The 109,230-nt window shown below is 39.6% G+C and overlaps 2 protein-coding genes across 2 annotated transcripts; one reads left to right on the top strand and one right to left on the bottom strand.

Annotated features, from left to right (window-relative positions):
• The first annotated feature begins 596 nt into the window (after window positions 1–596).
• On the top strand, window positions 597–39,204 carry LOC115055112 (VPS10 domain-containing receptor SorCS3-like). Its single transcript, XM_029520581.1, has 27 exons — window positions 597–641; window positions 14,759–14,826; window positions 18,037–18,136; window positions 18,290–18,448; window positions 18,641–18,714; window positions 19,571–19,635; window positions 20,261–20,379; window positions 22,101–22,190; window positions 22,305–22,484; window positions 23,121–23,267; window positions 24,146–24,248; window positions 24,609–24,685; window positions 24,841–24,932; window positions 25,700–25,807; window positions 26,049–26,166; window positions 26,358–26,491; window positions 27,052–27,165; window positions 27,724–27,895; window positions 28,872–29,058; window positions 29,340–29,473; window positions 29,807–29,930; window positions 30,244–30,356; window positions 30,623–30,757; window positions 31,782–31,881; window positions 32,662–32,767; window positions 32,882–33,042; window positions 37,726–39,204. Exons 1-27 carry the CDS (start codon window positions 612–614, stop codon window positions 37,788–37,790), a joined length of 3,075 nt encoding a protein of 1,024 aa, XP_029376441.1. The 5' UTR covers window positions 597–611; the 3' UTR covers window positions 37,791–39,204.
• A 1,736-nt stretch (window positions 39,205–40,940) lies between these two features.
• LOC115055053 (VPS10 domain-containing receptor SorCS1-like) lies at window positions 40,941–84,572 on the bottom strand. The gene is made up of 27 exons (XM_029520456.1): window positions 83,931–84,572; window positions 70,282–70,349; window positions 68,771–68,870; window positions 68,390–68,548; window positions 66,992–67,065; window positions 63,535–63,599; window positions 62,858–62,976; window positions 62,435–62,524; window positions 61,359–61,538; window positions 59,690–59,836; window positions 58,269–58,371; window positions 57,876–57,952; window positions 57,140–57,231; window positions 56,876–56,983; window positions 56,483–56,600; window positions 56,176–56,309; window positions 54,524–54,637; window positions 54,104–54,275; window positions 53,624–53,810; window positions 52,330–52,463; window positions 52,106–52,229; window positions 51,486–51,598; window positions 49,638–49,772; window positions 46,278–46,377; window positions 45,704–45,812; window positions 44,466–44,620; window positions 40,941–42,792 (listed from the first exon to the last, which is right to left on the bottom strand). The coding sequence occupies exons 1-27, from the start codon at window positions 84,570–84,572 to the stop codon at window positions 42,734–42,736; spliced, it is 3,678 nt and encodes a 1,225-aa protein (XP_029376316.1). The 3' UTR covers window positions 40,941–42,733.
• Window positions 84,573–109,230: the final 24,658 nt, after the last annotated feature.

A 109,230-nucleotide genomic window follows, 5' to 3' on the forward strand; every position in this document is an offset into this window, starting at 1 on the left:
GGAGTTTTTCTCTTTTTGCGTTCGTCTCGCTCTTCTCCATTCACTCGAACTTCGTGGCTCAAGCGGAAACAACTTATCCAAGAGCCAACGACAGATTTAATCGGGTGGAGGTTACGCAGCTGGAGGCACGCCAAATCAGACGATCTGTGCGGGTCAAGGTCTCATTTGGAGACCAGAATTGCACAAAAGTTTATGAAACGGAAACAGCCGGTGCGAAAAACGGCAGGCAAGTGGGCTTCGATGCGCAGAGCGGACTTGGCAATGGGGCATCGACTGGCTCCGAAACGGCACCAAACTACCACAGGGGTCTGAAAATACCCGGCAAAAAGTGCGGCAACGTGTCCGAGCACGACCAGACGCGACCGAGAGGCGATAGCTCTCCGACAAATAAAGCAAAGCGCAGTGTGGGTCCGCCATACGGCGCCGCTGTGGATAGGAGTGCGAACGGAGACGCGCGGTCAACAGAGAGCTTTGCGGAGGCTGTCTCCAACCACAGAGCCGAGTACCGGCGCACCGGGGAGGAGACCCGGGGGCCCAATCCGAGACAGAGTGAGCCTCACCTGGACACCTCTACTTTCGCTCTATCGGGAGACTCGGCGCACAACCAGGCGATGGTGCACTGGTCTGGACACAACAGCAGCGTGAGTTTGAGTTTTGCAAAACAACAACAAACAAACAAACAAAAAACAACAGTTTTGTTTGTTTTTTTTTTTTCCAGTAAACACGATCATTCCCCCGCACATTGGTAATCACGTTTTATTATTATCTTTGTGAAATGCAAAATTAGGCAAATCTTTTAAGAGATCCTCGTGAACCTGTTTCGATTTTACGCACAGCTGTTGGGGCGCACGCGAGGTTGAATTCATGCCCGCAGATGAATCATTTCAGTCCTTGACGGACTTGAGAACAGCGCACTCGCTTTTTTCACACTCACGCTCACGTCTTCCGCCGCTGCCTGCACAAACATTGTGACTGTAGCGCATTACGCGCCTGTTTGCCCTGACGGACGTGACTGTGCACTTGCAGGATTCCCTCTCGGCTTCCTTTCAAACTAGAGCAGAAACGTATTATCAGAAGAAACCTGTTCCCTCCTGAACTTTCAATGAATGGTTAACCTCCAGTAAATGAAGGTGAAGCCGAGCAATGGGGAAAGTGCAGGTATTTTGGCAGCAATCACAACACATTAATTATTTATGAAATAATCAAGTCATGTCTCTCAGGAAGGTGCAGTAGCTACAATTAAACACGGAATGTGCTCAACCTTGCCCTTGATGTGACGCTGATGAGACACAGTCTGACCTTTTGGCAAATGAGCTATGCCTTTTTAGTTGACATTTGACTCACATAGTTCATAGTTTTCTAATTGGGTGGACGTATCAATTCCATGTTTTTATGTTGTTGTTTTTTTGTTTGTTTGTTTGGGTTTTTGTTTTTTGTTTTTTTTTTGGTCATGCCTTGCACCTCAAAACAGGCTGATGGGAAGTGTGGACAACTTAAATGGATGACAAGACGTTGCAGCAACCACCCAGACCTCCCCCACCCTCTCGCACAGGCTCACGCTCACATCACAGCTGCACGCACACTTTGTGTTTGCACACCATTTTACTACCAAGACTACAAAGCCACAGAGATTTTATCTCTTACTTTACATATACAGCATGCAACAGCATTTATCGGGCACAAGGATCTTAACAATACACGCAGTGTGGTACCGATGAAAAGAGCGACTCAGGATTTTTACCTCAGGTTATGCAGAACACCTTATTTGATGGGGAAAAAAAAAGAAAAAAAAAAGAAGGATGAGTGCTATCAATGCTAATTTGAGGCCGAATTTTTAGGTCTCAGAAAATGTGCAAATATTCAAACATTATGGAAAAAAAGGCAGATATATTTTTACTAGATCGATTATATCCTAAATGTATATATCAGACACATTTTCTGTTTGGCAATATGTCAAAACGTTAGCGGCAACATTAGAGCTGATGTATCATCGTAGACAGTCTCTACAGAAATGCACCCAAAATCCTCCTCATAAAAACTGATTTGTGGGATGTATTGTGAAATATGTTGTTGGTTTAAGATGTCTCCACCATTGATGGCCTTTTGTTCTCCAGGATACTGTTCACTTGATCATCACTGATGGGCTTGTCACTGCAGCCAGTCAACAGTTTGATTTATACAGTCTGACTCCCTGTCTGCAGTCCCAAAAGTACGACTGAAACTGCAGAGTTTAAATTGATGGCATTTTATAACTAGATGTTAGAGCTCAGGCTATATTAGATGTAAATGACTGATAATAAATCCAATCTAAAAGGGACATTTGAAGGAAAATTGCTTCATTCCTGTGGTGTGTGGTAGCTCTATCAAATATTCACTTTAGAACTTTGCCTGTGTTCTGGCCAAGACGTAAAATCCAACAGGGAGTGAAAGGAGAAAGATGTAGAAGGTGATTCAGGTTCAGAGTTCAGATGTGATAAAAAAGAATTTCAAACCTCAAGTCTGTCCACAAATTTGTCTCCAGACAATTATTCGATTTCTGTGATTGTCTGAAACATCAAAGCCCGGAGTCAGTGTTCTCTGAGAGATAACATTGATTGGACACGACCATGGGAATAAAACATATACACACAGATACCCTGAGAAACTCATGCTTCCTAACTGCACGCACGTTTCCTCATAAATCTGCCTTGAATGTGAAAGGATGGAACTGGAAAGATTCATGACTAATAGTTTCTATTAAAAATATCGAGACAAATGCAACTTCAACTAATCAAACATTTTTTTTTTTTAATAAATACGCTTGGCTAGGGATATATTGTATGGTGAATCAATATTTCAGTCTTTTCCATCACATGGGTGTTCAAGCTGTGATATAACTATGTTTGTAATCTTTTTAAACTGCCATTGCAGCACATCCTATACTCAAGGGATGCAAAGACCCCCCCCCACACACACACACACACACACTTCCCTGAAGGCAAAAGTCTTAGTGTGCAGGCCAGCTGGTGATCAGGGAGTTATTGGCAGCCAAATGATTTCAGCCTCCTTATTGACCATTTTTGCAAACTCCTCACAGACAGCTGACCAAACTAGGACACCGTATTGAAGCTGAGGACAGTTAATGAGCATCTTCATTGACAACGATCCCTCCAGCTTCGGCTGCAGAAATGATCCTGTGTGTTACTGTAAATGATCTGTAGCATGAGAATGAGGGTCGGCCTGCTATTGGAAGCTCCCCCTTGGGAGCGGCAGGACACTGATAAGGCTAGCTATTTTTCTTGGCCATGGAGTAAATCTCTTTGGCTTTTTGTTTGGTTTGTTCTAAGGTGGCAAGAGTCAAACCAATCTGTCAGCTCTGTAGTATTGTCTTTTCACACTGCCACTAACTGGGAATTGGACAAGCCTCATGGGCCGCGTTGTCCACATGCTTAATCAGAATGAGCCAGTTATTGTTGCGCATAATCTCATCGGCATAAATAAACAACAATATAGAGGAAATAGCACAGCCCTGGGGGACACGTTTAAAACTGGTTCATTAGACAGACAGCCATTGTGTTTAACATGCTGGAGCCAGTTGCATCGAAACGCCTTGATACATAAAATTCAATGGAATTGATTTCCAGCTCACAGAGGCATTTGATCAGAGTTTATGGGTGTTACCGGATGATGAAATGTGCATTTAAGAAAACGTCACTATTGAGGTGTTAAGATGAAACAAAGAGAAAAGTCCCAGTTTATATAAAAAAAGAGATTTCGGTGTCCGCGTTTTCTTTTTGGACAATCCACCTAGGTGCTATATAGAAAATATATCAAATGCTAACTGTAACTGTAAACTGTACACAGAACCTGTGACTTCCCTAATTTTGTGATGCCACAGCATGTAGCATACAGTCAGCTCCCACTGCCACACCTTGCTCTCACTGGGCAGTAATTCCATCCCTGAGCTATGATGATACCGAACAGAAAAACTGTTTCTAACTAACTACTGAAGTTTAATGGGAGAGTGTACAGTCTGTGATTGTCTGTGTAAGTGCTCTGACTTGAAAAATTACGGACAGAAAATTTTGACAGAACCTATTTCTTAATGAGATCTGTCAAATGACATCAAGTGTGCCCAATTCATTTAGCACAGTTGGACATTTACCCTGCAATTATATTGTCATTTTATACGGATGGGAGTTAACCTTATCCACCCTATTGTTACTGCACTTTACCACCCACGAACCCCCACTCTCCCCATCCATTCCCACTTTCCATGTACAAGGGATACTGTGATTGCCTCAGTCTTCAATATGTCTGCCTGTGATGAACATATTTCTGTTGTGCCATTTACCCTTCCACGGAGAAGTGTACATTTTAGATTTCAGTGTTTTGGAATTGGCAGAGATAATTAGTCAGGTTAGTTAGGGTCAGGTTGGGTTCAGGTCAAGTATTATAAAACTGATTTGGTTACCCAAGGTTAGCCCTAAGGTCAGAGGATAAAGACCTGTTACCTGTGGTTAGGCTGGAAGTGAGAGAGGCTCAGAGACCAACACAGGACGCTGTGTTCTTGAAGAGCTCCAGGACAAGGCCTGAGAAAATGCCTTACTAAAATCTATATTCATTCGTTTTGGACACTTTAAACCACAACTCTATCCTCCTATGGTCGTCAATCGTCAAATAAAGCACAGTGAAAGTATAAAACACGTTCCTATTATTATAAAAAAAAATATATGACTCAAAGACATTAATAAGTGACCTTATAAAACCTTTTACTCATGCAGTTTCTGTCACTTTCCGGCCCTCATGTTGCAGGCTAGGCAGATTTTGGGTACGTAACGACTGGTTGAAGGTTTGGCAATCAAACACAAAGTGCTCTCCTTTAACCAACTTTGTTACAGCACCTTCATTTTCAAATGCTAAATCTCAAATATTTTGAGTATTTTGCAATTAGTATGTCATTTAATTAACTATTTGTCAATTGAATTTCTGTTTTGTTTCATTTATTTGTTTCAGAATAATTGAAATTCATAGCCAATGGGGGAAAAAAAAAACAACAAAAATATCAGGAGAATTTATTATTTTTTTTCTACCAGGCATTTTTTTCTTCTTCCTCCTTGTCCCTCAGGGTGTCAGCACCGTAAATTTTCTCATTAATCCAGCCTGTCTCAAGCCTTTAGGGCTGCACTGTCCACTGATGTGATTGTAAGCTGCTGATAGAAACTGCAGCCATCCCGTGTGCTATGCAAGAGTGTAGACTGCTGGTTTCTACAGAAAAAACCTGCTCGTGATGGGCAATTTCAGAAATTTGCCAAGAAGGAAGAAGCATCTCCTGTTTTTTCCTTTTTGCCTCAATTTTATAGCACACAGAATTCAAGTTTTACCCTCTTTGTAGTAATAATTCAGTGAAATCCCAGTTTTGACTCATCAAATGACATGCATATGTGCCCTCTTTTTCATTAATCATTTCTGCTCGGGGACCATAATGCATCAAATCAACATAGGCTCTCAGCACTTCCTCGGCAGTTAGACTGTAGTTTTGGCTCACAAAGTGCATTTTTAAGCAGCATATAAAGGCCTGGCGTGTTTAAAGACGTCGTCATTGTTTGATTTCTTTGTGCCTCCCTACCGGTCGCTGTTCCACTCACGCACACACGTTCACTCACTTTAATGCTTCAATTTTAATCAATGTGACAAAGCGGGTGCGGAATCATATTTGACAGGTTTGCATGTGATTAATTATTTTAATAAGTGTCGCACTGTGGTAGACACATACTATATCTGTGATTACGTTAGGAAAACAAATTTATGCATTTTCTGATTGGCAAAATCATAAAATTGGAATTCAAATTGGGAGATGTTTTGTTTTGTTCTTTAGCTTCATTACTTCCATATCAAGTAAACCAAGTGACCCTGCTCTGGTAACGTAACACTTCCTCGAAGCAACACACCGCCTGAAGGAGCTCAGCAGTTCTTATCATGTTTAAAGATGACTGGGATTAGTCGGGTGACAGTCGGTTTGACTGGGTTTACAGTGACAGGGCTGTATTAGAGAAGGGGGGTGGGGGGTGAAATACTTTTTTCTAACAAGTAAGACACAAAAGCCCCAAACCTGAATCACCACACACGCTGCACAATCAATGGAGGTGATGGAAAACTTCCAAACGCTAAATGACAAATTTACGAAACAGAGGATTCACTCGATAGATATCCTTGATAAAATCCTTTAAAGTGACTGCTTGCTTTTTCATTGAGCCGAAATGAGAAAAAGAAAACAGCTGTGTTTCTGTGAAAATGTGTAGCTTCAAAATGAGATGAAATGATCATGGTTAATCTGAGTACAGTTATTCAGATTGTTTGGAGAAAATATTCATCAAAACTTTGCTAAGAACTGACAGAGCGTACACATCATGAGGTTATGTTTGTGGTGAAGTGGATGCGAACTGTCACCAATAAGTATGTCACGAAACTGTAAATAATTTAAATGACTAAGCATTCAATATGAAATGACATCCAATTTTTTTTCTAGTGTTACTACTGCACCCATTTCTGCACCCTATCTAAAGCTGAAGCCAGTAGTAGTCTGGGACTGCTGACTTCACGCTGCACTTGACTTAACAAAATTTAAATGGCCATCTTTGATTATAATCCTCATAATTTCTGTCACTCGTTGCTGGGTATGTCTGTGATTTCATTCTGTATTCCACCCAGGTAGCTCAAACTTCATCTTATCTTATCAGATCTATATAATGTTTAGTTGTGCTGCATGCCTGCTTCTGATATGGAGATGTTCTGGATAGTGTGGATGGCTTACTGCATCTGCGAGGACAGTAAACAACACACATTAAACTGGGTGTGACAAGTAAGGATTGGCTTACTGGGCCATCAGTTACTGAAATTTATGTGAAAAGTAGTTTTTCGTGCTTTACGTCAATATTAAACTGCATTTAATTTTAGTACTTTAATGACTGAGCAAGCAATTCAACAAAGAGAAACGCAAACATTCAGATAAATGGCCCAAATGTTACTTTACAGTCAAGAGTGTCCATGTAACATACATTTTTCAATACATATGTAATTAGGTAGAAACTCAGCGGCCAAGATGATCTTTTCTATCATCAATATGAGGACATCTCAGTGAGCAAAATGTTGATACTGAATGTAGCAGCAAAATGATCCAGCATTTTATTTGTTTTCCTACAACCATGCTTTAAGATGTGGTCAAGGTGAGACCAATAAGCACTAAAACATTACATGTTTAAAGGTGCTCGCAACATTTAGTTAAAGTGAACTGCGGCCTTAGTGAAATTTTTAAAAACCTCACTGACTCACGAGACACACTGTCTTTACGTTGTTAACATTTAGCAGAAACTAAAATCATTCTCTGATGTGCTCTTGGGTGCTTAAACTTCAGTTACTGTTCTATTTTGCTATAGCTGATACTGATACTGATGCTCAAACTTGTGCATTGGGTGATACTGAATGCTGAGTTATGTAACAGCTGTGCAATTCTAACTCGACTGCTGTCATTGTTGCACGTCTCAGGTATGCAGGTGAGCGGTTGCATGAGTGTGGTGGGATCTTTCTTTTATTATTTATTTTGGCTGTTTGTTGCCTGTATTGTTGGCCTTTCTCATACAAGTATCAGTTTAAACAGTTTTAGTTGTAGTTACAAACCTCTCTGTTTTTTGAGTCCTGCACTTTAAAAAGCTCACTGATGATGCCAGATGCCAGATTAGTTTGACAACAGTAAACATTTTTCTTCTTCTTCATCATAAAAAGAAGCTTCATGTCTAACCAGAACTGGAGGGATGGGAGGGATTCTGGCTCATCATAAAAATGAAAGCATCTCACACATCACAAAGCCTCATTGTAATGAACTGATATGACATTTGGTTTTGTCGGTCATCAGTTATTAGAGCATGTCATGCTCCCATTGTGACCTGTCAGTCTCTATCATGATACCGAGAGAAGTGAGGGCGGCTGATCTTCGATGGTATCTACAACTTTTTCTCTGTAGGAAATTTGCCAAATTATAACAAGACATCTTGAACACTGTTTGTTCCCCCAAAGAAAAGTAGCTTGAATGGGCAGAAGACCACTGAAACCCACCTTTCAACTTGTATTTAGTCCTGTCCAAACCTGCAAGTTCCCTGAAAAGACCCCCCCACCCTCCACTGAGCATAATCCAGGCAGGCTATAAATCTTATTATTCAAAGAAATAATATTTATAAATAATATTTTTCACTGAGTGTGAACTCAACCTTTCAGAGAAGCCAGTTCCTGTCTTGAGACATTATGAAAAGTGAAAAGAAGGGGAAAGGACAACACATAAAAGTGTGGGACACATTTAGCTCATGTACTGAGTCTCACAGCACTTTGGCAGAGAAGGGGGTCATTTTAGGTGGAGGGCTTCTCTGTTCCAAAATCTCAATTTGGACCCAACTACTACCGCCTTTGGCTCCAGCTCAGAAACTGCCCGGGGGGAGAAGCCAAGCCGTTAGGAGCCAAAGCTGTGAAGGAAGAGAAGAGACAGACAGAAATGTCTGAATGGTGTTACATTTTCTTAAAGTTCTCCAAAATGCGAACTAGTTTTCAGACTCAATAAGGTCCTGTTCTTTTACCCAAGATTTCACATTGTCATTTTTTGCACTGATAAATTTCCAATCTCTGTTGTCGTAAGCGGATAACGGGATTATACACACAAAGAATAAATGTGGTCATGCTAGTGTACCTCCAACACTAAATATTAGTAAACAAGAGCAGCACAGAATAAAATACCTGTCATAGTAAAATGCTAATGTTGTATTTTTGGCTCTCCACACTGCTTACAATGCATCAAATTAATTTAAAATTGCACAGGATGTGACTAAAACTTTGTCAAATGCGTCCAATCGTTTAAATGACTTCTGAAATTGCCATTAAATTTGTCCTTGAGCGCTACGTTCTTTGTGTTGTTTTTTTTTTTTTTACCTCTCTCTGCAAATGGCAGTGCATTGTGCTGCGAAGTCAACATCAAAACACAGGAGCAAATATGTGGACTCACTGCAGAGCGTATTTCTATACCTCTTCCATTAAAACTTAGTTTAATTTTTTTTTATCTCAAAAAAAAAAAAAAAAAGAAAGAAAGGAAAAAACTAGCGGCACAATCTCAAATCCTTTCTCCCATTAATGGCAATTTATTGTGTATTGTTAGCAATGCATAATGTGCCCACAAACTGTCCTCAAAATTGAAATGTATTTGAAGCAAAGGCCTCTTTTAATTTATCTCAGTTATGAATTTATCTGCCATTATGAACCAAATTGATTGCCAACACCTCTCAAACCTAAAGCATCAGAGCTGTATGACCAAAGTTCAGCAGTCGGATGGATAAACACAAACACAAACACAAACACAGCCTAATGCACAGGGAAGCTTTTGCTGGGGTTTTACTTGATGAAAACAGCTTCTCCTGGAGTATGTTTTCACCCACGGAAGTACAAACAATCAATTTAGTCCACATAGAAGATGAGGACAGAGTTTGACCGCGACATTTCACTTAAAAGACGTTTGTCTTTTTTTGCTAAGTGTTCTGCCATTAAGATGTCCTCCCTGAGCCGCAGTCGAAATGCTGTGGTTTTATGCCTCCACCCATTTGCAGTTAATTTTGGCTTTCGCACCGTCAAACCTTACAGAAATGTATGCAAATTGGTGACCAGCACTGTATTTCTATTCTCTGCAGGTGTTTGCATCAGATAATTTCTAATGGATGCATGAATTTATTAATTTTACAAAAGAGAAAGAAGTTACAGTTTATATTCACAGTGTCAGATATGTTATGAGTTTTGATAAACGGATTACTCTGTCTAAACTGAAGGTCGTCGATTTGTTTTGCCTGACGCCGTTTGGCTCAGCAAAGGATGCACAGTCTTCTTTCCTGTGATTTTCCTCAAACACTTTTCCGTCATTGCATACTGTAAGAACTGAAAATTAAAAGCGATAGTCTTTAACGGACCTGAAATGCTCTCAGTGTGTATTGGAGATGTAGGACATTAATTAGCAAGTCGGCTTGAGGAAGTGTTTGTCAAATGACTCAAATGACTTTTTTCTTGCCCTTGGCTTCTGTCTTCTTTCCCTTAATGAAGTTGAGAACGTAATGAGCTTTAACAACAGATGAAACAGGTTTTATTTTTGTGTCCACGGGATTGCATCTGTGTGATATACCGTGTAATGATATGGTAGCTTTTGCTGTCGGATAATGGCAGCCGTGGATTACGGACCCCCCATGGATCGGCATTACCTGGAAGACTTGGCTCTTCCCACAGCGTTGATGCTTTCAGCTTTGAATGTACTGCCTCCGCTTCTTGTTTGAAGCAGTAATAGCGGAGAGTCATTTTTTTGGGGAAGTAATTATGAATAATTATGGAGAAGCTGAGCAACAGTTTCCTCCTGTAACTCACTTTAGAGCAGCAAAAACACACAACTAACATATTACCGCAGTCATTGATAAACAATCGGCGGCATTTATGAGACAACAAAGCGCCTAATTACGACAGATGTTTGTGTGTTCACCTGATGGCATACAGTACATTCATTTTTTTTAGTTGTAGTTTTTGGTGTCAGCCAACTCCTGAGGGAAATATTTGCTTCTTTAGGTGCCAAATGCTCCACTATGTTCACCAGCTTGTCACAAACTGTTTCTGTCTGTTTCTGTTACGGCTGAGGACCAAGCCCTGATAGCAGTGACAGCGAACCAAAACGTTAGGATTGTGGTCCAGATAGAAAAACCACTGAGCTGAAACTCAATGCACAGGTCTCTGGAATTTCTGTGTCATATGTTCTACGAGCTTCTGTTATTGTGGACGGATCACTCTTTTGATCTTTGATCTTGCGATCTCAGTGAGCCACTTTTTTTGGGTTAAAATATCGATGTACAGTGACGATGATAAAGTGATTATGGAGTACAAGATATTTTCTCTGTCGTTGAAAAATCCAGAAATATATACACAGAGATCCGCACACAGCCCAGTTAAACAGAAGAAAAGCTGCATCCGTGGTTTGTCAGATTGGGTTCAATTCAGTCACTTGATGGATTCAAAGCTACCTTTGCTCTGTTTATCATATCTGATAAGGTCACGGAATGTGACCTACAGACAGCTGAGAGAAGAAGGTGGCCTTTGTGAGAAGAACCAGCTTATTGTGAAAGCTTATATATACATATATATAGGAAAAGATTTAATTAGTGCTGACGCATTTCACTGAGCTGTCAGACATTTTGATATTGTGCCTTGACTCAAGAGAGGTAAATAGGAAGGGATTATTCCCAGGAGATGGCTCAGCATATAGATGTGTTTTCCCCACAGAACTGTATACAAAGGTTGATGTGTATTTATGAGAATGTAAATGTGTGTATCATTTTAGCAATGAACTTTTCAGAGGATGCTAAAGGTACGGGAAAAAAAGAGGTATGTGTCAGTGTTTTTCTGAGCTCAAGCCGTTGGCAGAGTCATTACAAAGAGTCTCACATCATTCACTGTTTTCAACTTTGTGTGTCCCTTGGAAATTAATTTAGATCCTTCAGTTGTCCCCTCGAGCAAGGTTCAAAAACAGTTGCCGATCTACATGAAAGTGGCTGTATTCCTCATTTTTCTAAAGATTGTTCCTACTTCCCCATGATGTGTTACTCCTGAGCAGAAAAGAAACAACCATCTGGAGATGTGATGTGTGGAGTTAGGGTCCCCTTTTTTCCCTTGACTACCCAATTAGACAGAAATAATATTTGAGGGGGTGCTTTCTTAATGATGCTTTACTAGCGGCTGAATACGCAACAGGTCCAATTGGAATCGTGGCGTTAAAAATCAGAATAAAACAGCCCTGTCGCTGCAATTTTATGATTATTATTTACCTTATAGTACGCACACAGGTGATTCCTGTCTAAATTGTGAGCTGTGTCGGAACTCTTCTGCCCACCAACCTGGTGTTGAGATGCCTCTCACGTCCCACTGAGGCACTCAAAAAATTTGATCGTTTTTCTTCACTCCCCCACCCCTCCCCACAAAAAAATGAAAAGAAAATACAAGGGAAAGAAAAAGCGCAAAGGAATTTGTGAAGATTTGCTTTGGTCCAACAGTCTGTGTCTGTGAATGTGCTGTACATACATATATTGCATGCTTGAGCACTTATGCAACTGGTTTATGCAGGTTTATCTCTGTGTGTGTGTGTGTGTGTGTGTGTGTGCGTGCGCGGATGAGACATTTGAGACATTTGTATCAAGCAGATACGGTATATCACGTTGACATTAGGGCCATAACACCTGTGTTACCATGGAGGCTGAGCCAGACAGCACCTGATAGATGAGGTTTTTTTTTGTTTGTTTGTTTTTTTAATCACAGATACCTCCTACCTGCTGAATGCTAAAGCAAGTCCAAACAGAGTGTGCATTTAAAGTGAAAGAAAGAGAAAATGAAAAGAAAGAAAAAAAAAAGTTGAGTGGGAAGGAGAAAGATGAATCAAAGAAAGGAGAGCAAAAAGAAATAAAATGTTAGGATAAGAGGATGACTAAACCCAACTCCTCTGAGGGTGAGACCCAATCTGAAAAATGATTGGTTGACTTTCCTGAGGCAAAGTTCTCTTTGCTCACATCAATAAAACATAAACATGAATAAATGCACTGCTTTTGGCCTTCCAGAATCCTTACTTAATTTCATGTATGCAAGTGAGCGATGATATGCATGGAGAATTATATTTACCTTGAAGGCTCAAAATAATTCTCGAAGCCTTTTTTGTGTTTGTTGGCTCCCAGTATTTTCATAAATGCACAACTACACCATAAAACTCTTCAAAAATTGTGCTTCATGCAGTTTCATTTGTCTTGTTTTCTTAGTGCACGTTGCACATCTGCCGTCCAAGTCGTGTGCTTTCCCCACTGGTCTCAGCATTTGCATGTATAGTAGTTGGTCCCCACCGACTTAAGCCACAGATGCACAGCCTATCAATAATGCCGAAGATGTCAGAACACACGGTCTCCAGTGATGTACTCTTGATGTATCCACTTAGGGACAAATCATCCTAACAGTCATCTGCCTCACTAGTCGGTTGGTCCCTGTGGTAGATCTTCACTGACCCAATTCAACGGGTCAGCTTTTGTTAATGAGCCGACTGCACAAACACATTGACAGCAGTTCAGAGGAGCTTCTTGATACAGCTCGGGTGCCGAGAGGCTTTTTGTTACCGAGTTTCGCAATTTGGGGCTATTTTTAAACTGTAATTCGACAATTTTGTGTCTAATTTTGTGAACATTTGACTAAATTGGTTGCACGTGCACTATGGCACAAGTGACTGAAGCCCATAAAATTGTGAACATCTAATTGTTTACACTGTTAAATTGCTGCGTTGGTTGAAGCCGTTCGGTTTGCAATGAACTGCCTCTAGTTTGACACTGATAAAATCAATTCCAGATTCAATTTACGTTCTAGTATTTATAATGTCCCATGACACAGTGCCATTGTTTGTAAAAAAAGAGAACTGAAGAGACAAACGATCATCCATGTGGCAGCGGTTTTTTCTCTCCTATCTATTTTTCAAAGCAGACAATTAGGCCTAACATCACAGCCATTTAACTAAGTCTGTACTCCAAATTGATTCAGACTCCAGAGTTGGACCTCGCAGACACGGTGCATTTAGTTATGCAAATGCTTATCTCTCTGTGTGATTTGTTAATTAACCTGTAATGCAGATAGTCCCAGCCATGCACAGTGGCTGTTTGATGGCTAAATTGTGGGTCAATTGGGTTTTTAACATTTTCAAAGCAGACTTAGAGGCATGTCTTTGTTCCTCTGAGTCTTATGTGGCTTTTCTCAGTTTAATGACTCGTTCCATGGGTCCCATAAGGTTAATGTGTTTAAACTCACTGTAATTGAGCTTTTGACCTATCTTTCAGACATTTAAAAAAATTCTTCATGTAATGCCTTGTTTCTGCTTCTTGATTCCTTCTCCCTCCCACCCTCCCTCCCCCTTCACAAAACTCTCCACCCTACCTCCCCCCACCTCCTTTCTATGCTGAGTTATTAGCATCCCCATGGGAAGTCATTTATAATGCCATTGGAGTGACAATAATGTGTTTGCACACCATTTCATTCTGCCCTCTGTGCCTTGGCAGGCGTTTATGGGCCGCATTTTTGCCTCCCCAGAAACACATTGTCCAACCATCCAACCAACCAGAGAACAAGCAAAAACATTTAGCCCAAACTGGAACTGGATCTCTACCAATGAGTAAAATAATGGAACATTCTCCATCAATGTTTGTTTGTTTTAAGCTCATTTGCTGTTTTGAAAGTAAAAGTACGACGCAATCTCAAGAAAAGGGAAAAAAAAAAAAAAAAACAGGATTGAAAGAGGGTGCTCCACTCACAGCATTTTCATTGTTCATTGAACAGTTACGTTCCGATTTTGCTGTCATGTAGGTATCATTCCACATGAGATGCAGCATAACTCTTGACAGCCACATGGGTTTTTCTCAGATCTTGCCACCCGCAGACTGACATCTCTCGTCAGCATGAGGATCATTTGTCATTGGGAGAACATACAGACTGAGACTGATGTTTATTAATAAAGTGATGAAACATTAATAAAGCGATGCATTCACTCCACTTCATTAGGTATAGACAGGTAATGTATGTGAGTGAGGCACTGATTTCTTATTTATTTTTTTATTTTTTTATTTTTTATTTTTTTTTATTTTTTTTTTTCAGACCAGGTCTTGGCAGGCATCAAAATCTGACGGTTGCTGTTGTGTTGCAGGTGATCCTGATCCTGACTAAGCTGTATGACTTCAACCTGGGGGCTGTTACTGAGAGCTCGCTCTGGAGGTGAGTGTATTTTTAATCACTGCTATTTTTCCTTTTCCATCTAAATAGAAAAGTTCTGGCATCATTGCAAGAATTTTATAAAAATGCTAAATTCCCTTAAAACAATAAGAATAATATATTCATAGAGCCTTCAGTACGGTGAGCATGATTTATGGTGTTCTTCCTAGCTAGGATATGAACAATCAAGTCAAACTGGAGGCCAATATGAAGTATGTTTTAATAAAGCAGTCTGATGCAGTTCAAAATGAAGCATCTTCTTTGTCTCCCACAGTCCCATAAATAACAAAACTAAGATGGAAGTGACCTTTTGGAAAAGGCCCAACTCATTTTTTTGTCCGTCATAAGCAAACAAACTTTTTGAAAGTTAAACAGGAGGATTTATCTGATGAATTTCTGCATTGGGATCTGTTGTTCATTTCGTCTGACCTAGAAACTTCCTTTCAGCTTTTGATTGATTGTCATCTGTAACCTTTTGTTTCCGGAGCAATTGACATGCAATTGCTATTGTATGGCACAGTAATATCATTCAGTGAGTTACAGGGCCCTGTCAGGTCATAAATAAGAATGAGAATTCATTAAGGATCAAACTATAGAGCACAATCCAGTCTTTGATATGTCTCTTTTCTCACCATCTCCCCCACCCTCATTTCATCCTGAAATACATGTGGAAAAGAGTCTGTAAGTCTGCAAAGCTGAGACATCAAAATTAATATGTTTCACCAGAGGCCCTGACAAGATTTACACCCGGCTTGACATGTTTTGAAATCCCGTATTGTGTACAGGAGGTCTTCCATCATCAAGGTGTCTGCTTAACAATGGCATCATGGGTAAATTAGAGAATACCTCCAGGGGTGCACAAAGGCTGTGTGTTAGAGTAGCCATGATTTGAACGTTATGAAAAGAAATGGGAGTAAATGATGTCTGTGATAACACAATAAATGATGTAAGACTACAGCTCCAGGCTGGTGTTGGTGGTAAAATGCAACATGCAGATCAATGGATTGGCTTACATAGGCTATCTAAACAAGGCTCTTTATGTTTTGGGAAGATTGTCTATTCTGTTAAAGTAAACTTTATTATGTTATAACGTCATTTAGAAGTCTTTGTCTCAAAGCCACAACCACAGTAAGATATGGCAACTGAAAGGAGAACTTAAGCCCAAATACAAATGTGTTCACTGCTGAGCCTTTAAAAACAATCTCACCAAAAAGATGGGACAATTCAGATTAATGCATAGACAAGGACAGCAGAATCTTGGTGTCTATCCAATTATGCAGTGAAATTACATTTGAAGGCACTCAGGTAGGGCTGAAAACGTGGAACGGCTGTTTGTGATGGAAAGAAAAATGAAGACGAGGATGACAAATCTGCCCTTGTCGTGGGATGCAGGATCTGGAAAGGAGCAGGCAGTTTGCTTATCAGTATTATCTGCTGCTCGGGGGGTGGGGGGGCAATCCCAACTGGCACCGGGGTTCACCCTGCACAGGTCGCCAGTTTTTCGCAGGGCTGACATAGAGATTATATTATTCACTCTTGCAGTCACACTGATGGGCAATTTTAGAGTCACCGTTCTAAATCTAAATATGTTAGCTCATACAGGCCTCACAAGTGAGAACATGCAAACTCCACACAGAATGTCCCCAGGCCTTTCAAACCCATGACCTAAAGAACAGCAAACTTAAGCTTTCCCTTCTGAGAAGAAAACTGAATACAAAAAAGATGAAACTAAGTGGAAACAGAAAGAACAAATGCTTGCTATTCTTGCATTAATTTAAGATATAAAAAAAAAAAAAAAACCCTGTATCAACGGGGATCTCGCCACTGTTCTGGAAAGGATGTCTTTTAAATTCCTTTCTCACTGTCTTCTTTGTTCCAGCATCCACATGCATAAAGGGAGACAAAGGGCTTATACAGTATCACTCAGTGTTGCGGTACTCAAGGACTATGCCTGCGCCGAATGTTTTAGCCCTTAAATTGCAAATTGCACTTACATTAGTCCTGACCAATTTCATCGCACATTTGAAATTCTTAAATTAATTTCCTACCTTGCGCGCACCCGCCAGTTTCATTACACGTCAGCGTGGAATGGAAGACACTTCCGTGAAGACTTGGCCGACATCTGTAGGATAAATGTTTAGCTTTCATATTGTGTTTGTCAGAGCTGCATTATTGCTGAAATGGTGTTGCACTTTGAAATAGGACATGCCTAATGATTATGTCAGCCATTTTAATGCTTCTCTTGATAACCATATTTCCTTGCTGCTTGTCAAACAGCATAGAAGCTGGAGCTTCCTTTTAATGCAGTTGCAGCACGGGGCTCTGAGCGGTAATTTGTTACCACACAATGACAAGGTGCTTTTTTTTTTTTTTTCTCCCTTCTTCTTTTTTCTAAATTATAGACTAATGCCAAAGTTGTCCCACGGCGTTCTCTTGTAAACACATTTCAGTTCATTGTCACCTACAAAAGTGCTTTGTGTGGATTCTTCAGCCCCAAGAAAACGTTTTTTTTTCTCGTCATAAAACAATTTTTTGGAATATCTCCAAATTGGTGCGGTTCACATCTCCGTTTATACCCCTGCTAATATTGGTCAACAAGTCTTGCACTTCCTTCCTTCTTGTATTGCCAGTTGTCAGTGAGTGGAAATAAAGTGGTTGAGGTCATAAAACTGTATCATCCCCCCTCTCATTTGATAAGAATGGCCAATCTTTTAGACACGTGATATTTTCTTTGACTTTTACTTCACCTTCACCGCTTGGCATAATCCTTCCCCTCACCTGGACATATTTGACATATTTCACCTGTTCATCTAGCTCTTCCCCGCATTTCACAGCATGAATGCACTATACATTTGACATACTGTCTCCAGGATTTGCAGGGATATTTGTCCTGTCACCTGTGTGCTTGTGCATCGTCAAATAGCACACACACATACACACAGATTAATTCCAGGTTTTTGTCACTGTTGCTCATTTATTGCTGGATTGCCACAAAGTTGAGCAGAACAAGCTAGTAGAAAATCAATCTAAGCACACATGGTATTCTTTGGATGTACTGTCACGCGAACAATAACTGATTTGCAGTTAATGGGCTAAAGCATGCAAACCACTGGGATGGTGCTTTAAAATCTGTTTATGGCAGGTCTCTAATGGACCCCCCCCTCATTAAACAGAGCATGATTTTGTTCTCCTTTTTTGTTTGTTTGCTACCAGATCCAATGATTATGGGAGCACCTACGTCAAACTCAATGACAAAGTGGGTTCAAGGACAGTTTTAAGCTACCTGTACGTCTGCCCCACCAACAAACAGAAGGTCAGCCTTTCTCTGCAGCTTGCTTTCTGTATGATCTCTTACAAGCTCGTCCTGGCGTATTTTATTTTTTTTAATTGCTTTCAAATGACTGTATCTCTCTCTCGCCCCCTCTCCTCTAATGCTGTACCCTTTGCCTGGCCTCCTGTACTTTAGATAATGATGCTTAGCGACCCAGAGGTAGAGAGCGCTGTTCTCATCAGTTCAGATGAAGGGGCAAGCTTTGAGAAGTATCCCATTAACTTCAACATCCTGAGCCTGCTCTTCCACCCGTCGCAGGAGAACTGGATACTGGCTTACAGTCATGACAGCAAGGTAGCATCTCCGTGAATCAACAATGAACCATTAAATGGAGATGAGATAATATACGATGCTGCATACATTAGCATTTTAAAAGCTTGTTTCGCTGTGATTCTGATGTGGATGTAATGATGACTGTGATGCTGCTCCTTAACAGCATCTTCCTCCTAAAACTGTGATGAAGATCAGCCTAATTTTACTTTGCAGCTGTACAGCTCAATGGACTTTGGGAGGAAATGGCAGCTTGTCCACGACAACGTGATGCCAGGCCGATTCTACTGGTATGATTATCTGAGTTCTATTTCTGAACTGTTTTATTACTCAGTGATTAATTATAATTTGCATAATGATAGTGTTCATGACCCTAAGCCGTCAGGAGGATTCAGTGACCTCTTGTCAAAAACAGATCCCATTCATGGCACTCAAGCAGAAAACTGATTATATCCATGTCACGTAGACATGAAGAAATATTGCGGGTTTTTTTTCCATAGCACGAACATGACATGCTGTTTTTGTTGTTGCTGTCATTTAGCAATCTCAACAGCTCAGGCACAAGGCTGTGAATAGTGATGTGAGCCTGTTCATCCCCCTTTGTCATGGCATGTGTCAAACCTAAGTATGTTTTTTTTATCTGTGAGAGAAAGGACATGGGTTGGAGGACATCCTCTCCACATGCTTTAATGGTGAAACATTGGATGAATAAGAGGAACACAGCGGGCATTGCGGCACCCAAAAGTATGCTATATTTGTGCTCTTGAAACCATTAATTCAAACACACGCCATCAAACTGTTGTTTTTCAAAATGATTTTGCGGCCACCTATAATTTTATAACACAAAATTGCAATAATAGATATTTATGGGGAACGTTTATGTTTTGTTACCCCCCTTGATGTTTCCTATGTTGATGCTCCAGTGAATTGAGATTAATTGCTGCTGGTGCTGCAGATCCTGTGCTGATTTACAGAAGATGAAAACATCCTTTTTTGGTTTCCAGTAATAGGGATGCCCATCTATTGGAGTGACACTCACACCAGCCTTTTGTACTTCTCTTCGTCTTGTTATTCTCGTTTTTCCCTTTCTTTCTCCATCATCTCTTTCTCCTCCTCTCTATCGTCTGCTCCTGCTGCTCTTTCAAGGGCGGTAATGGGGCTGGACAAAGAATCAGATGTGGTCCACATCGAGACGCGCATCGCAAAAAGCAGTGAGTTCACAGCTCCAGTTTGCCACAGTAGCAAGACCCGCAGGACCCCTTGCCTCTCATTTAGAGCAAGGTCACAGGGAAGATGAGACTCCTTCTACTTTTCAGATTGGTCCCTGGAGGTCTAGGGAAGCAGAATAGGTGTCTCCTGACAAAAATGGAGAGTTTTAGTAGGTTGATTGATGTTTCTTCTTCTTAATCTATCCCCTGTGTCTCATAGACAAACCACAACTCCCCTCTTTTTAACAGCATGGTAGATTATGTTACGCCAATTATGGGGTTTTCCTGCAATGAAAAATAAACTCATACTTTTCCTGTGGTGAGGATATCTGTATTGGAATTTGCATACAGTCCTCATTGTCTCACGCAATTACATCCTGAACTTTTTATTTGTAATATGACATGCTGTAAAAGCTTCCTCTATTTGTCCCAAATCTCGGCTCATTTGGATCTATGCGTCTATCTTTTGGTTGTGGCCAAAGATTAAAGTTGATTCAGAACAGTGAACTTTAAGTGTATTTATTATATACAGTCCTCTCTGTATAGCAGCTTCAGTGCATACGGAGTGCTGCCTGAAAGTAAATGGTTGTAATTTACTTCTGATTGATTTCCTTTTGCCTCTTTCCAGGTGCTCAGTACGTGAAGTGCAGAGCCCAGCGCTGCTCAGAAGGCAACAGGCAGTACCTCTTCCCTGGCCATGTGGACACCAACTCACTGGTGGTGCAGGATGAATATGTTTTCACACAGGTTTTCAAAGTGATACATTTCTTTTCCACATTAAAACCAACCCCTGTCTTCTTTCGTACTCATGCACTTTGAGCTTCTATTTTTTTGTTGCTGCTGTTTTTATTTTTTTCTGTCTTTTCCATCAAAAGCCATATAATGGTTTTCTCTAACACACCTGTTCCCCACTGGCCCAATGTGGGGACTGATTAGGTTTTGTCTTGTTCATGTCGAGGCACATTCATTGTTTGAGTTTCTGCACAGACATACTCCATGCCTGCAAATCTGTGTTTTCTTGCTGAGAGCACATGCCAAAGGACTGAGAATAGACAGGTTGGCGTCCTTATTACCATTCACTCTGACTTTGACTCCAATTAGACACTGGCAGACAGGGTCATTATCAGAAATTTAATTTTCAAATGCCCTCAACTGTCATTGATTTCCATTCTCGGCTAAGTAATTTTCTCTTTCTCAGTCAGCCTTGATGCATTTGTTCATCCTTGGAAGACGCCAGCTAAGTTTCAGGGAAATAAAAATAAAATGATCGTGGATTTCACATGCACAGTTTGCAGTGAATCATTCTCCGCTCTTTCATCTTGAATAAACACCTCTAAATGTTTTGCTGTTCATTTTTAATTTATTTATCCGCAGATTTAATCCATTGATATGATATGATGTTACAGCAGTCATACTTCAGCGGTGACCCAGTTTCACTTTTCAGCATATTTAATACACAGACTTGATTGGAACTGCAGCCAAGTAAGAATGAAAATGTATGGAGAAAGAAAATATATCACAGCTTGATTCAGAAATGGTGATTCAATAAAATGCCCAAATTGCATTTGGCTGAGATGAGATTGACCGTCAAGGCGGAGGCAGACACAAGGAAGATGCTGGTGAAAATAACAGGACACACAGGGAGAGTGTCTGCGTGGAGCTCGGGTGGCACAGATGACTTTCTTGTGACTTTCATTGCTTGGGGCAGTTGGATTTAACTTGACAAAGAGTAATGAGGTTATCGATTGGGCTACAACGAAATAAGCAGTCTTCAACACCTCCAAAGTCTCATGGGAGAGAGGGAACAGCCAAGTGCAACATCCTCAAAAATGTGGTCTGGGAAAATGCAGCTCATTGATTTTCGATAGATTATTCCATTAGAGCCCTAATGTAGTGTGTTGGGAGACAAACACCATCCTTCTAGTTGATTAGAAAATAAGCAATCAAGTAGTGTTGCCCTGCCTGTAAGTGGATGGGAAAGTGGTAGTGCATTAAGATCTTCAAGCTGCACTGTAGATAAAGCCAACACAATCTTCACTGCCTTCATAGCTTTAGACTAATTGATATAATGATAATAATTTCAGTTGTGTTGGTAATTTTAGTCGGCTTTTGACAGTATGGAAGGTAAAATTAAAGTGTTTTGTTGAGTCCGTCGTGCGTTGTGAATTAATACACCTCCTTCAGGAAACACTTGAGCTTCACGTTCTCTGCTCGCAGAGTGAAACAACATTTGGGATATTGACAAGTTCTCTCAACTAATGCATGACTTGTGAAAATCCTCACTTCATGTCTTTTCTTCCTCTCAGTCCGTGTAGTCTAGTACAGGAGAACAGTCACGGCATCCATCAAAATAGAAATGTATGAATAAAAACCAGGCATCATTTCAAACAGAAAATTGTAATGTGTTGGTAAAAATGTTGGTGTTGTGTTTAAAGAAAATCAAAGCTGCTTTTATTTCAAATGTAAAGGTGACCAAGTCCGGACGAGCCAGTTACTTTGTCTCCTACATGAGAGAGCCCTTTAAGCGGATGAAGTTGCCCAAATACTGTTTACCAAAGGTACGATCCGAACATCAGTCAAATGTCCTCCACTGAGGAGATTTCCCAAACGTTATATGGCCTCTTTTACATCTCTTTTGTGTTTGCTTTCCATCGGTCCATACCCTCCGACAGGACATGCATATCATCAGCACAGATGAGAAGCAGGTCTTTGCTGCGGTCCAGGAGTGGAATCAGAACAATACTTACAGCCTGTATATCTCAGACTCCCCTGGGGTCTACTTTACCCTCTCATTAGAAAATCTGAGAACCAGCCGAGGACCTGCCGGTAACCTGCTGGTGGACTTTTATAAGGTGTGTAATCATTTTTGTTTATGGACTGTTGCTTCTGTTACTGCTCAGCTAAATCCCTGTCCCATTATACCAGAGCTAAGTTGAAAACCTCAGCTTGGCCAGGCTGTTATGAGCAGTAGCAATTATTTTCAATTTTGATTGTTTCATACTTTTTTTTTTTTTTTTAAATCTTTTAAGTATTAACCAACTGTGAAAAATGGCCGTAATATTTCTCATCTGACATTTTTAAATCGCTCACTCTGCCTGACCAGTGGTGTGAAAGACATATCGATCAGGCACAGGCAGCAAACCATTTCATAACCAAAATGTGAGTCATTTTGTTTAAAAATTGATTCAGCCACAGAGCATGTAGCACTCTCTGCTTGAGTATAATTTTGATGTACTTTCACATTTTTATGACAATTAGAAATAGTATTGTATTTCTGAATCTTAGGATGCGTTATGAGTTTGGTCTAGACCTGCTCTATTCAAAGTGCCTTGATGTAACTCATTTGATTAGATTTGATTTGTTGATTAAATTGTCCCTGTGTACATAAGTAGCTGCACAACAACATTAATTGCTTCCATCTTAGTTATAACAAATACAGATAGAGGTCTTTCTGTGTAACTTTTAGCTTTACTTTCCATATTCCATAGGTTGAGGGGATAAATGGCATGTATCTAGCCAACAAACTGGTGGATAATCAAATCAAGACCTTTATGACTTACAACAAGGGACAAACATGGGCCCTTCTGCCACCACCTGCCACTGATGTGGCTGGAAATAACCATCACTGTATTCTGGTGAGTTTTAGCCTTTGGGCAGGATCACATGAAATGGAGCTTATGACATATATCATTCATCAAATGTTTCAACCTCATCAATTGTGCTTTGGATTTTTTTTTTTTTTTAATTCAAAGCCACATTTACAAAGGGCCAGGTGCCAGTAGCAGCATCAGCTCGACTTTTTAGCTCCCTAAATGGTCGAGGAGATGCTTGGCTGGAATATTCTTATTATCGTGTAAGGCAGGGTGTCAACGCGTTTGCTTTCAGGGGTCCAGACTTTCCATTAACCTCTGTGATTTCAATTTACTACCTGTATTCACACAGGACTAATGAATATTAGATTACACAGAATTACTTTATGTGGCCGTTTTGTTATTCAGCAGGTATAATAGTCACCTAATCAGTCAGTGTGCTCCTCCACCGTTTGAAATAATGTATATCACTCAGCTAATAAGACACAGCGTTAAAATCTACATTCTGTGGGGACTGTGTCTTCACTGTGACCATTCTGCTCGTCTGCCGTCTGACCCCCTCCAGCCTCGGCTGTTTGAGAAGTCTTGTTGATGCTTTTCGGTGTGCTTTAGTCTGGGAAATGAGTGAAATGATTTGAATTCATTTTGTCACTGTTATCAGTGCATCTTGGGGAATTTTAATTACATGCCTTGTTTGCTTTAGAATGAAACAATTCAAATGCCCTTTGTGTCCTCTCAGCCATTTCTTTTCTTTCTTTTTTGGCGGACTGGATGAAAGGAATCTTTGTTTTATAAATGTTCCCACTTTTTCCTCATTGGAAAGAATAGTTTGTAGGCAAAGCTAATTATAATTGTCTCCGTAAAGATCTGTCTGATGGGTAGTGTCCCAACCTGTGCTGCACTGGAATCTGTTTTGTTGACAGCCATTTTGTTCGCTGCATCTTCATCTGGAGATGTTGGAGAATCCCTACACATCCGGACCCATCACCAGCAAAACGTCTGTACCTGGAGTCATTGTGGGCACAGGTAGGGTTATCTAGCGGTCACACTGATCACATGAGACAGAAATGGTGAGACAAATTTTCCATCACCAAAGGTTTTCCCGCTTGCTTTGGTAGAGAGCGACAGAAATGTACAACACTAATCACACCCTGCCCTCTTTCTGTCATTGAAATTGGACACTGAAACTTCATCTCCTACTGTAAATCTCACATCCTGGCTTAAATGATCAGGTTGCAGTGGAAGTCATAGATGTGTCCTCTGGTGGAAAATGAGGGCACACACAGATTTACAAATTAACTTGAGATTTGATCAGGTGATTGTGTGTTGTGGAGGTTTTGCTATGTAAAAACAACAGGTGAAATTATTCATGTTTGTTGTACTCAGGGAACGTTGGAACAGAGCTGTCTTCCACCAACCTTGGGATGTTTATAACATCTGATGCAGGAAATAGCTGGAGACAGGTGAGCGCTGTCAGGGTCGACACATCGAGTGTGTTTACCTCAAACAGGGGATTTATTCTTCTTGAGCCTGTTTTCATAAATGGAGCAAATGAGTGTGTGTGTGTGTGTTGTTGTTGTTGTTGTTTTTTTTTTTTTTTCAACATGCATCGATGCAGATTTTTGATGAAGAGCACAACATTTGGTTTCTTGACAATGGAGGGGCTTTGTTGGCAGTCTTACATGCAGCATCGCCGATCCGACACTTATGGTAGGTGTAGCTCCTCTTCAACAATAGCTAACGTCATAATCACTGTGAGTTGGAACAGTAGGTGTTTGAGTTGTGGTGGTAAATTACTGGGGGTATCATTTCATTTTTTGTGTGTGGGGGGATTTGATGTAGCATATGATTACATTTAATGTTTTTGAAATGCTGATGGGCCAAGTTTGCATGATTATTGTATCGACTGCAGCTTCAAAACAGAGTCTGAATCATTTCCAGGAGAAGAGAGTCTGTTATGGCTTTGTACTCTCGGTTGGATATGATGGTTTGAGTGCTTTTATGTAAATGAGAAGTAGAACAGGGTGGAAATATGAGACTGAGGATGCCCTCATAACTCCCTCATTTTGTGGGAGCTTTGTAACACTATCTACTTTGATGTCCCTGCACACCACAGCCCTGTCAGAAGTGATTAAGCTCTGAGAAAGGTGATTTGAAACCCTCCAAAATCTATGTCTAATGTTACAGCCAGAGTCATATCTCTCTTCTCAGTTGTTTTGTCACCTTCAAAAATTTAGCTGGTCTGCGAAACATTTGTTCAATTGTGCAGCCTGTTGTCGAGGTAATTTTTCACATCAAAGAAAATCTAAGGTGCCTCATTTTTCAACCACAGCAAAAGCTATATAACCTGAAATATTCTGTTACCTTTCCTTTTACCTTGTTTTGTCTCTGCTGGACTTTTACACAGATGGCCGTGCATTGACAGCTCTTTTCTTTCCTTTCTTTCTTTTTTTTTTTTTTTATTTATTTGGATGCAGGATCAGTCTTGATGAAGGAAAAAAGTGGGACCGTCACAGTTTCTCTTTGGCACCTCTGTATGTGGATGGAGTTTTAATGGAACCAGAATCTGACAATCATATTATCACGTAAGCAGAGACACCAATGTCCAGGAGGAATGAGACAAATATCAGGCTCTTTGCTGATGTAAACAAAGAAAGGTCCACTTGATTCTCCCCAGTGACTTAAACCTTTCATCAATGAAAAACTTATCTCAGCTGTCAGACTTCAGATTTTGCAGATGCTCTTGTTGAGCCACTAAATCAGAAAGCTGTACCCCAGAATAGGCTCAGCTGAAATTGACATTTATTTCGGTGAATCAATTTCCAGTTTCTTTGGGCACTTCAGCCATCAGTCAGAGTGGCAGCTGATCAAGATCGATTACAAGGGCCTCTTCAGCAGGAGATGCATGGATGGAGATTATCAAACGTGGCACTTGCAAAACAAGGTAACAGCAATATTTAATATTCATGATTTATCACAAGCCTGTAGACATGGATATTTGTAGCTGTCATAATTAATAAAAAAAATGGACGGACATGAGTTTTTATTTTATTTTTTTTACATTTTACATTTAATGTCTCTCTCTTGTTTGAGTTTATTTTAGTTGTGTGACAAAAACTTCTTTTTGCTTGATAGGGAGAGTTGTGTGTGATGGGTGAGAAGCAGATCTTTATGAAGCGCAGACCAGGCAACCGTTGTATGCTGGTCCAGGACTATTCCAGGATCTATTCCTCAGAGCCATGTCTCTGCACAACCTATGATTTTGAATGGTAATGACTTCTTGTCTCAGCTTTTCTCAACTGGGATCAACCTGTTACTTTTATCCTCAGTGAGCCTTCATTTCTTGGATTGAAAAACAGCCCCACTCTTTTGAGCAGTGAATTCAATTGCAGTTCATTAGCAGCTGCTTGTAGACATTTGTAATTAAAAGCAGAAGTAAAAGTTAGCTGAACTTCATATACCTTGATATCCATCTTACAGTGCATATTTACTGGATAACCAATAGAAATGTGTCCATGAAATCTAATTATAGTTGGGAAATTGTACATGGAAGTTAGGAACTTCGTGCTACTGTAATTTGCATAATGTCAAGTGACTTCTTAGAATTCAATTAATAATGAATCACGAGTTGAATTTTAAATATCTTTTATCCATCTGTCTTAAATTCTGTTTGATCCTTCTTGTCTGACAATCATGTTTCTGGTAAAGGTCTTAAAATATTCCATGAATCTCCAACAGCGAAACATTTGTGCCACTATAAAAGCTTGTAGAAGCTAGATTATTGAGTAGCAGTATTTATCATTTTATGAAGTGTCGTGTTTTTTGGCAGTGATTATGGATGGGAACGCCAGGCGGATGGGAAGTGCTCCCCAGCTTTTTGGTTTAATCCAAATGGTGCAGCTAAAAGCTGTAGCACCAGCCAAAGCTTCCTTAACAGCACAGGGTAAGTGGCCCGAATGTTCAAAGCAATATTGTTCCGTTCTAGCTGGTTTGCTTGTTGTCTCAAATGCAAATAAAATATAATAGCTGAGAAAAAAAAAAAAAAGTTTCAGCCTATAACTAAGGAAATCCGTCCTAATTCCATAATGCATTATATTGCTAGGCAGGTGTTTAGTATGCACTGTCTTCACACTTGAAAAGCAACAAAATTAAGGACATTCAAAAAGGCCAGTATGCATAATCAATCTGTGTGCTGCTGATGGACACTATTGTTTCACAAATAATTCCAGAGATGCAACTGAGGAGCACAACAGAAAGATTCTCAATGATGGAGAAACTGCCCCAGGAAAAATCAAAGCATTTTTAATCTCTTTCTAAACTTGAATCGACACTAACTCACCAAAGCTGCTGTTTGATTGATGTCATTTCATTCGTGTATGCGATGATAATGTCTACACAGTGCACTCTATATTATTACATTATTACATGGAATACACAACATGTACACAACACCTATCGCTCATTTCTTTTTTTGTTTCTAACTTGATCTTGACCCTCAAAGGTATCGGAAGGTTTTATCCAACAACTGCAAGGAGGCAGGGAGGAATGTGTACTCGCCCAAGAGGCAGCCTTGTCGTCCCAGACCACCACAAGGCCTCCGGCTGTCCACCAGTCAAGGAGAGCTCAGCGCCACGGTCGGAACTAACGTCACTTTCCTGGTCTACCTCGACGATGTGAGTCATATCACTGATGAAAAATCTACAGTCGTATGAAGCATCCAGTGTTTGCCCAGATATGTCACACAAACCCCAAAATGCAATGTCATGGTTGTGCATGAGGGAAAGTTGGCTCATTAGGATACTTTGAATATTTGTACTAGATTTCATGAAAATCCATTCAGTGGTTATTTTAAGTAAGTCCACTGCAGACTTTAATCCTTCGAGCCAAGTCACTAGCATGGCTAAAAAAAAAAATAAAACATTCCCCACTCACCTCTAGTGTAGCCATGCATATCGCTTTGTTTTTAGGTATTACTGAGATTTCCAGCCCAGTGCTGCTGGGCTGAAATGAATTTAGTTTGTAATGAATAAAAAAAAAAGAGTCAATATTCTCATTAGTTCTGGATAATCCTCAGATCGCACTATGAACTGTTTATACTGGAACTACTTCCTTCAGAAAAATAGACTAAATAAATCAGTTCAGTGGATTATCCAGAGTACCAGGCACACTGATACAAATCCCAGAAAGACAGGTTGTTTTTAACTTGTGCAATGTGATATTTCATGGCTGTGAGCATTCCTAATGAAGCCTCCTTAACCTGTTATATTAGTGTTGCAGCAGAAATATCACAATTGATATTTCTCAAAACGAGAATAAAATGAAATCAGAGTTATCTGCTTGACTAGATGTCACCTGGGGTTAGTTAGCTTTTTTTTTTTTTTTTTTTCTCGTTTGAAAAACATTTGACTTATTTGTTTATTTTGGATGATTAAAAAAAAAACCTTCAGTCTCTGTAGCTTTCTTTGTTTTTGCTCTTCATCTCTCAGTTGAATTTCTGTCTGCTGGAATTCAAAATCACAGATGAAGCGTTGATGACATGGCGCAGGCACTTGAGTAGTGGCCTGTGCTTACCTTGCTTGTGCTTGGTCTAAAAGTATCCCCCAACCTAAGCTCCGATGACAGATGCCATGTTTTACCGCCCATCCGCAGGGAGACTCACTCAGGACCAGCATCCACCTCGACTTTGGGGACGGCATCAAGATCACATACTCTAACCTGAGCAGGACTGATGATGGCATCATGCACATCTACAGAGCGACTGGGATTTACCGAGTGACAGCTTGGGCTGAGAACAGCCTGGGATCTGACAGCAGCACACTGTTTTTACACATCACCAGTATGTGAATAAGAAATGTCATTACTCATTCCTGCGGCAGTGCATATAGCATGAACCCTTCCTCTTTCATGGATAGTCACGTTTCCAGTCTGCAGATTTTATTTCAGTCATGCTTACATTAGTTTCATGCATTAGAAAATGCAAAAGCACACACCTGAAGCCAAATGCACATGAGCTGTAATCCCCATAATAGTTTGTTGAATTTGTATGTGTTTTGCGTGTCTGTGTGTGTGGATTTATTTGCACGCCGGTATGGATGGATGTGTGCATTGCTGCCCCAGGTCCTGTGGAGCACGTATATCTCTCCGCTCCTATTGTTGCCATCAGGGGGAAGGAGGCTAATCTGACTGCGGTGGTTTGGCCGAGTCACACCAGAACATTGACCTTCTTCTGGTGGTTTGACAACAGCTCCGAGGTGAGATGCTTCTTGTCCTCCCACTGTTGTTTCACACACATTTCTTGCCATGTTTACTGTCGTCTCTTTCCGTTTCCCAGCTCCTCTCTAGACGCCCTTGTGTTGTTGTAAATCTGCAGGGTTCTCACACAAATCTTGCAGAATGTGACTAAACACGGCTGCACAGAGAATCCAGCTAAGATGGCTGGTCGTATTTATTTATCACGTCGATTGTGCTCACTGCAGTTCTGTCATTATACAATATGCCAGGGGCTGCATGTACGTTTCTATATGTGACTGAGAAGATGCAGGCTTTTCTTTTCAACTCTCTGTGTTTTTCCTTTTGAAATCGAGCCCATTATAACCTTGGAGGGAAGCATCTCCTACACATTTCACAAAGAAGGGAAAAACAAGGTCACGGTCCAGGTTGCTTCTGGGAGCACCGTAATGCAGGATTCAAAAATCATAACTGTTAAAGGTGAGTTGGGGAGACAGTCTTCAGCGCACTTTAATTGGTGCGATACGCGTTACATGAATATGCAATGTGCTATCTCTGGAAAAGTATGATGCCTCCCGGTCCCCGCTGAAAGCTACGCCCCGTTGATGTCAACATGGACATCCCTAATGAATAAAATGTCATGGTAAACGAACACGAAATCTTGAGGAGCAAATAACTTCAAGGGATATGTATACTAAATGAAGAAGGACAAAACTGCACATCAGATTAATCAGGAATGAAACCAGGAGCAACATTCGTATTCTAACATCACTTCACCTCGTTTCTTCTCCAGAGTTCTTCAGGTCGCTGCTGTTGTCGTTCTCTCCGGCACTTGACGAGCACAATCCTGACATCCCCGAGTGGAGGGAGGACATAGGCCATGTGGTGCGGACAGCTCTGTCACAGGTATATCAAGTCCCTATTGCTTTCCTGCACCCAACATCATCTACCAGTCACTTTCAGGGTCATTATTATTTCATACCATTGATGCACAGTAGTCATGATGTTTCACATGGTGTGTGTGTGTGTGAGAGATTTGTTCTTGTTAGTGTGAATATGAATTGAAGCCAGGTTCGAAATGCCATGGGACTGCATTGAGTTTGACTTTAATGTCCAAAGTTTGGTCCTAACTTCAACCCCTGCAGTGAAGTCAGACCTGCCTCCCTCTGCAGGTGTCCGGGGTTCGTGGAGATCAGTTGCTCGTGTCTCTGTACCCGGGACTTCCAACTACAGCAGAGCTCTTCATCCTGCCTGATGAGAATACATCAAACGAGCAGAAGAGAAGGAGTGAGGAGGCTCTGGAGACGGTGAGAACCACGATATCTTGAAATATTGAGTCGGTAATCGTTAGCACTAATCTGAAGAGGCTTCCACCCTCGTACTGATACGACACATTCAGTAATATAATATGATTAGGCTTGAAAAGTTGGTGGAAAGATGTTGCCAAAACATGTCCACCAGTTAATAATGACAGAAATTGATTTTGGCTGGTTGCTTGCTTTGTGCATGTGTGTGTGTTTTCATATCTGCCGCCACATGAAAGAGCTAACAAACCAACAGCTTTAAGATTAAGAACCATAGCTGATAAAAGACAGAAAGATACTGTAACCAATCAATCCCAATCTGGCCCAAATAATATGTTAATAATATTTCCTCAGATAACTTTTTCATTGTAATGATCGCAATTGATTGATCTGAAAACAGGAGAAGATTTGGTTTGTTTGTTTCTTTACATTTTCTGTGTCTGTAAAGGTCATGTTCCATTTCAAATTATTTAAAAATGTTATCTGTATTTTATGTAATGGCAGGTTTTTTTTTTGCCCCCATAATGACATCTGTTTACCAAATTTGTAATTTGTTTTGTAAATGATTCGTTGGTCAACTCGCAAGACTCTTGTAGTTCACCAGTGGATCCTGACCCACAGGCTGGGAACTATTGCTCTGCACTTTATGAACAGCGCAGGCTAAATTTCATTTGCTGTTATGAGTTTTGTTAGACAGATTTTGAATTGTTAACAGAAGAATTTTTGGACTATTGAGAAAACCAGATTGGTTGTTTCTCCCTGCTTTCAGTCATTATTCTAAATTTCACCTCACCTTCTAACTCAAGCTCCAAACTCCATCTATAAGCATTTGAGTGGTGTCAAACATTCTCATCTAACTCTTAGAAACCAAACTTATTTCTTTGAATCTCTTCAAGAAATGTTTACCTATTATAGGAAAGTCCATTGTGATGTTTCATTTTAAAGAGATTAGATTTAATTTATTGCAGCACATCTCATAATGTTTTTTTCATTGTTTTTTCCATTTTGTGTTAAATGTTGAAAACAGATATCAGATATATTTGTCACTGCCCTGAACCAAGGCTTGATCCAGTTTGAGCTGAAAGCCGATACTCGCGTTATTGTGTACATGACTCAGCAAACTCTGGGTAAGTTTCTTTGTATTTTTGCACTGCGACTCTGTTACTGTTCATTTTAAAAAAGCCATTTCAGGTGTATACAAATAATGGATTCAAAATTGCCTTAGGCTTAATTTATGCCACTAGTTTGCACATCTACTGCGCATTTCTTTCTCTCACTGACACACAAAATATAAAATAAGACAAAGCCAACGGTAGATCCATATGATAGGATTTAAGTGTCCTTCTGAGTGCATTGGTTCTGAACCAGAGGCTGAAACTGTAGTTCTCTTTGAAATCAGCCGATCAATGACATGATTGACAAAGAAGGCATTTGGTATGCGCTGAGGAAATCGGCAGGGTCACCAGGTCATTAGCATATCGCAAAAACGTGTCGATCAACCCTGCGTGGCTTTACCCTTTTCATCCACTGGCGGATCTGTCTTCATTTGTGTCTGCATACAAAGGTCTGGGTTGCCTTTAAAATGATCCTGAAAGGTCGTAGGCTTCATAGGATTTTCTCTGAAGGAGAGAAAGATGGGCGGTGAGGGGAAATACTTTGAATATTGCATCTCAGCATTTAAAAAGCCATGACTATGCATAAGTTACCTGCATGACAGTCCCCAGAGAGAGGCACCGGACCTCCTAAAGGTTCCTATTAATACCCCAAGGGTATAACATGCTGCGAGCAGCTCTGCGCCTGCAGCGGTTACATGGCACGAGATATTGAAAGTAATCTCCTTGAAATAAGACATGGCTTAAGAAAAGTGAGAAACACCATGACACTTATTTGACATGGTTGTCTTTCAGCGCCTCTTGTGGATTCAAACGCCATCCACAGCGGGTCGGCCATGCTGATGCTGCTCAGTGTCGTATTTGTCGGTTTAGCCGCGTTCTTCATCTACAAATTCAAAAGGTATGTTCACTCAGATAAGAAAGTACGTCTTGTTGAATTCAAAAAATCTAATGATCTCTAAATGTTGGTGAAAAGCTCACATATTTTCTCCGCTGCATGGTTGTTTGGTTGTAGGAAAATCCCCTGGATCCATGTTCAGACTGAGGACAGTCATGAGAAAGAGCCGGAAGTGATCAGTACAGTCGGTCAGAATGAAAGCATGTCCAAGGTGAAGCTCAGCGAGTTTCCCTCTCCAAAAGAACTCATGGCAAATGATCTGGAGGCCAGAAGCAGAGGTACTAATACAAATACATATTATTTTGTAAATAAATGTAAGAGGAATAGTAAGATGTTTTGAAGTAGGAATACAAACATTTTAAAATGATCTATTACACTTTGCATGAAAAATTCCAGGCTAATCTTTCAAAGCAGGCTGTATTATTCTTATAGTATTATATATATACTATTATCATGAATACATATATTTTGGGAAAATTTTTAATGGGCTGTTTACTATATCATAATGTATGCTCAATGTAGATTTTTCTCCACCTGCAAAGTAACTGTAGTCACCAAATATGCACAAGAACACATAATATTTTCCTCTGAAACAAACAAGTAGTAAATTAGCATAAAATTTAAGTACCCAGGTAAAGTATATTCCAACTCCAGTATTTCAAGCACATAATTCAAAATATCTTCCAAAAGAAATGCAAATGAACCGATTTGCATCAGCAGAATATTTTCGGAAAATGTTCAATGTTCAAGGTTACTGAACAAAAAAAAGTATATATATATATATATATATATATATATAATGAAAAACAAAGAAGACTCATCAGTTCTTATTTTTCAGCGTTCAGATGACCTAAACCTGGACTGATAAACGAATGATGGGTTTACTAAAAAGGGTCATTTTGTCCAGTTTTCTTTTCCACAATGGCAAAGAAAGGAGAGTTTCAGATGCTACAACCAATAAGTCAACGTTAAAGAAGTTTCCCAAATACATTGAGACGCTTCTTGGATGTGTCAAGAAATTAAAGAAGTCTGAATGTCATCGCTGACTGTAGAGAAAGTACTTCAGGCTGACCGGGATCTATCTGGAGTTTTCGGTTCAACACGAAATTTATGTAGCACAGCAGGACTCGATGGGGTAAGGCTAAAGAGGATTCTTCTATTGAAAGACCGTCAAGGCTAGTCTTTAGAAAAGCTAAATAGAAAATAGGAGCTGGAATCACGGTGATAGGTGAGGACGTAAAGCCAATAAGGTAAAGAAAACTGCCTACAGTAAAACTTTCTGGAGATTCTGTCTGTTGCTCCGGGTATTCAAAATCCTGAACGTCTCAAAGGAACTATGAAATCAGAAGATTAGCAAGGAATCTTGAGCTAAATGTAAGAAAACTTAGGTTGGAGGGCTTGGGTTTTTCAGCAGAACAACCAAATTATAAAAATTGTGGAAAACTTGGGCTATTTTATTTTATTTTATTTTTTAAACTTGTCAGCAATGAGTGCTGACCTAAGGGCTCCTGAAACCCGAAGAACATGTAGTCGTGGTAGACTGCTCAAGGCTGTCGGTGTTTCCAAATATTCTGCATGCAAATACAAGTTTGTCGGGTATCTACACTTTCTTCTTTCACTATTTTTACAAGTTTTTATATTATTCTTTTGTTCAGTAACCTTGGAAGTTTCTGAATTTGGCTCATCTGCATTCAGTTCGTCGGATCTGTTACTGCAGTGGATATTACTGTGTCAGTAAATCTGCTGTTGCTTTCCACCACTGATTTTAAGTCAGTGTATTTTAGGATTTAGGAAATTCAGTCAGAAACTATTTGTCAGTTGTGTTTATTTGTTTATTTATTTATTTTTTGTTTTGTTGTTTTTATGCCAAGACAAAATTAAATACGGGGCAATAATATCTTTGCACTACTCAGACACATTAATACAGGATTTAAGGAAAAACTGTCACTCCAGGAGACTGTTGCTGATTAACATTTTATTGCCCTAAAAACACACCGCTGAGCATCTGTTTTGAATATAGTTGGTGGAGATGCAAAAGCAAAATTTTTGTCCTGTCCTCTTTAAATAGGCGGGAAATCTGGCACACATCTGAGCTGCTGGAACGTCTTTTCCAATGCAACATGTCACATTTCTACAAGCTGCGCCACACACACGCACACACACACAACTTGAGCATATTCACATTTAGCACATATCACAATGACAAACTAACTTTTTGATTGCTGTGCCTAACATCCACTGTGATGTCTTTTAGACGAGTACTATTCCTGCAGACAGAGTGGATTTTTTGACAAAAGTGCCGTTGCAGTGCTCCTGACACAGACATGTGGGCTGCAGGCTGCTTTTGTGGTCACTCAGCACTTTGGCTCTTTCTCATTTCTCAGCTGTTTTTACCTTCCAAGTTCTTGCCGATATGAAACAAATTAACTCCTTTTCTTCTTTTTGTTGCTCTCAGAACTGTTTACGTACAAAAGGGCAGGGCAGCGTTTGACTTTTGATGTGGTGCTCGCTAGATTAAATGAATTTACAACTTGCTATTTTAAGATTTTATCAATACCTTGAAGCTTGGCTTCGCTCACATGTGGGCTGATTTTGGCCTGGATACAACTGTTCCCACCAAGCTTCAATCCTCTTCACAAGTATACAGCAAGATCTAAGCCCAGCATGTCTGCAGTTATTAACATGGCCATTGTGAGAACCCATTACACACATTGATATTTAATATTATAAATATCAACGTCTTCATGTAATATTCCCCTGAATGATATTATATGAAGTATTGAATTTTGCATACCCCTGAAGGCAGGTTGTTCTCCAGCCAGTGGGAAACATGGCTCCGTCCTGAGGAAAAAAAACATTAACCAGTTTTGATTTAATTAATTTCTGGGTTCAGTGATTTTTATGTGCTCTTAACAAATGGCTTTACCAGGCTCAGTAAGAAGAGTCTGTCGGTCCAAGACGGTACAGCTTGAAGCTCTGAGGTAAAATCTGTTGAGATTTAGTCCAAAACTAAGATTTTAACATTTCAAGTAGGAGTTGATGGCTGAAATTCAAAATTATAAGTAATGTAAATTTAGTTTTAATTTGATTTATGTTAATACAAATCAGCTCTGAATGATTATCATGACAGCTCACATGAGCTCATGTTTCATAATAAGTAGACATTTTCAGTTCCATTGAAGTCAGAATGAATTAAGCTGTGGGAGAAATCCAGGAGTCTTTTCAATGATTCCTTGCAGCAGACACAAGGTCATCCACACAGGCTACCTTGAAATAAATTTTGGATTTCTTAATATGAAAGGCAAAGGAAGTAAATGAAAGAAAAAATAAGGGGTTACTTTATAAAGCAGTTCTCTGATTAGAATGAATAAATCTTTTAGCTCAGTTATATTTAACTTTAGAGTAGACAGTATTGGACAGTGTGAGAAATGCAGCTCATATATGAAGGGAACTATAAACAGTGAAAGGTGTCACAAAGAGTGAATGTGCCAGTACCCCTCAGCCTTATGGAGGCTCTGTTGACTTTCAGCTCTTTTAGTATTTTATCTCTCACTGTGTTGCTTTCATCTGCAACAGGCACCTATCTGTATTCAGTGCAAAGAAATAAAAATAAAAATTGAACAACACTTTACTGACTCTGCACCAGACTGCATTCACAGTTTGTGACTATCTAACTGAGCATAGTGGATATTTTAGCAGCTAAAATGCTGCATATTTCCCTCAGGTGTTGGTGGAGACCAAAAATGGAGCTCTAATTGGATTTAATCTATCGGACGCCAACAAACACATCTGAAAGATAAAAATAAAATATTCTCTACAAACTCAAATAACAGCTAGATGTGCTAGCTGCTTGCTAATAATTTCAAAATGTCAACTCAACTGTGCATGATAATATGTAAATGTTGGATTCACAAGCTATTTCTACTGCTTCCAAATAGCCAAAAGAAAAAGTTGAAGTTATTGCTGGTGTTTAATACATATATCTGCAATTAACGTATACTATGAGCAAAAATCTGATAAAAGCTACATACATCAATACTATGGAGCTTGGTTTGGATAAGGAAATAAACACATATAAAAACAAAAGAAAACCAAAGTAAACCAGTGGAGAAACTCTGCTGCTGGCACACAGGGAGCCTGTGTCAGTGTCTCTCTACTGCAGCCATCTAAGATGTACTTTTAGACAGATTTCAATTTAAGATCATTTTTAAACTGTAATAAATTTGATAAAGCCCATTTACTCTTATTTTAAAACTTTATTTTAGCTTTGGTTTTTCAAACTGTGATTTGACAGACTGTGAAGATTTTAGTCTTAAAATATTCTCAACGTAAAAGCAATTTCAAATCTCATAAATCACCCTTTTTTTTTTCTTTTTCTTTTTTTTTTTTTTAGCAAATCTGAACTGACAGCCAGAGCTTTACCTTGATGAATTTACTGCCACGACATTACTTATGGGCAAACATGAAATTAACTTCATGCAGCTTTATGCAAATCACTGAAATTTAAACTAGTGACACAGTTGAGAGATAAAAGTGCCACCTTGGAAAAAAGCCAGTGTCTGCACAATCTGAACGACCCCACTTGTCACAGAGATCCCATCTAATCAGCTCTCCATCACCAGCTCAGTCCGGATTGTACAGCCCATGTTCTTTTGTTGAGACAACAGGCGGCTTTTCAACCAGAATTCCCAGGTGATGAATTTATGATGAAGTATAAAAGCATGCACAAACCATTCTTCATGCAAAGAAAAAAAAAAAAGAAAAAAGAAAAGATTAGCTGAATGTAGATAAAACTTTGTTGTTCGGTTGATGATTAACAGCGAGTTTTACTTAAGCCCAACATGAGTGTCACGCAGAAAAGAAAGAAAAATTATACCTGCAACTAGTCATTTGTGTGTGAAGTCAAAGCAGCTGACATTCCTTTTATTTTGCCTGTTTCATCGTTCCTTTGTTTTTCCCAGGAGGAATTGGCAGAAACATGGAGAGAATTGTCAGAAGAGAATTTCCAAACTGTACTAATGTCTAAGACATGCGCTCTGTTGCTGAGTAAGTACAGATTGTTGTACCACAATTGTGCTTAAATTGTTTGCATTGTTCTTATGTTTATTTAATTTCCTGCTGATAGCTGCTGCCATTCCAAGTCATGTTTTTAACTCACATGGATAGATTATGTATCTAGTTTACTTAATACTCGATGAATATCAATATCACAAAGCCAGACTCTGGGCTTTCTGAATGGAGGGTGGTGAACACAAAATGTCCAATTAGCATCAGGAATATTTGCTCTTTACCACCATCATGGATGTGATATTACTAATTTGGACATGTTGTGATGTTTTACCTCCAGCAGCATCAACTTGGTTCTTTATGATAATAATATACAGATTAAAAAAAAAAAAAAAAACACAAAAAAAACCCAACAACAACTACTACTAAAGCTACTAAAATGAAATAACTCACAAGCCTTGACTTTGTGACATTGTGAGAACCAATCTTTGAAAAATATTGATATAATGTAAATGAGAAAAGATTAGTAGAAGGGGAAAAAATCTACATGTTTTAATATATAAGTGAAATTGTTTTAAATTCTCCATTGAGTCAATTTACAGACATTTAGGTGCTCGAGGCATTATTACATTATCCAGGATATAAAAGGATAAACTCATTTATAGAAATAAAAGTGTCTCTGAATCTCCCGGTATTTGTTGATGTTTCCCTCTGTAACACAAACTGAACCAAGAGGCTGTAAGACCAGTCAAGTGTAACCTTTCTATGTTTATTTTTAATAGCTTTGCCTCGTTCCATTTTGAATAATAGAACCCAAACCACAAAGAGTTGACAGTGAAGGCAGGGGAAATGTTGCTCTGCTTCCATATCACCGAAATATCGTCGGAGGCTCAGTTATCATGTTGATATGACACGCTCAACCTTCTGCTCTGGATAATCAGTTAATGTCCCGCAACTAGAGGTCTTTGATTTGTAAATATACGGAATATGCCTGGGTGTTGTGAAGGCAACAAAGAAAAACATGTGTTGTTGCTTTTGTTTTGTCGGTTAAAATGGTGCTTTCAATCACGGTGACAATGGAAATCTGGCCTTAGAAAAGGAAATATTGACACCTTGTACATAGAATAAGATGGAATGCAAATCTATACAGAAGCTTCATCCGATTTTACTGTAAACAGGAAGTAGTATGTTTCACAACCTTCAGTCTCATAACTAGTTGTATGTCCTTTTTTCTCATTTATTTTTTACAGTAGCATGCCCTAGTTATCTGTGGGTGAGCAATTACTGTATATGTATATATATGATTATATATCATGGTGATTTTAAAGATTACTTGACACATTAAACTAATTATTAAACACACTGTCTAATAGTCTAGTTGTGCAGTTGCCCAGAAGTTGTGCATGATCTGATCTACTGTTGCTTTTTGTTGATGATACAAAAACAGTTTTGTTTGCAATCATATTTCTTACAGTGAACAAATTGCCATTTTGAAATTGTTCCAAATAAATGTATTTTTTTATCGAATAACGTTTTTCTACTATGCAACAATCTTTTGTATGTGTTGTAATGAAATATATAAGGTTTTAATGAGGTTTACATATCTTTTTCCGGGCAAAGGGAAGGCAGGAGTTTTTGGCTATCATTGAGTGAGAAATTACAAGGTTGTCACGGCCATAAATCTGAAAACAAATGGGCTCCTGAAGCTCTATTTTAACGACATTGCCACAGTCTTATCTGAAACACAGGTGCCTTGTAGCAGAGAGTGTATTAGTCTCAGTCTACCACTTATAATGAGCCCAACGAAGCTCTGAGGGTCGGCTTTAATGGGCAGAAGTGTGATAACACCCATGTGAAGATTCCCATCTGACACTTAGACTGAGTTTCATCTTACCCCCATCATTCGATCACTCAAGTTTCCATTTACAGATGGTTTGTATTTAATGGGGACAATTACTGAGGCTGAAGTCAAGTGATGAGAAACAGGTGATTTTGTTTAAAAAAAAAAAAAAAAAAGAACTGCTGGCATTAGTATCGCTCCTCCATTCTCAGACTTAGAGAAAAAGTCTTTCACATTTAACGGGCTTATTGACGCTGAGGTTAGAGGGCAGCACTGGATAAGTGATTGCTTGAAATAACGCTTCACATGCTAAACTGTAGCAACAAGGCCCTGTTTTGCATTTTGTTTGCCACTTCACTAGCTTCATATCACGCACCAATCTTCATCACTCCAACAGCCATCAGTGCCCCAAGAGTCTTATTCTCACTCCTGCTCTCAGCCTGAATTAACACCAAGGCCTCTTTCTAACTGCCCTGGGATGTTCGGCGGCGCACAATCAAATTGAACGGTGACAATCACTAATGGATGATTCGCAGCACCCAGACGCTGTAATGTAGCACTCAATGAAAGGAAACATGCTCATCAATTTCACACTGTGGCTAACACAATATTGCTCTGGGTTATTATTGTGGGACATTTTTCATTCAAGGTGCTACTCGGTCTGGGTAAATCTTCCTCTACTTTGTGTGTATGTGTCAATTTCCTGGAGAGAAGATAATTAATTTGTAGCACAGTGGGCCAAAGAAGTACCCCATTAGAATCACTCCAGGCTACTTGGTGCTTTTCATTGTCCTCCTGCTCGGCCCCACTGTATCATGCAATTAGCTGCACTGAAACTTTTCCATGTGCTAAATAACAGAGCTGGGGAAAAAAACAAAACAAAACATTTGACAGTGAGGGTTCCTGTCAATCAAAACAATGATTGTCAGATAAAATTAAATCATAGCTTTTGCCTTTGTTCAGTCTGTTGATGAAAGTCCAACTGCAGTCAATGGATTTAACACAAAACAGACACGAAAAATAAGATGTTAATGAGTTTTAGAACCAGACATGCTGCATTAATGTTTGCGTTTCTTCTTTATTCCGCAACCATGGTTATTTCTGCAAGGTCAAATGAAAAACACAGTAACAACCCACTGAATAATCACATCACTTGTAATGAATGAGTCGTCTAGCCTCGTGAGAAATGGGAAATACTGCAGTTCACATTTCTAACATTTCGTTTTTCTCTTAAGATATATTTTTCAGTATCTTGAAAGAGGGAAATAAAAACATCATGCAAATATGTTCACAATCATATTCACAGGTTGATTAGTGGGACAGCCAAAAAAAAAAACAAAACAAAACAAAACAAATCAGCTAAATAAATACCAAGTGCGAACTAAAACTCTTCTGATGATCGGTATGGAGAGGCAGAGTTTGCCTGATGAAGAGTACAAGTTTATTTATGCTTCAGGCTCAATCGGAGGATTGGAAGGGGAAAAGTATGGAGGAGCCTCTAGTAAATTTGTCTTACTGACATATGATGCTGACAACATTAAAAAGAAAAGTTTGATGAAGAAGAACTTCAGGACTTATCCCAAAGAGACAGCAGCTGACCAAAGCTCTGTGCGTAGGCTGAGCCATGTTGACAGGAGATAGGTCTTCTCTATCTCTGCGTCCCTTGCAGCAAAGGAGATGAACAAATCTGTAGCTTTTTGTCCGCTGAGTCCTTGGGGGAGGGGGTAAACCTAGTACAGACTGCGGGCTCCTCTGCTTCACTGTTGACTGAGGAAATCTCATGTGGAGATGCTGGTATCGATGTGGCAAATAGGATCAGCTAAGAATAAATAAATGACGCTTTACGTTAATAAAACCTATGAAATGAAAATGTCTCTACTCAGAACTAGTATAGTTTCAGTGCTTTACTTTACCTTGAAGAAGGCACCGCATCCCTCACAGTGAGATCAGTTCAATGAAAAGCAACAAATGCTTCAGAAATATCTTGCAACTATGTCAAGGACTCTTTTTTTTCTGTTTTGTTTATGTTTAATGTGTCGCTGTGAATCTCGTAACGAATAAACCTTGAAATAATAACTAATTAAAACTAATGTGAGTGAGACTATGGCACTTCCTTACTGCATTACAGTCGGTGTTTGCTCCTGCACTGTAGCGTCTTCGTTAACACGGGAGCTATTCAGGAGATTCACATTAGGTTTTCCCATCTCGAAACCAGAATGTACAAGAAACGCCCCCGGCTACAAATACATATGAAGCACAATTTTAAAAGTCACTGCATTGTTTAACAATCAAAACGAGTCTAATAAAGTATGCTGCTGTAGTAATAATCCATGTATAATCTGGTTTAAAGGGGGTTTAACATTTATGACGCTAGCATTCATTCGTGTCACTAAAATAACTCATTTAAGTCTTCTTAACAGGAGGGATTCTCACTTTCTCATTGTACATACCGACCTAGTACATCCACTTGAATCTTCTGCTCTTATTTTTGTTATGACATACAGTATATAGTACTTTGAGCAGCAGAGGGACAGACTTGATGGAACACACAGATCTGAGATCAGAAGCCCTCCTCCATCTCCTGGATATTGCAAGCTTTCATTTGATGACACTCTGGTGATAAGATTTACTGATTGTAGAGAGCTTAATGAATCTGCGTCCCTCACTGTCTTACTCAGATAAGCAGTTTCCACATAGTTAAACAAAGTAAACTTCACAAACACAAGCCTGAAGAACAGAAATCAAAGCTTATTTTGAGATATTATTACACATCAATTCTGTTCCACTGTTTGACATTTTCATATTTGAGCAGACGCAGCTGTAACCAGCTGAGACAAATAACTTTTACTTCTTCCATTATGGATGTACATTATTTACATAAAAAGATCAATGTCCTTGCAAAAATACAAGTATTTTCAGTCAAAAAGTGTCCCTTTTCAAGACGCGAGTATAAATCTGTACAGTCTCCTCAGAGGGATTAGGCAGCACAGTGTGAACTGGTCCATCCATGCATGGGTAGCAAAACACTCGAGACCATTCATTGTGACCGTGGTTTCATAGCTTGCTGGAAGTAACTGCCAAAGAAGATGTATTGCTTTTGAGTCGGTCATAGACTCTCAACATTAAAACACATGGGGCGCTTCATCAGAGAGCTTGATGTCTGTGTGAGATGGCAGGTAGCCTGGCAAGGGAGAAGAAAGGAAAAAGACAGGGGAGGAATTTTATGTATCCATTTGCATGCGGGTGTATTTTTGCAGGCAAACACATTTATCTTGGGTGAGTCGATTGTTTAGCTACGGGTAGAGGTAAATCAGCTGGAACCTCATAGATATTTTCTTGATGAAAATGCTTTCACCACTCCACTACCTTCCTGATGCACTAATTATTTTATTGGGTCAAATAATTCACCCAGACATTTCATCACTTTAGCTCTCACTTGATTGTGTTTCACTACTAATACTAATACTTCGCTATGTCAAACTCAGAGTGGCAAAGACATAAATATTCAGCAAGTAATAATAACTGTATCTTGGCAACTCAAATGATAACACTAGAGGAGGAAGAGTCACATCAGCACTTATTAATAAGTAAATACCTGCTAACACAATACCTCCTCTGTTAGCTCCAAGTTAAGACCACTGTTCTTAGCTGGTGTACTTTCCAAAGTACTGTCTTTGCAGTGTCATAACACTTTCTCACTGATGAGGTATGAGGAATTAAAATTATTTTATATATATATATATATATTTCCAGTGTGTCCTGATTACAGTGTGGTCACGTTTACATTTCATTCAGTCAAACTGCTTGACACGCCAAAAGCTGTAAAAAGGATGTGAATGTCATCAGTGAAGTGTTGAAATGAGTAGACATGAGCTGAGTGATCACCAGGTAGAAGGGCTTTATACTGCTTACACACCATTTGGAGATTGGTAAGTGAAGCATTGCGGTAAAGAAGTTGAAAGCATGTTGCTACTTAGCTTTTATTACCATTTTGTGCATAATATAGAATAGTGTGTGTGCAGAGTGTGAGTCTATTCATCAGCAAAATATCAAGTTACACTTAACAGCAAGAGAATGCTAATCTCCCAACCAGGATGTCTGTAATGTGAGTAGCCATGAGGACCATACTCACAGTGTCTCTCTGTATCACACACACACATACAAAATGCACAAGGAAGAGGTGAATAGTGACCAAAGGCTTCCTACAAAGCAAGAAAATAACATCCTTGAGGTTTTCAGGCAAACTGGCTTCGACTTAGGTGATACAAAATATGAACAGCTCAAGCATTTACAGTATTTCTCTTGACAGGCACCACTGTGAGTTCTTTATACAGATTACTCTCAATTTAAAAAAAAATTGTTCCAGTAAAAATTGCTAACGTTGTGTTCTTTGGATTATACCGAAGTAATGGGGAAGCAGTTACTGGTATCGAATTTTCTGAAATGTGAGTGTGTTTTTTTTTTTTCTTTTCTTCCTTTCTACTTTTTTGAATTCTGTCAGTACCAACCAGATCTGGTGTTTTGGCATGATATCTGAACATATAAATGCCATATAAGACCAATAGAACCAATAGATAGAATAGAATAGAAATAGAAATGCTTTTTGAAGTTTGAATGAATCTACTCATTGAGTGATTCTGTAGTTTTTATGACCAGTTACCAACTGTTTGGTAGCACAGGAAGCTGATAGTCACAGCAGGTGGTGGTTAGATACCATACCATAAACTGAGTGATAGAAAACAGCCGTATATAAGCAACAAGGCCTCCGTAGTCTAATAGAAGGGAAATAAAAATCCAAACTGAATAAACCCTTGTATTTTTCAGGCCTTAGCTCGGAGGGAAATAGACACACACCTCTGCTTTTTGAATCCAACTGTACATCCACGTGATCCAGCGAGGTCAGCTTTTCCCCCTCAGGGTTTGGGACGGCTATGGAGGTCACAGTTGGGACGACCTCTTGTTCTTTGTCAGGCTGCTCAGCTGTGTATGTGTTGATGCCTGGGATCTTCCTGTGGGTTGTGGAACAAAAATGGAGAAAACGGGGTAAAAAAGAAAAAAAAAAGGTATTAAAAAAAAGAGCAAGTTAATGGAAACCTGCCATCAGGTCTGTTTCACTAATGCTTTCACTAAGCATAATGTGTCACACACTATTTTTATCTGCTGCGAATAGGAGAGGATTGCTTGAAAGCTGGAAAGTAGGACATTTTGCATTCCACTGGGCATTGCTCCTTCACTTTGATATTGTTCACCTCAGTTTTCAATCATTTTTTTCATCCCCTCAGATGCACCCCCAATTCTGCTTAAAACCAACATCTTGCATTTCTAATTTCAAATTCTCCCCATGTGGCTTCGTGCTGCAGCTGGCGCTATGACATTTAAAGCAGCCTTTAAAACTCAAAGTTGATTTCTTGGGGTTGTAATCATAATCTGTGAAGTCATAGATAAGTAATGTTTCACTTTATAACGAGTAAAATTTTACAAACTACTGAGGAACTACTCTTCCCTGTGATTGGCATGGGATTACTCGCGGCAGGGGATGCTATTTACTGTATGTTCCTCACTGTATAATATATGTTGTCTCAGGACTTATCCCCTCAACCTTTCCTGCCATTCTGCAGAGTATGCCTCACCTTGAATGGCTGTGTTTAGCATTTCTGAAAGGTCAACTCTCACATTGTCAGATAGATGAATATTGATAACTGCAGGACTCTGACACCCATTCAGCACTGTGAGAGAATTGATTAGACTGTCATTCCCTGTAATATTCTGCAGATTGAGACAGAGGGGAATTGTCCTCCTCCTCAAGCTATTATTGTGCTGCGGGTATCCATAACTCAGAGATATATGGTGTCTGAACATTTCTGGAAAGTTTTAGGAGTTCAGTGGTGAAGCGTTTGCTTGTAGATAATGGGGCCAACTTTAAAATAGAGCCGTTATTCAAACGCACACAAATAAAACGATAATATCACATCTATCTTATTGGCGATATTTGCAATGATGTGCAGCTCATTTTCGCTCATTGAACCAAACAGTTCTCCCTTTTGACCGAGCTCTTTGTGTTGCAATGTATAATAATATTGTGTATACTGTACCTTTTAAATTTATAAATTACAAACACAGCCAGGCCCATCAGCACGATTGAAACCAGCATGATGACTGCAGTGCTGCTGTGGCTACTGTCACTGCTGTCCACAAGAGGAGCTTTAAAAGAGAAACAATGAAAAAAAAAAAAAAAACAACAACAACAAAAATACCTTAGTGCAGTTGCAGGGCAAATGAGGATAAATGCTTATTTACATCTTATATAATTATAAATTACATAACAAAGGAGTCACCACTGTTTTGTTTTGCTGACAATATTTGAGATTCATGACAAAAAGAGCGAATGTCCTCTTTGATGTTTTCTCCATGGTTTCATTTACTCTATTCCACCAGGATAATCCGCTAACTATCAATACAGCTTTCCAGGGTATTAACATGCATCTACTTTGTTTGCTTGAAGATCTACGATTCATCTTCTTCTTCAAACTTGAGGAGCTGCACAAATCCTGGCCTCAAATTAAAGAACATCAACTGAAATATGACTCTTTAAAAAAAAAAAAAAAAGACAACAACACTGGACTTCCATTTGTTGAAGTAGGTGTGTGGCAGATGCGGTGGACTCACCCGGAGACATTCTTGTGGCATGCACGTTCACCTGCACCCCGGGTTTGAGTGTGAACTGGATGAGGTCTTGGTTCAGAGCACTTAGCAGAACCTGAGAAAGCTATGAGGAGTGACCATGCAGAGAGGACTCTGTTAGCTGCGGCTGGAAAAGCAATATTCCACAGTCATCAATATTTCAGCTGCAGTCATTTCATCCAACTGCCTGAATTATGAATCAGAATTTTTGCTTCTTTCTAAAGAGGAGCAAATGTTGGTGTGACACACTGAAACCCAAACCTGCTGCAGTGAAACCTAGCAGCCTTTTAATAGCAATGGAGACCCTATCAGGTAAAAGGGCAGTCTGCTCATACTTTGTCAGTGACATTTAAAAAAATACATCCATTGCTACTCCTGTCGCATGAAGTAATTTCTTTTGTATACCTATTTCCAAAGGAACATGATTAGCCAGTGTAAAAGTGCAGTGAGGCACAGCTATTGAAAATCAAAATATGTCGTAATATCGTAAAATTGCTGTTTAAAATTTTCCCCCTTAAGTGCCTTAAGTTCCCCTGCTTTTCACACCTAGATGAAGCAGTCATTTAACAAGAGACCAAAATGCCTTCCTGGAGCCCATTTGAGTCCTTAGCCATGCCTCGCTAATTCCATCTCGCTCCTTCTAAAATCTTTCCACTGGTTAAAATTAGACTGCTCCACACTGTATGAATAATTACTTTTTGTTCTAGTGGCATATCAGGGTCAGTAAATCTATTACACATTTTAATAAGCCTTTCCACGCTCACCACCGTGCACGTGTGTATGTGTGGTCACCCGCTCAGTTGGTGCATCTACATTGCAAGTCATTCACTGGAGATGAGAACAGTGAACTGAAGATTTATTACCCCATTGTCTGTGAGGTTCTGCCAGGTAATCAGACAGGCTTTAGATAAATACATCTCTTTAATTCCCAATCCGGGCTGCCTGCCCCAGTTTGTCTCCTTTCTCGATGGTGCCAATTATATGATGCATCAATGTAATTAAATACCTATTAACTGAGTTCAAGACTGACTGTGTGCCAGCAAAATTATGTTTTCTTGTGATACACTGAGGCTGTATCTATTGTGATGAACATATCACCTCATCCCACCTGTGCATTTAAAAAAAACAAAAAAACTGCCCTGTTTAATTGCTTTGTTTACATATTGGACCTTTTTCTATAACATAAGAAATAGAGAGCCAGGAATTTTATTTGCCGATTAGAAAATAATAACAAGTATGACAGGCATGGTTTGGCTTGGCCTGATTATAGTTTTACTATCTGAAGTTTTTTTGTTGTTTTTTTGTATCTAAACTTCTGAAAGCTGACGTCATGTGTTGAGGTGCCATGTGAGTGGCAGTGCAGCATGCTCTGGCTCTTCTTGGTTTTTTCGTGGGAAGACATTGCCCTCTAGTGTTGGAAGTATGTATCACGCTTTCACTGAGATTAGAATGCAAAGTGCAATTGAGGGAACATTAAATCATTTATTACTTAAGCAATAAAAACACCAAATCAAATTCCAGAAGGGTTGAGTTTCTCTGAAACAATGAGTGCAATCAGGGGGAAACATTAAAGGCCATGTTTTTTTGTTCTTCTTTCTTTCCTTTTTTTTTTTGATTGGTGGGAAACAAAAACAACCCCAAATTAACAACTGCATGATTAAGCCATTATAAAATCATGAATATGGGAGAGTTGAGAAGCAGTTCTTTGATTGAATGACTCCATGGGGAATCAAAGGGATTTACTCTGGAAACTAATTGAGAGAGTCTTTTGGAGCAATATCATGAGATGAGATTCTATGTGCCTGCCTGATAATAACAGGAAGGTATAACATATTCCTCTTGTTCTCTTTGTCTTCATTTAATAGGCCACACAAGAGTTTTTGCATCTTTTAACTCAATTACTCTAAAAATGTGCAGTCTTCATTACTGCTGACCTTTTCTGAGAAATAACAAAGCTGTCTCTCCACCACACAGCCTGTGCGTGTCCATTCATTTGGCAGTAGTATGAAAATGCATCTGCTTGAGACTTTAAACCTAGCTGACTTTGATAATCCATCACAGTAAGCATTATGTCTGCATTTATTTTTGTCAAAGTTAACCTTATTGCAGAGTGGCAATGGAGTGCAGACTTTCCAAATCAAGCTGCACTTAAAAGTATGTTTTCATGCAACAATAATGTACCTTTGACAAAATAAATGTGGACATGATGCTCATTGTGATGTATTACCTCAACCAAACACGCTTTAAGATTCTACCAGTTGATTTTCATACTGGATGGAAATGAATGGAAACCAGTGACTGCCTGGAAGGAAGGAAAAATGAATCAAATATATGTGAAATGCAAAACACTTCATAAAATGACAATGAAATAATAAGTGAGAGTGAAAATTACATTTGATATTCAGCCCCCTGTAAAAGAAATTTTGTATCTCAAAAGGGGAAAAACTAACTAGGCAACAGAGTGATGAAGGCAACATAAAAAACAAACAGTGGTATCCAGCTTTCCAGAAAGTCAGATAAGAAAGTCTGTGCAGGTATGAGGATCTGAGTATCTGTTTTTCATTCTGATCACAGTGTACAGATAGTTTAAGTGCTGTGCACAAACAGACTGGGCTGACATAAGCTTTTTGTTGGAAACACCTTTTGTATATATGTAATATATATGTAATATATGTGATATATTCAAGAGGTGTTTCAAAAAAACACTTCAGGTTAATCCTGGCCAACCTGGATTAACTTTATGTAATCTTAAAAACATCAGACATGATATTATTATATTATATAAACCTGATGTTAATATATAGCAACCCAGGATTTTGCCGGCCATGCTTTTCATATTGGAATAATTGGAAATTCATTTGGCAAACAGGGAAACAGGCAACCAGCAAGAAAGTTGTGATGCAAATAGGTGCAGGCAAAAACTTAAGTGAAATGAAAATCTGATGCAATAATCTGACCTTAATCTTAAAACTGCAAAAAGAATATGATTAAAATTGAAATACAAGATATTGCCAATACCGTATCTTGTATTAGTCACTATGTGCTGACAATATGTTAAAAAAAAAAAAAAAAAAAGGGGGTGCGTTTCTGTACAAGTATTGTGTAGTTCATGTTAATCCACTCATTACCTTGAATAAATCTGCAAAACCAAATGTAACCTTTATATGACCTAACATCACGAAATATGTTCCCTTTTTAATGAAACAATAGACTTTGAGGACGTTTTCTCCAGCAAGTCTCTTTGGCTTCATCGGCTTGTAAATGTGGGATTTTAATTATTGCAAGAAAACCACATTGTGCTGAGCATCTGCCAGGAGCCATTAAAATGATTTGAAGAGACAGTACCTGATCCAGGTGCGCCCACTTTTCATCCGCTGTTCCATCTCTTGACCTCTTTTCAGGCACGATGAAAACCTCCGCTGTGGTTGATAAGCCTGGAAGCACTGTGACCAGAAGCTGATCCTCGCTGATTCCTGTGACCTTTAGTAATAACAACAAAACCTCATTAAGGAAAGGTTTTAACTGACATTGACACTGTGCAGTGAGATTCTACGCTTTGGCCCTGAAATATGATTCTTGTGGGTGGGTCACCTCTATTAATGAGTAAATACTCTTGGCTTTCTGCTTCATATATCATTTGCCTAAGTACAAGTCACTGTCAAGATATAATGCATGGATCAACTAAAACATGCAAGTGTAATTTGACAGTCTTTGGTAAAGGCCAGGGCTTTTAGTGCATTTATGCCATAACCAGAGGTCTGCTGTCAGTTTCCTGGTGTAAACCATGGTAATATCTGACAAGACAGAAGGTCAAAGTGAATGTTTCATACTGAGGGTTACTGTAGGTTATATATAGAGCCTCAGTATCCAGGTCTTTTACATAACCTGCTGCTTTTTTGACATCCCCACAATGTCTGAGACAGAAAACCAGATGCACTTAACCACAGTTAGGCTCACTTTACTTGAGGTTTTGGTGTGTTCTCTCAAAGCAATGCATTCAACTCTTCAGAGAGGCATGCGTCGTGGCAAGGCTTTTATTGTCCATTTGTGTTTTGACAAGTTCAGTTGAAAGTATGTACTGGTAATAATGATTTCAGGTGATGGCTGACAAATTAATGGGAAAACCAACACATTGTCGTAGTAAGTCAATGTTCCAGCTTGGCCAAAACAACTTCATTGATTCCTTGTCATAGTTACGCCAAGTTGCTGAACTCCACTTAAGGGATGAACAACATTTGGCCAACTGAAATTCTCTCACATGGTGTATTGAAGATGGTATTGCAGAGCGCTGTCTAACATCTTGTTTCAAAAAATCTGCCAAAGGCGTTCAGTTGGGTTGTGACCTACAAACTGTGGAGGCCATTAATAATGTGTTGATGAAGCTTTGTCAAAGCACACAGGCTTTCAAGCCATTTGTGCTGAAAATGGTTTAACTTTAGTGGAGTAGAATTACAACTCTTAAGTCCTTCAGAGACAGCATTTGCTGACAAACTGTCAAAAAAAAAAAAAAACAAGAGCCTTAAAACTTTGATTAAAGAAAAAACTGTAAGAATCTGTGGACATCAGAAAAACAATATTGCTCTTGTCCTGAAATATGCCTCTAAAACATAACATTATAATAAAGAATTAAAAAATAATATTAACATTAATAAAATTACATGTTTTCAAGGCTACTAGGCAACAGAAGTGACACTTACAAAACAGCAAAAGCTTGTGCAGCTTTTTTTTTCTTTTTTTTTGTCTTACATGGGCTGCAAAGGCCGCATCCCGATGAAGAGGGGTTGACCTAAAAGGAGGTGTAATCTGATTTGGGACAAACTGATCTATACTTCACATCACATGACCAATTTTCATGCCCCTTAAACCGTTCAATGCGACTTTGCTTTCTGCATGGTGGCATCTGCATTTTATATGACTGCATTCATTTATTCAGGGCTTCCCTTTAATTTATCACTGCATGTCAGGGTGATGAGGTTTATAACTCATTTTGCAGCAAGTGAGGATAACGACACTGCAAGTGCTGGAATGCAAGGCTTGACACAAGCCCACATGCATACATTACTAATGCAGCATAAGCGAGAATGGAAATGTTAGTGGCTCATAACACAGAGACATGAGTTTTTCTCTCCAGGCTGGTGCAAAGCCGCTAATTGCCAGAATTCAAAATCCGTAGTTAGAAGCTGAAAAACTCACCTGAACCATCGAGTTCTTCACTACCCTGCAGATGTCCTCTCTCCACTCAGACACTCCAGGGTTCAGCTCGTCCAAATTAGAAGTAAAGGCCAAAACATGAGACCGGAAATAATCTGCAACAGTCAGAAATGAAAGTCAGTGCGTGTTCTTCTCCAATCTGTGGAATCATTCCTCACATCTGTACAGCCCTACCTTTTGTTGTTTTAGCAGTTGAAGATAAAGAAATATCTCCACAGTTTCAGGAAGGATCATTGCATAAATGTAAAAGTGTGTCATGTCAAAACACGAACATATTTTTGTTATAGCGGGCTTCAAACCCTTTGGAGTTATCAGCCACATTTCGCGGCTTTCATGGGCAATTCTTTCACTGAGCAGAAACCACCAAAGACAACCACCTGTTATCACAGGCTCTACATTTAGAACCAATCCGTCTCTGATACAGCTGAGCAACTACAGCTGAAGGCAAAAGGGCTAAAAGCTCTGGAAATACCAATTAAGATGTTCCATCGTGCAGTTTTCTGTTCCAGTCGAAAAGCTTTGACTCCATAGTTTTCTATGTAGTGCATTCGTAAGCCGTTTAACTTTTATTTAGTACAATAAAATGTAAAAACATGGCTCACCATAAACTGCAACAGTTGTTCTGTCTTGGTGGACAGTGTTGCCAACTGCAGCCTGAACAGTGACACTGTGACTTCCCTCCTTGGTGAAAGTAAAGGACATCACTCTGTCCAAGGTGACAATAGGCTGAAGGCAAAGGGACAAGCATAGAGATATACTGCCACCTGTGAATCTCTCGTGTCCGTATAAAATAGGCAATGAGAAACAATAAGAAATTCAAGCTTACTTCTGTTTTGTTATCAAACCACCAGTAATAGATGACTGTTCCCACATTGCTGGGCCGTAACGATGTGGTGAGGTTCACTGCTTTGTTCTTGACAACTACCGAAGGAGCTGACAGCTGGACCTGCTCAAGCTCACCTTTTAAGAAAAAACAAAATCATTCACACCACAATCCGCTACAATATATTTCAAAGTATAATTATATTGTTTTTTCGTGGCTTTTTATGGTACAGGAGGATGTGAGCATACAAACAGACCCTGGAGAAGTTCTATCTTGACAAGTATTTGAGGACACTTTGAGGCTTTTTGCTGCCACGAAAATGTCACCACAGGAATTTGTTATAATGAGCAGAATGCAAGCTGACCGCATTTTTTTTCTGTCAACGAGGTAACAGCTAACAGTCAGGCGCCTTTTATGTTTAAACAGGGTGAGTGACACTCAAAACTCTACATGGAGTTTTCATCACTCCTTAATGAGCCAATTTGAAGTTACTGAAGAGTAATGAGCACATTTTCCCATGTGTTTGCAGTATATACAGTATTTTATTTCTAAAGGCCAGCAAGCTTAAGTATTATGAACTATTTGAAGGCTGCTGGATCTCAGAGTGTGTGATTAGCTTTGGTAAAGAAGAAGCAACAGCTGCTCTGTACAAAAAGGGGCTGAGCAGATTATTCTCTCTGAGGAAGCTCAGATCTTTCTGTGTATGCAGCAAGATGCTGGAGATCTTCAATCTGCAGTAATGAGTGCCATCTACAGTGCCGTGCTCTGCTGGGAAAGCAGCGTCTGTGCCGGAGAGGCCAGCAGGAGGATGACTCATTCACAAGGCTGAGGCCATCATTGTTCAGAAATGAGCTTGTGAGGAGCAAAAGGTCACTGAACAAACTGGCCTCATGGACAAACCATTCCAACCCCAGCACAGCGCACTGCCGAGACAGCAGAGCTTGTTTTCAGACCCATTCAGCTCAGCTGTCACAAAGAACATTTCAGAAAATCATTCCGAAAGTTCACAGTTACACTAATCAGCATCTTTGTGTTAGAGGTGAAAGGTGAATGCACTGCTGCACTACCATTCAATACATCTTGTCTATAACACACACACACACACACACACGTGTGTGTGTAAAACAAAGAAGTTTCTAAAGAGTTTAATCCCAAAATTTACTGTCACACCAGTTACTGTGATCAGCACATACACAGGCAGTGAAAAACCCTTCCAGATAACTTCAGTATTTGGAGGGAGAAAATCTGACCACCTATGTTTTGACAACAAATTTGAAATGAAATGTTTCTGACTTACAGGAGACGTGGAGATAGAGTATCACCCTGTCAAAGCCCAGAGTGTTGCTTGCTGTTGCAGAGACTTGGTAGATGCCAACTTTACTGTACATATGCCTGACACCGTCATCGATGGAGCTTATGTTAACATATGATATGGCGGTCCCGTCGCCAAAATCCACTGTTATACTGGTTGTGGAGCCAAGACCCTTCAAGGAGAAAACACAGTACTATCACACACACACACACACTGTAGCCTTGGTTGTTCGTCAGTGGCTTCCCTGACACATTACATAGTGAATTTTCTATAGCATCTTCTAAGAACAGGGTCAAGTGTTAAATCTGTGCGACCGCATATTTGTTTGACATGTTGGAGCCCAGCCTGCATATTACATCTGACAGCATCTCAATACACTGATAACACACCAGACACAGAATAAAAAAAAAAAAACAAAAAGCACACAGCAACACAACTGTTGCTTTCTTTAAGTGGAGTCAGCACCTCTTCCAGAAATACCAAGAAGGTGACATTCCTCCCCAGCATTGACACCAGAGTTCCCTCGCTGGTGAAGAGCTGGAGGCCCCTGGGGGCCTGACTGGGACACCTCTGTCGTCTTGGGCTATACTTCAGTAGAGTTCCTTCAGTGCAGTTGTTTGACAAAGCCTTGCGGTATCTAGAATTCATGGAAAACGGCAAAAGACAAGGAGGAACATAGCGTAAACAAATGAATAGGCATTGCATAATGCAAACAATACCTGCTATAATACAGATAAGCGAATTAGGTTTACGTTTGTTAACTACGTAAAAACATTTTCACACAGAAAGGCATGCTTTCAAGGGAGTGGAGTTTAAATGTAATCAAGGGCAATTGTAGCCCCACTACTGTCTTTGTTCGTGTCGGTACAAGCAAATCAGGCGTACCCTGTGGTGTTGAGGAAGCTGTCCCCTGTGATGCAGTCTCTAGACGATGCTGAAGGAACAAACCAGAAAGCTGGAGTGCAGCTCCCATCAATCTGCCTTTCAAACCCATAGTCGCTGTTTCAGTTTGAATTACAAGGGGAAAAGGAAAAAATGTTGTTGAGATTACTTATCATACATTAAAAATCTCAAATAAAACCATTTATCTCGAACAGAGTCATGCACAGAAAGCATCTGTCCACTGTGAATAGAGGTGTTCTGGGTGGGAGAAGAATGTTCAAAGAACAGTGTCTTTGAAATTTGATGTTATTTGAATCTGATTACTGAAGCAAAATGGAGAAGAAAAAAAAAAAACACTGTTTGCGTTTACATAATCTCTAATTATACCGTGGCAAAGTCAGAGAGCTGTCACTTTTCTTTTATCAACAGCAAAACAGTCTAAGGAGCCACATTTGCAAGGTTTAATGATTCTTTTAGTCATAAAATGGTGTTAAGCTTGTGTCAGTGTTGATCAATTAGGACTGGAAAGATAAAATAAAGTATGAGACAGAGTGAAATGATGAACAAAAAGTTCTACCTTGATGGCAATACTTTTGAGACCTCAAGACAAAGCTTATAATAGAGTCTAGGCTGAACCATTAGTGATATTCATTATCCAGATCTATTCCAGTCCACTTGATATCAGTAGGAAGATGCAGCAGTTTATTCCCATCTCAAAGTCTGTGACTGGTCCTGAAGCGCTTCGTACACAGACAAAAGCTTCAGGATACACAACACACACAATCTGGCCCAATCATATCATCTCAAAACAGAAAATAAAATCAAATCAAATATTGGACAATTACAGGCAGAGCCGGCTTCCCGGGGACGCCAGGCTGTGTTCACAACGTCATAAAAGAGAGATTGAGTCAAAAAACTCAATCTGTTCTATTAGAAATAGAATGATATGATGGAGTCTTTGAAGAAAATAAAACACATTTTAATTCATCGTGAGTTTATCTATGTCCCTCTTTCTCAGAAACGGGCTTGTGTGCAGTGTTAGCTGCCAAATATGTAGACTGCTGGCATACGTGACACATCTTCACAGATGTTTTTGCAATATGTAAAGGTAGTACAGCTATTCATGTAATTGCATGAGGTCCAGTGAATGTTGCAGTGAAATATTGCATTTGATATCATGCTGATATTTACAAGATTGTGTAATTCTTTATAATCATCGATCAGTGTCAGTCATTAATTGCTCTCATTATCTAACCCTTGCTATAATAAATCGATTCTGCTCATCCGCTGGTTTTCATTATTTACATGTCATTTAGCATATTATTATGTTAGATATATGGAAATACATTTTCAAATTACATTTTGTATCATATTAAGATAACAAAATGATATATGGAGTTAAAACTATTGTAAATTTATTGTTATATATATATATATATATATAAAGAAATATTAAGTATTATAAATGAAATTACTATAAATATAAAGAAACATAAGAATAATAAGTAGTGAAATATAAGATATAAGTCTTGAAATTTTCCTCTTGTTATGCCTTAAGTTTGCTTCACTGACTCTGCCTCTGGAGATTGATAAAGTGTTGTGCATTCATTGGATTTAATGAGGTGAAAAGAGTTGCTGCAGAGCATGGAACTCACCACTCAAAATCTGCCTCTGTGCATGGGCAAGAGTCTGACATCTGGGAAATATACTGATTTCTGGCCTTGACACATCGTGCGTTTGCTTTCAGCTTTTGGAAGATTCTCTTCATTCCCATGATGCAAACTTCCCCCTGTGATGAATAATGCATCATAAACATTTCAGAGGGTCTATCCCCCTTATTTTTTTTACTTCTTGTCATCTTTTCATGTTATTGTGTGACTAAATCAAAAGGATTCACTCAAGTTTGAACAATGACATAAAGTTCATGGTATCAACATGAAAGCTGGAGCTCCATCCTCTTACTTCATTGTGTAGCTGCCATGTCAGATAATCTTCAGATGTGCATCGTTGTTGGAAAATAGACCGGAAGTCAATTTTGACAAGTTGCCACTCAGATCGATGACTGAAATGGCCAAATATTCTGCACAAACAAAGGTAAAAAAAAATGTGGATAATGTGGAAAGGAAAGAAAAAAAAAAAATGTTGATAATTTGATGCATTAACTTTAATCCAATTTCCTCTGTGGGTTGAGAATCTATGCATCTTGAGTTTATGAAATTCTTTCAAACACAAATGAAATAAATTCTGACGTATAAATGGACAGTTTTAAGTCTTCATAGGATCAATTTATAAGTAACCAGAGCAATAATTAACGAAATAGAAGCACTCTCTCTCCAAGGACTGTTTTTAACTTACGTCATTATGAGGGTGTCCTCTCCAGGCTCCCCCAGCACCCCATCAACGTAGAGCGGGGATGAGGTGAAGCTATATTTGTCCCAGTTTCTGCCCTCATCAAAACTCAGCCTGAGGGATGAAACAATGGTTGGATCACACACAGGCTCGCCGCAAATAGAGCTGAATTCAGTAAGAGGAGCCACAGCAGGAAAGTAGTCTGACTTCTTGTTTTAAAGATTGAGTAGAGGCTCTAAAAAGATGCAGAACAGCCCTGGAGAGCCTTACCAAATGTGCCTAATTGGCAGAGGTGTGTGTCGGATGGCCACCAGAGATCCTCCTTGATTCAGGAAAAACACACTGTACTCTTCTTGAAAAACCTGCCGACACATTCAACCAGCTGCACTTCATCTCACCAGAGAACCGTTCAAGACGGCACAAAATATGCAACTTAAGAAACATGCCTACTTACACCAACACATTAAAGTAGAAACCACAGCTGTTCTTTGCACAAGTGTCTCAGTTGTGTGAATATAAACAAAAGCACCAAGAAATTGTCGCTCTGTTTGTTGAATTCTGGAACGTTAAGCCGACGGCAAAAATCTGCATGCTCCTTTTGATTTATTTGTTTTACAGATCAGAGATGCACATGTCTCGCACAAGTCTGAGTGTCAAACCTCAATTCTTTATTTCTTTGCAGCAGCAACTGCAGCACCATGAACTCAAAGGCAGTATTAAATGCTCAGTCGGACTGCTTCTTTTGTTCTCTTATTCCTTATTCAGATAACGTCTGACTGCAGACATATTTTTTCATTTTCCTCTGTACTATATTCTGAGAACGTTAAGACAGCATTTAGTGCAAAACCTTTGCAGAAGTTCTCTCGGTTTGGTTTAATGGATAAAGTTTTGTTTAGAAGAATGCGCTCACACTCAGAAAAGTAATGTTTTTAGGAAGTATTAGTGAATGAACAAGGCACTGTATAGGTACTAACGTCACAGCCCGATAAGAGTTATTGTACTGTACCTCTCTCCAAGTATTCCCTGCATCAGATGTGATGAAAATACTGACATTAGTGTTGGTGAGCTCAGGTCCAACCACACCTGAACACAGAGGGTGAAAAAAATTATTATTTTTAACCTTCATTATTTCAAGAAGTTGCCGAAAACACAGCAAAGTCAGTATGGTTGGAGATGTAGTGTTTACTTCTACAAGTCCTTCTATCGAAAATGGAACAGATGCACAGGAAAGATGGGTTTTGTTTCATTTCTTAAGCTGTTGCCAGTTGAGAAAGATGGTGTTAGGGAAGAGAACTTAAGAACAGATCCGACTGGGAGAACTGAAGGATATGATCAAGGAGCAGCATTAAGGCTGAGAGCAAACAACAGCATGGATGTGCAAATCAAACAATGTCCTCACCCGACGCTATTATAATTCCTGGAGCTGAGTCTTTGCTGACAATGTTTCCCGAGGTGTAAGGATTCTCCGACACATGAAGGTGCAGATGTAACGAACAGAATGGCTGAGGAACGCAAAGAAGATTAGTTTGCTGTTGTGAGAATGTGGAAAAGAAAGGTTTGATACAGGCGTGATCCACACACAAGAAAAAAAAAAAAAAAATCGCTGTCATAAAGAGACCCGGAAATCTTTTGTTGAAAAAAAAAAAACCAAGCGTTTATTCTTTATCCTTTATTTACAAGGATAGCCCCTTGAGATGGTTCATCTCATTTTCGAGCGGGTTCTTACAAATTATTCAAAGAGAACCAACATCATACAAGAGAGTGTTCAATGAGGGCTATTAGAATAGACAATTAATTTGAAAGAAAATGGGAAACTGTAATGGCAGTGAGATCTGTAACAGCAATCTGAACATGGCAAATACATTTATGATCAAATTTATTATAAACTAAATGTGCTGAAGAGGCTATAAAGTGTCATAATATGTCCTACATATTATGTACGCCCTGCATAGATAACAGTAACATAATAATAAGGATAATGCTAATTAGAATAAGGTTTTCATGGATGAAACTCATGAAATGGTGTTCTATGCTTCAGCATTGAAGCATCACATAAGACATTTAAATCATTCTAAGCCCAAGGCTTTGATTTAAAATGACACGGATAGGTGGAAAAAGTATCTGACTGAGCTTAGGCACAGTAAATTGAAGGGACGTTTGGGAGTTATGTTTTTGAACTCCTTTTTAGACTCTTTCATTTCAGAATCACAAGCAAACCATTTTGTTTTCCATTATTATTTTTTGTTTTCCCAGACTCTGTCTACCAGTTTTGTTTGTTCCATCTATTTTGCTTTTTATCACTATTCTTCCTACATTCTGCACCATTGCATTTCAGTAATATCTCCTCTTGTGACTATGACATCATTTGAAGCTTTACTTGCTGCCATGTGCAAAAACATTTCATTCAAAAAAAAAAACAACTTTGATGCCAAAGACTATTAAACTGGACAGACTTGTAATAATTATTGCTAGCATACCTGTTTTTCTTAAACAATTGCTTTAGTCATCTTAAAAGCATGAAAGCGCTAAAATCATACATTGTACAATGTGGATGACAGCATGCATTTTGGAAAAAATCTGAATATTGGCGTAATTCTTTTGATGGGTGGCTTTTGCCAAAATGAACGAACGTTTACGCTGTCAAAGCATTTACAATATTTAAAAGGTCTCCTCTGTCACTGAAATATTCTGGGCTCTGTTGATTTCATTAAGCTTAATTTACAGTCTATGACCATGGTATGGCATGCTCCAGTGGTATTATTTGAGCAGATGATGGAAATCCAAAAGAGCAAGTCTATGTGTTTTCAATGGCCCACTTACTTGTTCACAATAGACCTTGTTTCCCTGGAGATCGGTTGTTGGAGCCTGAAGAAGACGCCAGTCTCTCCCCTTGTTGTATGTGATATAAGTTTTCACTTGGTTCTCAACAACTTTATTTGACAGGAACACCCCTTTAATCCCTGCAACCTGCAAACATGAGAGACAGAGAGCAGTAGGAAAAATAACAAAAAAGATGGGGGGGGGGGGAGAAGAGCCGTAAATTATTCAAACTTAAGTAAAGCTGAGGGATTGGTTCGGAGATGGAGAGAAGTCTGAAAGTGATAGTTTTTCTGACAGGGAGCACTATTTTGGACCATCTGTGGGACTCTGCAGAATCAAAACAACATATGGTGCAGCCCTGAGATATTTCTTCTTCTTTGTATTTATGTGCACAGAGATGGAGACTCGCACATGCAGCTACCACTTCAGTTACTATCTCTCTTTCATTTGAAGAGAACAAATCTTTGTCAAATGCAGAATAGCCATTTCATATTGTCTGCCAGTCTGTCAGCGCAGCTAAATAGGTCCGGGCGTACAATGTGTGTGGAGGTCAGTGAGAGGTGAGACTAACGACCGCTGATGGCTATTTTAGGTGCGTAACAGTGTGAGGCTTTTACTGCTGGCCGCCAGATGAAGGTAATCTAGAGTGATGCATACATGGGCAGCGACTGCAACCTCATAGTACATCTGTCAACATAGATATAATGTGTGCAGAGGACAAGTTAAAGCTGCTATTTCCCCAGCATTGTGTCTGTGGGGTGTAAGTGACACCAGAATTTGCTAAACTTGAGAGACACTCAGATGCTGCAGCGTATAATGCAGCAGCACCAACATCTGCTCCATTATGGACGTTCATGACCTCTGGGTGCAGGTTTCATTTGATGAAAACGAAACAGAAAATGAAGAATAGCCCTATTGAAAGGTTTTAGGCTGTCTGTCGGCACTTTACTTGTCAGAGCCAGAGTCTGTTTTACTGTCAGAGAGCTCTCAAAGCAGGAATTAAAAATTTCACTTGCTTTTAGACAAACACTTTTTGTTTTTCATGCTCTCCCCATGGTAACTGTTTATCTAAGTCACTCAACAGCATCATGACAAACAGACACCATTTGTCTTTATGACCCCATATTAGCAGCCTGTTGACAACCAATAGACACTGGTGGGGGGGGGGGGGGGGGGGGGATTCATGATGCAGTACATAAAATTTCCAAAAATAACAGCATGCATTTATTCTGTTCAAAACTCCAGGTTAGAGACTCATATAATCAGTTTGTACTGATTTAATAGCTAATTCTCACATTTCAGTAACAGAGCAAATATTTAGCATTTTTTTCTTGATGAATTATTTTAATATTTAATAAATTATTAAAATAGCTTCAAAATGGATTTGATTGGTGAATAATCTCCTTTCTTAGTGCAGCACCAATTACAAGTCAAATAAATTTTGTTGTGTGCACCAATATAGAAAATATAGATACACAAAAGTAGAGTAACTACAAAATAAGAAAAATGATTTCACATGTATGGATATCTGCAGTCTATAACTGCGCAAATTAGTTACTTGCACACAACGTATTGTCCTAAAAACTGCAGGAGTCACAAAACCAGGTTAGGTACTTTGGTTGGCCGAGCTCGACATGGAATGATCTGGAACAGCACCGTGGCCGCCTACCTCATACAGATCTATCATGATGTTGCCCTCCGGACCTCCACTGCTTACAGCATTCTCCAGCATCAGGGTGAACAGCAGTCCTCTGGACTCGGACATGTACAAGTTGTACGAATCATTCTGGTGCCAGTCCTGAATTGCTGCCACCACCTGGTTATCGTCTGTGCTGATTATCTGCAAATCCTAAATAGATGACACTCATGAGTCGTTGAGTGGATTAGTCAACTAAACAGTCAACAAGGTTTGAAGAAGCAGTTTTGTCTGCAAAAGTGGGTGACTCTGAATAGCAGCGTGCACAATAATTGCTATGGAGCTTGAGCTGGAAGCCAGCAATTCGTCACTTCTTGAATTCATTCAGTCAGGATCAGTAGCGATCAGACCTCAGGCACTTCTTGCAACGCACTAAGAATGAGGACAGGCTCCAATTAATTTTACTGCATCCCTTTCCCAGATTGAGGGGAGATAGGGTGTGTGTGTCCTTCAATGAAATTTTGACAGTATACATGGTTGGATGGACGATTGTAGAGATTGATCGAAATGACACTTTGGGTACTAAATCTCTCCTGTTGTTATGACAGGATCTCCCAAACCTGCGAGCCAGCCTGCTGTGCCTTTAGCAAATGGAAATTAGTGCACAACAGTTTTTTTGTGCGAATGCAAATGTATTTTTTGACTTCAAAAAGTTCCTTTGGAGTTCTGGGGAACACAGAGTGTGCAACTCCAGATTCATTTCTTAAGTAAATATCTGGTGTACAGACACGAGGGGAGCTGATTAAAAACTAGGAATGGGTCTTAAATAAACATAAGATCTAAAGATATAATTATGCATAACAGAATCAATTTTCAGAAGGATAATATTGTGGAGAAAACAATTTAATGGATTTGTCAGCAAACATTATGACTAACTGGGAACAAATGTACTTAAAATCGTTTGAAAAATAAACCCACAGTAAGTCATCATGGCACCAAGGAATAGCCTGAAGGAATAAATAGTTGGTTCCACAGAAAAATTAATGCTGGGCTTGTAGCACTGCATGTGCTCTACTCACCAAATGCTGTAGCCTGTCTAGCAGCCTTACCTTTGGCAGAGTGTACTTAGGAAGCTTCATCGGGTAGAAAGCATTTCTTTTATAGGACACATAATGGACAGACTTGCCACCTATTGGCACCTAGAAAAGCAATATAATGCAATTTGCAGTTCATCAGATTTCAGGTGAATATTAATAAACGTTCACTGTGTACACTGATGGCTACCTGCATGTATCCAACAGCTTAAACCCCAATCAAAACTGGCAATTAAGTTGTTGTGTATTATGACATGAGTGCAGTTCGGAATATAATACAGAGCACCTTGATTTCAGTTTCCTGCCATCCGTTACGAGGATAATGGCCCTTTTTAGTTAATGAAAAACATGACTGTACATTAAGATACGATTGAATGCAGTGATTTTACAGCTTTTAATTGTCTTTTAATGAAGCCAGACCTTGCCATAAAAACCCACCTGGATGAAAACATATTCATCCTGAACCACCAGGGAATTGGGGATGATAAATCCAGGGAAAGGCTTGCCTTTGTTTCCATCGGAGCAGTTCTGAAGTTTACAAGTTATGTACTGTGACCCTGTGGGTAAGCAAGAAATCAGTGCTAATAACATGACAGAAAGAAGAAGAAGAAGAAAAAAAAAAACAACCTTCTGCAGTCCACTATCAAGCGTTGGTATAGCTTGGGCTGATCATATTAAGTGAGCCACTGAGGCAAAATTCGGGATGCTTTATATTCCTCATTCTCACTAATAGATAAAGTAGAGAGAGCTGTCCCAGTGCGTTAGCATCAGCCAAATGAGGCGGTCTCCCCAGGGACAGGGCATTAACACACGAGGCCTTATGGAAGAGCCCCATCTCTGTACTGTGGCCAAGAAAATAGCCAAGTCATAGCCTGGCCTTTAAAAAATGAATTAGCTCAACCGTATGAAGAGGTTCCATACAGCCAGGTCGGATGAAGAAGGGAGTATTATCACGGACGGCTCAAAAAGATGTGACCACCCACCAATATTCTGAATTAAGATGTAGGAGGTACAAGCAAATGTTAGAGAAGTTTGGTAAGCGCTCTTGTTTCAACACGTCTTGTTGAAGACAAACATGCACAGTGGATATGATTCATCATAACATTATTACTCACGTCCATTAGAGACACTGATCTCCAGATGAATCATTCCTTGCTCTTTATCTAAACCCAATCTGGACCTGTAACATCATGACAGACATAACATCTATTAAACATCACAGTAATACTTACAGACAAGCATAATAATTAACAGTGGCATCATGTACATTATTAACAACATCCTTTACCTACAGGGCTTGTGGCCCTGTCAAATGAAGCAACATCTTGTTTGTTTCTCCTCATCCCTGCTTAAGTATGGCCTGACAAAAAAAAAAAAATGAGCAGCGCTTGTAAACATCAGTTGCTCAACGAAAAGACAGAGTTTTCTCTCTCAGACAGTTCTTTTTTTCTGATGCATTATATATAAAAGGCAGCCTCCACAATTCATTCTACATCAAAGAAATAGTTAGAGCACAGGTTTAACTATTTCTTAGCTGAGTTAAACTGAGTTTCACGATGAGTTTGCATCGTGAAATATTTACTGTACATATGTCTAAAAGCAACATGCAAACTCAGAGATCAGCTGTCATTAAATGCAACAACCAAAAACTGCCAGACACAAGTCATGTGTCATCAGCTGAACTGACAAAATGAGTAACAGCTTGTCAATATATTATATTACAGAAAAACTGTCCTTTACACATCTGCCACTGCACATTTCTGTAGTATGTGGTAAGGTCTGTATTCACTTCGATACTTTGAACTTCTCTTGTTACTCATCTCACAATCAGATGTCTTAATATGGCACTGAGGAAAAATGCTTAGTCAACTTTATACTGTTATCCTGAATAAATAACAAAGAAATTTGGAAAGACTGTTCACATTAAATGGATGTGGCTTACAGCGGGTGATGGGAGCTAAGAGATAGAGCTGGGATATTTATTGTTCTTGCTACAGCTATAACAAAGCAACCTTGACTATAAACATTGACCTGATGGACATTTGAACTGGACCGCTCTTTATGGGAAAGGTGTACTTTTCCATTTCTTTCCCGTTTAATAGAGATTCTTCATAGTACTTGTTATGTACGTGACAAGAGTGACCACTTGTTATATTAATAGCAGCTGTTGTGACACAAGATGGGTTTCTTCTCATTTTCCATACTGTGTCTGAACTATAATATAAAAAGCCCCCCATCCTGCTTCCCTCAGCACTTTGTAATTGCCTCACAGCTCCATCTCTTTTAATGGACTTTCTGTCAAACACTTCATCCAATTCTATCAGTGAGCAGCAGCCATTGCTCTAAAATAAACCCCTGCAACGTTACACGGCGTTCGCCCATAATGAACACAGCACTATTTCTGCCTGACCAAGGTGTTTTTGTAAATCTTGTTTGTCAGATTTTCTTTCGATGTAATTAGTAGTGCAACAAGAGATGAAAACATATATATATATATATAGTCTTCACACTTGAATTTTGGGATGCTGCTAAAGAGATCTGAAATCGCAATACATTCCCCAATTCGACATATTGATTCAAAGTGTAAATAATGATTGGATATATATGGTATGCATTGTAAACTGGAAAGTGTAAGTTCATAGAGAAGATGTGTGAAATAACAACCCTGATTTATGGAGGTGAATTTTATTTAATTTATTTATTATTATTTCAAGCTGCAGTGTAATCATGGATCATAACGCTCTGCGCGAATTGTTCCTGATAAGAAATACATGGCTCAAAACTAAATTATAGCTGCTGTGTCAAGCTTAGCCAAAGAGATCTATGTGCGCAGTAGAGCTCAGGTACATTAACATTAGCGACAGAGAAAGGGCTTTGTTATGTGGCTTAGGTGAGGCTGAGAATGAGGTACATTTTGTGCTTTATTGCTCATTATGCTGTGATTTAAGGGCTACAATTCTGTGCAAGTCTGATGAGCTCTGCTGGGAGGATGATGGTGAAAACCTTGAGTTTTTTGTGTCATATTTTATGAGTGGTGAATCAGACAGAAGTTCTTTGTTTGCAGTGTAATACACTATTGAAGAACACACGCTCCTGTATCACTGTAAAGTTAACCCAATGTTTCCCACGGCTACTTTGGTGGATAAGTCAGGTAAGAATAATTAGCACAAACTGGAGCATGATTACTTTCCACTTTCTCTGCAAGAAATCAGTGTCATACATCCGTGTTCCTTTGAGGATAAAAATATCTGCCTCATTAAACAACAGACAGCCTTTGTGCTTTGTTTTGTCTAATATCTACTTAGTCATCACCTCTTCCCTCAAGTGATTTTAATTTACGTTAGTATTATTAGTATTTCCCACACTAGGGCAAAAAAAGAAAAAAAGAAAAACTTATATCCCTCCACTGCAGGTCACTCCTTCATTAATCCATGGCTCTTTTTTAAAATTCCCTAGATAACAAGGTGAGAACGATTCTATAGCCAACAACTATTAAAAAAAATTGTAAATCAAGGATTTATCCTGGGCCTTAATCCCTGTACCAGTATTAAATCACTAATAACACGAAAACACTGGAGGAGACACCCAGAAGAAATGAAAATGATTAATGTTCAGATGCCATTTGATTTGTGACACTATCCCAGAAATATTCCAGGAGCAGACTGCAGTCAACACATCTAACTTTACTCTTTGTGTGTAAACTAGAAGCTTAGAGCAATACATAAGAAAAAAACAAAAACAAAGAAAACATAGTCTGGTTTGGAATTCAGTAATAAAAGCAGGGAGACTGAAATCTGCAGCAACGCTTTCTTTTTTATTCTGGACATTTAAAAAAGACCTGATTTTATCACAGCCACACTGTACGCATTGCAATCAGAGTTTCCTCTTTTCTTTGTTTTGCTCTCCTGGTTGACGGCGTGTGCACATTAGTGTATGCACACTGCGCTAATTGGTGCATGTGAGCCCCTCCCTGTTGATCATCATTTACATTTCTATCATCACCCAAGGCCTCCACGCCGCATGTGAGATGGTTCAGTTGAGTAAACAGCTCACTCTGTAAATTGAAAGCGATCTTCCAGAGTTCCCTCCACTAAAGAAAGCACGTTGTTCAGGCTAGAACGGTTCTGCCAAAGACAGAGATAATACTAGTGCGCCGTTGGATTGGCCATGGAGACCTCCAGCTCAAATCTTGGTCAACCTGGACTGTCAGCTTCCTCAGCGCAGCTGCTCCCAGCAAATAAGTGCAACGCTCAAAAACTTGGACCAGTCCAGCAGCTCTAACTTAACTCAGAACTGGCTTTTCATTGCACCTTAATGGCTACAGCTTTAGGTGACAGTTTGTATGTGTAACCATTAGCACTGCCAGCCGTGCTGTGGAGGATATCACAGTTTAATAGTGTAGACCAATAGCTGTGTCTGTGTCCTCTGTTGGCTGTCATGCACACACACTTAGTTGTGTTTCTAGTTGCATTTAGTGGCCACTTTCACTGAGGCAGACAAAGCATTAGTTATGGCCTGAGATGCTGGTCTGTTGGCTCTGATGTCTGTTTGCAGAGTGATTGATGATCTCACCAGTAGAATCTGTTGGGCACAACGCTGTCATGGACAAGCTGCCATCTCCTCCCAAACTCAACAGAGACATAGAGCTGGAAATGAGAGGAAGGCATTAACCAAATGAGATACGGTGTAAAGAATAATTTCCCAAATCAGAATATCCAAGAGAACAGTATTCAGACAAATGTAAAGCTGTACTATCATGCAGCTGTGATCAATGTTATAGATTTTGTGGCGTCGATATGTTGACGTTCTTTTGAATATTCTGCTGCTGACTAAATACTTAATGCACGAATGCATCAGTGATTAAAAAAAATGCTGAATGCATTTTTTTATGAACTAACAATAACATTGGAAATAAAATGAAGGTGTCTCTTTACAGTAACTCAACAGAATTTAAGATTAACTGGCTTCCCCCTTTAACTGTCATTGTATCTAACAAGAATTCAGAAGACCTGTCATGTCTCACTATAATGATCAAGCAGGCAGTATCTTAAGATGAGGGCTTCCTAATGCTAAGAAACATTATCATGACTTTTCCAAAAATGTGCGACTTTTAAAAGACACAACAGACAGTCATTAAATGTAAAATGAGTCAAGGCTGAGATTAATTTCAGTCTAGCAGCAATAAAAAGAAAGAAAAACCTGATGAAATTCAGCTTGGGAGATCTAGCAGACGTACAGAATGACTTGAAAGCAAACTTCTCTAAAGCATCTTTATTTTGACCTGTCGATGGCTTTCAGCTAAGCTTTTATCTTACTCCCTGCACCATTTATTTCACTTCTCAGACCTTGACTTTTCTTCTCTCTAAAAATCAAGTCTTCCAAAAGCAGACTGTGGAGGCCGGTTTGATAGCTAAGGTGTTGAGTGAAGTAGACAGCAGGATTCTCACAAAGAGTAATGAAGGGGGTGCGTTTTTATGCTTGGTATTGTGTGTGTCCATGTGTGTGTGCGTGCGTGTGTGTGAGGTTGAAAATTGTTTAGGTGGGTCCTCCTTGTTAACCTTCCCCTGTGCTGTCTCGGGTGCATCCATTCAGACCTTACTACTTGTTTAGAGGAGCAGGTCATCAGCTGCTTCAGCTATTCTGGCAACAACAACCTTGACTTAAGCGCTAAATGTCTCTGCATATGAAGACCATGTCCTTAAAAAGCTAACCGCTATTATCAAAATGAATGCTTTTGTCCGTGACAGCAACCTGTGTTTTGTCTCATTTTAAAGAGATATTAGTTGTGGTGCAACCAAAAAGGCATCTAATATATAATTTAACAGGAGAGAGAATCTGACAGGGCCTGTGCACCGAGTGTGTGTAAACTACACACCACAACCCCTGTTTCCATCCAGAGATTTTGTTTTTCCTGTCACATTTCCCTGTTTTATTCCAGCTATTTCATGCCACCTGACAACTCCACACTACCTTTTGGTCGTGGCTGTAAGCCAAAATCCAGTCCTCCTGCTCCGGGTGAAAAAGCAGACTGAGGATATCAAAGGCTAAGCTGTGTTTCTGATAGGACGCCCCCTCGTCAAGGCTAATGAGCAGGCTGCTCTCCACCTCTGGGTCGGTCAGTAACATGATCTGAGACGAGACGAGAAAGGAGGAAATCAGCAGCTCACCTTGACAGAATCCATTCCACAAAGCCGAGCTGTGCTTGTGCAGGGTTTTGCTCGTAGCACACACATTGTGCAGAATCCTGCAGGACTTTTATGGAGTGAAAATGACAATAACTCACAGCAATAAACATTGACAGATTGAATTAACATAGGCCAGACTTTTCATAACATGCAATAGGAAACCTACCTTTCTTTTGTTGTTCGGACTTACGTACAAGTAGCTCAGTATGGTCTTTGGCCCAACTTTCTCATTAAGTTTCTCATATGTGGTCCCATAATCAGTTGACCTAAAATTCAATTATAGGATGGAGGGAAATAGGTTGCGGTAGAAAGTAAAGGGGAACCAAACAACACCTAGTAGTTATGATGCTGACGGTATCATTAAGCATATCAGGCAGGCAGAAAATTGCAACAGCAGTAGTCATGAGGCAATTTGCTAGATGGATGGAGATTTTTTTAATTATCAAAATAAACAAGAATATCCTGTGTGGCATGCACGGAGAGAGGATGAGCTATCATTATTATTATTATCACCATTATTATTATAAATGTTGTTGATGCTTTGGGGTAAAAATGTAATTCAAAGGTTCATGATTTTCATGTTTTATAAATCAAATGGGGGGTTTTTGGACTTTCAGGCTCTAGGCTAAAAAGTAAAAAATAAAAAAAAAATTTGGAAACCAGAGATATATGTGGCCATATTGATTTTCCTGTAGAAGGTGGATTTCATTCTCCACGTTTGTTCACTGTCACCAAAATAGATATCAGTCTCAGTTGCTGGGTGACATTTCAGAAACAACTAACCATGAAATGTTTTATATTGCAATATATTTATATAATGCATTTGGGAAATATGGAGACTTTATTTTTTATTTAGCCCTTGCGTAATGATAATGTTGACTTTACTTCATCTTTCTTTGGTGCCTCACAGAACACATTGTTGTATATGTAAAAAGAAATTTTTATAGTAAATCATCTTCTTTTATGATGACTTTATTAAAATCAATGCATGGAAGAATATTGAAGTCGTAACTCCCTGTTTTGCCACAAACTGCGACTGCGACGAAGTCACCCTAAATCAAAACTGTTGTAATTACACCAAATGGAATATTTCATGTTTTTGATTTTATGCATTCAGTTGTATGTTTATTAGGAATACTTACTAATGAAACACCTAATAAATCATTTCAAGATGTTGGGTTTCTGTTGAAACTGTGTTTAGGTTAAATCAACTTTATGATCTGATCATTTTAGAGTCTGCAATTTGTGCTGCTGTTGAACTGCACTAAATTACAGTAAGATGGGTGTCTGTTGCTGAGCCCCGCCTCATTGATTCGAATGGGGCGGACAAAATGGCAGCGTAAAAAGCAGTGTTGTTCCGCAGCAGCACAAACACACACACCGAAACAAATACATATATATATATATATATTATGTAAGCTTTATACATGTATGCCCAACAGAAATCCAAATACATTAAGAATTTCCCATGAGGTAATTCAAAATTCAGATCGTTCACATTATTAGGATAAATTATCAAGCTGGCAAAACAATGTTAAGGATGTTCTTGAGATATTAAAGAGGATTCTTCAGACGCAAACAAAGGAACAATGGGGTTCCTTACACAACTGATGATTTTAGCTGCAGCTTATATATTCCTGTGCATATAAAGTAATAAATGCAGAAAGGAGACCTTACCTCCATAAAGAACTCTCTGTTACTCTGCCTGAGTTGAAGTCGTAGTATTTTGTCAACATGAGGATCACCTACGAAACAAATCAAACACATCACTAGTTTGGATAGAGTATATCAATTGTGCCACAAATGCATCAACAAAAGAGCCAAGCGGTCCGTGCAACACATCCTTTAAAGTCCCAGACAGGTTTTATTAAAACACAAACAAAGCTCAGATGTATGTCAGCCCACTGTCTTATTCCTTGTACAGATAAACCTTGCTTATTTTCCCACCACATGTATATGCTAAAATGCTTTTTAAGACTAGCAGCAAATGCCACTACAGGTGAGCTACGAGCAAATGAATAAATCAGTCAGCACTCTAATTCATTCTCGGCACTGAGATATAGATCTCATAAATATTATGGACATCTTCTTGAGAAGGATCGTAAAAAGTGTCGTAGTCATATGTGGTTCACAATACGTAGGCCTTTACCTAATACGCACGAAAAGCCGTCGATTTCAAGATCACTTGTAAATTACTTCAAATGTCAACTGATGGTTTGCTGTGTTCATTTCTATTTGCCTCTGTCTAATGAGTAAATTTAAGAACCTAAATCAAAGCCAGCGTTAGAATATGTGTGTAATTAATGATGCATGAAATTATGTTAAGATACATCTACAGTTACTTAAGTAAAATAATGGGTGATATAATAACTTTAGCCCTCAAAAAAGCCCTTTTCTGCAGAGTCATGTCTTTGAAACAAGAAACAGTTTCAACAGTCCATGATGCAAAAAAAAAAAAAAAGCTCTTCATATTGTGCCCTTCACCCTTCACGCAAATGAATCCTTCAAGCAATGGCCTCCCTGCACTCTGCAAACATAAAACCTGCAGATCATACAGCTCTCTTGGGAAGCTTTTCTTAGCTACACTCCAATTATTAAGGGTTACGAGTGGTTGAGGTGACATTCACTACGACAAGACAGAATTCCATCATGTAAACAAGTTTTTTCTTTTGTTCTTTGTTAAACCCTTTGCTCACACAGTTTGCAGAAATCCAATGAGCTGTCATGTTCCAGGCTTTTGCTCCAAACAAGTCAATCCTCCTCATAACTGCAAAAATAAAAGCCTTTTCAAACCTAAATGCTTCAGTGGAACTCAACTGCCACATACGGCATGCATGCTGCGTTCACACATCCAGGTCACTTATGGACAATCCACTCCAGCTCCGAGCTGGAATAACAACATTTCATAAGCATCACAGTTCTCGAAATACTTCCCTCATTAAACACCACCAAAACACAACAACACCAGTCATCTAGCTTTGCATCTTAGATATAACTCTTGACCCTGAATCACTATCTGAGTCTTTCACAAGATGTCAATTCAAAGGAACAGAACCTCCACAGTTATCGATGCAGATGGATCCTTTCAAAAACTGCATGATGAAAAATGAGAAACTTAAAGCGATTTCCTGTAGCAACAATCAAACAATTATTGGAATGGCTGCTGGTTAATTCGCTGTGCCAGCAACACCAACTATTCTCGGTTACATTAATTGTCTTAAGTGTTTCACATATATCATTAATGCCCTTTGGGTTATCCTGCTCCATATATCCTTTTTTATATATGTGTGTATACATATTGCTAATATTAGAACATGTACCACACTGTAAAAGCACCGTTCTCTCATGGAAAGAAACTCTTATTGTTAATAATGCAATTAATTTCAAACTTACTGTTTTGGTTGCTGCTAATTATCTGCCCTCTTTAGAATGAGCTGACTAAGAAACCTCTGACTCCTCTGTTACTTTGTGCTGAATGTATGAAATGCTTAATATAAGGGGTAGTTCAGAGATAATCCAGAGAGCTTGTTATTACTGTGGTAGAAACTGTCCAGACTGGTTTACAGAGATTAATGGTCTTGTGATAAAATGGCCTTTATACCCTCCAAAACTCATACCCTCATGGATGCTGTTATACACAATAAAACAACCCGCAGCAGTCTGGAAATTAGGGCAAATTAGACCATACCCCGCCCTCACCCCCCGCCAGCCCCTCCTTCTGGATGGCAATTAACTTTATGCATTTACTTGGGAAAGATCCAAGATTACAGTCTGATGTAATTTGTATCCACCTTATTGCCGGCTGGAAACGTTTCCCGTGTTGCGAGGAATGTTGAAGGTGACGCTCTGGCTCCAGTCAGCGCATTACTTCGTTAATACAATATTCACTTTGTAGGTTTTTCTATGTGAAACAGGTGTTTGAAGCTCAGCATGCCATAAAAGACATTAAACTGCTTTCAGAGCTCACCGGACGAAGGCTTTTTTTTGACCATACACCGGATAATGGCACACCTTAAATAATAATGCCACGTGTATTAGCATATTTTTTTCTCTTTGAATTTCCACAAGGGTGTCATATTTCACGTCAGCTGCTGTGTAGCACATTGCCCATTAGACTGCAGTAGAACCAACGTATCTCCAAACTGGATTACTTGACATTCAAGAGCAAGCAAATTGATTTTTCAACCTGTAATCCTTTGTAAACCTTAAACCTTGGAGGTAAATGGACTGGGATGAATTTGATCATTATGTTAGAATGAACGGAGGCTTAATGGCAACTTAAAGGGTTTAAGGTGAAGAGATTACCAGTGTGAAGTAAATGGATTGTATGAAGGGGAGAAGAGGTGGGATAGAGGCATCAAAAAAGCAGAAGGCAGAGATTTTGTTATTGAATGATGAACAAATGAAAAGAGCGACAGCGCACACACATTACAATTCCTTCCCACTCTCACCAACCCGTTGATCCAGCCTTATCAGCTGTTGGAATTAAGTTGCCTCATCAATAAAACTGTCATCATGTTTGGCCACAGCAATTAAACAGATGGATGACTCTATAAACGCAATTGTTACGGGAGTTACTGACTGGAATATTAATATTAAAGACAAATATGGCATATGAGAAAAATGGCCACATCTATAAGATGTGTGCTCAGTGTATGTACCGCCCCCCCCCCTTTTTTTTTCTTGCGTGAATCACTTTTTGACAATTTCAAATCATCTGTTTTCCTTAAATCTACATTAGAAGATGTTGTTGGCAGAGCTGTAAACAACTGTGACATATTGTCACCTTATATGCTGCGACTTGGAGTCATGTGTGCGCCCACTCAATGATTTTAAGTTCAATACTGACTCTCTGTTTGGCTCCACCAACCCACAGAGCTGAGGGAATCGGCAGAATTGGCCGACAGTTCTTTGTGCGCGCATTTCTCTGAACAACACCTCTCACAAACAAGTAGTCACACGATGCATCGTGGATATGAGAGAAGCGATTATAGCAGCTTTAATTAAGCAGATGGTTAGATGGTGGAGTTGCATGGTTTGCAGGACGTCAAAATTTTGCGTGATGGTGATGTTGAAAGTAGTGATAACTGGTGACACTGTCGCAGCTAAAACAAAGGAGTTGGGAGGAGAAAGGTGAGAACACCTGTCTGCAACACCACAGAAGTGTTAACAGCGTGGCAGCACGCAAGAGATAAAAAAGCTGTATAGATTGCAAATTCAAGGACCCCAGTGGCTGGTGTGGCATAAAGTATGAAACTCAATAAAACCACCCGACTTTAAATAGCATCATTTAACACTCGTAATAAAGACAGAGTTGTCTATTTTCATTATATTGTTTACAGCAACAAAAGCCTGCGGGAGAGCACATCCTCGTATACATCAATACCACCTCAGTGTGACACATAATGTACAGAGGCTTTTGTCTGCCACATCAATTTCTATCAGTTCATTAACAAAGGCAACATTTCCTCATAGACCAGATGTTGTGCTGAAGCTAGGTTGTTTGAAGTCAGAGTTGTGGGCTCTCCCATGGATGGGAGGTCACCGACATTATAAATTATAAAGTAACTTCCCAATTTCACTTTGCACAAAATAAACTATGGCTGTCCTGATAAAACCTGGTATATACTGTAGTAATGGTAAGAGTAAAATCACAGCTTTGGAGATGACATTGAACTATTTACAGTTATTTTTTGAACACGATCAAAATAAGAATGATTGTTTTTTTAAAATGTAGTTATTGGATGGATGAAGTTCAGCTTTAGTGCGACTGATGGCAACATTACAGTAACTTTGCAAATGGTAATGAGATTGATCAGCGAACATCAAACCAGCATCTTAAACAGACATTGAGCAGACACTCCCTGTGACAGCTATGGCTTCCAAGCGGAACAGCAAGTGTCTGACTTTATTGGACTTTTCACATTGAGACAACGACCTTGTGTGAGAGTAGCATCTCGGTTGATAAGTCAAGTGAAACGGCTTCCTTCTTCTCTGGGCTTATACTCCCGCATCATTTGCTTCTTAGACATAAATGAAAGCCCAGGCAAGTTCAGCAGCTATACTCGGCTACAGCAGCCTGCTGAGCCTGGAAGCTTCAGTGTGCATGAGTAGGGGGTCTGATCAATGGAAGCAAGATTAGACAGCAAGTGGGTAGGTTTTCCAACCCAACCAAGAAGTTGCGCCCACTGTGCTTCCATGTCTCCTTTTCTTCTTTTTCTTTTTTTATTTCTTCTTTTTTTTTTTGCCTTTCATTTTGAAACTTCCTCTAACTCTACAGCCTTCTGAAATTCACAAGTGCAGAGTGACAAAGGAAAAGACTAACATGCTGACAAACCAACAGCTCCCTGGACTTTCTTTTAATACTGCACACTTACTTTGGCATCAATAAAGTAAAACAGCTGATCGTGACAAATATGCTGGGGAAGGACTTCTCTCATCCATATGGCTTATTAGATTTATCCACAGTGTTTAAACCTCCTCTTTTGCCAAAATGCATAACTATAAATCAAAAAAAAAAAAAAAAAAAAAAAAGCTCAGTGAGTGAATGAAAGCTGTGGTTTTGAATTAGACTCTTTTCTTGTAGCAGCCAGATGGTGTAACTCATATGAATGAGTATTGAGGGTGGCCACTCTAAAATGGAAAAAAAAAAGACTTTCCAATCCATAGATGAGGCAATGATGCAGTATTATACTGTATTAACTCACCAAGCAGCTGAGAAGTTTAAAAATACATTCTGTTATATTGTTATTACAGTCCTGATAGCTTTCACAACATTATCTCATGAAGAAATGCGTGAAAGGGATTGTTTGCTTATCAACTGCAGAAAAGATTATTCTGAAGCTTTAGCAGCTGCACATGAGACAACAGAGAGCCACGTTGACCACTGCCAAAGCACACACACCAAAAATATGAACCTGCACAACACAAGTTTTATTAAAGACACCCAAAAGTGCAGACACAAAAGTCTGGGACAAAAACAAAAAAGAGGTAGGATCTCATTATGCATTATCCCAGCCAAATTAGCTTTTTCCTGATATAAGATAGTTTTCTGATTTGTGGGGAATTTCCACTCTTTTAGGCAGCACTCGGTGGAGAAGAAGGGGAATGAGGGTGGGGGGGGGGGGGGGGGGGCGGATGCAGCCTGTTGATAAAAAAAAAAACACTGCAGGATTTGAAGGCATTAGAGAACCTCACCACAGGAAGGCTTGGTGGCTTGGCAGAGCTGAACTGAGCCTGCCAGGAGTTTTTGTGCAGTGCCACATGCTGAGCTTTAAGAACCAGCCCCGCTGTTTATCCATGCAATGTAAGCAACGCCACATTCACAAATATGTCGCTCAAAATAAATTCTTTGTCTTTAGTTGTCTTGGGCTAAAGCAGGTTGATGGAATTCTCAGCGCTATGTATTTCATGAATTTATTTATGTTTCTTTAGCAGGATGTGCAATGTTCACTCTGAAACAAAGCCACAGCAATAACCACCACACACGCACACACACACACACACCTCCACCGCCTGTCCATCAAAGAGGGGAGCTGATGGAGGTCCATGCTGACAGCATTGGCCACAGGGTTGCCTAAGCATGTCACCAAAGCTGTATGCAAGCAACTGCATGTATCAGTGTCCAAAACAGGGCTGCTTGTCATGGTATGCTGAGGATGCAGGGCCCGGGTGGGGTGGGGGGCAGTTAAGACAAAAAGCTGATATGGCATTGAGAATTGTTCTTGATATATCGACTGAGTATATTCTCTGAGTGTCTCCATCCTCCCTCCTAAGATACGACACAGAGAGCCAGAGCTGAACAGGTCGAATAAATGCCATGATCGCTTTAACAGTCAGCTGAATTAGATATTGCTGTAATAGGGCAAGCTGCAATAACTGGTGTAATGGTCTGCTATAGGGCTGGGGAAATAAGAATCTGTGAGATTACTACACTGGGACAAATACAAGCAGAAAAAAAATTTAAAGTCATCTTAAGAATGATAAAATGGAGTGCCCAAAGCTTGTTAAGGTGTGGAAGCTGAGCAATCATCGTGATTTTTGCTCAAAAAAAAAAAAAGGACACATGCAATTGAGAGAGATACGTTATCAAAGTGGCTCTAGTGTGTTTGCTTACAAGAGATATTTGTGATGGAAAAAGCAATATATTATTATTAATAAACTGATAAGTTGAGTCGTTTAGCATCCTTTCGGTTAACTATTTCTGCCTGTGCACCTTCCTTTACATTTTACGCATTCATGTCACACTTCCTCTGTGTATACTGCCTCCATACCAACACTGTTCAAAGGGGCCTCTAATCTTTGAAAGGAATAGTTTAATAATTTGGGAACTAAGGTTATTTGCCTTCTTCTCGACTTAGATGAAAAGATCAATAACACTCTGATGTCTCGCTTTCATCTTTGGCTTGTTTTGTTTTTGCCGTTCCCAACTCAGCAAACACCAATATTTGCACAGAATACTGTAATTTTATTTCAGCCAATTTTGCCGTGAGTTAAAGATCTAGCATTTAATTTTTTTTGGGCCAGACTGCTTCAGCAACACTGCGTGCATTAAATAAAATGTCACTGAGTGAGCCGCTGAGTGATGAACTAACAACATCAGTCAGCCAAATGCGCATGTGACTGAGAGATAAGGTTGCACTGTTGATCAGCCAGTCGAGTGTTGGAGTTTCCCTAATGGTTGTTGCTCTTTTAAAATGATTTCTGAGCGAGAAAGAAGCATTTCAAACAAGAAAATAGCTTTTTAAAACAAACCTGGCCAACTTCACATTGTGGACACAGACCAGCATTACCCCACGAGCTTGTGATTTTTATCCTGACTGATAAATTTAGATGTTAGGATGAGCAAAAATACAGCACGGCATTAGTCTTAAACTCACGTGTGTGTTGATGTTGTCAGACAGCGTTGCACATATAAAATCTGGGTTTTAGCAGCAGCTAGAAATGACTTGCTGGTTCACATGCCTTTTAGTCACCATTTCATTGCCTGACAACAGAAACTGAAAAAATATAATCGAGAACAGCTTCTTTGGGAATTCAGCTGTACTGAAATACTTTATATGTGAGCACAGAGAGCAGTAAACTGATGAAGAGATAAAATCAACACAAGGCAGAATGCAAATATCATACAATGCAGTCCATCATATATATTCAGATCTGACCCAGGCTTGCTCATATATTTTTTAATAAAATGTATTATACATTTATGTTGTTCTTTCAGTACGGCTAGTGTTCGACCTAAAATAACATGGGTGTGTTTCTACACTGCAGTTGAATAATACTTTTGGCAGATGTACTATGCTCACTGGGACTCGAGAACTTTTTGTTCAGTGCTATCTCTGGCAAAAAAAAGAAAGAAAGAAAGAAAGAAAGAAGCCTGCATGTCACAGAGGAAGAAGACAAAACTTTCAACCTCAAAATGCTGCAGTTTTCTGTTTGCAGTATACTTTAAGTCTTACTTTATTATAGCTACTCTGAATACCCTTGGACTGCATATTTAAGTAACAATCCGCCCATCTTACCTTGACTGACTCATCTCTGAAATTTGCTTAACGTTCAGTTTACTTTAATTGTTTTGACATACGTACTATAATTTCAATTACCTTTCGAGTACTTTTATTAAATTGACATTAAATAAAATTACAATAAATTAATTTTGAAGTAAGACAGATTTATCCTGAATAATCCCCAATCTGTTCTTATTTAATTCATCATTCACCTCTGTTTGCCTCTGAGAAATGACATTTGTGCTGAAAAACTTAACCATCTCTGCATCATTATCTTTGATGGACTTGAATAAAACTGTTATTATTCCAGTATAATAAGATATGGGTTGGCATTGAATGGATAGAAGTGCTACTCTGTTCATCAATGCTGAAGAACATGAAGGAAAATTTTAAAGCGGAACAGAAGAATGCCAATGAATACAATATTCTATCCACTGTTCGGTCAGCGATTCATAAAAGCAACTGCGATTCAGAGGAAACTCCTGACAGTATACCTGGCTCGGCTCCTGTTCGCAGAGACGGATGAGAAAATCAACGAAGAGATCAATGAAGCCAATGAGGAGAAGCTACATGCCAGGCTATCAAGCACAAGCTGCGTGGAGAGGAGGACGCCCTCAACTAGAAAATGGTGCAGCTGAAAATACGACAAAACGCTGACTTGAGTACCCATGAACAAGGAATAAATATTCAATGGCTGTAAGATGGGTGAGACATTTCAAGATTTGAGCTGCTCCTCAAGCCAGAAAAAAATATGTTTTCCCATGAGTGGAAAGCTTTTTCCCCAAAGATGGAGAAAGTAAACAAATATTCTGAACACGTAAGGTTTTTAGAAGCAAGGAGCTGATTATTCATCCAGAAAGTCCAGCAATGGCCATTTGGGTGTTTGTCCCTAACCTCTGAGACAATATAGGACGTTATGGAAAGGTCACAGTATCACAGTATCTTTGATGGGTTGACTTATTCATTCATTCATTCATTCATCTTCTACTGCTTATCCGTTTCCGGATCACGGAAGGTGTTGGGGCCAATCCCAGCTCACTCTGGGTCCCCCTGGACAGGTCAGCAGACCATCACAGGGCCAATACACAGAGACAGACAGAGACCAACAACCACTCACACTCACACTCAGAGTCACCAGTTAACCCAAACATGATGTGTTTGGATGGTGGAAGGAAACTGGAGTACCTGGAGAAAACTATGCAGGCACGGGGAGAACATGCAAACTCTGCACAGAAAGGCCCCGGGCCGGGAACCGATCCCATGACCTTCTCATTGCGGGGCGCCTTATTCATTCAAACCTACTTAAAAACTTCCAATTATCTTTTTTACAGGAGTATATAGAGACCATTTGGGTCTGAATGTAAAAAAATATTAGAACCTCTTTTTATCAAGAGATGGAGACTCAATAGAAAGCATTACATAAAGTAAAACCATTTTTATGGGACAAAAATTTCAAGAAGTGACCTGGAATCCATCAAGGTCTTCATCATTGTGGCCCCAAGGTAAAAAAAAAAATCCTCAAACTCACTCCATCATGCTTCTGAACACAACTGACACACAAGTACCTTTTTTTTACAGCAAAATATCTATCACTTGTGATATCTCGTAAATAATAGCGTGGGCTTGTGTGCATATGAGTGTTCATTCTGAGGAGAATTTTTATCACCATTATACGCTTAGCATTTAAAACAGCTGGATGAGGTGCAAAACAAAATAGGACAGATGTGTTCAAGGTCATGGGGGGAGAGTCTGTCCCAGCATGCACTGGCCAAGACACTTTGACAACCTCACTGGGCTAACACAGAATGACAAACACATTCACACCTAGGGGCAATTCAGATTTTCTGATTCAACTTACTTGCGTGTCTTTGGACTGTGAGAGGAATCTAGAGCACCTGAATAAAACCCATTTTAGCAAAAGGAAATCGTGGCAAGCAGAGCTAAAGCACTCTCAAAAGATGATGTTTAAACTAATTGACATATATCATTCATTCATATTAATGTAAATGCAGTACATGGAACCTAATCCTAAAATGTACAACTGAGCTACTGGAACAGAATTCAACTGGAGTAATATTACTCATCAGACAACTTGAGGATTAGGGTCTGATTCTCACCCATAACTCATCAGAACTGCTTTTCGTTTTTGAACGAATTGGAATTCTGGTTGCCTGTGTTGCATCTTTAGCAGTTCCACAGTCTGCTTTCCCACATTGATGCTGTCAAAACACTGAAATCAGCTTGTTTGAACATAATTAGAGTAGAACATTGCCTGTGGTGGCTATTGTAATTTTGACTGAGACTTGATTGAAATAAAGCTGAAGTTCACAGGGAAACATAGAAATTTACTGCCGAAAAATCTTGATTCACTTTTGGACAACATGTGAATACATTTACTGGGAGTTCAATGCTTACATTTAGAGCCAGGATCAAAGTCATGACATGATTGATCTGTACAGTGGGGCCAAAGGAGGAACGTGGTTTGGCAGCGCAGAAAGGTTGTGTAGCACCTTGTGCAGCAAGTTAATGCAACTAATACAAATTCAAATCGAATACTCACATTTTTAATAGCTTGTTGAAGCCAAATATTGAATTTAAAATACAAGATTAGCTAACTTTATGTAAAACACCAAATTCAAAAGGGCATTGTTGCATATTTATAGGCCTTTAGATTTCCACTTGCAAAACATGTTTTGCTTTTCGCTACCTGCTCACAAAGGCCCAATGGATATTTCTCAGCCTTGCAAGATGAATGAAATCATTTATATACTGGCTCCTTTAGGTGAACCAGTCAAAGCCATGGCAGCTGGAATCCACATGTAGAATATCTTCCAAGGAATACTGTAGGCTCACTTGTTTCAATATTAACTTGCATGATCTTTCTTTGTTGTCAAACCCTTGATGCATGCCAATTAATTACTGCAGTAAAATAGTTTTCACCCAGTGAGAGGGTACTTGTTATTGAAATGTTTCTCACCACAGACAACAACCACATCAATGAGTGTGGTAGCAGCACATGGTCTGAGTGTTTGTTTGCATTTCCCTTGGTTTTCATGTTGTTTGAAAAGCTTATGCGACGTCACAGCTCAGTTTCCAAACTGCTGTAATTGGACAAATGATAAAAGAAGTGCAAGATCCACCAATGAGACCTCAGCTACAAATTAACCACTGAATGAATTCTCAAATTGGACACAAAACTAAGCAAACACAGACAACATGGTACACAGGCTTTATGTGCAAATTGGGTGGCGTCCTGTAGGCGTAAGCCAATTATAAGGTGGCAGAATTAGCGGAAAAATACATCATAAGCCACACTTCTTGGTACTCGACTGAGAAGTTGTATGGCAAACTCTACATATTAGGAAAACACAGCAACACAATCTGATTTACATGAGCAAGCCTGAGGAAATACTGCATGTATTAACATAAGAAGCATTCACCAGTCCTCAAAATCCTCTTTTCTATCCTTGGCCAGTGTATCTACAACCTGAAACCTCTTTGAGATCGTCTCATAGTTAAAGAAGCAGATTACAGTCATTATGGCGTAACTGTCTGGACGAAAGGTTTTAACTTCCGAGCAGAGAAAAAAAAACTAACTTTGAAATAGATTCATACTTTAAATAGATCTTTAATAAAGTGCACCAGTTGGAGGAGCTGCAAGTTTCCTTGTTGGCCACCTGTCCTGCACCTACGCACTGAGAGAGGGTGTGGCATTTGGCAGAGGTGTGAACGCACATACACATAAAATTGTGAGTGGGCGGGATGAGACTCAGCACCATCAGGAGGTCAATTTCTCAAACCAGGACTAAAAAGTTTGTCATGCAAGTGTGAAAAAGATTATGACATATCAGGGTGATCATGGCTTGAATCAAAGACAACCGAGTGGAGATTCGATATAGGATAATGGACCACAACGATTACGACGTTAGCTGCCACAATGAAATTTCCTGGTACTCCTTCTCAAATGACAATAAAGCTTCTTCTTCAATGAACACAACTTTAATTTTCCCAAATATGTGCTATCACAATGGACTTCATATTAATGGTGTACTCATGGCTGGCTGATCCTTACACAGTACCTTCAGTCAATCACCACTATTAAAGTTTGTGAAGGTCAAGCATTATGAATGAAAACTGGCAGAAGCAAGTACATTGACCAGGAAATAACATTGAATATTGAATTACCACTTGAAACCACACATTCATGAAAATCTGCACAGATTAAATAAGATAAGAGTGTTTATTTTCATTAATAAAATTCAAAGGGGCCTGTAGGCAGACTCAGTTACCTTCAGACAAAGCCAAGCTAGCTACTTCTTGTCTGTCTGCGATGTTATTTACTTTTAGAAAAATGTAAATACGTGTAAACAAATGTTAAACCTTAAAAAAAAAAAACCACACAACTAGACTTCAGATCTTCATTGGTTAGTGTCAGTTTTTCTAGATTAGTTTTGCTTTTAACTTTTATTTTTCTGCTCTTTTTGATCATTAAAAGTCAACTTTGATTCATTTTTGTTATTTCAGAAATAGCTATATTTCAGCTTAGGCACGATATGATCAGCATTCTTTCGACTGAAACAGCATGCCAAAAAGCTAAAGCAAGCTTCGATCTGAAGTGCAACACATTTCAGTGATGTCGATGTGTCTCTCCAGGGACTCTGGACGGACACAAGAAAAAGAGGCAGCATATGCATGTGGGTTTAGCTAAGCTTGACTTGACTCCAAGAATCTTTTAGAATTGATTTTAAAGCCTCTTTGCTTGTAGCCAACATAAAGCTCTAAATGGATGAGCTTACATTGCAAACTCCTTGTTGTTTTAAGTGCCTTCAGGGTCACATCTTCAGGTCTCTGGGCTGTTAGAAGTTCACGTCTGGAGACCAGAGATATTTTCTTTGTCCCTAAATTGTAGAAATCCCATTAACACAAAAAACGCTTAAAACCTTCCTAGTTTTCCACTAGTCAGTGAACTTTTTTATTTCTCTGTCAATAGAATAAATATTGTATTGTATTATGGTGCCATTTCAGGTTACGACCTCCACTGTAAAACATTTCAAGTTGCATGCTCCAGGTTTCTACCTGCATAATGACCACTTTCATCCTTCAGCAGCTGTGAGTTTTCAGGCGTGCTGCATCTTAACCTATATATTTGGGAACACGGTGCCTCAGTCAGTGAGCTGTATGTGAAACCTTTTGAAGCATCACCCATTGCTCTACTTTTGTGAAAAGCAGATATAAATATCGAGGAAGAAGATAGGTAGGCTTATTGATCTCATTAGCAAAAAATGGGTCTGTAGCCACCTGCCAAAACCAGTGATTTGGCAAAGGACTCCATGTGCCTTTGTGTGTGTGTGTGTGTGTGTGTGTGTGTGTGTGTGTGTGTGTGTGTGTGTGTGAATAAGTGAATAAAAGGGCGAGAGAATGACAAAGGGAAAAGATATTACTATATAACATTCAATTAGACACTCAATAAAAACGGTAAATGTATATAATTCTGCATTTGATTTATTATTTTAGTTTTTTTTTACGTATGTATATATGTATTTATTTATTTATTTTCAGGTAAGCTAATCAGTAGAGAAAAGCATGGAGAGAGACAGAGAGAGAGAAAGTGTGTGTGTGTGTGTGTGTGTGTGTGTGTGTGTGTGTGTCGAAGGGGGACAGCAAAAAGACACAAAGGACTGACTCCCTAAACTCAGCAGCTTCTAATGTAATGAGTCCAGCTCGGCCCTTCACAATCAGATTTAGAGCATGAGAGTGAAAAGTGACCACACTGCGTCAAAACAGCTCCGTGCGTAAAACTGGAACACATCAGATACTTACGCTGCTGTTCTGGCCGGACCAGTGCACCATGGCCTGGTTATGAGCCGTGTCGCCGCTCAGCGCAAATGTCGAACTTGTGAGCTGAAATTCGTCCGGGTCCGAAAGCGAAGCCTCCTCCCCGCCGTCGGCGCTGAATCCGGACCAGGTCTCTGCGCTCCTCCGCGCTCGCCTCCAACTGGTCGCATCCTGGTCAGAGTCCACCGTCACGTCAGCCTCAGCGTCTCCACAGGAGCTGTTGCTTCGGACGCTTTTGGAAAAGGGGGCAGACGCGCGAGAAGGCGCTTTGCGCGGGGAAAGTTTTTCCTGGCTGTTTAACGCGTCCTTCTGCAGGCAGCTCGTTTTATTTCCCCGGCTGCGCGGCTCTACTTTGGACCAACTTTCTACCGGGGCGGCTAATCCCGCAGTGTTGTCCCTTTGCTCTCCGGCGGCGGACGAGCCCTCCTTAAATCCAACTCCTAATTCTTCTGGTGCATCTCCAAAAGCGGCCGAGACTTCCCGGGGAAACGCGGTGACCGGCGGCGGCTGGCAGGAGGGAATGCACCTGACCTCCGCCTTCGTTCCGCCCAGGATGGAAGTTAGGCTCAAAAACCAAATCCACTCAGAGAAAAGGAGAAAAAGGCAGTAACCGAAGCGCGTCTCCATTCTGCGTTAATTCCGACTCGGGCCGTGTTACAGACGCATCCTGTTCGCTCCCGGGCGGCTGTCTGTCATCACCTGCTGGAGCGGAGTCCGTTAATGCGCCGTGAAGAGGTGCGGCAGCAGCAGCAGCGGCGGCGGCGGAGCGCGGACGAGTCTGCTCCAAAGTCTACTGATGCAAACGATGCATCAGAGGAGGAGCTGGAGGCTGAATCCAGAGCGGGGAGAGGGGAGAGGGGCCCATACCCCCGCATCTTCTCAACCTGGAGGAGGGGGAGGAAAAAAAAAAAAAAAACAACTGGGTGTATTCTTTTCTTGATCTTTTCTTGATGAAGTTATATTTCTGCACGGGCCTTTATTCCTTCAGGGGTCTTTTTCCTGTTTCTAATCAGCCTGCTGGCTCTCACATACATATATTTGATTGACCGGTATCTTATTGGTATTTATGCAAGGGATTAAGTTTTAGGTGAGTCAGATGTTGGGGTCTCTGGGGGGGGTCTAAAGATATTGGCTTTGCCTCCACTCGCTTTTGTGTGGAAATGCTCCTGACGGGGCTTTATGGGAGATACAATGAGGCTTTGCATTTTCCATTAGTGCAGACCTGGGTAATCAATTAACGGGATTTCCTGTGTTCACTGTCAATTATGGCATGCAGGTAATGACTTTGTTGTGAGCCGGATGCAAACTAGCTGGGAGATGGCTTCACTTCGACATTTTTCCATTCAACTCACATGAATGGAGCCAAAGCATATCTCCTTTTTTGTGCCCTTTTCTGGGATTAATGGAAGGAAGTCAGCAGTAGACGTGCCAGAGATTTTTGGATCCCCATGAACAGATGTCAACCCCCCAACCATCACAGGCTCGCCATTCCTGAAAATTATAAGTGCATGTGAAACTACTAAAAACATGCACAGTTAAAATGTATAACTTCACCTCATTCAAAAAGCTTTATCTGCTTTTGTACAATTATTTTTTTTTTTTTGCCAGCTTTTGAATTTTACCATTAGCAAAGTTTATTTTCTAAATATACTGTAAGTAATAATAATCCTAATTACTTAATAGTGAAAAAAAATATCTAATGGGCTCCTGGTTACCTGAAAGAAAATAATGTGAGGGACTTAAGTCCAAGGTGAAGAGGCTACAATTTTCTCTATCACCAACCTCTGATTGCTGTTGTATAGGCACAGAGGAGTGTGCAGGTGTCATGGAAATAATGGAGAAGCTATTACCAGACTCCCTGGAATAGTCTATGTTGCTATAGTTCTCTATTCTTTGGGCTACGTTCCAGTCGGCTAATGGTAAACCATTAGGAGCACTAGAGTCCGTCCAAACCCTGTGATTAGATTCTATTCCTGGGCAACATTTTGTCAATAGGATGAGGATGCTGTTGACTGGTGACTGATGCTGAGGAGACTGCCTATATTGAGCTGTGTTCGCTCCAAGCTGCGACGTGATCCTGTTCCACATACGGGTCAACTGCACAGAGACGTCTTTCATCGGCAGCCATTAGTGATGCAGTGAGCAAGAGCTGTCTCAATCTGTTTCAGTTAGCCCCCACCAGACAAGGGGAAACCAGTCTATAATGCAGATTGATGGCTGACTGAGAATTTCAATCATGGAGAACATTGGCTAAAAACCTCCAGTCTTGACTGTAATGTAAACCTAAAGCAGAATAGAACAATTACAAAGCAGAAAACCTCTGCCTGGAAGTACCCAAATGTCTGTGTGTGGCACCTATTCAGCTTTTTACATGTATTTTTCACTAGCTGCGACCCTGTCAGAGACACATCTGCAGCGACACTGTGGACTGATTATAATGGATTTTTGTCGGGCTTGTCTGCTTAGTTTAGACATGGCTGGTTGTGCACATGTGGAAGGGGTCGCGCACGCCTGGTTGGTTTGCCTCGATTTCTTGTAACAAGTCTAAGATGAAAGTAATTTTCTGAAGATGGACACAACTAAGCGTTATTACTGTAATTGACTGATGTACTGATCATTGCCTTTGTCAAACAGTTAATTGCCTGGATGTCAGTAAATAGTGAATAAAGCCCATCATCCGATGACAGGAATGACAGTGACATATTTGTAATGTGCTTGCTTCCTCTGAGAATAATCACAAAACCTCAAGACTTTCAGTTTACAGTGAAATAGATTAGAGAGCAGTAGATAAATGTCACACTGGAAGAGTTTCAACACAGTTAATATTTCGTATTTTGGCCTGAAAAATAAATCTACCAATTGATGAACCATCGAAATAGTCGCAGATTAATTTTCCAACCGACTGGTGAAGTAGCCGATGAATCATTTAGACTATGGATGAAATCTGATTTCACTTCAAAGAGACAGGTGAAGGATGAATTTGTGGAAATGCCATCATATGTTGAGCAGAACCATCAGGCAGCCTTATCTTGTCACCACACCGAGACTCCCCCTCCCCAAGACTATCTACTGATTCCACAGTCTGTAGTCTGTGTGGCCTTTCTAATCATCCAATAATCATTCCAGCTGAAAAATATTTAAACCACCTTACCTGGGTTGTCTGTCTTTGTTGCCACTGCTTTCGATGCCGCTTGTAAACTGACCCCTCCACTGCCTCACCACCATCACTTGTCAAGGTCCCGTCTAAGGCTCCCTTGGGGTTTTTCAGCCTGGCTGCTGTTCACGGGGCTCTACTGCCATAAATCTCCTTAATCTACAGCGTCAGTGCCAAAGTATTTATGATTTCTGGTTTCTGCATTTGTGTTAATTCCTGATTGAATTGAATAATAATAATAAAAAAAAGGGTTTAGCGGGTTCAGAAGTCCCATGGTTAAATAAAAAATGAATGAGAGTACAAGCAGAATTTGGAAGGTGTAAAATGTGTATTAAGAAACAAACGTCCGGGGGGGGTTGTTCGCAGACTTTAAATCTCGCTTTGTAAGGTGACAGATTTCGGGACTGATATCACATTGCACATTTGTGTGCACAACATGGCAGCTGAGTGGAATTATTGTCTTTCGACAGACAAGATTGCTGCTTTGCCGCCTGTCACACAGACTGAATACAAACTGTGTTGTGCTCCCTGAGTTCATACTTCAATGATGGGACCTTGCGAGCAGACAATATGAAAAGCACACAAAGGAACGAGACAACAGTGATCCATGTTGCTGGATTAATTCTTTGTATGTTTAATTAAATAGAATTCAATGGCGGCAAAGAAAAGAGGTCTGCAGAACCTCTTTGAAACCAGACCTTTTCCACATTGATGTCTTGTTCTTTTTCACAAGTCTTATTACTCTGGTCCTAATAACCCTTTGAAAAGGGACAGATGATAGACATTAGTCACACATTTGTCCAAAAAAAGAAAAAAAAAAGGATGTTTTTAGCACATCTCGGAGTACAGGCAGCAGCGCGTGTACATGACAAAAGCCACACGCAGCTGCCTTTGAACAGTTATCCCCTTTTTCACAGTTGAATCCTTTGAAAAAAAAAAAGCATATGCAGTTTCACTTCATGCAAGTCACTTTTGGCGAGTGAGGCGGTATTAACAGCATAGCTCCCTTTTAATGATGGACACCTGAGACACCCACTTCAATTAGTGCTGAACACACCTCTGGGGCACCAGGAGAGAAAATCGTCTTTTTCAAATAATGATTTCAATTACATTATTGAGAGATATGAGGGAATGTGATACATGCTGCAGGTTAAGTGCTCTGACCCCAGTGAAATGCTGCAGGTGTATCCATCTGATACCACAAATCCTTCAGTAACTCTTCAAAGATGTGATATAAGGTTTGTCGCCTGTTTGTTGTCACTGAAGTGGAGAAGTGGCTCCCTGACGGCAAAGTCATTAATGCAACTCCACAGAGTCTTTCTTTTCAGCATGAAAATAACGTATGTATACTTTTTATGATACAATATTTGTCAATCTGTACTTTGATATATTTTGCGCTTATCTTTTTATAAAGTAGATATGTCTTTAATTCACTGGCCCTCAGTGCTAGCAAATGAAGTTCAAGCATAATTCTCTCATACCGTACCATTACTGTACCATTATGGTAATCTTCCTAATTGTTTTATTTTTAATTTTTTTGTATAACCTTCAATCACATCAGAATGGAAACAGCAGCAACAGAGTCACATTAACCCACATTTTAAAGAGCACATTATTCACGCAATTTGAGGAAATGTTAAGAAATTAATGGCTTGAGCTACAGGGCATACATTTTTCTTCGTTTCACTGCTGCCAAGGAGTCAAAATGCTCTGATGTTGCATGACCTTAACTCAACTGGAAATTTGTGGGATAGGTCTGAGCACATTAATGGTTCTGGGCCTCTTGAAGATTTACCATTGGCAAAAATAATAGAAGCTAATTTTATGTATTGGTGCTTTCTTTCTTAAGTGGTTGAGGTCATTTAATTTGAAATTAATTATCTACTTTAAAGTATCTCTATGTGGTTTTATTCTACAAGTACAAACAAGTCAAGTAAATCAGTTTACAATACGCACTGTTCCCTGATAATCATATTTTTGTCATGATTATTTTAAAGATGAAACGTTCCCAATCTTGTTTACCATTGTAGTGGTCCTTCTGCTCATACATATTTATATTGCGCTAAAGATTTTCACGTAATGTCTAAAACACGCACTAGTTTGTACCATGTTGGATTATGCAGAAAATAGAAATATTAGCAGTCATGCAAGCCCTAAAAAGCACTTAATAAAAACAAACAGACAAACAAATAGGCAAATATAAGACAATGGTTCGTTAAGTGTTCATGATTCACAGCATCATGGCAAACTCAATGAGTTGTACAGTATTCTACTCGTTGTGACGGTTGTCGTCTCTGTGTATGACTGCCAAGACTAAATCAAATAAATAAGGGCCAGTGGGGAATACAGCCACCGTCTTGCCTTAGTGTGGTCTGACAAAACATAATAGATTATTTTATCATAGACCTTGGATGAAAATGTGCTTTTTGCAAGACCAACTGCAGAGGAAGCAGTATTTAAAGCTTGGTAGGTAAAACAAAGTGCTCTTGAGTGAAACAAAAAAGTGCTTCTCTTATTAAATTTTGAATATCAGAATATAAACTTATTAACCAATTAAATCTCTTACTGCTTCCTAGATAAGAAGAAGAAGAAGAATGCTTTCTATGGTCACCCGGCTTGAATATAATAAATAAAACAATAAAGAAAATGGAAATTTATTTCCATTAAAGTAAAAAAGACAGTCTCTTTAATTAACAGCAGCAAGGCTTTGGTGTACATTACAGTTCGTAGAGCTATTAACACTATGTAAATGAACAAAAACACTTATTGGTATCTCAGATAAAAGCAAGTCATTGTGAAGAGCTGCTTCCTAGAGTTGAGGTAAAGTTCATTTTAGAGCACCAAAGCCACACAAGTTCACAGATAATGGCCCCATGTATTATTGCTCTTCATAAAAAATTAACACCTTGGGAAATGATGGTGAGGTGATCCATCCGTATATTAGATTAACAAATATGATCCCTCAGAGATGTCATCAGGTGATCAGAGGAAATCCTGAAAGTGCAGGAAGAAAGATAAACCTGATCGGGTAGTTGAAGAACTCCTGGCTGTAAACATTCATATCTGAGAGAAATATTGAGATGTTGACATAGTGGGCCTGAAGTTTTCTAAAAGCAGCTTGGAGTTAAGCTCTTAGCAGTCCTTCACACCCACTTAAGGCTGCGTGGAAGTGACACAAACCTGAGCAGCCAGCAGAAGATTTTCTCATTAAAGTGTTGTCTTTTCTTTTGACCCGCTCACTTATTACTGTTTACAGATGGAGAAAGACGTGTTTGAATTGTAACAGCCACACAAATACATATTATAAGTGGACAAGTGGAACATTTTAAGCACTGAAGCTTTAAAGCAATGGCAGATTTAGATATAGCAGACATGGGCAACTTCCCGGGGATGGTGTCTTAGATAGATAGATATATTGTTACATGCAGCCGTCTCCCCTGTCAGTGTCAGAGGGGGTCGGAAACGGGGAGTGTGCTGTTGGTAATCTGGCCTGATTGTTTGAATCCATCAATCTGTACAATAATCACATCGGAAAAAAGTGACAAACCACAATTAGCTCATAACAATAGGAAAACATTCATGTGGGTACATTCACATGCCATTTGACAATTATTGGAATTAACCTTCAGCTGTAATGATGTAAGTGATGACTTTGCATCAAAGAATACAGCAAAAGTCAGGCTTTAGTTGGCAGTTCTTCAATTTAGAATATATGTGTCTAGCTAGTGCCGTAGTTGGACAAACACTTCTGCACAGTCGGGGTTATAACAACTCCTAACAAGCGTCGAGCTTCCAGCTGCATGAAGCACAGACTTGTAATTATCAATTATGGATGTTTCCATTCGAACTTTTCCTCGATTTACAAAGAGCCACAAAACCCAGTGATCTGTAATACTTACTGTCTATTTGTCTATAAATCCGTTACAACAAATAGTCCTGAATATTTGCTCTCTTGCAGAGACTTAGACAAGAGGATCAATACTACTCATGTCCTGAAGGCGATTTGAGTGAGACAGAGGGAAACCCTGCTGTGTACCCTTAGCCTAGTGGTTATGTTTCACTTGCCAAACTGTGAAAGCCCTTCTGCTTGGCCATGACTCACCAATGTACATTTGCAAATAATTTTGTTGCTTTTACAAAGAGAACAAAACATACAATTAGGGGGACTGAGTCCTCTTTGAACCTGCTCACTAATGAAACACGCATAATCACATTAATGCCTCAAAGCTTATGAATATTAACGTGCACCACACTGGGTCAGTTTGACTCTCCACATTCACCCTTTCAGTTCATTTTAGAAGTGACAAATATAATTAATTTAGGTGTATCAGCGGGGGAGGGGGGGTGAATCATGCAGACTCCCCACCTCTAAAGTGGTTATCTGTTGATTTGGTTGTTAGTATTCACTGGATTATATGTGGCAGTATTCCAAATGGTGAATATCAGCTAGCCATAACCAAACCAACACGTAACCGGCAGTACGCCCCCTCTGTTGGCTGTAAGAAGCGCAGTGCTGGGTGACTGCGTGTTTGCTCTGCTGTCTCATTACTGCTCTCCAAAAGGTTTCGATTTCACAGCTAAAAACCTGGTTACCTGAAGGAACAACCAAAAACTGCTTACTTGATGATTACAAACAGTTAGTCTTGCACTCTCAAATGTGGCGTTTTCAACAAGTCTTTTATGCACCTTAGCAGTAAAATCTGCTGCATTAGTGCAGAAAATTTGTAGGAACTGCAAGGCAATAGCTGTTAATAACACGTAATGGTGAAATAGATATTAAAATATAAGGAAAATATCAGCCCGAAGAATATATCAAATAAATTAACATTATATCATGAGTTTTGGAGTTAGTACTTGGCAAAGCTGAGATATGCTACTAAACTGTTTGTCTTTCTTCCAGACTTTATGCTAAACTGTGGTAATATCTTATGGTACGCGACCATCTACACATTTGCTGTACAGCCATGAGTGCGGGAAAATGATCCATCCATCCATCCATCCATCATCTCCTTTAACTTTCAGCAAGAAAGCAGATGAGCCTAATTCCCAAAATGTCAAATTGTTCTAAAGAGCTTACACACCCCTTGGTAGAAGCTATTTTCTTGGCAGCAACATGTTTTTCTTCATTTCTCCTTGCAAAGCAGTCGTCCTCTAGTCCCCCTTTCCCTTGCTTAATTAGCTATGGAGAGACATATATGAGAAGAAGGAGAAGGTCATTTTTATTGTTTAGCATACAGATAGAAACTTTGGGACACAGATCACTAGCTCTATGTGGTAGCCAGTAACCACTAATGAGGTCAGCGCAGCCTTTCCTTACTAGTATAAAGGCCATGACAAACTTAAAAACCCTTAACTTTGCACAATAACAAGGGAGCAAGGAGTGGGTGGGAACTCCCACACACAACATCAGTAATTCACAAAGTGAAATATTTCATCCTCCAGAAGACCCCTCTTATTTTCAGGAATGTCATTTTTGAGTCATATGAAGTAGCTGGAGAGACATCCTTCTAGACATAAATTATTAACCAAAGCTTATATCACAACCTCATAGATCAAAACAGTAAGCTTGTAAGATACTAGAGGGCATCTCATATATTTAGCACTGTCAGAGAAACACAAACCTATGACAGAAAGGTTAGGCGTTTGAAATCTGACGCGAGCTCACGAGTCTTTGTAATTTCCCTGACAGGTACACGATATGGCAGAGAAGCACTGTAGGGTATGCAAGTCTATCTTTGTACTTCTCCATCAGAGGGAGAGAATTTTGCACCACCACAGAATAGGGTTCCTGCGAAAATGAATATTTTATGATATTGCTACCAGGCTATGATTGGTAGCATAAGAGGATATTTGCATTCCAAACTGCCTGTTGTGCAAAAAATTCATCATTACCAACCGCAGATAAGTCTTAAGGTACCCAGCAGTCCAAAAACATTTGGTATGGTGTTTTCTGTTGTCTCCCCTGAGGTTGGAAATCACAAGGCAGGTAAAAATATTTACCCTGGGTTAAAAAGCCCCCATTTCCTGATTCATTACATCCGTATTAGGCACAGCGAAGACTCAATTTCAGCATGTCCTCTGATTCATTCTGCTGCTACCGGTGATGATGAGAAGGCTTTTTTTCCTCTTTGTGGGTGCATCTCATCGTGATGACATTACAATAATATTTTTTCTTTGTGCATTTCCAGCTGACAATAAACACATAAATCTATTTTTAGATTTTTAACGAGTGAGTGAATTTCAGTCTAATGTTATTGCCAGCTTCTCATTGGTAGTTAAGCTTCTCCGATTTGAGGGAGTGGTCATGCCTTGTTCTCTAATGTTGCAAAACAAAGACATTAGAGGTGAAATGAATAATGCAGAATCATTTCTGAGTAAGAAGTCTGGACACTTGCCTCAAGGGGGGCTGTGTCAATCTCTGGGCCCCTGTAACCTATATTTGTTTGAGCCCATTTTAACAGCCCATCAGGGAGCGGATCTTTCCAATGCTATGAACTCGCAACGCTTAAGCAGATGATTTGTCTTTTTTTTTTTTTTTTTTTTTTTTTTTTACTTGTGCTGTGATGCATAAATGTGATATAATATCTGCATATCAGCATACCTCTGAATTAACTGGAAATGTATTTCTTCATGCGTTTTTGGATACAGCCGAATACAGAAAATGATTTGTGACAGATGCACTGTTGATGAATTTGTATCTTATCTAAAGTTTAAAGCGAAAATGGCTTAGCTGCCTCTGCACTGAGTCTTCACTGTCCTGACGCAAAAAAAAAAGCTGTCACTCTTCACCTTGTGACACAAACAAACTGAAACCACCTCAGGTACTCAATGCTGATTTGCATTTTGTATCAAGTTTCCTGGTCCGGTGCCAGCAAAAGCATAAAAAGCTCTGCTCCCCAGATATGGAGGCCCTGATTGAAACTGTAGGCAGGAAGGCTCTATGTGCTCACTATATAGAGAGCTCATTAGTCGGAGAGACCTGTGTGCATTGTTCCAAGTCTGCAGAGTCAGCGAGGGAGCCACTCATCTTTCTGCACAACCCAGACTTCTGCACATCTGGTCTGGCAGCTTCAGGGTGACCTGCGCTCACACACAAAGACATGCACAGGCACATGCAAATGTTGGCATAGACGCAAACATAAACATTCGCCGGTACACAAAGAGTACCTTGCTACCCAAATGTGCATAATCTCCTGGCTGATCACGCATGCATTGTGAAGACATCGCTCTGAGGATGAACAACACTGAAATGTAAAAGACTGCACACATACTCTGCCTCCCTCCGCACACACCTCCACATAAGCGCTGTCTTGTCCTATTGCCTGTGATTTACTGACCATTTTACACCTAGCTGAGGCGGCCACCCCCAGCACTGACCCTGGACTGCAGCTCAGGGACGCAGGTTCAGCATTTGCCAACACTTCCCTGAGATTCCCCAAACACAGAAGGCAACAGTGCTGTCAATCACCACTTATGAAGGTTTTAATTTACCATCTTGAAGGTCTAAAATTCTTTTTTCATATAGGTCAGTCCCCTTAGTGCTATTCCCAGCTCTCAGTAATATATATACCGTGTGGCTCTGCATTGCACCATGCCTTACCAAAATCAGGCTGCAACTGTACGCTCAAATATACATACACAGTGTGCAAGAGATAGTCAGCAGCATGCAGCTAACTGTCAGGAATGGCATTTGAATGAAGAGAAAATGAAATAAATCTATCCCACAGCAAGGGAGAAGGCTTCCTTTTATAGAGAACATGTCAGTGTTCACCGTATTGACGGGCTTTTATCTGGCTACGTCATTTCTAAGGCACACTGAGCTATGAGTGGAGGAAAAAGTTGACTGAGAAAACTGAGGACAATAGCATAGAAGGCCACATATTGACTCACTCCATGGGTATAAAAGAAATATACTTTTTGGACTGCAGCTGCCATTTCAAAAGACAAATTAATCAATGGAGTTCATTGGAGCAGCTTTCAGATAATGGGACTCACAGAGAGCTGTCATTTAAGATTAAGGCACACCATTAGAAATCAATACATTTGAGTCTTTCCACTTCCGACCCCACTGGTGAGATCACGGTATAGGCCAGGAGCTACGATGAAGTCACCTTCAAGATTTAGACACAGTGCAAGTGAGAGAGGCAGCGCTCATATGGTAATCACAAATAATACCCACTTCATTCGTTGTCATTATATGAGTTACTTAGCACACCGCTATTTCTGGCAGATGTTCACATTTCTATTACTTTGCTGTGTAAGAATTTGAAGTAAATAATATTGAACCTCAGTTTGCCAAACTGCATCAAATTCAGGACAACATGATTGAAAACACTGTAGCCTCACCATCTCTGCCTCATTGATTCAGATGCTAACAAAAGTGTAGGAATTTCAAAAGCTTCAGATAGTGGATAATAAAGTCTGGCATGTTTTATTAAAAGACGTGGCGCGGTTGTCTTCTTGAAACAGAGATAGAAAGCCTCAGAGTCCCACATCACCACAAGACTTAGCTAAAACTAAACTAGTGCATAAGCTAGTATATAAGCGTACTGCCTCGAGAGGCTGCTTACTTTGTTTTGGGGAGTACACATGTTCACTGATGTTTGGACATCAATCTCCCACGTGTATTTTAACTAAACGTGAGGCTGATTCAACCCCCAAAACAGCAATTTGTTACTATACATCCGTCTCTATATATCATCATACCTCTTTTGTTGTGATTATGTAACCAAATTGCTCATATTTAATGCCAAAACCTGAGACAAGAAAGCAACAGGCTCTGTTCCTAATGCGTCAAACCTGTTCTTAAGGTGTTCCTTTATAATCTATTCAAAATGTATAATAGAAGAGGTACTTTAAGTATATCTAACACCTGCACACACAAAAGGAACATGGAGCAAGAAATAAGGCAGGGGAGATGGCTTTTTGTTATCGAAATAAAAACTTAATATCATGAAAAAAAAAAACTCTTTGTGAAGACACTTCACCAGACAGGGTTGTTAAATTTGTGAAATTACTTAATTGCATTTGTCATCCACATTTTCCTCATTGTCTGGTGCCTGATAATAAATGAGCCACAGCTCTTCAAGGAGTCAACAGCTCCACTGTTCTTTTCTTCATCTCCCCATAGTAAACTTCACTGATGCTCCTGGTTATGAGCTGTGCAGGGCTCCAACACTTTATAATAGGCAGGTGTAATTTGTGAATGGTCTGCATTATCTGTCAGCAGGCTAATTTCAAGGTGAGTGCGTACGATGCGTGGACAGAGGTGGTGTAAAGATTAAACCACCTTTAATCCACACGTATCTCATCAGTCCTCACAGCACTTCATTATACATAGTTTTCGGGATCATTATCAAGTTTAACATTATGTCTATTAGAGAAAGACAAGCAACTTCAGATGAGCTTTAACAACTGTAAATTGTATTCCCTGGCTGTTGCAACACCTCTTCAGAAAACTGCTAATTGGCAAGACTCAGACTATTCTCAGTAGCCAAGGCAGGAGAAAGGAAAAAAAAAGGTAAAGAAGAAAAGTGTGGGACTTCGATGTCCCAGTCTTGACTGTCATAGCACAAGTACCGCTGCTCCTCTGAGATTTGCCTTTGTGAACAGCTCTCACAAAGGCGCACGCACTCCTCGGTTATATTGGAGGTGTGAGAAAAGAGATAGTTGTCAAGGCCATCAGAAATGTATTCACATACCATATGTAGATTTAAATTAATGTGTGAGGAGTCAAACTATGACGGCAATACACTTGCTATTTATGGAATTCATCAGTATTCAGTGTTGGGATGATGACTCCTTCATTTGACTCCATGACCTCATCATTATCCGGCTTCACTCCTTATACTTTGTTGTGAAAGACTGAAATAAGAAACATGCCACAAATGAGGTACAAGCATCTCACATGGGACGCTATCAGAGTTCAGTGGCTTCTCAGAACATTTTTGATGTGACAGCATTGGAAATAGTGCTGGTATCAAAGCTGCACATTTTGGGGAAAAGCCTTCCTAATGATGAATTTCAGCATTATTATGTTTGCGCAAACCTCAAGGAACTTGAATATGTGAACACCAAAACTATATAAAGGCTCCTGTAAACGTTAACTGTAAACAATAGTGTCACCAAGGTGCATTGGTTTCCATTTGTGATATGGTTCTTATTTGGTGCTTCAATCAAAGAACTTTAATTTAATCTGGAATCCAGACAGGACTCTTCAGAGACCTGTTAGCTGCAAGTTTTGTGGAAGAAGGTTGCACTAACTGTAGTAGAGTTGGACTTTTTCCCTCGGCAGTGAAAATACTAGTTGGCCTATTTATTCCATTTGTGGTATGTGATAAATGAGCTTACATCTGATATATATAAAAAAAAAAATCAAATTTCAAAGAAAAAGCAGTCTGATAAGAATATTGGAAACTTGCCAACCTTTCTTGTATGTTTTATGAATGGAGATGGAAGGGTCTAAAAAGGATGCCCTCAGAGTGGTGCCAGGCAATATTCCCATTTTTGGATATAGAGTGAGTGTTTTCAAACTTAATGTGAAATGAAATAATTAAGGACAACATGTCTGAACTCTCCATTCTGAAAGGAGCTGAAACTTTTATGAGCACCATCCAGTTTTTTGAAGCCTGACATAGGAGGCTGAGCCTTCTCTGTGGCACACTTTTCAGGCTTTATGAATAAATTATGACATTCACATGGGTGTGCTTAAGCAACAAAAAGAAGTGCTGTCTGGGTTGTTCTACAATGATTTCAAATAAATCTTTTGTGAAGAAAAAAGATACACAACATCGCTGTCACCTTTGAAGGCACGCACATCTGCAAGTATGCTGCAAAACTCAACTAAAAGTAAAGTAACTTTATGTTCTCATTATTTTTCTAAATTACAGTCCTAATGATGGTTTAATTGCATTATGATGTCGTCCAAATTGATTCATTTCTTTGTTAGATTTGGGATCCATTGCGATTTTGATAAAGTCTTTTAAAAATGGATAAGCCATTAATTTTGCTCAGAAAGCTATTATTCACAGCAGCTGTCACACACTGTAAGTCATGATGGACAATAACGAGCTTATCATGATGCTAATTCACAGCTGTTAAGAGCAAGTCAAGGTGAGTTTCCATTTGTGTGAGTTCTGCTTCACTATCTATACAATTACAGATAATAGAGATTTTAAAGAAACAAAATGTCCTCAACCTTTGAAATCTGGGACGGTGAAAAAACTTCACCAACATGCAAGTTAAAACAAAAAAAAAAAAAACAAAACAAAACAATATCAGTTTCATGTTTCTACCTATAAATCGAGATTATATATTGGGATTGTATATCAACTACCACACAGAATATTATGAATGAGATGATATCATCATTGACCAGTGGCCCGATGGTATGCTGGATTTGATTCCCAGGCCTGGGGCTTCTTTGTGTGGAGCTGGTTTTCCCTGTGCCTGCCTGGGCTCCCTCTGGGTGCCCCGGCTTCCTCCCACTCCCAAGACATGCAAATACACTGTAGGTTAACCGGTGACTTTGGAGCCCCATAGGTGTCAGTGGTTGTATGTCTCTGTGTGTGAGTCCTGTGATAAACTGGCAGCCTGTCCAGGGTGTACCCCGCCCCTCGCCTGGCACAATAACTGGAACTGCTCCAGCACCTCTGTAACCCTGACGGAAAAGCGGTATAGAAAGTGGATTAATGAATAATGTCAGCCCAATTAAGGTTTCATCCCTTTCAGCAGAAGGCTTCTGCTGGTGATAGTCTATCAGTCCACTAATTTGGTCAAGATAAACTCTATCTCACTCGATTTATCTAACTACTGCACCCATTGTGGTTTTTAATCCCATGTCTCACCAATTACAGAAAGGAAAGTTTGTGCATATATTCAGGCTGCTCTAAGGATAAATCCCAGTACAGCAGCATCACCATGCAGTCTACACACACATCAACCTTAACTCCATCTTGTATTTAGTTCAAGCAAATTTTAGGAAGCAAACGTGCAAATTACAGTAGTGAACATGAATAAATACGTGCTAAATATCAGCAGGGCACCACGGTCTTTGTGATCATATTAGCATACTGACATTACACAACAGCGCAGCCTCATGGAGGTGCTTGTACGTGGATGGATAATATATTTTACTGCCATATAGTTTAGTCCATCAATCTCTGCTGTCATGCATCATAACTTCATAAACCCCTCATTTCCCCCGAAGCTCTCTGATATCAGAGGACTCAGTCTCTGTTACTTTCAGAAACCAAAAATCCCACCTTAACACCCACTTCACACCACCAATGGCCAGCTGCACGAGGGTGAGAAAAAAAAATTACAATTTGTATTTCAATCTCTGTCTCTCTTTTCTCACTACTGACACAACTATTTCTGTCACTTCTCATGTTAACAACTGAAAGCAACACCATTCGTGCCTTCCAGAAGAGAGTGTCTTAAAATTTTGTGCACCTACTCCAAATGCTCAAGTAATTTTGTAACTTGCTCCTCTCTATTACGTGTGTAGAACAGTTTAAGTGTTCCAATTTGTACACCCAACAAATGACCCCCACATTTCTTCCTTCAACCAAAAATACATTTCCATAATGCAAGAACAAAATTTCTTACTAAACATATTCAGTAAACAAATTAATAGTCTTTCAGTCAACATAATTTCTATCTTTTACAATAAATGCATGTGCATGTGACAAACCCCACTAACTATTAGGAACAACACACTGTAAGAAGATATTTGCTTTTTTGCTTTAACAAAGATCATATTTAACCAGTAGAGCCCTGTACTGCTTGAGCACCAATGAGGATTTGTTGATCGCTCCTGAGAATCAAGAAAAGACCCACCTCATTAAAAACAAATGTATCAGAGGGAAACAAAAATCAATGGTTACAACAATGGAATATATTTAGTGCAGACCCTGCAGTGACATCAGGGACATCTCAGTCAGCAGCAATATGATGAACTCATTAAAATGATTGAGGTTTGTCTTCAAAGAGCTACAGTTCAAATCCCAGAACGGCAGGCTCACATGAATCAGAGCCAAGATACTGGAGTCATGACCTTAATTCTTTCATTTATCCGTGTTCTTCTTTAATAATGACAATGACAATGAAGAGCACCAGGTATGGCACCAAACCCTGGGCTATATTTCACGAACCGAAGGGGCTTTCATTTCCATCTATTACGTTCATTACAATGAGTTACGTGTAAAGATACCTAGAATCTTTTGACACAACTTACCTTTTTCTTAGACACATTAAAATAAAGGGAGCACAGTGGCAGGCACTATAAAAAGTGAACTAAATGCAAGGTTTAATTCATTACCACAGCACACAAGCTGCAGTATGCACAAGCAGCAAGTTTCAGTGAAAGCCCAATCTGTGAAAACAGGTTTTCACAATGAAGATCTGTGTTTGTTTTTAATTAAAAACACACTACACACACACTTCTGACCAATTCAAGAATCAAGAATCAATCAATCAATTCAAAATTCTAATTAAAGGTAAAAATATATAAATTTGCTAATCATCGCAAAACTCAAAGCACACCCAATGCATGACATTAGTTGTGCAGGCAAGCTGCAGTATTGGATTGCACTTTAAGGTCATATTTTGACCTGATGAAAAAGGTTTGATGAAATTTGAGGGCATCAGACTTACAATTCATTCTTCAAGGAACATGAATCTGCACACTAAATTTTGCCGCAATCAATAATTGTCAAGATATTTCACTGAAAAGCAAAAGTGTCAACCTCAGCAGGGCACTAACATCAATCAATGAATATCCAGTTCAGTTGCAGTGCAAGATATGGCCCTCCATGAATAGGCCCAAATTTAATTAAATGAGTCAGTGGAAAACACGAGAGGTTCAAGGCTTTATTTAAAGAACTGGGCGTTGGAGCAGACAGTTTTGCAGAGGTTGGTTTCATTTATGCAGTTCATAGAAATTGATCACTGCTCACTCATGTTGAGTTTTGAGTCTGGGGAAAGGAAGTCAACTTGGTTTGTTACATAGCAGCAAGTCAGAAATATATTTTAGCTCTAAACTATTTGGTGCTTTGAACAAACTAACTGTAATTTTTCAGAATCAATTCTTTGACGCACAAAATCACAGTGCAGTTAAAAACTGCAAATTTGCTAAACTGAGGACTCTCACAGACGTGCTTGGAATTAGCTCTTTGTGTGATGGACATGTTAGGGGGCCTTGTGGTCCTTGTTCAAGGGTACAGTGTGTACTTGCAAACTGACTGGTGTAAAATTTTGTTGTTTTTTTTTTTCTGCCTGTCTACATTTAACTCTTGAGAGTTAAATACATTTACATTTACATTTCTACATTTAACTCTTGAGAGTTAAATGTAGAGTTAAACACAGACAGAAGAAAACTCTCAAGAGTTAAACGTAAAGTGAACATTCATTCATCTCCACCGCTTATCTGTTTCTGGGTCGTGGTGGGTGCTGGAGCCAATCGAGGGTGAGGTGCACCCTGGACAGGTCACCAGTCCATCACAGGGCCAACACACAGAGACAGACAACAATCAACAATCACTCACACTCAGACCTACAGACAAAGTCACCAGTGAACCTAAACATGCTTGTCTCCGGACGATGGGAGGAAATGTGGACACGTAAACTCTGCACACAGCTGGGAATAGAACCTGTGACCTTCTTATTGTGGGGCCCTAACTATTGTGCCGCCATGCTGCCCTATAGGATGAATAGTTACACATATTTGTAGAGATTGACTGAACTGTCACAACACAGATAATAAATAAATGAAAGTCATGGACACACAGCTCGACAGTGCCAGCAGTGTGTTCAGCTGTGACAGGATTTCACTATATGTGAAAATGCTGAAAAATGATACCATATGCAAATCTTATTTTGCTGTTGAAATGCAATATGTGAAGTGCTGATGTATGTAAATACACTGTTAATGTCCTGAAGGGGAAGGTGTTTGAGCAGTGACTAATAATACATCGGACAAATCTATTCACAATAGGTTTTGACTTACCTTTTGTGTTTGGTGAAAAATACATCTTACCATAGTAATAACGTCCTGGTCTTTATCCTTATCATAGAGCAATTCTTTGGTGTCACAGTCAATTCAGCTACATCACCGATTTCTCAGCAAATAATGGAAACCTCCACAATACTGATATTGAATGGTTTCACACTTGGTTCAATAATCTTCTCAATGTAAAAAAAAGTTTGAACTCATGAAACTGTGTTTTCTACATTCTGCATTGATGGTCCTGTTCTCCGTCGTAACAAGTGCATGACTCTCTCTTGGCTTTCATCTTTAAAGTTGCATAGACAGCTTTAAAGCAATTCACAACTCAGACTGAATTTGATTACAGAGACCTGCAAGCACCTCCTTTAAAGCCGTGGAGCTCGTTGGTCAGATCATAGGCACTCAGCAGGAGGACCAAGGCCTCGTTTCAAAAATGAAGTTGATAGATAAAAAGGAAAAAAGAAAAAGGAACAAAACAAAACAACAATAACAAAAGAAATCCACTACAGTTCTCTCAGTGTCCATTCTAGTGTCCATTCTGAAAGACTGAAGTAATCATGGTGTGTAGCTGTGCTAAAGGCATATCTCGATGGATGGCATTGTCTGTCTGACTGTCCACCACCACTGAAAAACCTCAACATCTACTGGATGGATTGTCATGAAATTTGGTCGTGGTATTTATGGCCCGCAGACCATGAATTCTAATGATTTTTTGCAGCCCCTTGAAATGTTCTGAAACCGCAGGCAGGTCATAAATATCCTATTTCCAGTAATACAGTTCAACATCTGCAACATGGATTGGCACAAGCTTGTATGGGCATTTATGGTCCTCAAAGGATAACTCCTAATTACTTTGGTATCCCCTGGCTCTTTCTGTACAGCACCAATAGAAGCCCTGATAGCTTTGTTTAAAAGGCAGATATCTCATTTTGGAGGAGAGTGCTGTGAATTTTGGTTCACACAGTTCCTTCAGGATAAATCATATTAATATTAATGATACCATGACTGGCTATCTACCTCCATCATCATGTTTTTACCTTTTAAATTAATATTTTCATGACATCTTTCTCAACTATACTTACTTCCTACTTGTGTGTAGCAAAGGTTAGCATAGCTTACTGATACTCTAAAATGATCCACGTTAGAGGCATAATAGGCTCCCTGCTAACGCCAAGATCTTTAGCATGCGACCATGCTAACTTTACGTCAGACATATCGATAATCAAAATTGGTTTCAACATATTTGATATTTCCTGAACAGTTAGTTATTTTTCCCTGCACAGCAACAGGCAGAGAAAAGTGTCGCCAGTTTGACGTGGGGCAACAAAAGAAAGCACAAAATTAAGGTTAGATAAGCCATTTACAGTGTATATGTCCCGCCACTAAATGCAGCCCAGGGCTGAATCTCTCCTCTACAGAAGCATCATCTTTTCGCACAATGAGACGCCTCATCCATTCAAAGATAATTACATCAAAGGCCACCATGGGATAAAGTTCAGGTGCGAGCATGTGCTGCCAGCGTGCACGTGGCACTGAATAGTCTGAACACGCTCCTCAAGGATCTTGGGGAGAAAATAATTTAAAGATAGATGCACTGAGGTTTATTCAGTAATTGTCTCTGCAGGAACACTTATTTAACAGGGAAACGTGCTTATTTAAAACTTGGAAGTTGAGGGGACAAATATGTTCTTAAATATATTTTCTATCAAGTGAAACCTTGCTGAAAACTGTTTTTGATCTCTCAGGTATGAATTTAAATGACCAGATGCGTTCTGTGTATAAGACAGTGTGATATTACAGATTTCTAATATAAAACTCTAAAGATCAAACAAATAATCAAGCACTCTGGGGACATAAAAAATACGAGCCTGCTTTTTGCATCCTAACTTTAGATTCCTTCGTGACATTGTTTCACATTACAAAAGTTTTTGTTTTAATCTTGGATTGCTACAGCTATTTCATTTGGTGTATCAAAGTATTGCAGCCTTTAAAAAAGGGATCATCCACATCATCTAAGTCATTAAAAGTCAGTATGAGTAACTTTTAATGACGTGATCCCTTGTTATCCTACTAGAAATAATTAGGTTTTAAAAGCCAATCTTAGAGACTATCCACTGACCTAGAAAATACAGAAAGTTTTTCCTCTGCGTGTTAAATATTTATTTCAAATCAGCTCTCTTAATACCTACACTAACGAGGTTATGTCTTTGCTGCTTAGTTATGTTCCACTTGATATCTTAAAATGTACGAATGAATTTACTGGTTAATAGCGGGACAGGTGTTCCTTGTGCCAGAAAATACATTTTGGTTGTACTCCAAATCTGGAATTTCCCCCATTCGACATTTTTACGGCATTTAATCTATAACAATCCATAATTAGAAATATAGGGCAGGTGGGGGCTTGATTCCAAACCCTAATGGTATGTTTGCAGGGTCAAGGATTCAGTTTAGTTTTAAATAATGTGATAAGAATGGGATCTTTGGGTGCAACCGTTGGCAAGCAGGTTTTGGCCAAGCTGCAGTCTTAAAAGCCCCCCCACCCCCAGTTTGATACCACAAAATCTGATGCCTCTATGAGTCTGGGCTTCAGCCAGGTTTGCAGAACTGGAGGACAAGAAAATGATGATCACAGTTGTGGTGGAGGTGGTGGGGGTATACCTTTAATGCTTTTCATTTTAATGAAGTTTGCTTTCCTTTCTTTGCCCCTGCCTCTTGATTCTTTGCACAAGTAGTAATTGCCTTACAGGGATTCTTAGGCAACGCCGCCCTCAGTGAGACGCTGTCTCAGATATCCATCTATGCCTCTGTTCCTGGGGTAATTAAGGTTTGGAGTCACCTCGGGAGATATTGTGGCTCCTCAGACTAGCTGGCTTTGGCAATCTGCACTGCAGTGCGGGGGGTAATATATGTATGAAACTGTGTGTGTGTGTGCGTGTGTGCACACATCGTGAAGGTAACGCTTCCTATTAAATGAGGGGGAATATGAGGGTGGCTCCTGATGTGAAGTGGGTGATGAAATGAGGAGCTTTTTGCAGAGTTCAACAACAGGCTAAACCACAAAGCTACAGTTAGGAGAAGTGCCTCACGTCCTCCGGACCACCGGTGCTGTTTGGGTTGACACAGGCATAATTGTTTAAAGAACGGGGCTATTTAGGCGGATAGAAATTACACTAAATGTGCAATAGCCATTAGCCTACTTTGGGTCATTTCTGAAATGAGACCTCTACTACTCCAATATTAATATTATAGTGCTTTCTCATGTTAAGCAAATTACCTGGAACAAGCAGGTAATGAATACCTTTATAGTTGGGAAAAGCTTTTTCTCCCTTTTCTTTTTTTTTCTCTCCAAATATTAAGACACTCAACAGAAAACAGAAAGCAAAGATTATGGAAGGCGAAGGCTGAGAATTAAGCTATCAGTTATGATAGTTTCAATAAAGAACGAAATGCATCTATAATTAAGCACTGCCACAACAACACTTAATTGCTTTGTGCCTCAGACAACCAATTCCTGTACTTCAGAATGTGGTCTGACAGTCCTTTCCTTCTTGCAGCGTAAAGTGAAAAAGCAGTTGGGGCTTTTACCTCTCTGATCAGAGCCATTTTTCTTTCCGTTTGTGGTGGGCAAGGAAGGCACTTAGCTCCGGCTAGGATGTAGAGTGGAATTGGGGAGGCAGGCGAGTCCAGCCAGCAAATGAGGGGAGTCTGACCAACATTTTCATCCTATGTGTGTGTTCTTATCAAAGGGGCTGTCTGTGGAAATGACCAAAGCAAAAGACTTGGCTCTTGAATGACCAAAGCAAAACAAGAGCAAGGCCCACAGCAAAGACTCCTGAATACAAAGAGCATAGCCCTGCAGGCCCCAGGGAGCGGCTTTGATTTATTTATAAACTGTTGGGGTCTGTGATTAGTAACAGCACCAGCAGAGTCAAACACTGATGGTGCATGCTCGTGTCGCTGCCAAAAATGAAAGCAGTTCAAGAAGGAACCAGAACTCTCATATGCAGCGTCTCTTCTTGACAAGAAGCAGCTCATTTGTCCCAGACTATATCTGCCACTGCCGTCAGACGATCATGCCTCTGCCGCTAAATTAAGGTGATTCTGTACACATGTCAGCCTTTCAAAGGTGTGCGTGATTGTTCGCATGTTTTGAAGTGATGCTCAGGTTTGATGCCAGTGTTTCTGAGATGTCACAGCCACCACTACCAACTGCTCATCTGACTCCTCTTTGGTTTTGTAGTATCTCATGGCCTATTACGTTGCATTTCATCTTCAGTGATCAAACTTCATTCAATAATTCAATAATCTGATTTCTTCTCAAGGGGCAGAAATGGTTCGCTTTTTAACACCCTTTGTTCTTTGGGATTCAGAGTTTAGCATGGACATCTCAACAGAAAATGAAGCTGATCCAATTTTAAGTGCTCTTTGAAAAGTCTTGCTCACCACTTCTTATTTTAATATCAACCCAGTACTTCCAGACAATTCAAGACGATTATATAATGGCCGTCTCGGGCTGACACGAAACAGTCTGCTGAATTTTGTCATATCTGTTACATCAACATACCTGTCTTGTCCCACATAAGATGACTGATGTCCTGTTGTAGCCAATTTCTGTGATCATGTCAGTGCTTTTCTCTGTGACCTGAAGAAAACCCATTGCATACTGAAGCCATGTTCATGCCTAAATAATCATGAATCTGATCTAATTAAGGTTACTGGGGGAGAAAATTATGTTATTTTCTTCTTTTTTGTTTGTTTTTTTAAAGGTTAAAATTATTTTGCAGATTCAGTTGTAAGATATTTTTGTTTAATTTCTCTGCCTGATATAGTTGAAGAGTTGACTTTTATGAGCTCTAAATTAAAAGATTTTTTGTATATATTTGAACAACTCCATATGCCAATTAAATTGGCTCATGCCACATTTGTATAAACCCTGCTTCTAGAAACGCTGTGCTATTTTTATAATTTCTAGTTGTGTTTTTTTTTTTTTTTATCCAATTAAAGAGTCTTAATCACACCGAATCTAGTTATCAAAATAACCCAAAATTAACACGTTTGCAATTATGGCTCCCTGCTCTGCATGTCAACAACAAAAAGTATGTGAGTGGCATGCTTTATTACAACAAAACCATCAAGCGCTGAAGCAGGGACCTTCACAGTCCTAAGCTACCAGCCGCAGAGTGACGTTCCCTGCCTCAGCTGCCCCCAGTGCCTTATTTTCTTGATTTTCCAGATAGCTGGTTCAGCTTGTCCAAAAAAAAACGAAAAGGAAAGCGCGAGAGAGTGAGAGGGCAGGTGAACATCTGTGGCAGGGTGGGGGGGTGGAGGGGAGGAGACAGGAGGAGAGGTGACATCTTTTACTGTCATTGTGTTTGCCAACCTCTCACTAGATGGCAGTGCAGCGTAGGGATGTTGCTTGACAAGTTTCAACACACATGTAATGGTCTCAGAAACTTTCTCAGCCCCCCCACCTCATGCTCTGTGTGTGTGTGTGTGTCTTGGCATTATATAAATGCAACAACAGTTTAATGCTTTGTTGTTACTGAAAAAGGTTTCTAACCGCCACCATGTCTAAGTTTACTCTATCAACTTGTCATGGCTGCGACCTCTGACCTCATTAGGTACCCCCTTTGACTGGGCCTGTCCTGTGGGTGTGGTTTAGTGATTGCAGAAAGCTCAGGAAATTAATGTTTTATCAGCCTGTGCAAAGACAACAAAAACAGCATAGTGGGTGGGAGAAGAGAAACGTCTAAATTTAACTCATCAGTTGCTGCCAACAAAAATAAAATCATCTGAGGAGAGTTTCCTGATGGTTTCCTTTTCAAAACATCTGGACTTTCTTGATATTGATAACATCTATGTTTACAGAGAATTCAAATATTATAGATGTCACAACAAAGCCTTGCTGACATGGAATGAGTAGAAACCTGCACATAGGCGTATATCTCTCTTGGTGTTTCATAATGGTTTGTCAGACAGTTTCTATCCAGACCCAGCAGACGTTGTTATTATTGCGCATTTGCTGCTATACCTGGTTAAAGCGTTAACCTGCTGCCTATAGCTGTCGTTTCCTTTTATACCTTTCGCCTGCACAGCAATAGCATGCGCTCTTCAGATCCCCTGAAGTATTCAGGTGGTGCAGTACAGGGGGAGAGCACATCCTACTCATTCAGTGTAAGAGAGTATGTGGGAGGAGGTGATAGCAGGCGAGCGTTCACTGTGTGCAATGTTCTCTTCAGCAAAATTTAGAACATGAGGTATGCTCAGTGTGCAGAGGAAAAATATGCTTGTGGCAATTTTCCTCCTTTTATGGTTAGATAATGATTTGCTGGTAATTCCTGCTTAATGAAAAATTAAGTATTGCCTTGATAAAATTAAGTTTTGAGGTTCTTTGAATCACAAGTACATTACATATTTAGTATATATGTGAGGTGCTGAGGTTTGTCCCTCCCATCTGTTTTAGTCCAGTCCAGTTCCATCTGAAAGCTTGGTCTCCAGAACCTCCTCCGACAAGCTTCCTTGCTTCCCTGAGAATAGGCAGCTGCTGTCACAAAGGAGCTAAGGGAGTTCATGAGATCAGAGGCAAAGCAGCTCCTGCCTCTCTTCTGGGAAACCAGATGACCCTCTTCAAATTGATAATGTAAACAGCTCTCTTGCAACTGGTGGAACTTTGAAGGGGGGGTCGAAACAAAACTGGAAGTTATATTTTTCATCACTCTTTATCCATTGTGGGAGACATTCACTGGAGCTAAGATCAAAGCAAGTAAGTTATATGGCAGGCTGTAATTTTGTGATTGGTTGGCTTTGAAGCTTTAGGGGAGTTTGAATTTATTTCCAATACACTGATAGCAGATAAAGGAGGTAGCCCATGAGAAAAGAATTTCCCAAGCACAAAATGTGATGGACTTGCATATACAGTATGTGGTGTAAAATATGAAGACAGGTTTCTGAGTGCATTCATATTTTCAGCTGTAAGAGTGGACTTGATGCAATCATTATTTTTATGTATCGTCAGGATTTACCTAAGCAGTACATGTTCATTGTTGAACTGGCCTGTCTGCAGCTGCACTGTTAATTCCAGCTGCAAAGGACGAAAACAGCTGCTTTCAATTAACCTCACCCTC

Source organism: Echeneis naucrates, chromosome 15 (assembly GCF_900963305.1).
Source record: "Echeneis naucrates chromosome 15, fEcheNa1.1, whole genome shotgun sequence".
Classification (NCBI taxonomy): domain Eukaryota; kingdom Metazoa; phylum Chordata; class Actinopteri; order Carangiformes; family Echeneidae; genus Echeneis; species Echeneis naucrates.

Excerpts from the sequence above, each read along its gene's own strand:
- LOC115055112 (XM_029520581.1), top strand. The coding sequence starts at position 612 with ATGGTGCACTGGTCTGGACACAACAGCAGC. Across the intron at positions 642-14,758 it reads GGTCTGGACACAACAGCAGC|GTGATCCTGATCCTGACTAA; the intron begins GTGAGTTTGAGT and ends GTTGTGTTGCAG. Across the intron at positions 31,882-32,661 it reads CATGACTCAGCAAACTCTGG|CGCCTCTTGTGGATTCAAAC; the intron begins GTAAGTTTCTTT and ends GTTGTCTTTCAG.
- LOC115055053 (XM_029520456.1), bottom strand. The coding sequence starts at position 84,572 with ATGGAGACGCGCTTCGGTTACTGCCTTTTTCTCCTTTTCTCTGAGTGG. Across the intron at positions 56,310-56,482 it reads CATGGCAGCTACACAATGAA|GGGGAAGTTTGCATCATGGG; the intron begins GTAAGAGGATGG and ends TATTCATCACAG. Across the intron at positions 54,276-54,523 it reads AGCTTCCTCAACACCACAGG|ATACCGCAAGGCTTTGTCAA; the intron begins GTACGCCTGATT and ends CATGAATTCTAG.